This window comes from Anas platyrhynchos, chromosome 30, assembly GCF_047663525.1.
Source record: "Anas platyrhynchos isolate ZD024472 breed Pekin duck chromosome 30, IASCAAS_PekinDuck_T2T, whole genome shotgun sequence".
NCBI classification, from domain to species: domain Eukaryota; kingdom Metazoa; phylum Chordata; class Aves; order Anseriformes; family Anatidae; genus Anas; species Anas platyrhynchos.
Window position 1 is genome coordinate 6,592,501 of NC_092616.1, and position 127,500 is coordinate 6,720,000.

Genomic DNA, 127,500 nt, shown 5'->3' on the forward strand with positions numbered 1-127,500 from the left:
GCACAGAGCCAGCAGCAGCACCCGGAACAGCCCCGGGTCCGCCCGGCACCACTGCGAACCAGTAAGGACCAGTAGGACCAGACAGACCAGACAGACCAGTAGGGTCATTAGGTCCAGGTTACCAGGACGGGTAGACCAGAGGGGCTGGGGGCGGGGGTGGTCCTCCCCAGCACCTCCCGGTGCCCCCCAGCACCTCCCAGTATCACCCAGTGCTCCCAGTTTATCCCAGTATCTCCCAGTGCCCCCCAGGAGCCTCCCAGTATCTCCCAGTGCTCCCAGTTCACCCATAGCTCCCACTCCAGTAACTCCCAGTATCACCCTGATGCTTCCAGTTCATCCCAGTAGCTCCCAGTGACTCTCCACTCCACCCCCAGTCCCTCCCGAGTAGCTCCCAGTCCCCTCCCAGTACCCTCCCCAGTGCCCCCCCCCAGTCCCCTCCCGAGTGCCCTCCCGAGTCCCCCCAGTAACCCCCAGCCTCTCTCAGTCCCTCCCAGTGCTCCCAGTCTGACGGGCTCTCCCAGAAGTAGACGAGGTAGAGGCCGCAGTAGAAGCCCCACGGCTCCGCACAGCAGGAACAGCACGGCCGGGCGGGGCCACAGGCGTGGTCACGAGGAGGGCGTGGCTCATCAGCCCTGCCCCCTCAGGCCCCGCCCCCACCACGCGGTTCCCGTAGCAGAAGCTGCAGGAGGGCGGCCCCGCGGCGCTGGCCCCGCCCCTTGTGGCTGTCGGCGCCTCGAGGGTGGAGCTGCGGGAGGGGGCGGGTCCGTGGACACTGTCACTGCCCCGAGCCACGCCCCTTGCCCCATAAGCCACGCCCCTTTCCTAAACCATGCCCAGTGTAGAGGCCCCGCCCCCAGTAGGCAGGCCCCGCCCACACCTGGGCTGGCCACAGCCCGAGGCCACGCCCACTACAGGCCACGCCCGCTTATGGGAGGGGGAGGGGCTTATAGGAAGGGGGAGGGGCCTCCAGGAGGGGGAGGGGCAGCATGTCCAGCATGGCGCCCAGCTGGGAACCTGGGGGGCGGGGCTTGTGGGGAGGGGGCGGGGCCTCCTCGAAGGGGGCGGGGCCTCCCAGGATGGGGAGGGGCTTATAGAAGGGGAGGGGAGTCCAAGAGGGGGAGGAGGCTCCAGGAATGGGAGGAGCTTATAGAAGGGGGTGGGGCTTATTGGAGGGGGCGGGGCCTCCGGGAAGGGGGCGGGGCTTGTAGGAGGGGGAGGGGCCTCCAGGAGGGGGAGGGGAGCCAAGGGTTTGGGTGCTCCGTGCAATAGAGGGGTGAAGCCCCGCCCCCAGAGGCCACGCCCACTTTAAGACACGCCCACAACCCCTAGGCCACGCCCACTCCAGCCCAGCAGCCCCATCTAGGGCAGGACCCAGAGCCCCCCATGGAGGCCCCGCCCCTCCCACGAAGCCCCGCCCACTTTCCACGCCCCGCCCACCCCCAGGCCCCGCCCACCCTGCCCCAGCATCCTGGCCGCCAGCCCGTCCACGGCGTCCAGGAGGGCGCTGAGCAGGTAACAGGCGGCCGCCGGGCCCGGCTCCCGCGGCATCAGCACGAAGGCGGCGGCCGCCAGCAGCACCCGCACGTAGCCTGGGAACCAGTAACACAGTAAGGCACCAGTATGCCACCAGTATGCCCAGTGCTCCCCCACTGCCTTCCCAGTACCTCCCAGCGCCTCTCCAGAGCTTTCCAGTACCTCCCAGTGACCCCCAAGTGTCCCCTAGTGCCTCCCAGTATCCCCAGTGTTCTCCCAGTATCCCAGTAACCTGCCAGTATCCTCCCAGTACGCCCCAGGAACCCACCAGTATCCTCCCAGTATGCCCAGTGCCCCCTCAGTGCCTTCCCAGTACCTCCCAGTGTCCCCCCAGTGCCCCCCTAGTGCCTCCCAGTACCCGCAGTGCCCCCCCATTATTCCCAATATTCCCAGTAACCCCGATGCCCCTCCCAGCATCCCAGCTCCTCCCAGTGCCTCCCAGCATCCCCAATGCCCTTCCCAATGCCCCTCCCAGTATCCCCAGTGCCCCCCCATGGCCCCCAGTAACCCTCCCAGTAGCCTCAGTATCCCTCCCAGTGCCTTCCAGTCCCCCCAGCAGCTCCCAGTGCCTCCCAGTGCCCCCCCGTTAATCCCAGTGCCTCCCAGTACCCCAGTATCCCTCCCAGTGCTTCCCAGTACACCCCAGTACCTCCCAGTCCCTCCCAGTGCCCCCAGTATCCCCCCCAACGCCCTCCCAGCATCCCCAGTGCCCCCCCATGGCCCCCCAGTCCCCTCCCAGCATCTCCCCAGCGCCTCCCAGTCCCCTCCCAGTGCCTCCCAGTGCCCCAGTATCCCTCCCAGTGCCTCCCAGCGCCTCCCAGTGCCCCCGCTCACCGATGATGTTGGGCACGAACAGGAAGACATTCCTGCTCCCCTCGCCGCCCGCCATGGCCCCCCCCGCCCCCGCGGTGGTCCCGTCCGACGCCGCCGCGGCCCCTTTAAGAGCGGCCGGAACCAACCGCACCGCGGGGGGGAACGCGCGCAGGGCTCTGCGCATGCGCGCAGGCGGCGAAGCGCGCACCGCCCTTCCTGCGCATGCGCCTAACGCTCCTCTCCCCCCCAACCCCTCCCGCGGCAGGCCCCGCGCATGCGCGTTGCGGGAAGGCGCGGCTGCGGGCACGTGACGCGCGGCAGCCAATGGGGGCGGCGGGGCTGTTGCCATGGCAACAAGGGAATAAGGGAAGAAGCGGCCTGGTTAGAGCGCGGCCAATTAATGAAGGCGATTAATTAAAAGGAGCCGCTGAGGTGTGATTAACGAGCGTTTAATTAATAAAAATACAGATAATTAATTAATTAGCGCTCCGGTAATTAAATTATAACCGCGGAGGCCGCTCTGAGGGCCGCCAGGCCCCAAGATGGCCGCCAGGCCCCGCCCCCCCCCCGCGTATGCGTCACAAAGGGGGCGGGGCCGGGAGGGGGCGGGGCTGATCTGTGCGTGGCCACGCCCAGGCCGGGGTGTGGGGGAGGGGCTGGGGGGCCTTGAAACCACCAAAATCCCCCTGGGGGGAGGCTTGAAACTGCCCAAAATCTCTCCTGGGGGGCCCCAAAACTGCTCAAATTCCCCCCAAAAGGAGCCCCAAAATCCTCATGGTCCCTCTGGGGAGCCTTGAAACGCCCCAAATCCCCCAGGGGAGCCTTGAAACCACCAAAATCCCTACAAGGGAGCCCCAAAACACCCAAATTCTTCTGGGGGAGCCCCGAAACCACCCAAAATCCCCCTGGAGAGCCCCAAAACCACCCAAATTCCCCCAAGGGAGCCCCAAAACTGCCAGAATTCACCAACGGGAGGCCCTGAAACCACCAAAATCCCTCTGGGGAGCCTTGAAACTGCCATAATTCCCCTGGGGGAGCCTTTGAAACCACCACAACTTCTATGGGGGAGCCCCGAAACCGCCCAAATCCCTTCCTTGAGAGCCCCAAACCACTCAAATTCCCCAAGGCAGCCCCAAAACTACCATGGTCCATCTGGGGAGCCTTAAAACTGCCAAAATCCCCCATGGGGAGCCCTGAAACCACCAAAACTCTCATGGGGGTGCCCCTGAACTTCCCAAATTCCTACAAGGGAGCCCCGAAACCACCCAAATCCCCCCCAAGGGAGACCCCAAACCCTCACGATCCCTCTGGGGAGCCTCAAAACTGCCCAAATCCCCAAGGGGGAGCCCTGACACCACCAAAATCCTAAAAAGGAGCCCCAAAACCACCCAAATCCCCCCCGGCGGCCGACAGAGCAGCAAGACGAGGAGCAGGGGGCGAAGAAAGTCATCGAGAAACCCGAAACCAAGGGGAACGGCCCCAAATGCGGCCCCGCGGCAATAAATAGGGGGTCCCCGGCCCCACGGGGGGGGTCCTCAGGTCAAAGGGGGGGTCCCCAGTATAAAAAAAGGGGCTCCCAGTACAAAGGGGGGAGGGGGAGCAGTAAAAGGGGAGGGCCCGGCCCCATTGGGGTGAGCTTGACCCCAAAAGGGGGTTGTCTGACCCCAAAATGGGGGGTCCCCAGCCCCAAAAATGGGGTTTTTCAGCCCAAAAACAGGGAGGTCCCCAAAATAGGGGTTCTGGCCTCAAAATGGAGGTCCCCGGTCTCAAAAAAAGGAAGGTCCCTGACCCCAAAAGGGGGTTCTCCGCCTCAAAATGGCGGTCCCCGGCCCCATAAAGAGGGTCTCTGGCCCCAAAAAGGGGGTCTCCGGCCTCAAAGTGAGTGTTTTTTTACCCAAAATCGGCAGTCCCGGCCTCAAAACAGGGAGGCCCCCAGCCCCAAAATGGGCGTCTTGGCCCCAAAATGGGGGGTTTTGACCCCAAAAGGTTGGTGTTAGCCCCAAAACAGGGGAGTCTTAGCGCCAAAATGGGGAGTTTTGACCCCAAATGGGGGGTCTTGGCATCAAAATAGGGGGTCTTAGCCCCAAATGGGGACGTTTTAGCCCCAAAAAGGGGGGTTTGGACCCGAAAAAAGGGCTCTAACCCCAAATAGTGGGGTCTTGTTCCAAATACGGGGCTCTCAGTCCCAAAAACCGGGCGTTCTGTCCCCAAAATGGGGCGCCCCCCCCCCTCCTTGCCGGGACCACGGCCTGGTGTGGCCCCGCGGCCTCCGTCACCTCCAGGGCCTCCTGGGGGGGGGCTGGGGGGGGGCCTGGGGTGTGTGTGGGGGACAATGACGATGAGGATGATGATAACGACGATGACGACGATGAAGATTTGGGGGGGGGCGGCGGTGGGGGCGGGGGGCGAGGCGGGGGATGCGGCTGGGGGGGGGCGGGGGGCGCAGGAGGCCGAGGCGGCGGCGGAGGCCGAGGGGGAGGGGGGGGGGGGCCCAAAAAAAGAGGCGGGCGAGGACCGAAAATAACCGGGAGGGGGGCGAAATTACCGGGGGGCGATCCCGGGGGTGCCGGGGACGGGGAGGCGGGAGCGGAACCCCCCCCCCAATTTGTTGGCCTTGGGGAAGAGGCGGAAGAGGCCCCGCTCCGAGGCCAGGCCAGCCCCTGCAGCACCCCAAAAACGGGCCGGGGAGGCGCAGCAGCGCCCGCAGCCACCAGCGGGCGGCGCGATGGGGGAGCCCCCCCGCCCTGGGACCCCCCCCGCCGCCTCCGAGCCCCCTCCCCAGCACGGGGGGCCCCCAAAGAGCCCCCCCCGGCCCCTGCAGGAGGCCACCAGGAGGTAGAGGGGGAGGAAGAGCCAGGGGGAGGCCAGGAGGCGCGAGGCCAGGAGCAGGGCGGGGACGTGGAGGGGGGGCAGATTTGGGGGAAAAAACGGGGGATTTGGGGCACCGGCAGGGGGCGGCGGGGGGCCAGGGGGGCCTCAGACCCAGCAGGGGCCCCAAAAGGAGGAGGAGGAGGAGGAGGAGCAGGGGGAGGGGGAGGAAGGCCGGGGGGGCGAGGGCCAGCGCCAGCCCCGCCCCCAGCAGGGCCCCGCCCCCTCCCCAGCCGGCCCAGCACGGGAGGCCACGCCCACCTGCGGCGGGGAGGCTCCGCCCCCAACTCAGGCTCTGCCCCCAACTCAGGCTCCGCCCCTAAAGGAGGCTCCGCCCCTGCCGGGAGGGGGGGGGCATCCTCCTCCTCCTCCTGTAAGATAGAGGGGGTGGGGTTAGGGGTGGCCACGCCCACAAATAGGCTCCCCCCCTTTAAGCCACGCCCACCTGAAGCCACGCCCCCACGCCATAGCCCCGCCCCCTGCTCCACCCACCCCTCCCCACTCCCATTGAAGTTCCCCTGGCCCCGCCCCTTTAGCCCCGCCCCTTTAAGCCCCGCCCCTTTAAGCCCCACCCCTTTCTTCGCTTGGCCCCCACCCCTATAAGCTCCGCCCAATTAAGCCCCGCCCCCTTTAACAGCACCCCTTCTGCCTCCCACCCCAACCCCATTTGGCCCCGCCCCCTTTAGCCCCGCCCCCTCCGCCCCCACCCCGTTGGCCCCGCCCCTTTTGACCACACCCCCTTTAAGCCCCTCCCCCTTAGCCCCGCCCACCTGCCGGGTGCCCCCGTGGGGCTGGGGGGGCTCCGGGAGGGGGCCGGGCTCAGGCTCCGCCCCCTCCTCCTGTGGCTCCGCCTCCTCGCGGGGCTCCTCCTCCTCCTCCTCGGGGGGCGGGGCCTGGAAAGGGCGGGGCCAGTGGGGGTGAGAAATGGGGGCGGAGCCTCAGCCCCATAGACGTGGGGCAGGGACCCCCCAGTGCCCCATAGATGTGGGGCAGAGCCCCCCAAGTGCCCCCTGACTTACGTCCTGGGCCTCGCTGCCGGAGCCGTCGGGGGGCGGGCAGGAGCCTTCCTCGCCCCCTTCCTCACCCCCCTCCTCTTCCTCCTCCTCCTCCTCTTCCTCGTCCTCTGGCCCCGAGGCGTTGGTGGCACTGGTGGCACTGGTGGCACTGGTGGTGCTGCTGCTGCGGCTGGCCAGGCTGCCATCCCCCGGAGACTCCTGGGGACACTGGGGTGAGGGGGGGGGTACTGGGAGGGGACTGGGAGCATTGGGAGGTGCTGGGAGGGGACTGGGAGCACTGGGAGGGGACTGGGGGGCACTGGGGGGGTACTGGGAGGGAACTGGGAGGCACTGGAGAGCACTGGGAGGCATCGTAGGGAGTCTGTGGGTGTTATAGGGGGCTGTGGGGCACTGTGGGGGGTTATGGGGTCTTTATGGGGTCTCTGGGGGTCCCTATGGGGTCTGTGGGGTCCCTGGGGTCTCACCTGGGCGCTGTTCCCGTGCCCCCCCCATGCCGGGCGGCGCCGGGGGGGCTCCAGGAGCTGCAGCAGCCGGGGCAGCACCGAGGGGGGGGAGGGGGAGACACCAGGGGGTGCTGGGGGGGCAACGGGGGGGTTATGGGGGGGTTATGGGGTCAGGGGGGTCAGGGGGGGGTTATGGGGAGGAAATGGGGGGGTTATGGGGGGGATTTTTAATGGGGTTGGGGGGAAATGGGGGGGATTTGGGGTGGGTTGGGGGATTTGGGGGAGATTTGGAGGCATGTGGGGAGATTTGGGGGCATTTGGGGGATTTTGGGGGGTTATGGGGGGTTGGGAGGGGTTTGGGTTAAAACGGGGGGGAATTGGGGTCAGAATGGGGCAGGGGAAAAAAACGGGGAGAAAAGGGGGGGCAAAAGGGGTGGGGTCAGCACCCGCCTTAGCTCCGCCCCCGGCCACACCCCCATGGCCCCACCCACCTTGGCCCCACCCCCTTACCCCAACCCCATCCCCAAAGCCCCCGCCCCCGTGTGACCCCGCCCCCTTTGTAGCCCCGCCCCCACGTGACCCCACCCACCACTAGCCCCGCCCCTCACCCGTGGCCCCGCCCCCTTTATCCCCACCCCTTCCCCCTCCCTCCCTACACCCCCACCCACGTGGCCCCGCCCCCTTTGACCCCGCCCACTGTGACCACGCCCATTGAAGCCCCGCCCACCTGACCACGCCCCTCCCTTTAGCCCCGCCCCCCTCACCGCCAGCAGGAGCTGCGCGCGGGGGCGCTGCTGGGGGGCCTTCTGCAGGCAGGCGGCCACGAAGGAGTGCAGGGGGGGGGACCTGGGGGGGAAAGGGTGGGGTTGGGGGGGGTCTGGGGGATTTGGGGGGGTCCTGGAGGGGTCCCGGGGGATTTGGGGTGGTCCTGGGGCGGTGCTTGGGGGGTCCTGGGGGGGTCCTGGGGGGGATTCGGGGGGGATTGGGAGGGTTCAGGGAGGGGTTGGGGGTCCCAGGGGGTTCTTGGAGGGGGGGTCCCATGGATTTGGGCCCCCCCATGGATTTGGGCCCCTCCCCTATGAATTTACACCCCCCCATGTGGATTTGGGCCCCCCCCCGTTGGACTCAGGACCCCCCCCCCCCATGGATTTTATCCCCCTCCCTTGGATTTAGCCCCCCTCCCTGCTGGATCTGCCCCCCCCTTTTGGATTTGGGGTCCCCCTCCCCAAATTTGGGCCCCCACCATTAGACTTAGAGCCCCCCCATAGATTTCACCCCTCTCCCCTTGCATTTAGCCCCCCCCTCACGAATATAACCCCCTCCCCCATGGATTTACCCCCCTCCCAGGTGTACCAGCCCCTCCCCTTTACATTTAGCATTGCCTCCCCCCCAAATTCCCCCCCCCCACCATCTGTCGGGCTGCAGGGCGGGCGGGGGGCTCTGTGCGATGTGGTACAGGGCGCTCATCGCGTTCAGGTTGAAGAGCGGCGGCTTCCTCTCGGCTGGGGGGGGGCACGGGGGGGTCAGGGGGGGGACAGCCCCCAGGACCCCCCCCCAAAAAGCCCCCGGACCCCCCCCCGTACGCACCCAGCTCGATGCAGGTGATGCCCAGCGACCAGACGTCCGCCCGCCCGTCGTACTGCCCCTCCTCCATCGCCAGGATCACCTCGGGGGCCATCCTGGGGGGGGCACTTGTGGGGCACGGGGTGGGGCAAGCTATGGGGCTGAGGGGGTGCTGGGGGGCACGATGGGGGGCTGGGAGGCATGATGGGGGCCATGCTATAGGGCACGCTATGGGCTGGGGGGGTGCTGGGGGGCACGCTATGGGGCTGGGGGGGACGCTATGGGGCTGGTGAGGTGATGGGGGGCTGTGGGGCACGCTATGGGGCAAGCTATGGGGCTGGGGGGGCTGCTGGGGGGCTGGGGGCCAACCTATGGGGCTGAGGGGGTGCTAGAGAGCATGATGGGGGGCATGCTATGGGGCTGGGGGGGGTGCTGGGGACACGCTATGGGGCTGGGGGTGCTATGGGGCAGAGCCCTTCTATGGGGCAGGGTCCCACTAAGATGAAGGATCCCTCTATGGGGCAGGGTCTCCCTGTGGGACTGGGTCCTGCTATGGGGCAGGGTCCTTCTATGGGTCAGGCTCCTCTATGGGGCAGGGCTGTGGGTCAGGCCCCGCTATGGGGCAGGGCTGTGGGTCAGACCCTTCTATGGGGCAGGGTCCCTCTATGGGGCAGGGCTGTGGGTCAGACCCTTCTATGGGGCAGGGTCCCTCTATGGGGCAGGGCTGTGGGTCAGACCCTTCTATGGGGCAGGGTCCCTCTATGGGGCAGGGCTGTGGGTCAGGCCGTGCTGTGGGGCAGGGCTGTGGGTCAGGCCCGCTGTGGGGCGGTGTCCGTACCAGTAGGGGGTCCCCACGAAGGAATTTGCCGGGGAGGAGCCGGCGGCGGAGCCGAAATCCCCGAGCTTCACCTGGCCTGGAGCTGCCAGCAGGATGTTGGCCGCCTTCACGTCCCTGTGGGGCAACACGCTGTGGGGCGGGTGTGGGGCAGGGGGTGTGGGGCAGGGGGTGGATGTGGGGCTGGGGGTGGGGCTGGGGGGTGGGTATGGGGCACGGTATGGGGCTGGGAGTGGGGCTGGAGGGGTGTGGGGTGGGTTTGGGGGCAAGGTGTAGGGCTGAGGAGTTGGATATGGGGCAGGGTGTGGGGCTGGGAGTGGGGTGTGGGGCTGGGGTTGGATATGGGGCAGGGTGGGGCAGCCATGGGGCAGCTTTGGGGTAGTTATGGGGCAGTTACTGGGCAGCCGTGAGGCAGCCATAGGGCAGTTATGGGGCAGTTATGGGGCAGTTATGGGGCGCTATGGGGCAGCCATGGGGCGGTTATGGGGCAGTTATGGGGCAGCTATGGGGCAGCCATAAGGCAGTTATGGGGCGCTGTGGGGCAGTTATGGGGCGGTTATGGGGCGCTATGGGGCAGCCATGGGGCGGTTATGGGGCAGTTATGGGGCAGCTATGGGGCAGCCATAAGGCAGTTATGGGGCACTGTGGGGCAGTTATGGGGCAGTTATGGGGCGGTTATGGGGCGCTGTGGGGCAGTTATGGGGCGGTTATGGGGCGGTTATGGGGCGCTGTGGGGCAGTTATGGGGCGGTTATGGGGCGCTATGGGGCGCTGTGGGGCAGTACCTGTGGATGATGCCGTGTGCGTGCAGGTAGGCCAGGCCGTGCAGCGCCCCCAGCAGGATGGCCGCCAGCTCCTCCTCCCGCAGGGGCTTCCGGTGGGCTGGGGGGGGACAGGGGCTGAGCGGGGTGGGGGGCGCCCCACAGCGGACCCATAGCGAGCCCCACAGAGCCACCCCATAGCCCTGCTGCCCCACAGCCCTGCCCCACAGCCCCGCACTCACCCTCCAGAAGGTCGGCGGCCGAGCCCAGGCAGTACTCCATCACCAGCTGGGGGGGGAAGGGTCAGGGCCTGCCCCATAGCGGGGTCTGCCCCATAGAGGAACCCTGCCCCATAGCAGGGCCTGCCCCATAGAGGGACCCTGCCCCATAGAGGAACCCTGCCCCATAGCGGGGCCCTGCCCCATAGAGGGACCCTGCCCTATAGAGGGACCCTGCCCCATAGTGGGACCCTGCCCCATAGCAGAACCTGCCCCACACCGCTATGGGGCACCCCCCGTGCCCACTATGGGGTCTCCCTGCCCCACATCCGCCCCCCAAGCCCTGTGCTATGGGGTTTTCCTGCCCCACATCCCCCCGCTATGGGGTTGCCCCACATCCTATGGGGCACCCCACATGCTATGGGGCACCCCCCAAGCCCTCCCCAATGCTATGGGGTGCCTCCCAACCCACTATAGGGCACCCCACATCCCCCTGCCCCACACCTCCCCCCGCTATGGGGCGCCCCCCAGGTGCCCCCCCCGCTATGGGGCGCCCCCCAAGTGCCCCCCCCACGGGCGCCCCTCACCCAAGCGCAGCGCCCCTCAGGAAGCAGCCCCGGAACTGGACGGTGTTTGGGTGCCGCAGGCGCTGCAGGACCCGAACCTCCCGCACGATGTCCTGCCACTTCTGTGCATCGGGGGGCCCCAATCACCCCAAAACCACCACAAATACACCCAAAATACCCCAAACACCCACAAAATAACCCAAAATACCCCCCAAACCACCCCAAAATCAGCCCAAATGTCCCAAAATCAGCCCAAACACCCCCAAATACCCATAAAATAACCCCAAATACCCCCAAAATACCGACAACTACCCCCCAAACTCCCCCAAAAATACCCAAAATCACCCCAAATACACCCAAATACCACCCAAATCACTCGAAGTCACCCCAAATAGCCCCAATACACCCAAAATTACCCCAAATACCCACAAAATACCCCAAATCACCCCAAATATCCCCCAAATCACCCAAGTGTCCTTCCAGTACCCTCCCAGTGCCCCCCAGTCCCTCCCAGTGCCCCCCCCAGTCCCTCTCAGTGCCCCCCAGTCCCTCCCAGTGCCCCCAGTCACCTCGCTGGCCTGTTTCCCAGTGTAGGCCATCTTCTTGATGGCCACCAGCTCGGCCGTGCGCCGGTCCCGGGCCTGCAGGGACAGGAGGGGGGCGTTGGGGGGCACTGGGGGCGTTTGGGGACCCCTGGGGGGATTTTGGGGTCATTTTTGGTGGTTTGGGACCATTTTGTGGCCGTTTTGTGAGGTTTGGGTCATTTTGGGGTCATTTTGCCATATTTTGGGGTGATTCAGGGCCGTTCTGAGGCAGTTTGGGGCATTCTGGGACCGTGTGAGGTGGTTTTGGGGCCGTTTGGGGCATTCTGGGGCCGTTTGGGGCATTTTGGGGGCTGTTTAGGGCAATTGGTGCATTCTGGGGCTGCGTGAGGTGGTTCTGGGGCCGTTTTGGGGTCATATGGGAGCATTTTGGGCCGTTTGAGGTGGTTTTGGGGCATTTTGGGGTATTCTGGGGCTATTTGGGGCCTTCTGGGGCCGTTTAGGGCCATTTGAGGTGATTTAGGGCCATGTGAGGTGGTTCTGGAGCTGTTTTGGGGCCGTTTGGTGCTCTTTTGGGCATTCTAGGGCCGTTTAGGGCCATTTTGGGGCATTCTGGGGCCATTTTGAGATGGTTTTGGGGCATTCTGGGTCCGCGCGAGGTGTTTCTGGGTGGGTTTTGGGGCTGGTTTGGGGTTTTTTTGGGTCGGTTTTGGGGTTGTTTTGGGGCGCTGACGCACGCAGTAGACGGCTCCGAAGCTGCCGTGTCCGACCTCGCGCAGGTCCCCGTAGAGGCGCTCGGGGTCCTCGGGCAGGAACAGCTCCGCCCCGGGGCCGCGGGGGCGGGGCATGGCGGGGGCGGGGCCTGAGTGGGAGGGGCCTGAGCCTCAGGGGGCGGGGCCTCAGGGGCTGCCCCAGAGCCCCCCCCACTGCCCCCTCTATTGCCCCAGACCCCAAAACCGCCCCATAGCCCCTAGAATTGCCCCAAATCCCTGCCCCCAGCCCCTTTATTGCCCCCCAGCCCCTGCCCCATAGCCCCCCATAGGGCCCCCAGCCCCAATACTACCCCCAGCCCCTATAATTGCCCCATAGCCCTGCCCCCCAGCCCTTTATTGCCCCATAGACCCCAGTATTACCCCACAGACCCCAATATTGCCCCATAACCCTGCCCCAAAGCCCCCAGTGATGCCCCCTGGCCCCTTATTGCCCCCCAGCCCTGCTCCATAACCCCCTCTATTGCCCCCCAGCCCCAAACCAGCCCCATAACCCCCTATATTGCCCCACAGACCCCTTTATTACCCCTTAAGCCTGCCCCGTAGCCCCTTACATTGCCCCCCAGCCCCAATACTGCCCCATAGCCCCCAATATTGCCCCATAACCTTGCCCCCCAGCCCCAGTATTGCCCCACAACCCCCAATATTGCCCAGTAACCTTGCCCCATAGCCCCCAATGGTGCCCCCCAGGCCTTATTGCTCCCCAGCCCTGCCCCATAGCCCCCTACAAGGCCCCCAGTCCCAATACTGCCCCCCAGACCCCAATATTGCCCCATAACCCTGCCCCATAACCCCCTCTATTGCCCCCCAGCCCCAATACTGCCCCATAACCCCCTATAATTGCCCCCAGCCCCTTTATTACCCCATAACCCTGCCCCATAGCACCCAATGACGCCCCCCAGCTCCAAACCAGCCCCATAGCCCCCTCTATTGCCCCATAGACCCCTTTATTGCCCCCTAACCCCGCCCCATTGCCCCCAATGACGCCCCCGGCCCCTTTACTGCCCCCCAGCCCTCCCCTCCCCCCTCAGACCCCTCCCCTCCCCTCTTGGCCCCGCCCCCTCCCCTTGGCCCCGCCCCTCACCGCCGGCTCGGGCTCCCTCAGCGGCCGGGGCCTTCCCCCCCCCCGCCCCCCCCTGCCCCTCGCCCCGGGACCCCCCGGGCTGCGGCTGCGGGGGAGCCTCGGGGGGGGGCCCGGGGGGGCCTCAGGGCTCGGCCGGGGCCATGGCGGCCGCCGGGGGCTGGGGGCTGGGGGCTGGGGGCGGCCCCGGCCCCGTCCCGGTCCCGCTGCGCCGCCGCCGCCCCGGCTCCAAGATGGCGCCGCCGCCTCACGGCCCGGCCGGCCCCGCGCGCACTGCGCATGCGTCGTGGAGGGGAGGGCGGGAAGGGGGCGGCCAATGGGGAGGGCGGGGTGGAGGAGGAGAGAGCTGCTATTGGTTGGGGGAAAAGGGAGGGCGGGGATTGGGCGCGGTGAACGGGGGAGGATTCTCATTGGGTGATGGTACGTGGGAACCGCCCCTGTCGCCATGGTAACCTAGGGGGAACGCTGCGGTCTCCATGGCAACGCCTCAGCGCCGCGCCACGCCCCCTCGCGGCCGGGCGCGGGAAAGGCGCCGCGGTCTCCATGGCAACGCCTCAGCGGAGCCCAAGCCACGCCCCCCTCGGGGATCGCGCGCATGCGCAGAGCGGCGGCGGGAGCCTCGGTGAGGGGGGGGGCAAAATGGCGGCGGGGGGCGATGGGGGGGGGACGGGGGGAGGGGAGGGGGGCGAGGGAAAGGGGAGGGGGAGGGAGAAAGGGAAAAAGGGGAGGGGAGCGGCTGCGGGCTCCCAAGATGGCGGCCCCCTGAGGTCCCCGCAGGCCCCAAGATGGCGGCGCCCCTCCCAAGATGGCGGCCCCGAGCCCAAAATCCAGTCTGTGCCCCCAGGATAACGGCTCCCGCCCCAGGAAAGCGGCGCCTCTCCCCAAATGGTGTCCTAATGGCATAAAGGCTTTTCCTTCCTCAAAATAACGGCGGCTGCCCCAAAACAGAGGGGTCGCCCTTCCCAAAATGGCGTCCCCAACCCTCCCAAGTCCGTACTCCAACATGGCGCCTCCCTTAGGGCACTCTCCCAAGATGGCGGCGTCCTGTGTAACATTCCCTCCGTACCACAAGATGGCGCCCTCCTCCCCCAGTTTTACGGCGCATTTCCAAGATGGCGCCGCCCACTCTAACATGTTTTCCGTACCGCAAGATGGCGCCCTCCCCCCAGTATTACGGCATCTTCCCAAGATGGCGCCGCCCCGTGTAACATTCGTTCCGTACCACAAGATGGCGCCCTCCCCCTTGTATTACGGCACCTTTCCAAGATGGCGCCGCCCTGTGTAATTCACCCTCCGTACCGCAAGATGGCGCCCTCCAACCCCTCCCCACATCCGGCCCCGCCCCAAGATGGCGCCGCCCTTCCCGTGGCTGCCCCAAGATGGCGGCGCCCAGCTCTCCCCCTTCCCCCGCGGCCCCCTCGGTCCCGGGGGGCTCCCCGGCGGCCCCGGCCCCGGCCCCGGCGCTGGCGGAGGAGGAGGAGGACGGGGAGGAAGGCGAGGAGGAGGAGGAGGAGGAGGAGGAGGAGGAGCGCGAGGCCGAGGACGAGGAGTGGGGCGCGGGCTGCAGCGACGCGGAGCTGGAGGGGGGCGGGGCCGAGGCCTGGGCCCCTCCCCCCGCCGCCATTCGCCGCCTCTTCGAGCTCCTCGCCGCGCGCCGGGCCCCGCCCCCCCTCAGCGCCCCGCCCCGCCCCCGCCGCGCCCCCAGCCCCGCCCCCGAGCAGGCCCCGCCCCCCCGGGGGAGGGGGGGAGGGGGAGGGGGAGGAGGGAGGAGGCGGGGGGGGAGCGGGGGAGGGGGGGGAGGGGGCGGAGGAGGAGGAGAGGTGAGGGGGAGGGGGGGGTGTGGGGGGGAGGGGGTAATTGGGGTTAATTGGGGTGGGGGAGGGGAATTGGGGGGTTAATTGGGGTGGGGAGGGGGTAATTGGGGTAATTAGGGGGGCTATGGGGTGGGGGGAGGGGTTAATTGGGGGAGTAATTAGGGGATAATTAATGTGGGATAGTAATTGGGGTTAATGGGGGGCAATTGGGGGCGTCATTGGGGTGGGGTAGGGGAGAAATGAGGGGTAATCAGTGGAGGTTTAATTGCAGGATAATTGGGTGTTAATTGGGGTAACGGGGGCTAATTGGGTGGCAACTGGAGCTGGGGGGTAATTAAGGGGGAATTAATTAAGGCCTTAATTATTGGGGGGGTTAATTGGGGGTTAATTGGTGTTAATTGGGGGGTAATTGGGGTAACGGGGGCTAATTGGGGGCTGGGAGTTACTTAAGGTGGGGTAATGAAGCTGTTAATTACCATGGGGTTTAATTGGGGGTTAATTGGTGTTAATTGGTGTTAATTCACCCCCCTTTAGGCCGCCCCCCCCCACCGAATTCGACTTCGAGGATGAGCCCCCGGCCCCCGAGGGGGGGCTCCTGGAGCGGCGCCGCCCCCCGGGTGAGTCCCAGGGGGGGGTCAGGGGGTGAAGGGTGGGGGCCAGCACCCAAGGGTGCCGCTGACCCCCCCCGTGTCCCCCCCCCCCCCATTTTTAGGAGCGGGGGGGCGGCGGCGGCGGCGCGAGGCTCGGCTGGACAAGGTCCTGTCGGATCTGCAGCGGCACCGGCGCCTGGAGGAGCAGCTCCTCAGGGGGGCGGCCCCCGAGGGGGGGGGGGCGACCCCCGCCGGGACCCCCCCCAGCCAAAGGGACAGCCCCCCCCCCGCCGGGACCACTGGGACCACCGGCACTGGGACTGGGAGCACCGGGCTGCTGCTGCGCCAGAGGAAGTGAGGGGAGGGGGAAAAGGAACCAAAAGGCAGCGTTTCGACCCAAAATTGCGGCTTTCAAACCCAAAAGGCAGCGTTTGGACCCCAAAAGTGCAGTGTTTGGACATGTATGGACTCAAAACTGCAGCATTTCGACCCAAAATTGCGGCGTTTCAACCCAAAAAGATGGCGCTTGGACCCAAAACTGCAGCGATTGGACCCAAAAAGCAGTGGGCGACGTGTGGTTATTTATTGGGGGGGGGCTCGGTGCTGGGGGGACCCCCCCAAGGACCCCAAAAATCCCCCAAATCCCCCCCAAAGTGACCCCAAGTAACCCCCAGAGCCCCCCCAGACCCCAGATACCCCCCCCGAGCCCCCTCCCAAAGCCCCCAAATTCCCCCAAATCCCCCGGAGCCCCCCTGAAGCCCCCCCCAGGAGCCCAGACCCCAAAAACTCCCAAATTCCCCCCAACCCCCCCCAAAGCCCCCCCAGCCCCTCCCCTCCCTCCTCCCCCTCCCCTCCCCGTCCCTCTGACGTCACTGCCCCCGGTGGGCGGGGCGAGGGGGAAGCGCGAGCCAATGGGGCTCGAGGGGCGGGGCGAGGAGCGGGAACCAATGAGGAGCGAGAGGGGCGGGGCTAAACGGGACCGGAACAGCGAGGGGCGGGGCTCTGTGCGGGGAGGGGGGCAGCCAATGGGGGCGCGGCTCGCCCCGCGGGCAGCCAATGGGAGGGCGGCGGCGGGCGCGGGGCATGCCGGGAGCCGCCATGTTGGGGGGGGCAGCCCGGGGATGAACGGCGCGGCCGAGGCCGAGCCCGGCGGAGGGGGGGGGGCGGGGGCGGCTACCGGCGGCGGTACCGGGCCCTGAAACGGCGCCTGAAGCTGCTGCTCTACGTGAGGGGGGCAATTAGCGCCTTAATTAGCACGGGGGGGGGTAATTAACCCGGGGGGGGGGGGTTAATTGCCCCGGGGGAGGGCCTAACTGGGCCGGGAGGGGGGGTGAAATGGGCTGGGGGGGTAATTAGGCCGGGAGGGGCCTTAATTAGCTTTGGGGGGGGCTTAATTAACAAGAGGGGACCTTAATTAACCCCGGGAGGGGGCTTAATTAGATGAAGGGCCTTCAATTGTCCAGGGGTGGGCATTAATTGAGCCGGGGGGGGCTTAATTACAGCGGGGAGGGGCTTAATTGACCCTGGGGGGGGGCTTAGTTAGTTAGAGGGGGGTAATTAACAAGAGGGGTCCTTAATTAGACCATGAGGGGGCCATAATTAGTGGGAGGGGGTCTTAATCGACCCGGGGGAGGGTCTTAATTGAACGGGGGGGTATTAATTGGTTTTGGGGAGGCCTTAATTAGTGGGAGGAGGGCTTTAATTAGTTGGGGAGGGCTTAATTAAATGGAAGGGGGTCTTAATTAGGCGATGGGGGGCTTAATTGGCTTGATTAGCTGGAGGGGGGGGTTAATTAGCCCTAACGAACGCCCCCAGGAGCAGGAGTGCTTCCAGGAGGAGCTGCGCAGGGCCCAGCGGAGGCTGCTCCGGGTGTCCCGGGACAAGAGGTGAGGGGGGGACCCCAAAATCCCCCTAAACCCCCCCAGAATCCCACCCAGTGACCCCAAAGTCCCCGTAAATCACCCCAAAACCCCCCCCAAATTCCCCCCCAGCTACCTCCTGGACCGGCTGCTGCAGTACGAGCAGGTCGACGACGACTCCTCAGGTAGGGGCTGAGAGGCCACGCCCCCCGTGACGTCACGCCCGATGACATCACACCCTCGTGACGTCACAGCGCATGACATCACACCCGTGTGATGTCACTTCCTGTGACATCACTCCCCGTGACGTCACGCCCTCTGATGTCACTTCCCTCCCCCCCCAGACTCCGAGGCCACCGCCTCCTCCGACACCGATGGGGAGGGGCCCAAGGGGGCGGAGCCTCCCCTTAAAAGGTAAAAGGGGCGGGGCTGGCTGCCATGGGCTGTGCCAGCACCCAACATGGTGCCCGCGGCCTCACCCTTAGCCCCGCCCCCACAGGAAGCGCAGCCCCACGGGGGGCGGAGCCTCGCCCCCGCCCAGCCTGGCCCCGCCCACTCCCTACCTGAGCTCGGTGAGTGCCCCGCCCCCTTCAGGCCCCGCCCCGAGTGGGCGTGGCCAATGTGAGCCACGCCCCCAGATCCAGCCCCCTGCTGTCCCCTTTGGACCTGGGGGTGTGGCCATCTGGAGGCCCCGCCCCCTTTTGGTGGGGTTGGGGGCGTGGCTTGTGGAGGCCCCGCCCCTGACCCCGCCCCCCCCCCCCAGCTGGGCTCCCCCCCCTACAGCCCCTTCCCGGCCGAGTACCTCGCCCCTCCCCCGCGGGGGGGCCCCGCCCGCAGGGCCAAGGGGGGGCGGCGCCTGCAGGTAAGGGGGGGGGGCAAAAATGGGGGACTCCAAAAATTGGGGGGGACCCTAAAAATTGGGGGGGACACACCAAAAAGGGGCCTGAAATAGGGATGGGGGGGCTAAAAATAGATGGGGGGGGGCCTAAAATATTGGGGGGGGGGGAAATGGGAGGGAACAGCCCAAAAATTGGGGAGGAGGGGGCAAAATTTTGGGGGAGGGTGGCCCAAAATGGAGGGGGGAGGTCTTAAAGAATGGGGGGGCCCTAAAGGGGAGGAGGGAGCCCAAATATGGTGGTGGGAGCCCCAAAAATATGGGGGGGATAAAATAGGGGTGGTCCCTAAAAGGGGGGGGTCACCCTAAAAGGGGGGGGGTCCCAATAATTGGGGGGGGTCACCCTAAAGTGGGGGGTCCCTAAAATATGTTGCCTGACCCCAAACTCATGTCCCCCTCCCCCAGCTCCCCGCCGCCCCCTCGCTGCCGTTCCGGGGGGTGGTGCCGGGCAGTGGGGGGGGAGGGGTCCCCCTTTCGGGGGTGCCCCCCCCCTCCCTGCCCCCCCCCCGCCCCTCCCCCCCCCGCGCCCCCCCCGGTGCCCAGCACGGTCCCGCGGCGCCTCCTGAGCGAGGGCAGCGGGGACGAGGCCGACGGCTTGGACGGGGACGACGAGCTCGTCATCGACATCCCCGACGGGCAATAAAGAGACACAGGACCCCCCCCCCAAAAAAAACAAAAAAATACAAAAAAAACAAAAAACAAAAAAATGAGATGAGGGGGGAATGGGGGGCTGGGGGGGCCGAGGAGGGGATTATGGGGGGGTTATAGGGGGGTTGGGGGGGGGTTAAAGGTGGATTAAATGGAGATTTTGGGGGGTTTGGGGAGGGGTTGGGGGGATTTAGGGGGCTAAGGGGGGATTTGGGGGGGCTCTGGGGGGAATTGGGCGGATTATGGGGGATTTGGGGGGCTATTGGGGATTTTGGGGGGCGTTGGGGGGTCTCAAGGCGTTCCCAGAGGAGATTTGGGGAGTTTGGGGGGGTTCCAAGAGGCCGGGGGGGGGGCGCGGGGCGGTTTTGGGGCCGTTTCGGGGCTTTTTAGGGCTTGGGAGGGGCCCCAGGGGGGTGGGGCCACGTGCGGGGCCCTCACATGTACCCTGCCCAGTCACGTGACCGCAAAGCCCCGCCCACCACTGAACCCAAGGATGTGATGACGTCACACCCCCTCATGTGACCACGCCCCCACACCCGCGCCAAGCCCCGCCCACTCCCCAAAGACGTCACTTCCGGGGCGTGGCCGCTCGGGTTTTTATTGGTTCCCGCGGCGCCGAACAAAGCCCCGGGGGGCGGGGCCGGGGAGGGGGCGGGGCCGGGAGGAAGGGGAGGGGCTGGGGGCGGGGCCTCTGCCCACGCCCCGCCCCCTGCGCAGATCCCGCGGGGCCGCTGGGCGGGGCCAGACCTGGAGGGGGCGGAGTCAGAGCGGACCAATGGGGGGGCGGCTCCCTGGCCCCGCCCACATCGCGGTGACCACGCCCCCAAACACCTGCCCTGGGGCTCCACCCCCTCCCCATAACCACGCCCCTTTCTGTAAGCCCCGCCCCCTTTCAATTGGCCCCTCCCCCAGCCCCGCCCCATTCCCTGGCTCCCTCCTGCAAGCCCCGCCCCCTGCCCCGAGCCACGCCCCTCTCCCGTTAGCCCCGCCCCCTTAAGCGCCGCCCCTCTTAGACCCCGCCCGCCTTAGCCCCGCCCCCCTTTAACCAGGCCCCTCCGTAGCCCCTCCCCTGACCCCGCCCCCTTTAACCACGCCCCCTCTGTAGCCCCGCCCCCCTTGACCCCGCCCCCTCCCCTGACCCCGCCCCCTCCCCTGGCCCCGCCCCCTCCTACCTGTGTCTCAGCGCAGCGGGGGCGGGGCCTGGGCGCCGTCGGGGGTGCCGGGGGGGTTGGGGGGCGTGGCGGGGGGCGGGGCGTGGGTCTGGAGGTGGCCGCTGAGCTGGGCGGGGGTCTTGCAGCTCACCCCACACAGCCGGCACTGCAGCCGCTCCGCGCGGGGGGCCGCCGCGCCGTGGTCCTTCACCGCGTGGACACGCAGGTAGGCGGCCGTGGTGAACCCTGGGGGGCAATTAGAGGGGTGGGGGGGCAATTAGAGGGGATTTGGGGGGGTATCAGGGGGTAACAGGGGGATTTGGGGGGGTATTAGGGGGTTATGGGGGGTTATTGGGGGTCCTTCACTGCGTGGATGCGGAGATAGGTGACCGTGGTGAGCCCTGGGGGGGCAGGGGGGCAATTAGAGGGGTGGGGGGGCAATTAGAGGGGATTTGGGGGGGGTTGGGGGGGTTATTGGGGGGTAATAGGGGGATTTGGGGGGGTTATGGGGGTTTAGTGGGGGATTGGGGGGGTATTTGGGGGGGTTAGGGGGGATTGGGGGGATTAGGGGGGCATTGGGGGCTTATCGAGGGGAAAATGGGGGGGTTAGGAGGGGGTTGGGGGGGTTGGGGGGGATTTGGGGGCAATTGGGGGGGTATCAGGGGGATTTGGGGGGGTTATGGGGGGTTAGTGGGGGATTGGGGGGTATTTGGGGGGCTTAGGGGGGGATTGGGGCCTTATCGAGGGGTTGGGGGGGAAATGGGGGGGCTATGAGGGGGTTGGGGGGGTTTGGGGGGGATTTGGGGGCAATTGGGGGGGTTGGGGGGGGTTTAGGGGGCTCTGGGGGCTGGCAGGGAGGGGCGGGGCCCCAGGGAAGGGGGAGGAGCCCCAGGAGAGGGGGCGGAGCCACCCAGGCCCCGCCCACCTCTGTCCCAGCCCCATAACCCCACCCCCCTCTCATAGCCCCGCCCCCTCTCATAGCCCCGCCCCCTCTCATAGCCCCGCCCACCTTTGTTGCAGAGAGCACGGGAATGGCTGGGGCAGGCCCCGCCCCCAGCCCCATAGCCCCGTCCCTTACCCCATACCTCATCTGCATAACCCCGCCCCTAGCCCCGCCCCTTTCCCTAGCCCCGCCCCCCTCCTTTAGCCCCGCCCACCTTTGTTGCAGAGGGCACCCACGTGGCTGGGCCCCTGCCCCATAACCCCGCCCCTTACCCCCATAACTCATCTGCATAACCCCGCCCCCTTCCCTTAGCCCCTCCCCTAGCCCCGCCCACCCCATTTAGCCCCGCCCCCTCCTTTTGCCCGCCCACCTTTGTTGCAGAGCGCGCAGACGTGGCTGGGCCCCTGGCCCCATAACCCCGCCCCTTACCCCATACCTCATCTGCATAGCCCCGCCCCTAGCCCCGCCCACCCCATTTAGCCCCTCCCACCCCATGTAGCCCCTCCCCCTTTCCCTGGCCCCGCCCACCTTTGTTGCAGAGGGCGCACACGTGGCTGGGCCCCTGGCCCATAACCCCGCCCCTTACCCCATAACTCATTTACATAACCCCGCCCCTAGCTCCGCCCACCCAATTTAGCCCCGCCCCCTCCTTTTGCCCCACCCACCTTTGTTGCAGAGCGCACCCACGTGGCTGGGCCCTTGGCCCCATAACCCCGCCCCTTACCCCATAACTCATCTGCATAACCCCGCCCCTCCGTTTAGCCCCGCCCACCCCGTTTAGCCCAGCCCCTGGCCCCGCCCCCTCCTTTAGCCCCGCCCACCTTTGTTGCAGAGCGCGCAGACGTGGCTGGGCCCCTGCCCGTGCACCTTCATGTGGTCGGCGATGTAGGCGGCGCTCAGCATCTTGCCGCAGACGTGGCACGGGACCTTCTCCTCGTGCCGCACCGCGTGGGCGCGCAGCCGGTCCTTGGTGGCGAACGCGGCCTCGCACGTCTGGGGGGGGGGACAGGGGGGTGGGGGGACCCATAGGGATGGGGGGGGACCCATAGGGATGGGGGGTGGCCCTATAGGGTCATCCTATGGGGCTGGGGTGTGGGGCAGCCCCATAGGGATGGGGGGGACCCATAGGGATAGGGGGGGACCCATAGGGATGGGGGGGGACCTATAGGGATAGGGGGGACCCATAGGGATGGGGGTTACCCATAGGGTCGTGATATGGGGCTGGGGTGTGGGGCAGCCCCATAGGGATGGGGGGGACCCATAGGGGTGGGGGGGACCCATAGGGATAGGGGGGGACCCATAGGGGTGGGGGGGGACCCATAGGGATGGGGGGGACCCATAGGGATGGGGGGGGGACCTATAGGGATGGGGGGGGACCCATAGGGACGGGGGGGACCCATAGGGTCGTGATATGGGGCTGGGGGGGGTCTGGCCCTATAGGGTCATCCTATGGGGCTGGGGTGTGGGGCAGGGCTGTGGGGTGGCCCCATAGGGTCATGGTGTGGGGCCAGGATGTGGGGCTGGGACATGGGGCAGGGCTGTGGGGACCGTCTGGGGGCTGTTTGGGGTGGTTTTGGGGCAGTTCAGGGACATTTTGGGGCTTTTTGGGGCCGTTTGGGGACATTTGGGGTGGTTTGGGGCCGTTTGGGGCGGTTTTGGGGCCATTTGGGGACATTTGGGGTGGTTTGGGGCCGTTTGGGGCAGTTTTGGGTCCGTTTGGGGACATTTGGGGTGGTTTGGGGCCGTTTGGGGCAGTTTTGGGTCCGTTTGGGGACATTTGGGGTGGTTTGGGGCCGTTTGGGGCGGTTTTGGGGCCATTTGGGGACATTTGGGGTGGTTTGGGGCCGTTTGGGGCGGTTTTGGGGCAGTTCGGGGACATTTGGGGGCTTTTTGGGGCCATGTGGGGCTGTTTGGGGCCATTTGGGGCGGTTTTGGGCCATTTGGGGCCGTTTGGGGCCATTTGGGGCGGTTTTGGGGCCGTTTGGGGCGGTTTTGGGGCCGTACCTCGCACTTGAAGGGCCGCTCCGTGGAGTGCACCTGGCGCACGTGGCTGTTGAGGTGGTCGGGGCTGCGGGAGAAACGGGGTGAGAACGGGGGATTTGGGGAAAAAGGGGAAAAACAGGGAATTGGGGGGAAACGGGGAAATGGGGTGAGACAAGGGGAATTGGAGAAAACAGGAAAATCGGGAAAACGGGGAAATCGGGAAAAAAAGAGGAAAAATATGGGGAAATTGGGGTCACAACAGGGGAAATTGGGGGGAAATTGGGGGAAAAATGGGAGAAATTGGGGAAAATAAGGGGAAATTGAGGGAAATTGGCATCAAAACATGAAAAAATGGAGGGAAAATGGGGGAAATCAGGGGAAAACAGGCACCAAAATGGAAAATGGGGGGGAAACGAGGGAAATCAGGGGAAAGTTGGGGAAAATGGGGTGAAATGGGGCAGAACTGGGTCAACATGACGCAAAATAAAAGTCTACAATTGTGTGGTTGTGTGATTCTGTGAAAATGGAGCAGAAATGGGTTAATACGAGGTGAAACGGGGCAGAAACGGGAAGGTTTGAGGGGAAATGGGGCAGAAATGAGGCAAAACGAAGCAGAACCGGGTCAATATGAGGTAAAATAGCCCAGAAATGGGTCAACATGAGGTGAAATGGGTCAGAAATAGGAAAGTCTCAGGTAAAACAGCAGAGAAATGGGTCAATATGGGGTAAAACGAAGCAGAAATGGGTCAGTATGAAGTAAAACAGGACAGAAATGGGTCAAAATGAGGTAAAGCAGCACAGAAATGGGTCAATATGAGGTGAAATGAAGCAGAAATGGGTCAATATGAGGTAAAACAGGACAGAACTGTGTTGGTGTGAGGCAAAACAGGACAGAACCAGGCCAATATAAGGCAAAACAAGACAGAATTGGGTCAATATGAGGTAAAACAAGACAAAACTGGGTCAATATGAGGCAAAATGAAGCAGAAACGGGTCAATATGAGGAAAACATTATTGAAACGTGTTGATATGAGGCAAAACAGGACAGAACCGGGTCAATACAAGGCAAAACAGGACAGAACCAGGCCAATACGAGGCAAAACAGGACGGAAGCGGGTCAATATGAGACAAAACTGGGTTAATATGAGGCAAAATGAAGCAGAAATGGGTCAATATGATGCAAAACAGGATGGAACCGGGTCAATACAAGGCAAACCAAGACAGAACTGGGCCGATATGAGGTAAAACAAGACAAAACCGGGTCAATATGAGGTAAAATGAAGCAGAAATGGGTCAATAGGAGGCAAAACAGGACAGAACTGGATCAATATAAGGCAAAACAGGATGGACATGGGTCATTATGAGGCAAACCAAGACAGAATTGGGTCAATACGATGTAAAACAGGATGGAATCGGGTCAATACAACACAAAGCAGGACAGAAGTGGGCCAATATGAGGTAAAACAAACAAAACCAGGTCAATATGTGGTAAGATGAAGCAGAAATGGGTCAATACAAGGCAAAGCAGGATGGAAATGGGCCGATATGAGGCAAAATGAAACAGAAATGGGTCAATATGATGCAAAACAGGATGGAATTGGGTCAATATAACACAAAAGAAGACAGAACCGGGTCAATACGATGCAAAACGGGATGGAACCGGGTCAATACAAGGTAAACCAGGGCGGAAGTGGGTCAATACAAGGCAAAATGAAACAGAAATGGGTCAATACGAGGTAAACCACTATTGAACCGTGTTGATTTGAGGCAAAACAGGACCGAAGTGGGTCAATACGAGGCAAACCAGGATGGACGTGGGTCATTTTGAGGCAAAACAAGACAGAAACGGGTCAATACAAGGCAAACCAAGACAGAACTGGGCCGATATGAGGTAAAACAAGACAAAAACGGGTCAATATGAGGTAAAATGAAGCAGAAATGGGTCAATAGGAGGCAAAACAGGACAGAATCGGGTCAATGTGGTACAAAACAAAATGGAACCGGGTCAATACAAGGCAAACCAGGGCAGAACTGGGCCGATATGAGGTAAAACAAGACAAAACCGGGTCAATATGAGGTAAAATGAAGCAGAAATGGGTCAATATGATGCAAAACAAGACAGGATCGGGTCAATGCGATGCAAAACAAGATGGAACCGGGTCAATACAAGGCAAACCAGGGCAGAAGTGGGCCGATACAAGGGAAAATGAAACAGAAATGGGTCAATATGAATCAAAACAAGACAGGATCGGGTCAATGCGATGCAAAACAGGATGGAAATGGGTCAATACAAGGCAAACCAAGCCAGAACCGGGTCAATATGATGCAAAACAGGACGGAAGTGGATCAATGCAAGGCAAAATGGGACAGAACCGGGTCAATATGATGTAAACCAAGACAGAACTGGGCCGATATGGGGCAAAACAAGACAGAAACGGGTCAATACAAGGCAAACCAAGGCAGAACCAGGCCGATATGAGGCAAAACAAGACAAAACCGGGTCAATATGAGGTAAAATGAAGCAGAAATGGGTCAATATGATGCAAGATAGGACAGAATTGGGTCAATATGAGACAAAACAAGACAGAACCGGGTCAATACGATGCAAAATGGGATGGAAGTGGGTCAATACAAGGCAAACCAAGACAGAATCGGGTCAATACAGGGCAAAACAGGGCGGAAGTGGGCCGATACAAGGCAAAATGAAACAGAAATGGGTCAATATGAATCAAAACAAGACAGAATCGGGTCGATACAAGGCAAAATGGGACAGAACCGTGCCGGGCCGGGGCCGGACGCGTCTCCGTACCGCGAGAAGCTCTTCCCGCAGTGGCTGCAGACGTAGGGCTTGTGCACGGCGCCCTCGTGGCAGCGCACGTGGTAGCTCATGCGGTCCTTGCGCTTGAAGCGCTGCTGGCACACGGGGCACTGGAACGGCTTCTCGTCGGAATGGGACAGCTTGTGGCGCTTCAGGTGGTACACGTCCCGGAACGCCTTCCCGCACATCTCGCACGCGTGGCTCTTCCTCACCCGCTTGGCCCCCCCCCTCCTCCTCCTCCTCCTCCTCCTCCTCCTCCTCCTCCTCCTGCCCCGGGGGCGTCCAGGCCGGCCACGCTGAGCAGGCTGAGGGGCACCATGGTGGGCACGGCGCGGGGGGCCGCGGCCCGGCCGGGGGCGTGCGTGGCCTCGTGGCGCCGCAGGTTGTAGCCGTTCTTGAACTCCTTGGCGCACAGCGCGCAGATGTAGGGGCCTTTGCTCTTCGACTTGCGGGGCGGGGGGGGGCACCGGGATTTGGGGTGGTTTGGGGGGGCTGGGGGGGGTTCTGCGGGGAGGTCTGGGGGGTGCTCGGGGGTCCTGGGGGGGGGGCGGGGGGGGTTTGAGGGCGGCGGGGTCCACGGTGGTGCCTGGGGGGGGGGGGTCGGGGGCCAGCACCGGGAGCAGCTCCACCGGCAGCGCCTCGGGGCCCGCGGGGGGGGGGAGGGAGGGGCGGGAGGGGGGGGAGGGGGCGCAGGGGGGGCAGAGGGGGGGGCGGGGGGGGGGGCGGCGGCCTGGGGGGGGGGAGAGGGGAGAAGAAGGGGGAGGGGGGGAGAAAGATGGGGGGGGAGAGTCAGGCCACGCCCCTCCCGGCGTGGGGACACGCCCCCTTTATACAGCCACGCCCCCTGTGATTAGCCACGCCCCCTCCGTGTAGCCACGCCCCTCACCAGAGACCCCCGACCCCCCATTGGGACAATGCCCCCCCCCCATGGACATGCAGCTCTGCAGGAAGCCACGCCCACTCATCGAGGCCACGCCCCCTCGCGTGAAGCCACGCCCCTTTCCATAAGCCACGCCCCTCCTTGTAGCCACGCCCCCTCCCTGCAGCCCCCTCCTCCGTTGCCCCCCCCTCCATGCACAAGCACCCCCAGAGGAAGCCACGCCCCCTTCTGCAAGCCACGCCCACTCCGTGAAGCCACGCCCCTCGTAGCCCCGCCCCCTCCTTGTAGCCCCGCCCCATCCCTAGTCACAGCCCCTCCCTGCTCCCCTCCATGGGCACCCAAGAGAAGCCCCGCCCCCTCCCGTAAGCCACGCCCCTCGGTGAGAAGCCACGCCCATCCCTCGGAGCCACGCCCCCTTCCGTAGACCACGCCCCCTCCTCCTAGCCACGCCCCCTCCCCCGGGGACCGTCCCCTTCCATACCCCGGGGTGAGGCCCCGCCCTTCGGTGAGGCCCCGCCCCCTCCACGAAGCCCCGCCCCCTCCACGCCCAGCCCCACAAAGCGAGGCCCCGCCCCCGCGCTTAGCCCCGCCCCCTCCGCGAAGCCCCGCCCCCAGCCATAAGCCCCGCCTCCTCCCCCAAGCCCCGCCCCCTTCCCGGCTCCACGCCCCCTCCATAGCCCCGCCCCTTTCCCCAAACCCCGCCCACCCCTCAGGCCCCGCCCACCCCCAAGCCCCGCCCACGCCCCGCCCCTGCACACCCCCTCTGCGCTAAGCCCCGCCCCTCCCCCCTAGCCCCGCCCCTTCCCCAAGCCCCGCCCTGCGCGGGGGGGGGGAGGGAACCAACCCCCGCCCCCCCTCCGGGCCCCGCCCCGCCCCCTTCAGGCCCCGCCCCCTCGAAGCCCCGCCCCCCTGCTGTCGGTGGGCGGGGCCTGACCTGGAAGATGAAGCTGCTCCAGCTGCCCGCGTCCATGGCGCTCGGGCGGGAGGGGCGGGGGGAGCGGGCGCGGCGCGCGCCGCCGCTGATTGGCTCCGGCCCCGCCCCGCCCGCCGCTGATTGGCCGCCGCCGCCCGCCGCGCCCCCGCCCCTCGCGGCCCCCTCCCGCCGCCCGCCGCCGGGGCCCCGCGCACAAAATGGCGGCGGCGGCGCCGCCCCCCGCGGGCCCGGCCGGCACCACTGGGGCGGGGGGCGCCGTGACGACAGCCCCCCCCCCCTCACCCCCGCCCCCTCCCCTCCCCTCCGCTCCTCCCCCCACAGCCGCTTGGTACGGCCGGGGCTCGCCGGCAGCGCCGCCCGACAAGGCCGCGGCCTCCAAAAGGGCCCCGGGGGGCTCGGGGGGGGGCTGGGGGGTGAGGGGAGGAGCGGGGGGGTCCTGGGGGGGTGGGGGGGTGCGGGGTTTTGGGGACAATTCGCGGTTTTTGGGGTTTATCGGGGCGGGGGGCGCAGGCCCCGCTCAGGGGGAGCGCGGTTGCCATGGAGACGCCGGGGGAGGGAGGGGGGAGCCGCGCGGTCGCCATGGCAACGGGCCGCGGGGAGGGGAGGGAGCGCGGTTGCCATGGAGACGGAGCGGGAAGGCGGGAGGAGGGAGGGAGGGGGAGGGGGCAGGGCCGCGCGGTTGCCATGGCGACGGGTGGGCGGGCAGCGCGCTGATTGGCTGCCGCCGGGGAGAGGCGCGAAAGCCGGGCCCCGCCTCCGGCCACGCCCCCTTTCGGCAGGCCACGCCCCCCGCGCTTCCCGCCCTTTTGGCCGTGAGGCGCCGCCGCCATCTTGGGCGCTGAGGCGGCGTTGGGCGCGGTTCCCCCCCCCCGCGGCCCCGGCCCCGATTCCGCCCGATTTTCCCCCAAATTCCGCCCGGTTCCCCCTCAGGGGAGGCCCAGGGCAGCAGGCGGCGGCGCAGCTCCCTGGCCAGCAGCTCCCGCTCGCGGCTGCCGCCCTCCAGCAGCGCCCGGTTCTCCTGGGCCCTCCGCGCCAGGTAGGGCAGCGCCGCCTCCGGGGGCCCGAACGGCACCGACTTGTAGGCCAGGAACCCCGCCCGGCCTGGGGGCACCGTCAGGGGGGGAGAGGGACGGGGCGGGGGGAGAAAGACCCCAAAGAGACACCAAAACCCGGGGGGGGGGGGAAATACACGAAACGGGGCCCAAAAGTGAGGTGAGGGGAGCCGAAAACACCCAACGCAGACCCAAAATCGCCCAAAGGAGCCCTGAAACCTCGTTGGGAGCCCCAAAAACCCACTGAGGGGACCCGAAAACCCCAAAAGGAGCCCCAAAAGCCCAGTGAGGGGACCCAGAACCTCGTTGGGAGTCCCAAAATCCCATCGGGGGACCCAAAACGCCCAAAAGGAGCCCCAAAATCTCATTGGGGGACCCAAAACCCCACTGGGAGCCCCAAAATCTCAGTGAGGGACCCCAAATCCCCCAAAGGAGCCCCAAAACCCCAAAAAGAGCCCCAAAATCCCAGTGAGGGGACCCAAAACCCCATTGGAAACCCCAAAATCACAAAAGGAGCCTCAAAACCTCATTGGGAGCCCAAAAACCCCACTGTGGAGACCCAGAATCCCAAACGATCCCATTGGGAGACCCAAAATCCCAAAGAGGAGCCCCAAAAATCCCACTGGGGGGACCCAAAACCCCATTGGAAGACCCCAAATCCCAAAGGGGAGCCCCAAAATCCCATTGGGGGGACCCAAAATCCCCCAAAGGAGCCCCAAAACCTCTTAGGGAGCACCAAGAACCCATTGGGGGGGACCCAAAAACCATTGAGGGGACCCCAAACCCCAAGGGGAGCCCCCAGACCATTTAAGGACCCCCCGAACCCCTTGAGGGGCCCCCAAATCCCCTTTAGGAGCCCCCAGCCCCCCCCCAGGACCCCCCGCAGACCCCAAACCCCCTCCCAGACCCCAAAATCCCCCGAAATCCCCCCAAATTCCCCGTACCCAGTGCCAGTGAGATGTGGTCGCCCATCCCCAGCAGCTGCCCGAAGCACACGGGGCCGTCCCGCGGCACCCCCAGCTCCTCCATCCTGGGGAGCTCCCAATTAATGAACCCCCAATTAATTAATTAACCCCCCAATTAATTAATTAGCCCCCCAATTAATTAATTAGCCCCCCAATTAATTAATTAACCCCAATTAATTAATTAGCCCCCCAATTAATTAATTAGCCCCCCAATTAATTAATTAAACCCCCAATAATTAATTAGCCCCCCAATTAATTAATTAACCCCCCAATTAGCACCCCAGGGGGCCAATTACCCGCCCCAATGCCCTAATTACCCCCCAACCCCCCAATTACCCCCCATTAACCCCTCAATTACCCTGAGGGGGCTAATTACCCCCTCCCACACCCCAATTACCCCCCAAGGGGCTAATTACCCCCCCAATGCCCTAATTACCCCCTCCCACACCCTAATTATCCCCCATAACCCCCATTTGCCCCCATTCCCCCCCAAATCCCCCCGTACCCCCCAGTTACCCCCCCCAGCTCCCCCCCAGGGGCCTCCCGCCCCCCCAATTACCCCCCCTTGCTAATTACCCGCTAATTACCCCGCTAATTACCTGCGTGCTGCCAGCTGCACGGAGCCCTCGTTGTGCGTGGCCACCATCAGCTCCAGGCCCCCCCCGTGCGTCAGCGCCAGCTCCAGGCACTGCGCGTAGCTGGGGGGGATTTGGGGTCAGATCGGGGGATTTTGGGGCTCGGGGGGTTCTGAGGCCCTTCTGGGGGCCTTTTTGGGGTGATTGGGGGCCCTTTTGGGGCCCTTTTGGGGTTTGGGGGCTCTTCTGGGGCCCTCTCAGGTCCCTTTTGTGTGGTTTTGGGCCCTTTTGTGTCCATTTTGGGAATTTTTTGGGCCCTTTTGTGTCCCTTTTGGGGTTTTTGGTCCCTTTTGGGTTTTTGGGTCCCTTTGGGGTTTTTGAGGTCCCCTTTGGGTCCCTTTTTGGGGTTCTGGGGCCATCTGGGGGCTTTTGGGGATCCCTTTTGGTGTTTTTGGGGTCCTTCTGGGTGTTTCTGGTCCTTTGTGACCCTTTGGTATTTTGGGGTCCCTTTAGGGGTTCTTGGGGTCCCTTATGGGGATTTTGGGTCCTTTTTGGTATTTTTGGGTCCCTTTAGCCCCTTTGGGGTCCCTTTTGTATTTGGGGGGCCTTTAGGGTGTTTTTGGGGTCCCTTTTGGGTGTTTTTGGTCCCTTTTTGGGTTTCTTTGGGGTGTTTTTGGGGTCCCTTTTAGGATTTTTGGGGTCCTTTTGGTGTTTTGGGGTCCCTTTTGGGTGTTTCTGGTCCCTTTGTGACCCTTTTGGTATTTTGGGGTCCCTTTAGGGGTTCTTGGGGTCCCTTTTGGTCCCTTTTACTCCTTTTTTGGGGTCCCTTTTGGGTGATTTGGTCCCTTTTGGGTATTTTGGTCCCTTTTAGGGTCTCTTTGGGGGTTTTTGGGGTCCTTTTGGTGTTTTTGGGGTCCCTGTTGTTGTTTTTGGGGTCCTTTTGGTGTTTTTGGGGTCCCTTTTAGGATTTTTGGGGTCCCTTTTGGTGTTTTGGGGGTCCCTGTTGTTGTTTTTGGGGTCCTCTTGGTGTTTTTTGGGGTGTTTTCGGGTTCCCACCTGCGGTCGGTGTGCTGGGGGGTGTCCATGGCGGTCCCCCGTCCCCTCTCGTGCTGCAGGTACGCCCCCCGCACCAGCTTCAGCCCCACCGCGACCCCCAGGCGGCGCCCGCGGCTCAGCACCCGCTGCAGGTCCTGCACCGCGTCCTGCCCCACAGACCCACGGTGACGGGCTGCCCCATAGCGGGGTGCTCTGCCCCATAGCGGGGCGTCCCGACCCATAACTGACAGCCTGACCCATAGCCAATGGCCAGACCCACAGCCCTGCCCCATAGCGGGGCGTCCTGCCCCATAGCGGGGTGCTCTGCCCCATAACTGACAGCCAGACCCACAGCCCTGCCCCATAGCGGGGTGTTCTGACCCATACCTAAAGGCCTGCCCCACAGCTAAACACCCAGCCCCACATCTCCCCACAGACCCCATAGACCCTGAGGTAGGCCTGCCCCATGTCCCAGCCCCACACCCTGCCCCACATCTCCCTGCCCCACACCCCGCCCCACAGACCCTGAGGTAGGCCAGCCCCACACACCCCACACCCTGCCCCACACCTCCCTGCCCCACAGACCCTGAGGTACGCTTGCTGCGTGTCCCAGCCCCACACACCCCACGCCCTGCCCCACATCTCCCCACATGTCCCTGCCCCACATCTCCCCACACACCCTGAGGTAGGCCTGCTGCGTGTGCCAGACCCAGGCCGTGCCCCGGTTGTGCCGCGCCATCAGCGCCAGCCCCAGCAGCGTCAGCGCCGCCCGCAGCTCGCTCTGCTCCGCGTCCAGCAGCACCCGCACCCCGCGGGACACCGCAGCTGCGGGCGGACCCATAAGTGGGGGGCAGACCCACACATGGGGGGCAGACCCATAGCGGGAGACCCACAGGTACGAGGGAGACCCATAGGGAGAGACCCAGGCATGGGGGGCAGGGACACAGATGGATGGGGGATGGGGACACTGCTATGGGGCCACTTGTGGGGCAGACCCACTGCTATGGGGGCACCCCCCACCCCTGGCCCCCCACATCTATAGGGCCCCCCACCCATGGGTGCTCCCGATCTATGGGGCAGCCCCCACCCCTGCCACCCCCATCTATAGCCCCCCCCCCATCTATGGGTCCCCCCCAATCTATGGGTCCCCCCCAATCTATGGGGCACCCCCCATCTATGGGGCACCCCCCATCTATGGGGCACCCCCCCCCCATGGGTGCCCCCCCCCTCACCGCCGCCACCCCGTCGAGGCGCCGCAGCGCAGCCCCCAGCTGGGCGTTGTCGTCCGGGCTCAGGCACGAGAAGGACGGAGCCTGGGGGGGGAGAGTGGGGCAATGTGGGGCGCTATGGGGTAGCTATGGGGCAGCCATGGGGCGCCGTGGGGCTCACCTCGCCCCCCATGACGGCCACGACCCTCTCCTCGCTCAGCTCCGTGCCCGGCTCCTGCAGCCGCTGCGACAGCGTCTCCTGGGGGGCCGCGTGGGGTCACCATGGGGCTGCCCCACACTTATGGGGCTCACCCCACACCTATGGGGCTCACCCCACACTTCTGGGGCTGCCCCCCACTTGTGGGGCCGCACTCACGCAGAGCCGGGCGCTCATCAGCGCCGTCACCTTCAGCTGCATCATCGGCCGCGGCCCCGTCCCCGCCGCCAGCCCCACACCCGACAGCGCCGCGCGGGCGTTGGCCTCCAGGCCTGCTCCCTGCGGGACACCGCGACCCACAGCGACCCATGGCTGCCCCATAACTGACCCATAGGGACCCACAGAGACCCATAGAGACCCATAGGGACCCATAACTGCCCCACAGCGACCCATAGTGACCCATAGAGACCCATAGAGACCCCATAGAGACCCACAGCGACCCATGGCTGCCCCATATCTGCCCCATAAAGACCCATAGAGCCCCTATAGAGACCCCCAGAAGCCCACAGCACCCCATAGTGACGCCATAGAGATCCACAGCGACCCATAGAGACCCATAGGGACCCATAGTGCCCCATGGAGACCCTACAGAGACCCCAGAAACCCCATAGTGCCCCATAGAGATGCTATAGAGACCCACAGCGGACCCATAGGGACCCATAGAGACCCATAAAGACCCATAGAGCCCCTATAGAGACCCCCAGAAGCCCCACAGCACCCCTAGAGACCCATAGGGACCCATAGAGACCCCCAGAAACCCTATAGTGCCCCATAGAGACCCCATAGAGACGTTATAGAGACCCATAGAGACCTGTAGTGACCCATAGTGCCCATGGCTGCCCCATAGTGACCCATAACTGCCCCATAGATACCCATAGTGACCCCATAGTGACCCATAACTGCCCCATAGAGACCCATAGCAACCCACAGAGACCCATAGGGCCCCCCAGCCCACCCTGCATGGTGCCCCACACCCCCACCCGCCCACATGGTGCCCCACACCCCCCCACCCGCCCCACGTGTCCCCCCCCAGCCCCTACCTGCGGTGCTGCCCCTCGTCCTCGCTGGGCAGGGCGAGCAGCGGGCGCAGCCCCAGGTCCCGCAGGCGCTGGGCCGTGGCCTGCAGCTGCCGGGGGGAGTCGCCCCCCACGAAGTGGCCGTACACCGAGCCCCGCAGCGCCCAGCCCCACACGCGGCCCCCCAGCACCCGCCGGGACACCCGCAGCACCTGGGGGGCAGGGGGTGACCCATAGCGCTATGGGGTGTGTGGGGGGAGAAGGGGCAGGGGGTGACCCATAGGGACATGGGGTGGGGGAGCGCAGGGCTGAGTCCCTGCCCCATAGCGCTGTGGGGAGGGAAAGGCCTCATCCCTTGCCCCATAGCTCTATGGGGCAGCCCCCCACCCCCACCCCCTGCCCTATAGCGCTATGGGGCAGGGTGGCGTTGTCCCTCACCGTCTCGGCGTGCTGCCCCACAGCCGGCACCGCGCAGAGCCTCAGCACCAGCAGCGCCCGCACCAGCTCCCAGCTGCTGCGGCCCCCCAGCGCCGCCCCCCCCCCGAAATCCAGGGGGCGCTTGGGGGGCAGCGGGCCGTGGGGCGCCGTGGGGCGCCCCATAGCGCCGGCCACCCCCCGGGGGGCTCGGCGCAGCAAGGCCGGGGGCAGCATGGGGCTGTGGGGGTGGTGGCGGGGCTGTGGGGCTGCCCCATAAGTAGCCCCCCCCGGGGGTCACTCATTAACCCAGCCCTGCACGGGTCACTGGAGGGGCTCAGGCCCCACAGCGGGGGGGCTCCCGTGGGGCAGGGGGCGAAGGGCGAAGTGCGAGGGGATGGTTGGGGGCGGGACCCATAGCAGGGGCTGCGTGGGGGGCAGAGAGCCTCGGCCCCATAGCGGGGCAACGTGTGGGGCAGGAGCCTTCTGTGCCCCCCCAACCCCATTCTGTGGGGCAGGAGCCCCTATAACCCCACACCCCTGCCATGGGGCAGAGCCTCTGTAACCCCACACCCCAGCTATGGGGCAGTCCCCTTGCTATGGGGCAGACCCCCATAACCCTCCCCCCCCAAGCACACACACCCAGACCCCTTCTTCCTTCGGGTGCTTTTATTGGTGGACCCCGTGGGGCCGGATCCGTGGGGCTCGCTGTGGGTCTGGCCGTGGGGCTGTCTCCATGGGACTGTCTCCGTGGGGTCGCCGTGGGTCCGGCTCAGTAGTTGGAGCCGCGCTCCTGCTGCCGGTAGCCGCCGCGCCGCAGGTAGCCGCCGTCGCCCTTGCGGTAGCCGTCCTTCTGGTCTGGGGGCAGGGGGGTGAGCGGGGCCGTGGGGCGCTATGGGGCGCTATGGGCAGCTGTGGGGCGCTGTGGGGCAGGGCTCACCGCGGAAGTAGCCGCCGTAGGAGCCCTGCTTGTGGTCGAAGACGCGCTCGTTGTTCTCCACCAGCCCCCCCAGCTTCTCGGCCAGCTGCAGCGCCAGGTTCTGCTGCGCCGTGGGCTCCGTGCGGTGCATCATCACCGTCTGCGTCGGCTGGTCCAGGGACGCCTGCGGGACCCACAGCTCTGCCCCATGGCTGCCCCACAGCCGCCCCACATTGCCCCATAGCTGCCCCATAGCCCACCCGACACTGCCCCATAATGTCCCATGGCCACACCACATCATCACCGTCCTGCGTCGGCTGGTCCAGGGACGCCTGCGGGACCCCAAACTCTGCCCCATGGCTGCCCCACATCACCCCAGATCACCCCACACTGCCCCATAGCTGCTCTATAACACCCCCAAATGATCCCACAGCACCCTGTGGCACCCCCAGTGCCCCATAGCTGCCCTATATCACTCCCCAATCACCCTCCACTGCCCCACATTGCCCCATATTGCCCCACACCGCCCCCTATCCGCCCCCCAGCGCCCCACCATGAGCTCCTCGTTGATGATCATCTTGCTGATGATGCTGTGCACCGTGGGCAGGTCCAGCTGGAACATGTCGGCCAGGATCTCCATGCTGCCGGACCCGCCGTGATGTCACCGTGATGTCACCGTGACGTCACCACAGCCCGATGACGTCACCATGACATCACCGTGACATCACCACACCCCGATGACGTCACCATGCCCCGCCCCACCTGATGGAGTCGTAGACGCTGCTGTAGGTGAAGAGGTAGGTGCGCAGCGACTCCTCCTGGATCTTCCTGCGGAGCCAAAACGGGGCAAAAAACGCACATTTTGGGGCCACCCTGTGCCTTTTCACTCCCCAATAGAATAAAGGAGCCCGGAATGGGGCGAAACGCGGAGGTTTCGGGTCCGTGGGGCACGCACCTGACCAGCATGGCGCGCACTTTGTCGGCCTCGGGGAACAGGTCCCAGACCTTGCCGTTCATCTTCTCGTTGACGATGAAGCGGTGACACGTGCGCCAGTCGCCCATCTTCATCGCCTTCGACGCCGCCACCACGTGCTCGCGCATCGACTCGGGGGGCCCTGGGGTTGGGGGGAGATGGGGGTGTGGGGCAGGGGATGTGGGGCAGAGGATGTGGGGCAGGGGATGTGGGGCAGGAGGTGTGGGGTGGGATGCAGGAGGACCTATAGGGACAGGAGCTATGGGGCAGGAGCTATGGGGCCAGAAGACCACAGGCTCTGTGGGGCACAAGCTATGGGGCCACAATGTGGCAGGAGCTATGGGGCAGGCACTACAGGCGGTTATGGGGCAGCTGTGGGGCAGCTGTGGGGCAGCTGTGGGGCAGCTGTTGATCACATATCTCTCTCCTTACCCAGCAGGGGCTGCCTCTCCCCGACCCGCAGCTGGTGGTGGAACTGCTTGCTGATCATGCGGCGCCGGGCGTCGAACTCGTGCGCGGCCATGTAGGGGATCTCCAGCAGCATGGCGGCCACCAGGTAGACGCACTCGAGCAGCTCCAGGTTGATGTGCATGTGGAAGGGCACCTGGCGCCGCTTCTCGATCTTCTCCTGCTCGGGGTTGCGCTCCTGCAGGCTGCGCATCAGCAGCCCTGCCCCAGCAGCTCCTTGGCGCGCCCGCTCGACTGGATGTCCAGCAGCGCGTTGTGCGCGTCCTTGATCATCCCCTCGCGGAACGCGCAGATGCCCAGCTGCACCATCGTGCGGTTGTACAGGATCTGCGGGGGGTTGGGGGTGTTTTTGGGGGATTTTGGGGGGTTATGGGGGGATTTGGGGTGTTACAGGGGGTTACGGAGAGGTTCCGAGGTAAGCAGAAGGGTCTAAATGGACCTGAAGTGTGAGCAGCTCGATGAGAGGTAATGGGATCAGGGTGGCACCCAGATCCAATAAATTGGCCCCAAATGGTACCAAAATCCATCAAAACAGCCCCAAATGGCACAGAATTGGCTCAAAATGGCACCAAAATGCCCCCAAATACCACCAAAGGGCATCAAATTGGATCAGGATGGCACCCAAATCCAAGAAATTGGCCCCAAATGGCACAGAATTGGCCCCAGATGGCACCAAAATCCAATAAATTGGCCCCAAATGGCATCAAATTGGATCAAGATGGCACCAAATGGCACCAAAATCCACTGAAATGGCCCCAAAAGGCACCAAAATCCACCAAAATGGCACCAGATGGCACCAAAGGCCATCAAATTGGATCAAGATGGCACCAAGATCCACTGAAATGGCCCAAATGGCACCCAAATCCAACAAATTGGCCCCAAATGACACCAAACTGGCCCAAAATGGCACCAAAATGCCCAAATTGGGGTAATGCTGTAGGACTGGGAGTCCCAAACCAGACCCTATGGCACCAGGGGGTCCCAAACCCGATCCTATAGAACTGGGGGCTCCAAACCCATCCCTATGGGTCTGGGGTCCCAAACCCGACCCTATAAGTTTTTGGGGTCCCTTTTGGGGTCTCTGACCTGCACGGGGGGGTCGGCGTGGTGGATGTTGTCCTGCAGGTGGGACATGAGCCGGACCCTATAGAACTGGGGGGTCCCAAACCAGGTCCTATGGGGCTGGGGGCACATGGGGGTTTTGAGGGCTCCAAACCTGACCCTGTAAGTTTTTGGGGTCCCTTTTGGGGTCTCTGACCTGCACGGGGGGGTCGGCGTGGTGGATGTTGTCCTGCAGGTGGGACATGAGCCAGACCCTATAGGGGCTGGGGGGCACATGGGGGTTTCGGGGGCTCCCAAAGCCAACCCTATGGGTCTGGGGGTCCCAAACCCGACCCTGTAAGTTTTTGGGGTCCCTTTTGGGGTCTCTGACCTGCACGGGGGGGTCAGCGTGGTGGATGTTGTCCTGCAGGTGGGACATGAGCATGAGGTCTCGTGCCTGGAACCAGCGGGAGTGCAGCGCGTGGTGGGTAGATGTGGCACAGGATGGCGCAGGTGCGGATGCGGTCGGTGCGGTCCTTGGCGTAGATGAACTTGCAGAGGCGCTCCATCAGCGCCGCCGAGTCCTCGCCCTCGTTCTCCGCCGCGTCCGCTCCGACTGGGAGAAATCGGGGAAAAACGGGGAAAAAATGGGGAAAAAAGGGAGAAAATGGGACCCAGTGAGACAAAACGCGGCCAGAGGGAGCCAAAACACAGCCAAACGGGAGAGAAATGGCTCCAAACAGGAGAGAAATGGCCCCAAAATGAGTCCTCGCCCTCGTTCTCCGCCGCGTCCGCCTCCGACTGCGAGAAATTGGGGGAAAAATAGGAAAAAAGGGGAAAAATTGGGGAAAAAACGGGGAAAAAATTGAGAAAATGGGACCCGGTGAGACAAAACGCGGCCAAACAGAGGCAAAATGCAGCCAAACAGGAGAGAAAAGGCCCAAAATGAGTCCTCGCCCTCGTTCTCTGCCGCGTCCGCCTCCGACTGCGAGAAATTGGGAAAAACGGGAAAAAACGGGGAAAAACGGGGAAAAAAAGGGAGAAAATGGGACCCGGTGAGACGGAACGCGGCCAGAGGGAACCAAAACACAGCCAAACGGGAGAGAAATGGCCCCAAAATGAGTCCTCGCCCTCGTTCTCTGCTGCGTCCGCCTCCGACTGGGAGAAATCGGGGAAAAACGGGGAAAAAAAGGGAGAAAATGGGACCCGGTGAGTGGAAATGCAGCCAAAGGGAGCCAAAAGGGCCCCAAACAGGAGAGAAATGGCCCCAAAGGGAGCCAAAATGGAGCCAATCAGGACAAAAACAGCCCAAAGTGAGACAAAATGCACCAAAAGTGAGACAAAATCAACCCAAAGGGAGCCAGAATGGCCCCAAAAGGGGTGAAATCAACCCAAAAAGAGACAAAACGCAGCCAGAGAGGCGGAATCAACGCAAAAGGAGCCAGAATCAACCTGAACAGGAGAGAAATGGCCACAAAATGAGACAAAACGCAGCCAAAGGGAGCCAGAATCAACCGAAAGGGAGCGAAAATGCACCAAAAATGAGTAAAATCACCAAAGAAAGAGGGCCAGAATGGCCCCAATCCCCCCCATAACCCCCCCATAACCCCCCCCAGTCCCTCCCAGTCCCCCCCAGTCCCTCCCAGTCCCTCCCAGTCCCCCCCATTCCCTCCCAGTCCCTCCCAGTCCCTCCCAGTCCCCCCCCAGTCCCTCCCAGTCCCCCCCCCAGTCCCTCCAGTCCCCCCCCAGTCCCTCCCAGTCCCCCCCAGTCCCCACCTTGGACGCCCCTGGGGGCACGGTGTACCTCCCCAGTCCCTCCCAGTCCCTCCCAGTCCCCCCCAGTCCCTCCCAGTCTCCCCCAGTCCCCCCAGTCCCTCCCAGTCTCCCCCAGTCCCCCCCCAGTCCCTCCCAGTCCCTCCAGTCCCCTCCCAGTCCCCTCCCAGTCCCCCCCAGCCCACACCTTGGACGCCCCCGGGGCGCGGTGTGCCTCTGCTGGGCCTTGTAGTCGAACTTGTAGTAGGTGTGCAGGACGCGGCGCAGGAACACGCGGCACAGCTCCTCGGGGGAGCCCCTGGCTGCCAGGTAGCGCTGCAGCCGCGCCACGATGCCACACACCCGGCCCTCGTCCTTCAGGTGTTCCACGTACTCTGCGGCACCAGTCACACCCAGTCACACCCAGTGTCCCCCAGTATCCACCCATTTCCCTTTGTTCTCCCCGTATTGCCCCCCATTTGGCCCCATTTCCCTCCATCCTCCACCCATTTTCCCCCATTTCCCTCAATTTTCCCCATTCTCCCCCATTTCCCTCTATTCTCACCCTATTTCCCCTAATTTGTCCCAGTTGTCCCCATTTTCCCCCATTTTCCCTCTATTTCCCCCCTTTTCCCCCTATTTCCCCCCACTTGGCCCCATTTCCCTCCATTCTCCCCCCATTCTCCCCCATTTCCCTCAATTTTCCCCCATTCTCCCCCATTTCCCTCCATTCTCACCCTATTTCCCCTAATTTGTCCCCACTATTTCCCCCGTTTTCCCTCCATTTCCCCCCCATTTGGCCCCATTCTCCCCCATTTCCCTCCCCTTTTCCCCATTCTCCCCATATTTCATCCCATTTCTCCCCATTTTCCCCCATTTCTCCCCATTTCCTTCCATTTTCCCCCAAATCTTCCCCATTTTCCCTCCGATTCCTCCATTTTCCCCCATTTCCTTCCCATTTCCCCCCATTCCCAGCCCAATTCCCCCCAATTTCATCCATTTTTCCCCCATTTCCTTCTATTTTCCCCCTTTTCTCCCCGTTTTCCCAATTTCCCCAATTTCATCCCACTTCCCCCTCATTCCCCCATTTTGCCCAATTTCCCCCTCTTTCCCCCCCATTTTCCCATTTCCCCCAATTTCCCATCCCCCCCCCCCCAATTTCCCCCAATTCCCCCCATTTCCCGCCCCATTTCTCCCCCCATTCCCTCCCCCTGCCCCCCCCGCCCCCCATTCTCCCCGCTTTGCCCAATTTCCCAGTTTTTGCCCCGTTTCTCACCCTGGGAGTGGGGGTCAGTGTTCTGCATGATCTTGGTGAACTCCTCGTCCATTCGCTCCACCAGCGTCAGGATGCAGCCGCGCACCCGGTACGGCTGGGGGGGGAATGGGGTCAGCACCCCAAAAACATCCAAATCACCCCAAAAATCAGCCCCCAACGCCCCGAATCACCCCAAGATCAACCCAAAACACCCCGAATCACCCCCAAACAGCCCCCAAAAGAACAAAACCACCCCAAACCACTCCAAACCACCCCCAAAACATCCCAAATCACCCCAAAAACACCCCAAAATCCCCCCAACCTCCCTAAAAGGCCCCCACAGCCCCCCCAAGTTCCCCAAATGACCCCCAAAATGCCTCCAAATGATCCCAAAACTCCCCCAAATGACCCCAAACTCCCCCCACCTGCTCGGGGTTGGAGAGGTTCTCGGACTCCTCCACGATGTTCTCCCCGATGAAGATTTGGGGGTTGGCGAACAGCACGTCCAGCAGCTCCTCGATGCACGCCAGGCACTTCTGCCACATCTCGGGCTGGGGGGGGACAGAGACCCATAGCGCCCCACAGCCTGCCCCATAGCGACCCACAGCGCCCCATAGTGACCCATAACCTGCCCCATAACCTGCCCCATAGCCCCCAGCAGCTCCTCGATGCACGCCAGGCACTTCTGCCACATCTCGGACTGGGGGGGGACACAGACCCATAGCGCCCCATAGCCTGCCCCACAGCGCCCCACAGCGTGCCCCACAGCGCCCCATAACCTGCCCCATAACCTGCCCCATAGCCCCCAGCAGCTCCTCAATGCAGCCCAGGCACTTCTGCCACATCTCGGGCTGGGGGGGACACAGAGACCCATAGCGCCCCACAGCCTGCCCCATAGCGCCCCATAGCCTGCCCCATAGCGCCCCATAGCGACCCATAGTGACCCATAACCTGCCCCATAGCACCCCACAGCCCCCTATAACCCACCCCGCAGCACCCCAGATCACCCCATAACCCGCCCCACGTAGCCCCATAGCACCCCACAGCCCCATAACCCACCCCATAGCCCCCCATAACCTGCCCCATAGAGCCCCATAACCTACCCCCAGCACCCCATAGCCCCCCAGCCCCATAGCCCCGCCCCACCTTCATGTACGTGGCCAGGTTGGGGTTGTAGTCGTAGAGCGAGGCGATGATGTTGAACTTGATCTTCACCTCCAGCGCCACCCCCAGGTTGTTCTCGTTGGCGATGCCGACCAGCAGCTGCAGCAGCTCGATCTGCGCCGCCCTGCCCCACAGCCGGCCCCACAGCCGGCCCCATAAGTGCCCCAAAGCCTGTCTCAGAGCTTACCCCAGAGCCTGCCCCGTTCCTGGCCCCACAGATGCCCCATGGCCAGCCCCATAACCAACCCCACAGCTGGCCTCGTAGCCAGCCCCATGGCTGCCCCATACCCAGCCCCACAGCCCGCCCCATAGCTGCCCCACGGCCTCACCGGTCGGTGCCCTTCTTGCCGCGCGCCTGCAGGATCTCGTTGAGCTTCTTCACCACCACGGCGTGGGTGATCTCCGTGCCCTTGGCGAACATCTTGGGCTTCTCCTGGGGGCACGTGGGGGGCACGGTGTGGGGCTGCCCCATAGCACCGCCCCATAGCACTGCCCCACGGCGCCCTTTCTCACATCCCTGCCTCGTGGCGCTGCCCCACATCCCTGCCCCATAGCCCTACCGCAAGGCGCTGCCCCACAGCTCTGCCCCATAACCCTGCCCCACAGCACCCCACTGCCCCATTGCCTGGCCCCATAGCACTGCCCCATTGTGCTTCTTCATGGTGCTGCCCCATAGCCCTACCCCACAGCACTTCCTCGTGGTACTGCCCCACATCCCTGCCCTATAACCTCACCCCACACCCCGCCCCACAATCCAGCCCCATAACCTCACCTCATAACCCAGCCCCACAACCTCACCCCCTGGCCCTGCCCCACACCCTGCCCCACATCCCTGCCCCACACCTTGACGAGGGGCACGCCGCCCTTGACCTTCTCCCACTCTCCGCCCTCGTTGTCGTCGTCGTCGTCGTCGTAGCGCCGCGCCTTGCGGTCGTGCTTCTTCTTCGCCTTCTCCTCGCGCTTCTTCTCGCCCCCGCGCTTGTCCTCGTCCCTGGGGGGGCAGCGTCAGCCCCGGGACCCCTCGGGGGGGGGGGGGTTGGGGGCGGTTTTGGGGCGATTTGGGGCGATTTGCTCACTTTTTCAGGAACTTGGAGGCCAGCGAGGTGTACTTGCCCTCGTCCTCGTCCGACTCCGAGTCCGTGTCCGAGTCCGAGGAGCCCCAATCCTCATCGTCCTCCGAGTCCTCCGAGTCCTCGTCCTCCTGCAGCGACCCCGAGTCCCCCAAATTACCCCAAATCCCCCCCAAAAAAAACAATTTCCCTCCAAATCCCCCCTCAAAACTGCCCAAAGCGCCCCAAATCCCACCCAAACCCCTCCAAATGCCCCGATATCTCCCCCAACCCCTCCAACTACCTCTGCAAAAACCCAAATCCCCCCCCAAAAAAAAAACCAATTCACCCAATCCTTTCAAATTACCCCCAAAAATCCCAAGTCCCCCCTTTTAGCCCTCAAATCCCCCAAAACCTCCCCATAACCTCAAATCACCCCCAGAAAACACCAAATTTCCCCTATAACCCCCAAATCCCCCCCCAAAACACCCCAAACCACCCCCATAAAGCCCCCAATCCCCCCTCAATCCCCCCCAAAACCTCCCCAGACCCCCCAAATTCCCCCAAATGCCCCAAAATCCCTGTTTTTCGCCCCAAACTGACCTCCATCTTCTTGAGGAATCGGCCCCGCCCCTCCCCGGCCTCCTTCTTCTTGAGGAAGGCGGCGGCGCCCAGCCCCCCATCGGCCTCGTCCTCCTCCGACGAGCTGGAGCCTGGGGGGGGCAGCTCAGACCCACGGCCTGCCCCACAGCGGGGCCTGCCCCATAGCCTGCCCCACAGCGAGCCCCACAGCAGGTTCCTGCCCCATAGTGAGCCCCACAGCGAGTTCCTGCCCTATAGCCTGCCCCATAGGGAGTTCCTGCCCCATAGCAGATCCCATGACAGGGCTTTGCCCCATAGCGTGCCCCTGCCCCACATCGTGCCCCACATCGCGCCCCACGCACCCTCCGAGTCGCGGCTCTTCTTCTCCTCGTCCTCATCCGCCGACTGCTCCGGGTTCTGCCAGGAACAACACCGGGGTGAGCGCCCCCAGCCCCACATCCCCGCCCCACACCTGCCCCACACCCCGCCCCACACCCCCAGCCCCACATCCCCGCCCCACACCTGCTTGTAGCTGGCGATCAGCCCCTCGAAGTCGCGGTTGTACTTGCGGATCTTCTGGCGCAGGGTGCTCAGCGCCTTGGCGTTGTTCTTGTTCATCCTCTTCTTGCCCTCCTTGTCCTCCCACAGCTGGGGGGCAGCGAGGGGGGGCTCAGCGGGGCCCGGGGAGCCCCCAAACCCCCCGAATGCCCCCCAAAACGGGCACCTCGTTGAGGTAGTCCTCCAGGTCGGCCAGGATGCGCACGTAGAAGCGGGGGACGCCCTCCTTGTCCACGATGCCGCGCGCTTTGCTGAACGCCCGGCCCAGGAGCTCGAACTCCTCCAGGCACTTGGTGACGTCGCGAATCTTCATCGCGTTGCGGATCGTGCGGATCAGGTTGCTCAGCTCCTCGAACCTGGGGGGCGGACCCATAGATGGACCCATAGCGTGCCCCATAGCCAGCCCCATAGAGCTACCCCACAGCTGGACCCATAGCTGGACCCATAACCAGACTCATAGCACTGCCCCATAGCCAGCCCCATAGAGCCACCCCACAGCTGGACCCATAGCCAGACCCATAGATGGACCCACAGCTGGCCCCATAGCACTGCCCTATAGCCGGACCCACAGACAGACCCATAGCGTGCCCCATAGCACCACCCCACAGCTGGACACATAGTGCCACCCCATAGAGCCACCCCATAGCTGGACCCATAGAGCTACCCTATAGTGTGCCCCATAACACCACCCCATAGCCAGCCCCATAGCACCACCCCATAGAGCTCCTGCCCCATAGCCTGCCCCACAGCTCACCGCTTGTCCTTGGCGCTGCGCACCACGCGCTTGGTGTCCTCCTCATCCTCACTCAGCAGCAGAGGCCTGGGGGGGGGGAAAAAGGTGTGGGGCTGCCCCATAGACCCCCCCCAGCCCCACAGACCCCCCCCCGCCCCATAGATCACAGCCCGCCCCCGTACTTGCTGTAGTTGCCCCCCGCGGGTTTGGCCACGAGCTCGTCCCCGGACACGGAGGACTCGGACTCGCTGTCGGAGCCGGTGGTGAAGAAGCGCGACATCCTGGGGGGCGGGGGGGGGTCAGTGGGGCGCCCCATAGCGCCTGGACCCACAGATCCCCACCCCATAGCGCCTGGACCTGTAGCATCCCACCCTATATGAGCCCCACCCCATAGGTCCCCTGCCCCATAGAGCCTAGACCCATAGAGCCCCCACCCCATAGAGCCCTGCCCCACAGCACCCGGCCCCACAGATCTCCTGGGCCCATCGATCCCCGCCCCAAAGCTCCCGCCCCATAGATCTCTTGGCCCCACAACTCCCCAGTCCCGTAACTCCTAACCCCACGGATCCCCGCCCCACAGCTCCCCAGCCCCATAGATTCCCAGCCCCATAGATCCCAGCCCCACAGGTCTCCTAGGCCCACAGCCCCCACCCCATCGATCCCAGCCCCACAGATCTCTCGGCCCCATAACTCCCCTGCCCCACAGATCCCAGCCCCATAGCCCCCCCCGCCCCATAGATCCCTGCCCCACAGATCCCCTCCCCCTCCCCCCGCTCACGCGGCCGCTCCGCTCCCGGCGCTGTCGCAGCAGGGAAAGGCCTCGCCCCGCCCCCTCCCGCGCCACGGAAGTGACGTCACCGCCCCGCGCCCTCCCGGAGCACGACGGGAAACCGAGTCCGGGGGCGAGCCTCGGCCCCAGGCCCCGCCCACCCGCGGCAAGCCCCGCCCCCTTTAACCACACCCACCACAAGCCCCGCCCCAACCCTAAGCCCCGCCCACAGACACCAGAGCCAGGCAGGAGGGGGGAGGGGAGGTTTTATTGTGGGCGTGGTCAGTCCGCAGGGGGCGTGGTCTCGGTGGGCGTGGCCTCCCGAGGGGCGTGGTCAGGGGGCGTGGTCAGGGGGCGGGGCACAGCGCCCGGTGCACCCCCAGCCCCGCCCCCGCCGCCAGCGCGATCCCGGCCGAGTCCCAGCACGACCCCGAGGCCGCCGCCAGCTCCCGCTCCTGGGGGGGGGACTGGGGGAAAGGGGGGGACTGGGGGGGACTGGGAGGGACTGGGAGCACTGGGGGGACCCCACAGGGACCGCCAGGACCCCCAGAGACCCCATAGAAACCCAGAGGGACCCCCAGGACCCACAGAGACCCCCAGGGACCCCACAGACACCCAGCGGGACCCACGGCTGCCCCATAGAGGCCCCATTGGGACCCAGAAACGCCCCAGTGCCCCATAGCGACCCTCAGCCCCCCCTCATAGTGCCCCATAGCGCCCCACAACTCCCCACAGGGCTCCCCCCAGCCCCATAACCACCCTATAGGCCCCCCATAGCCCCCCCATAACCACCCCATAGCGCCCTCCAATGACCCCCAATGACCCCACAGCGCCCCACAGAGCCCCTCCCAAGCCCCATAGTGGCCCTGATTCCCCCCAGCCCCATAACCACCCCATAGCCCCCCCATAGCACCCCATAGAGCCCCCCCATGACCCCATAGCCCCCCATAGGACCCCCCCTGTGACCCCATAGGGCCCCCCCATGACCCCATAGCCCCCCGTAGGACCCCCCCCCGTGACCCCATAGGACCCCCCCCGGCCCCCACCTCGTCCCGCACGTTCTGGAAGGCGTTCCCGTAGGCCGTGCCCCCAGCAGCCCCTCCAGCAGCACCAGCGCGAAGGCGGCGCCGACCCCGGGCAGGAACGGGGCGGCCACGGCCACGAACAGGGTCCCGGCCACCAGGCCCTGGGGGACAGGGTCAGGGGTCAGGGGTCAGGGTCAGGGTCAGGGTCAGGGGTCAGGGGGCGGGGCCTAAGGGCCGTGTCCCACCTGCAGCAGGGCCAGCACCCAGATGGGGCGGAAGCGGCAGCAGCGCAGGGACGAGCGCGAGGCGAAGACGGCGCCTTGGTACAGCAACTGGTACCTGGGGGGCGCCCCACGGGGACCCGTCACTGCCCCACAGCCTGCCCCAGAGCGCCCCATAGAGCCCCATAACCGCCCCATAGCCCTGCCCCACACGTCCCCCCGCTCACCAGCGGTACTGCTCGCTGTGGGTCAGGGAGGACTCGGGGAAGTAGAGCAGCTCCAGCTGGGGGGAGATGGGGGGGGGCTGCCCCACGGCGCGTGGCCCTGCCCCACAGCGCGCCCCACAGCGCCCCATAGAGCCCCACAGCGCCCCATGGTGCTTCCCTCCAGCCCCACACATCCCTCCCCCAGCCCCATAGCGACCCCGCAGCCCCACATCTCCCCCCCCCACAGCACCCCCAGCCCCACAGTGTTCCCCCCAGCTCCACGGCTCCCACCCCACTACCCTGCCCCATAGCGTCCCATAGACACCCCCCCTGCCCCACAGACACCCCGCCTGCCCCATAGCGCCCCCCCAGCCCCACACTGCCCCATAGATGCCCCCCATGCCCCATAGCACCCCCCCAGCCCCATAGACACCCCCCCACCCCATAGCCCCCCCTGCCCCACCAGGCCCTGGTTGCTGAAGTACTCCGCGAAGTAGACGAAGCCGAGGGGCACCATGTGCCTGGAGATGCGCTGGGGGGCACGGGGCCGTCAGGACCCCCTGCCCCACATCCTGCCCCATAGCGCGCCCCACACCCCCTGCACCACGCCCCCTGCCCCACATCCAGCCCCACACCCAGCCCCAAATTCCTCCCAGACACCATGTCCCACTCCCTCCCTCACTCCCTGCCCCACACATCCCACCCCACATCCTGCCCCACATCCTCTGCCCCACACATCCTGCCCCATCATGTGCCCCACACCCCCTGACCCACACATCGTGCCCTATAGCATGCCCCACACCCCACCCCACCCCTCCCGCTCCACACCCCCTGCCCCACATCCAGCCCCATCCACTGCCCCACACCCCCCGCCCCACATCCTGCCCCCCTCACCTTCAGCACCTTCCACTTCTGCGCCAGCCCCAGCCCCACATCGGGGCCGGGCCCCAGCAGCGGCTCCTGGTCCGGGGGGGGGTCCCCGGGGGGCCGCAGGAGGCAAAAATAACTGGGGGGGAACAGGGGCAAGATGTGGGGCAGCTGTGGGGCAGTTATGGGGCAGCTATGGGGCAGCTGTGGGGCAGTGCCCCCTACCTGAGCAGCGTGACCGGCGGCAGCAGCAGCAGGGGGAGCAGCGCCCGGGGGGGGCTGAGCCCGGCCTGCGTCAGCGCCAGGTAGGCCAAGGCCCCCCCCAGCCCCGCCGCCCCCGTCCCCGACGACCACCAGGACAGCGCCGAGCTGGGGACAGGGACGGCCCGGACCCATGGGGAGACCCCCGGACCCATAGAGACCCCCCAGCCCCATAGCGATCCCCCAGACCCATAGGGACATCCCCCCAGGGGCCTCCCCAGCCCCACAGCCCCATAGCCATATCCCCAGCCCCATAGGGACCCCCCCAGCCCCACAGTGGTGTCCCCAGCCCCACATCTCCCCCCCCAGCCCCCCAGGACCCCTCTCATTCCCCCTTACCCACAACCCTCACAACCCCCCAGCCCCATAGGGTGCCCCCCAGGTCCCCCCCAGCCCCACAGCACCCTCCCTGCCCCTTACCTGGGGTAGAGGGAGCTGAGCGCCAGGAAGGTGACCTCCCCCAGCCCCGAGGAGGCGCTGGCCAGGACCACGCCTGGGGGGCAGCAAAGTCACCCCCGCCCCATAGATCCTGCCCCATAGATCCTACCCCACACCCCAGCCCCACACATCCCCGCCCCACATCCCCCCCGCTCACCCCCCAGGCTCACGGCCACTCCGGCAGCAGCGGCCACGAGCGCGAAGCTGCCCCAGGCGGCGGCGGTGACGGCGATGACCCGAAGGCTGGGGGGGCACGGGGGGGGCGTCAGTGGGGCTGCCCCATAGCGGGGCTGCCACCCCCCACCCCCGCCCCCCAGCTCACTTGTAGGGCACGAGGTGGATGCAGAAGGGGGCGGCCAGCTTGATCAGCAGCGTGGGCAGGATGTCAGCCAGCAGCACGGCCTGCCGCGACCCACAGCTTGTGGGGCTGCCCCACAGCACCCCACATCCCATGGGGCAGCCCCATACGCCACCGAGACCCCATAGACCCCCAGCCCCATAAGTGAAGACCCCGCCCCCACAGCCCCGCCCCCCCAGGCCCCGCCCCCTCCCTTAGGCCCCGCCCCTCACCCCGGTGGAGGTGGGGTTGCAGTCATAGCGGGAGCCGTTCCGGGGGGTCGGCGGCATCTGGGGGGGGACAGGGGGGTCACGTGAGGGTGGGGGGGGTCATGTGAGGGTGCGGGGTGGGGGTCACGTGACCCCCCCATAGGGCTGGGACCCACCTCGGGGGGCCGCAGCATGTCGTGGGCGGCGCTGAGCATCACCACGTAGGGGGTGTTGTTGCACAGCCCCAGCAGCCTGGGGGCAGCCCCATAAGTGTGGGGCAGCCCCATAAGTGGGGTCTGACCCATAAGTGTGGGGCTGCCCCCCAAGTGTGGGGCGGGGGTGCAGGGGGCTCACCAGAAGGCGGCGCCATTCCGCCAGCTCTCGGCCTGGGGCGGCTCCGGGGGGTCCTCGTCTGTGGGGCAGGTGTGGGGTGGGTGTGGGGCAGGCTATGGGGCGCCAAGAGGTGGTTGTGGGGCGCTGTGGGGCCCTATGGGGCAGGCTGTGGGGTGCTATGGGGCAGGTTATGGGGCACTGTGGGGCAAGATGTGGGTCTCTATGGGGTCTCTATGGGGTCTCTATGGGGTCCCTGTGGGGTCCCTTCTGTCCCCATTGTCCCCCATGTGCCCCCCCCCCCCCCCCCCCTCACCGCCATCCCCGGGCTGTGCCGGCTCCGCCATGGCTGCAGGGAAGAGCCGGGCCACGTGACCGCACCGCCACGTGACTGCTGGGGGCACACGTGACCGTACGGGCACGTGTGTATGGGGGGGGGCGTTGCCATGGGGACGGCGCCGCCGCCATCTTGGGTGTGTGGGGCCCCAGTGGGGCCTGCAAGGCCCAGAGAGACCCCAAATAATGAACTTTAATTAGCCCTAATTAGCCTTAATTCACTTAAAAGAACTTTAATTAGATTAAAGCCAAACTTTAATTACATTAAAATTAAACTTTATTGCCCCTCGCCCGGTGCCGCCCTCATTACGGGGTCACAGGGGGGGATTTGGGGGAATTTGGAGGATTTGGGAGGTTTTTGGGTGGGTTTCGGGGGGATTTGGGGGTCCTGGGGGGGTCCCGGGGGATTTGGGGGGGACATTGGGGAGGTTTGGGGGGTCCGGGGGGGGAATTTGGGGGAATTGGGGAGGTTTTGGGGATCCCGTGGGGGTTTATAGGATCCGGGGGGGTTCAGGGGGGGCTGTTGGGGGTCGGGGGGGGCCGGGGGTGGTTTTGGGGCGTTTTGGGGTGGTTTTGGGGCCCCCCCAGCAGGGCGAGGTCTCGCAGGGCGCGCAGCAGGAAGAGCTCGGTCGCTCGCAGCACCCCCAGGGCCCGGCGCTGGGACCCCCAAAAGGAGGAGGGGGGGTCCTGGGGGGGAGGAGGGGGGCGAGGGGGGGGTGGGGGGGGGGCACCCAGCTGGGGGGGAGAAAGAGAAAAAGAAAAAAAATAAATAAAAGGGGGGGGTCGGGGTCCATAGAGCCCCCCCCCACAGCCCCCCCTACCCCATAGCCCCCCCAATACCCCCTGCCCTCACCCCATAGCCCCCCCCACCCCCCCATGACCCCCCCAAATCCCCTCCATCCCCCTCATATCCCCCCCAATTCCACCCCCACACCCCATAACCCCCCCCCATAGGCCCCCCAATACCCCCCCACCCCCACCCCATAGCCCCCCCACCCCCCATAGACCCCTCCAATTCCCCCCCCCATAAACCCCCCCCACGACCCCCCACACCCCCCAAATCCCCCCCAAATCCCCCCCACACCCCATAAATCCCCCCATCTCCCCATGTCCCCCCCACGACCCCCTCCACCCCCCAAAATCCCCCCCCCACCCCAAATTCCCCCCCCCCACCTGTGCCCCCAGCAGCCGGCCCAGGTCCCTCAGCCCCCAGCTCAGGGCCCTCTCTCGCCGCCCACCCCCGGCCCCCCCCAGCGCCCCCCGCAGCAGGGCAGGCGGCGCCCCAGGGCCTGCAGCCGCTGGGGGGGCTGGGGGGGGAAAAAGGGGGTCAGGGGGAGATATGGGGGGGGGGCAGCCCCATAGGGAGACCCCCCTGGGACCCAGAGGGACCCCATAGCAGCCCCCTCGCCCCACAGTGACCCCATAGGGACCCCAGAGCCCCCCCCCAACCCCCCCCCAGGCCCATAGGGACCCCATAGGGAACCCCCAGCCCCATATATCCCACCCTGCCCCCCCTGTGCCCTATAGGGAACCCACAGTGACCCCATAGGGACCCCATAGCCCCCCTCAGGCCCCATAGGGACGCCCCCAGCCCCATAGATCCCCCCCAGCCCCCCATCCTGCCCCATAGGGACCCCATAGCTCCCCCCCCCGCCCCATAGAGACCCACAGGGACCCCACTAAGACCCCATAGGACCCCCCCCCGCCCCCCATCCTGCCCCATAGATTCCCCCCCCCACCCCATAGGGACCCCAACCCCCCCCTCCCCCCCACAGCAGCCCCACAGGGACCCCCCGCTCCCTCCCCATTTAAGCCCCGCCCCCTCCCTCAAGCCCCGCCCTCACGCTGAGCGCCAGCCAATCCCTGGCCGCGATGCTGACGAGCAGGGGGTGCCCGGGGGGCGGGGCCAGGTGCAGGCGGACCCCGGGGAGGCGCTCGGCGGCCTTAAAAGGAAAAAGGGGCGTGGTCAGCCCCCCCCTCCCCTATATAAGTGACGTCATCACGCAGCCACGCCCCCGCTTACGTAAGCACGTCGCAGCGCGCGGCTCTCCCCCAGCAGCCTCCGGCACAGCCGCAGCCCGGGCCCGGCCCTGCCCAGCGCCGCCAGCAGCAGCAGCAGCAGCGCCCGGCGCGGCCCCATGGCCCCGGCCCGGCCCCGCCTTTAAGGGCCCGGCCCCGCCTTTAAGGGCCCGGCCCCGGCCCCGGTTCCGCTCCCGGTTTCGGTCCCGAGGCCTCCGGGAAGCCCCCGGGGGGGGTTGGGGGACTACAAGTCCCGGCGTGCACTGCGCGGGGAGGGGGCAGTGCGCATGCGCGGGGAGGGAGGGGACGGAGGGGAGCATGCGCGGAGCGCCGAGGGGAGGGGGGGAGAGGGGAGGGGAGCGCGGTGCGCATGCGCGGGGTGAAATCCCCGAGGGGAGGGGGAGCGGGAACACCTCAGTGCGCATGCGCCCTGTGAAATCCCCGGTGGGAGGGGGAGCGCAGGGGAAGGCCGCGCGCATGCGCAGTGCGTGGAGAGCCTGAGGGGCGGGCGGCAGGGGAATCCCGGGGCAGCGCAGTGCGCATGCGCAGCGCCACCGGGCTCTGTGAGGGGAGGGGGGAGGTCGCTCCCCGCGCATGCGCAGCGCCCCCCAGCCCCCCCCCCCCCCCCCCCCCATCCAAGATGGCGCTGGTGTCGGCGGACTCGCGCATCGCGGAGCTGCTCGGGGAACTGCACCAACTGATCAAACAGACACAGGTGGGGGGCTGGGGGGATCTGGGGGGGGTTGGGGGCGTCCTGAGGGGGGGTGGGGGTTCCTGAGGGGCCTGGGAGAGTCCTGAGGGGGGGTTGGGGGGGGGTTGGGGGTCTTAGGGGGCCTTGGAGGGGTCCTGAGGGGATTTGGGAGGGGGTTGGGGGCCCTGGGGGGGTCCTGAGGGGGTCTGAGGGGATTTGGGGGGCTCTGGGTGGGGTTGGGGGGGCCTTATTGGGGTCCTGAGGGGATTTGGGGTGCTCCCCCCCCAGGAGGAGCGGTCCCGCAGCGAGCACAACCTGGTGAACATCCAGAAGACGCACGAGAGGATGCAGACGGAGAACAAAAGTGCGATTTTGGGGCCGTTTCGGGGGATTTTGGGTCTGGGGGAGGGATTCGGGGGCATTTGGGGGAACTTGGGGGCATTTGGTGGGGTGGGGGGGGATTTAGGGGCAGGGTTTCGGGGTCTGGGGGCAGTTTGGGGCCAGGGGTTGGATTTGAGCCATTTTGGGGCAACTTAAAGTTGATTTTTGGGGAGATTTGGCTGCAGGTTGGGGCCGGGAAGGTTTTGGGGTGAATCGGAGTGGTTTTGGGGCCAGGGGAGGGGTCCTAACGCCCCCTTTCCCCCCCCCAGTCTCCCCCTATTACCGCACGAAGCTGCGGGGCCTCTACACCACCGCCAAGGCGGACGCCGAGGCCGAGTGCAAGTAAGGGAGGGGACGGCCCCAATTCCGCCCTTTTTTGCCCCAAAAATAGCTGGGTTCAGCCCTCGCACCCTGTTAATTTTGCCCCCCACCCCCCCAAGCATCCTGCGGAAGGCGCTGGACAAGATCGCCGAGATCAAGTCGCTGCTGGAAGAGCGCCGCATCGGTACGGCCCCAAAACAGCCCGAATTCACCCCAAAATCAGCCCCCAAGCCACCCCGAATCCTCTTCTCCCACTTTGACCCCCAAACCTGCTCAAAACTGGCCCAAAATCCATCCAAATCCGCCCCCAAATCCCCCCCCCAATCCCATGTCAATTCCGACCCCAAATCCTTTCAAATTCCCCCCAAAACACCCCAAACGCCGTCGCCGCCCCCAAATTCCCGCAAATGCCCCAGCACGCAGCGGAAAACCCCAGGTTCCCCCCACTGGTCCCAAATCAGAGCCAAAATCCCCCAAACTTCCCCCAAATCAGCGGCCTGTTGCCTAAAATCCCCTGAAACACACCCAAAATGTGCCTGGGTTTTCCCGGGATATGTCCCGAGGCCAAAATATCCCCAAACTTCCCCAAAACGTACAAAAAACCCACTCAAGGCCACGCCCCCGACATCTAGCCCCACCCCCCAGTGGCCAAGATTGCCCCCAACCCCCACCCACCTCAAGCCACGCCCCCACGAGGCCCCTCCCCTTTACGCCCCGCCCCCTGACCGTGGCCCCGCCCCCTCACAGCGGCCAAGATCGCCGGCATCTACAGCGACGCGGAGCCCCCCCGGAAGACGATGCGGCGCGGGGTGCTGATGACGCTGCTGCAGCAGTCGGCCATGACGCTGCCCCTCTGGATCGGGAAGCCCGGGGACAAGTGAGCGGGGGGTGGGGCCACGAGGGGACACGCCCCCAGCAAGCCCCGCCCCCCTCGGGCACGCCCTGTTAGGCCCCGCCTCCCACAGGGACACAGAGCTGGGTTCTGGTGGGCTCTGGGTCTGTAAAGCCCCGCCCACCCGGAGCCCCGCCCACCCTGAAGCCACACCCCCTAAGGCCACACCCATCTAAGCCCTGCCCCTTGGCGGCCCCGCCCCTTTAAGCCCCACCTCCCCTCATTTTCCCGGGGCACTCCATTCCCCCACCCCTTTAGGCTCCGCCCCCAGGGCCACACCCACCCCAAGCCCCGCCCACCTGAGTCTCCACCCCTTGAGGCCCCGCCCCCTTTATCCCCCCTCCCCACTGCCCCACCCTGGGCTCCCCCCGGGACCCCACCCCCCTCAGGCCCCTCCCACCAGGAGGCCCCGCCCCCTGTGGCCCCGCCCACCCCCCACGAGGCCCCGCCCCCCCCCAGGCCCCCCCCGCTGTGCGGCGCCATCCCGGCGGCCGGGGACTACGTGGCCAAGCCCGGGGACAAGGTGGCCGCCAGGGTGAAGGCGGTGGACGGCGACGAGCAGTGGATCCTGGCCGAGGTGGTGAGCTACAGCCACGCCGCCAACAAGTGCGTTTTGGGGAGAAATCCGGGGGTTTTGGGGTCCGGGGGTGGTTTGGGGGGGGGATGGGGGCGGTGTGTGGGGGGATGGGGGGAGGTTTTGGGGGGTCTTGGGGGGGTTGGGGAGGGGGTTTGGGGTGTTGAGGGGGTTTTCGGAAGGTTTGTGGGGTGGATTTTGGGAATTTCAGGGTTTTCAGGTGGTTTTGGGGTGATTTTGGGGTCTTTTAGGGCCATTTGGGCGCATTTTGGCGCAGTTTTGAAGGGATTTTGGGGTCCCTGAGCATCTTCGGGGACTTTTGGTGGTTTTGGGTTTCTCTGGGGTATTTTTGGGATGTTTTTGGGGCTCTTTTGGGTTTGGGGCTGTTCTGGGGGGCTCCTGGGGTGGTTTTGGGTCCTTTTGGGTTGGTTTTGGGGCTTTTTGGGGCCAGCTGAGTCCCCTCCGCACCCCCCCAGGTACGAGGTGGATGACATCGACGAGGAGGGCAAGGAGTGAGTGCCCCGACCCCAAACCCCGGGGTCTGACCCCAAACCCCGGGGTCTGACCCCAAACCCTTCCCTTGATCCCAAACTCCCTTCCCTTGACCCTAAATCCCCGTTTCTCCCCCCAAACTCCCTCCCTTTACCCCAATCTCCCCGTTTCTCACCCCACATCCCGCCACTTTCCCCAATTTCCCCATTTCTCCCCCCAAATCCAGGCGCCACACGCTGAGCCGGCGCCGCATCATCCCGCTGCCGCAGTGGAAGGCCAACCCCGAGACCGACCCCGAGGCGCTGTTCCAGAAGGAGCAGCTGGTGCTGGCCCTGTACCCGCAGACCACCTGCTTCTACCGCGCCCTCATCCACGCCCCCCCGCAGCGGGTGCGTACCTGATTTCGCCTTTTTTTGCCCCAAAATATTTGTAGGCCCTCAGCTGGAGTGTTGCTGTGTGGGGAGGGGGTGGGTGCTGGAACGGTGCGAGCCGGGGGGCTGCCCCCCTGGGAATGGGGGGGGTTGGGGGGGTTGGGGGGTGCTGTGGGGTCTCTATGGGGCTCTGTGGGTCTTTACGGGGCGTTATGGGACTCTCTGGGTCCCTGTGGGGTCTCTGGGTCCCTATGGGGTCCCTCATGGGGTCCCTATGGAGCAGGCCGTATTTCCCCTCAGCGCCCTCTTCCTTAACAGCGGGTGGGTACAGCCTCCCCCCCCGCACCCAAATGTGCCGTTTTTCACCCCAAAACGTTGCCCCCGCAGCCGCAGGACGACTACTCGGTGCTGTTCGAGGACACCTCGTACGCCGACGGCTACTCGCCCCCCCTCAACGTGGCGCAGCGCTACGTGGTGGCCTGCAAGGAGACCAAGAAGAAGTGAGGAGGGGGCTGTGGGGGCGCGGGGGAAGATTTGGGGGGCCCGCTGCTCGTTTTGGGGGTCCTGGGGGTCTTTTGGGGACCGTTTTGGGGCCCTCTGAGGCCGTTTTGGGGTCTTGGCGGCCATTTTGGGACCCCCAGCAGCCATTTTGGGGCCCCTGAGACCCCATTTGGGGACCCCTCAGAGACGATTTTTGGGATTTTCCCCATGGGAGACTATTTTGGGGTCACTCAAACACGATTTTGGGATCCTTGGGAGCCATTTTGGGGTCTTGGTGGCCACTTTGGGGCCCTCAGAGAGTGTTTTGGGGTCTTGGCGGCCATTTTGTGACCCCCGGGCAGCCATTTTGGGGCTCCTCTGACCCAATTTGGGGACCCCAAGGATACAGTTTTTGGGATTTTCCCTCTGGATGACTACTTCGGGATGCCTTAAGCACCGTTTCGGGGTCATGGTGGCTGCTTTGGGACTTGCTTTGTGGCCAGTTTGGCCCTTTTTACCCTCGTTTTTGGACCGTTCTTATTAAAAGCTTTGGGGACGCCCCCGCTGCCTCCAGCTCCGTTATTGCCTCATTTGGGGGGGGTGGGGGGACCCCCAGCCACAATTTGGGGTTGTTTGGGGGGATTTTAGGGGGATTTGGGATGGCTGGGAGGGTTTTAGGGTGCGTTAGGGGTGATTTGGGGGGGGGGTTACAGGGCTCTGGGGGTGTTTTTGGGGTGGTTTGGGGTAATTTGGAGTGTTCTGAGTTCTTTTTGGGGTGGTTTTGGGGCAATTTGGGGGATTTCGTGGCCCTTGGAGGCCTGGCAGACCCCATAACCCCCCCCCCCCAGCCCCACAATTGACCTCTGAAGCCCCCAGACCAGTGGGGGCGGAGCCTGCCGTGGCCCCGCCCCCTGCCTTTATTAGGAATAAATAAATTAATTAAGATGTGCAGGAGGGGGCGGAGCCTCGGCCAGGCCCCGCCCCCCGGCGCAGCAGCAGCTCGTCTGTCCAGTGACCCTGAGGGGAGGGGGAGGAGCAATGACGTCACAGGTGGGTGGGGCCTGCAGCAGGGGGCGGGGCCGGGGGCGGGGCTCACCAGCTCGGGGTCCTGCAGCCCCGCCTCCTCCTCCTCGTCGTCATGGTAACCGTGGGCGTGGCGAATCAGCTCCCCCCACAGCACGTCCTGCTGGCAGCTGCTGGTGGTTGCCGGGTAAATCGGCTGCCCCTGGCAACAGGCCCCGCCCCTGGCAACCAACTGTGCTCCCTAGCAACTGGCCACGCCCCTAGCAACATCCCCATAGCAACAGCAGTGCGGCCTAGCGGACAGGCTGAAGCCTGCCCCTAGCAACTGCCCATCCCCTTAGCAACCACCCCATCGCCATGACAACCCCCCCGTCGCCATGGCAACTCACCCGGGGCAGGCCCCGCGCAGGGGCAGCAGCTCGCGGGGCTCCTCCCGCAGGAAGTGGGGGGCCAGGCACAGGGCGTGGGTCACCGCCGGGCAGCCGGGCCGCGGGCACTGCAGGGGGGCGGAGTCAGGGCCCTGGGGGCGGGGACAGGCTCAGGAGGGCGGGGCCAAGCCCAGGGGAGGAGCCACGGCCCATCCAAGCCCCGCCCCCCCTTACCTCACAGGGCAGCCCGCACAGGCTGCAGTCACCGGGGGGCGTGGCCAAGGCAGCGGGGGGCGTGGCCTTCCTCCTCGGGGGGCGTGGCCTCAGCCCACGGGGATCCACCTCGACAGTGATGTGGGGGGGTGGGGCCGGGCCGGGGGCGGGGTCAGGCGGGGGGCGGAGCCAGCGGAGGCGCAGGGGGAGGCGGCTCCAGGGCGGGGCGCGCAGGAGGCGGGGCAGCAGCCGCAGGGCGAAGGCGATTGGCTGCTCCCGGCGGCGCCGCGGGGACACGGCCGGCAAACGGCGAGAGGCCGCGGGGTGCTGCCACGCCCACTCGAACTGCGGGGGGAGGGGCCGAGGCGTGAGGGGGCGGGGCCAGGGCTCGGGGGGCGTGGGGATGAGTGGGGGTGGTGCGAAGGGGCGGGGTCAGGGGAGTTGGGGGCGTGGCCAAGACCTGGGGGGCGGGGTCAGGGATTTGGAGGGTGGGGCCAGGGCTTCAGGGGCGGGGCCAGGGTTTGTTGGGGGCGTGGTCACGGCTTCGGGGGCGGGGTCAGGGCCTTGAGGGCAGGGTGAAGTCGAAAGGGGGCGTGGTCAGAGCATTGTGGGCGGGGTCTGTGCCCGGTGGGCGGGGCTAGGAACAAGGGGGCGTGTCCGGAGCCCCAAAGGGGGCGGGTCCTCACCCTCAGCGCCGCCACGTCGGACGGGAAGCCGTGCACGTAGAGCTCCATCTCCCTGCGGAAGTGACGTCAGCGCCTCCGCCAGCCCCTCCCCCACCCCCCAAATTCCCCTTCCCCGCCCCCCCTCGGCCCCTCCCCCACCAGGGCCCGCGGCCGCTCGTCCTCCGGGCCCCCCCGCGCCGCCTCCCCGCGTTGTGCTGCCGCAGGCGCCGCTCCGGGTCCAGCGTGAAGCCGACGTAGGCCCCGCCGCGGGCCCCGGGGGCGGCGGAGCGCAGCAGGTACACGGCCCGCAGCGACATCGCCCCGCTTCCGCTTCCGCCACGCCTCCCACAAGCCCCGCGCGGAGGCACTTCCGGCCGGCAGCGGCGTTGCTAAGCGACCGCGTCCACTTCCGGTCATCCACTCCCCCCCACTTCCGCCTCCTCCCCTCCGTTGCTACGCGACCTTTCTCGCCCCGCCCCCTCCGCCTCTCCCCGCCCTCTGATTGGCTGTAGTGGCCCCGTGGGCGGGCTCTTCCCCTCCCACCGCCTCCTCCCATTGGCTCCTCCCCTCCCGCCGCCTTCTTTAATGGGAGTTGATGGGGCTGTGCTGGGCATTAGAGGCCAGGGTCTGATAGGCCCCAGCAGGCCCCACAGGCCTTAGCAGGCCTCAGGTCTCTATAGGATTTAATTCGGGCTCATGGGTGTTAGGAGGCCAAAACTGGGCATCACGGGGCTTCCTTAGGCCCCAGCAGGGCTGATGGGGCTTAATGTGCCCTCAGAAAGGGCTTGGGGGTCTTGATAGGCCATAATGGGCTCTCACTGGAGTCATGGGGTTGCGCGGGGCTGGACTGTGCCCCTCAGTGCACTCCCACAGGCCTCAGGACCCGCCAGGCTTACTAAGCCTCTGGACCTCATTAAGCCCCCATCAGGCCTCCCCAGGCCTTATTGGGCCTTTATAGCCCTGGGCAGGCCTCAGGAGCCTTCACAGACTCCTACAGACCCCATTAGGCCTCGGCTCATTAGGTGTTAATTAGCCTTGCGGCCCTAATCAGCCTCATTAGGCTTGTCCGAGACTCAAAAGCCTTGGGAGACCCCAGCAGCTCCTAGACAGCCCCATTAAAACCCTGTCAGGCCCCACCACCCTCGGGGAGCCCCAATCAGCCCTGCACTCAGCCTAATTAGCCGCCGTTTGCCCCGCAGGAGGTGGAGGACACCACGGCCACTGTGTGTCGCTGAAGTCCTCCGCCTGGTCTGGTGGTGGCGGCCGCCTTCCGCGGCAAGGGGCTGGCGGCAGCGGCACCGGTAGGATTTTGGGGCGATTTCCCGGGGGTTTTGGGGTTTTATTTTGTTTTTTTATGAATGGATTTTGTCCCGTTTTTGTGTTTTCAGGCTGTGAACGAGGCGCTGGCGGCGGAGCTGGCCGGATCACGCCCTGGAGCAGCGACGTGGACCTCCGAGCAGTGGGCGGAGGCGCAGGGCAGAAAGGGGGGCGGCCAATTAGGGCCTCTTCCCTAATTAAGCCTCTTCCCCCTGATTGATCAAGCAGGTTAAGCTCCTCCCACTAATAAGCTCCTCCCCCTAATTAAGCTCCTCCCCCTCTAATTCTCCCAATTAACCCCTCCCCGTCAAACCCATCACCCCCCCCCCTACTAACCCCCCCCCACCTAACCCCTCCCCCAACAGACCCCTCCCCCATCAAGCCTTTGCCCTCTTCCCTTGCCCCCTCCTCCATCCTGGGGGAGGGGAGCTGCAGCCCCCTCCCACACAGGGAGCTGCAGGGCGGGGGGAGAGGGGCACCTGCACAGGTGAGGGGGCGGGGCCAAGAGGGGGCGTGGCCCACAGGGGGGCGGGGCTAAGGGGGTGTGTGGGCCACACCCCGGAGCGGGAGCCGGGATCCGGGACCCGGGGATTGCAGCGGCCGACTCCGCCCATCCCCACCACCTCCCACCCCCTAAAACATGGTGCTGCTGTGCAGCCCCCCTGCTGGGGCTGGGCCTGGGGCCTGGGCTGGGGCTGGGGGCTGCGTGGGGCTGTGGGCGTGGAAGAGGGAGGACAGGAACCGCCACGGGGCGGCGTTCAGGGCCAGGACGCGGCACACAGGGCGAGGGGGGGGAAGGGGGAAGGGGGGGAGGGGAAGGGGGGGGAGGGGGGAAGGGGAAAGGGGGAGGGCTGGGGGGAGGGAGGGGAAAGGGGGAAGGGGAAGGGGGGGAATTGGGGGAGAGGGATGGGGAGGGGGGTGAAGGGGGTGGGGGGAGGGTGGGAAGGGAGTTATGGGTGGGGAAAGGGGGAAGGGAGGGGGGTTGGGGGAAAGGGGGAAGGAAACGGGGATTTGGGGGAGGAGGGGAAATGGGGGGTGGGGGAGGGATGGGCGTGGGGGAGGCAGAGAGGGGAGGGGAGGGGGTGTTTGGGGGAGGGGAGGATTGGGGGGGGTTTTTGGGGGGGCAGTGGGGGAGGGGGTGGGGGAGGGGAGGGGGCTGTAACAGGTGCAGGGGGCAAAGAGCGAGGGGGCGGGGCTCACACATGGGGGCGTGGCCTCATGCATGGGGAGCGCGACCAATGGGGAAGGACCGGGCGTGGCCTCACTAGGGGGAGGGGGCGTGGCTGGCCGTGTGGGCGTGGCTCCACCATCGCTCCGCCCACCTCCTCCCCAAGGCTGTGGGCGAGCGCCTGGAGACACCATGGAGGCCCTGGAGAAGTGAGTGGGCGGGCTCCGCCATGACCATGCCCACCCTGACTGTGCCCCACCCCAACCATGCCCACCCCAACCCTGCCCACTTTAACCATGCCCACCCCATCACCATGCCCACCTCGGCCATGCCCACCTTACCATGCCCTCCCCCCACTCCCACCACACCCACCCCGTGACCACGCCCCCCGCCACCATGCCCGCTCCACCATGCCCACTCACCACGGCCAGCGTGGCTGCCCACTGCGCGGAGCTGCTGGAGGTGCACGTGCGGCGCACGCGGGACGGGCCGTGGTGCTGAGCCACGACCGGGGCTGCTGCGCCAGGCCGGGCTGGACCGGACCTGGCCCAGCTGGACTACCAGGTGCGACCCCAAAATCCCCGTGTCGCCCCAAACGGGGGATCGGGGCAAGAATCCCGATCCCCAAGGGTTTGGTCCCCAAACTGGCCCTCCGCCGCAGGAAATGCCGCGGCGCGTTGGGAGGAGCTGGAGGTGAACCTTCTGCGCCAGGTGAGGGGTAGGGGGGATTTGGGGAATTTGAGGGTTTTGAGGGGATATGGGGGGGATTTGGTGGGGACTTGGGAGGATTTGGGTGGATTTCGGGGAATTTGGTGAGATTTGAGGGGTTCATAGAGGGTGAGAATCGGGTGGGATTCATGGGGATTTTGGTGCCGATTCGGGCCAGGCGTCACCTGGGGGGTGCCGCCGGGGGCCTCTCGCCATCACCCCCCTGCACCCCATTTACCCCCCATTTACCCCCCCCACCAAGGGGGTGCTTCTCGCGGCCGTTCACCGTCATGCCGCTGCTGGCCGAGGCCTTCGCCCGCTTCCCCGGGGTGCCCATCAGCATCGAGATCAAGGACGACGACGACGAGCTCATCCGGCAGGCCTGAGCCCTCATTTGCATATGCTAGTGGAGAAGGGGCGTGGCCTGCTGACGTCACAACCACGCCCACTCCCCAGGTGGCGAGCTGGTGCGTCGTCATCACCGCGCCGGCCTCCATCACCCTCTGGCCTCGACCACCGCATCCGTCGCCGGAGGCCGGTGGCGGTGGTGGCCACGTCCTCTTCTACATCACGTCACACCTCCTGTGACGTCACACACCCCCAATGACCGCCACAACCCCCAGTGATGACGTCACACCCTGCTTTTCCAGCACCCCGCCATGCCCTACGGCCGCCCCGCCGGCTGCTGCGCTGGCCGCCCACCGCCTGGGGCTGCTGCCCCTGCTGCCCCTGGGGAGGCCGTGCTGTCCTTACCCTGCCCGCCATCATCAATCGTCAGTTATTTTGGGGAAATTCGGGGGGTTTGGGCAAATCCGGGGGGTTTTGGGGCAAATCCAGGGTGGTTTGGGGTGAAGGGGTTCAAGCTGGGGTTTCAGGGGGTTTGGGCTGGGGTGAGGGGTGGTGGGGGCAGATATGGGGGGGTTGGGGTGATTCAGGCCAGGGCTGGGGGTTTGGAGCATGGGGCGATTCTGGGCTAAAAATTTTAGGGGGTTCGGGTGGGGTTTTGGGGTGGTGGGTAGGGTGGGGATGGAGGCAGATATGGGGGGATGGAGGGGGGGTTGGGGTGATTGGGGGTAATTGGGGGTAATCTGGGGGTTTTGTAATCTGGGGGTTTTGGGGGATCTGGCGGGGTCCTAGCGTGGTGCCCCCCAGGACACCCCCAAATCCCCCCCCCCCCCCCAGCACGCATTTTGGGTGCCGAAGGGAATCCGGGGCAGGCGCTGTCCCTGCTGGCTCACAAGCCGGCTGCCCCGGCGATGACGTCATAAACCCTCGTGATGACATCATACTCTCCACATGATGATGTCACTTCCCCCCACCAGTGACATCATGGTGACGTCATGACCAACCCCCCTCACCAGGTTCATCATGACCAAGGGGCTGCTGCAGGAGCTGTTGGTTGCATTCCAGGTGGATCCGGGGGCACCGGGGGATCGGGGGGGTTCTGGAGGGATTTGGGGGATTTGGGGCGATAGGAGGGGTTTGGGGGGTATTTGGAGAGATTTGGGGGGTATTTTGATTTGGGGGTTTGGGATGGTTTGGAGGGATGTAGGGATTCGGGGAGGTTGGGGGCGATTCTGGGGTTATTTCAGAGGATTCTGGGGGTCATTTTGCCCCCAGGTGGTGCTGTGGGTGTGAACGAGGAGCGCGACTCCGCCGACGCTCCGCCCGCGGCGCCAGCGGGGGTGATGACCGCACCCACCCGGGCGGCTGCGGCGGACCTGACGCCCACCCCCTGCCTGGCCCAGTAGAGACCACCACACACCAGCACAAACCAGACAGACCAGCACACACAATCACAAACCACTATACCCAAAGCTCAAACCAGTACAACCCAGCAAGCAAGACCCGACCCACCCACCAACCCAGCGCTGGGCGGGGCCTCGCACCCGAGGGGCGTGGCTCAGGCCCTTCGTCCCACTCTCCGCCATTAGGCTTCTTCCCTTTTGTTAGGCTTCGTCCCCCAGCCGCCCCGATTGCTTGCAGCCTGCGCTAAGAAGCGCATGGGGGGGAGATTGGGGGGGGGGGAGGCAGGGTCAGGACCGGATCGACGCCACCATCATCGCGACCGTGTACGACCGCGACCCATGCTACGTCTCGGCCCCCAGCGCCAAGGAGCGATGGCGATGAGGACGAGGAGGAGGAGCCCCTGCACGCCGCCCCACGGAAGACAAGTAGGAAATTCTGCACCGGCACCAGCTGACCTCCGCTGCCCCCTATTGGGGGACAAAAAAAATTCTGCAGGGGTCAGAAATTGGGTCCCCAAACCGCTTCTTCCCGCAAAAACAAAGCGTGCGCCCAGGAGAATTCGGGCCCCAAGGTGTGGGGCGAAGCGCTCGGGTCGTCGTAGGAGAACCAGAGGCCGGAGCAGAGCCGGGGGCGGGCGGCGGCCTGAGGGGGCGGGCCGGCCAGCAGATGCCCCCTCCCGCAGATAGATGCCCTCCCGCTTCCGGGCACGCCCCTCTCTCGGAAACCCCCCCCCATTCCGGGTTCCTTCCCCATCTGTCTCACTACAGCCTGGTCGCGCCCCGCCCCCTTGGAGCCCCGCCCCCCTTTGGAGCCCCGCCCCCCTGAGGCCCCGCCCACCAAGCCCCGCCCCTCACCGGGATGCTGTGGGGCTCCATGCGGGCCTCCAGCAGGATCCAGGCGCTGTCCCCCAACAGCCCAGGGGCAGCTGGAACAGGAGGAAAGCGGGGGGAGGGGCAGGCCTGGGGGGGGCAGGGGCCAGGGGGGGCCCTGCCCCCATAGCCCCGCCCCCACCCCATACCCCCCCCCCACAACCCCCATAACCCCTTCTACCCCATCACCCACGACCCCCCCCACAACCCACAACCCACACCCCATAACCCCAGCCCATGACCCCATAACCCCCCTAACCCCACCCCATAACCCCCCATAACCCCTTGACCCCATAACCCCATAACCCCCCACCCCATGACCCCATACCCCCTCCCCTATAACCCCATGACCTCATAACCCCCCCCCCACCACCCCACCCCACCACCCCTCCCCCACAACCCCCATAACCCCCATCACCCTCCACCCCACAACCCCCACCCCCATCACCCCACAGCCCCCCATAACCCCACCCTATCCATGACCTCATCACCCTCCTATGACCCCCACCTTTCCATGCCCTTCAGCTCCTTGACTCCTTCCACCCACCCTTGTCCTTTGTAACATTCAGCCGCTCTCCTCCTGGGATCTGGGTCAAACGGGGCCCCTCTGATTGGTCTCACATGGGGTTTGGCTCACTGAATTAGGGTCGGGGGGCTCTCACACGCGGATGGAGGGGTCCCAGAGCAGGCGGTGGGGCAGGGATGGGGGAGGAGACGGAGTGCCCCCAGCGCGATGGGGGCGTGGGGGGCCTTGGAGGATGGTGTCCAGCTGCGGATTTGGGGAGGGGGTCAGAGATGAGGGGCAGAATCTGGGTGTTGGGAGGGGGTTATTTTTTGGTCCTCACCTGGTAGCGGTGCCGCAGGAATTTGGGACGGAGGTCGTCATCGGTGAAGTTGAGGTAGGAGGTGGAGTTCTCCTGCCTGGGGGCAAATGGGGGTGGGGGGTGATAATCGGGGAGGGGTCTTAATTGGGGGGTGTTGATCGGGGGCAGGTCCCATTCTGGGGGGGTCACCATCTGGCGACGATGCTGACGGCGAGCGCACGGGGACGTGCCAGGTGACCACGTTGTCGCTGAGGTGGCGGTCCGGCCGTTGTCACTGGGGCAACTGCGTCACCTGACCCCCAAATCTTCATCCCTCTCCTTCCCCAAATCACTCCCGTCTCCCACCTGCTGGCGTTGGCCGTCAGCTCCAGCCGCTCGTCCCACGAGCTGTTCTGCAGGACGTCGAAGACCACACCCCCTCCACCTCCACCTGGTTGCACGGGGGCTCAGCACCACGACCCCCACCCATGGTGACCCCCCCACCCCTCCACCCCCCCAGCCCCCCCCAGCCCCCACTGGCTGTCGGCGCGCAGCACGGGCCGGCTGATGTCTGGAGCCCAGGTCCGTGGGCCCGGTGGCCGTGGCCATCCCCTGCCCCCTGCAGCTGATGGCCCACGGGGGAGCCGCCTAAATCGAGGCACAAGGTGGTGTGGGGTTCTGAATCGGGGTGGGCCGGGAGGGAGGGGCCCCAATGGCCACAGCCCCCAGACCGGCACCTCGGTAGGGTCGGCTTGGCCATAGCCAAGGTTGACCTGGCCTCCTGGGCTATGGCCTGGGTCGACCTGGCCTCCGGGGCCATGCCCGGGGATGACCTGGCCTCCGGGGCTATGGCCTGGGTTGACCTGGCTCCGGGACCATGCCCTGGGTTCACCTGGCCTCCGGGACCACGCCATGGGTTGACCTGGCCTCCGGGGCCATGCCCTGGGTCCACCTGGCTCTCGAGACCATGCCCGGGTCTGACCTGGCCTCCGTGGTCCTGGGGGGCCCGGCCGGAGCGTTTGGCGCTGCCCGCCGTTGCCCCCCTGGGTGCTTCAGCATGAGGGGCTGGAGCCAGGGGGGCTCCCCGGGAGAGCCGCAAACTGCACCTGGGTGGCTCCGGCCCTGCGGAAGGAGAGCCCCGCGGGTGGCGGAGGCGCAGGGTGGCCCCGGAGGCGCTCTCGGTTTTGCAGTTCAGGGTCACCGCCAGCTCCACGCCGGGGGCCCCACCAGCACCTTCCGCGCCCCGGGGACTCCGAGACCCTCAGATCGGCTCGGAGCACCCCGCGGCCGGCCTGCCCGCAGTTCTTCTCAGGGATCCTGAGGAGGGGGGTGGGGGCTTGGGGTCAGCCAGCCCCGAGTCCCCGCTGTAGGGTCGGGGTCAGGGCTGGGCACCCCCCCGGAGCCCACCTTGGCCGCAACCCCGTGGCGCCCGGGGTTGAGGATGAGGCCGGGGGGCGCCCCGGGGGTCCTCGGGGTGCAGGGAGAAGTTGATGGCCACGCGGATGGAGGCTACGAGGAAGCCCCCAGGCAGGTCTGGGGCGGGGAGGGGGGCCCGGCCAGCGGCATCCCCCCCCCCCCCCCCCCCCCAACATTTGTGGGGTCACCCTGGGTTGGGTCCGAACCAACTACGGGTGACCCATCACCAGGGCCTCCGCTATGGGGTCCCATGACCCGGAGCCCCTCCCTGCCTGGCTTCCCACCCCCCCGGAGACCCCCAAGGCGTTTTGGCCGTCTGGCCGTACCAGGACGCGCATTGTTCTCCAGGCACCTCTCCTCCTCCCCGCAGCTCCAGGCACCCCGTTCCAGTGCTCCGCCCCCGGCCCCACACCCCCCGGCCCCGAACCCGCTGTGGGGCCGACGGCCACGTGGAAGGCGAGGGGACCACGGGCCGTCCTGGGGGACAGAGGGGCGCAGGGTCGAGCGGGGTGGACGCCCCCACCCCCTTACCCGGGGACCCCCACCCCAAGGCAACTGTGTAGGATTTGGTGTCCGAGGCGGCCCTGGGAGGCAGAGCCGGAGCTTCACTGGGGGCCGGCGTGGCCGTGGGAGTCGACGCCGCCTAGGGGAATGAGGGGGGAGAAGCTAGCAGCGGGGTCACGTCACCATGGGCAGAGAGCGGGGGACACGGGGTGGGGGGCTGTCCCAGAACTGTCACGGTCTGTGGGTGGGGTCTGTCCCCAACCCCACCCCAACCCCACCCCTACCCCACCCCAACCCCACCCCAACCCCGACCCCAATCCCACCCCAACCCCACCCCAACCCGACCCCAATCCCACCCCAACCCCCACCCCAGTCCTACCCATCCCAACCCTGACCCCAACCCTTGCCTGAACCCCACCCCTACCCCCACCCCAACCCACCCCAACCCCTACCCCAATCCCACCCCAACCCCACCCCAGCCCCCAACCCCGCCCCACCCCCACCTCATCACCAGCATTGCGCCCCTGTGCCCCACGGCCAGGTCGACCATCCCGTCCCCGGTCACGTCCATGGCCCCGTCCAGCGCCTGCCCGAAGTAGCGGATCCCGAAGCCCCCCGCCCGGCCCTGCAGCCGCTGTGGGGTGGGATTGGGGGGTCAGACACGGCCCCAAAGCGCCCCCCCCCACCCCACGTCCCCCAGGTCCCACCTGGCTGTAGTGTGGCTCCACGCCCCCCGTGCGCCCGGGGAAGACGTAGACGGCGCCGTGCTCCTCGTCCTCCATGGGGGCCCCCACGGCCACCTCGGCCACCCCGTCCCCGTTCAGGTCGCCCAGCGCCGCCAGCGCCGCCCCCCAAACCGCCCCAGGGGCTGTCTGGGGGCTCCCCAGAGTCCCCGGCCCTCCTCCAGCTCTCCAATCCTGGGGGATTGGGGGGTTGGAAGGGTGTCAGGATGGGGTGGGGGTGGGATCGGGGGGGATTTGGGGGGGATTGGGATGGGGATGGGATGGGGATGGGATTGGTTTTGGGATTGGTTTTGGGATTGGTTTTGGGATCGGGATTGGCTCCCCCCCACGCCCCCCCTCACCTTCCGCCATGCGTAGAGGGTGATGGCGTCTCCCCCCTGCGCCCGCCGAGTGAGGGGCCCCACCAGCAGCCCCTTCTCGCTGGCCCCGTCCCGTCCGTCCAGGGCGCAGAGCGTGGCCCTCACAGACGCCCCACCTACGAGACAGCCGCTCAGGGGGTCCCCGTCCACCCTCCGGCACTCTCCGGGACCCCCCTCCTCAAATCCACCTGCTCCCCGGGGAGGCTCTGCAGCTCCTCCCAGCCCCCCGGTCGCCGCCTCGAAGACCACCACGCGCCCCACCGCGCCTGTGCCGGCCCCGTCGCCAGCAGCGAGCGCCCCCCGGGAGAGGGGCACCCCCACCACCGAGTAGCCTGCAAGGGAGGGGGGTCACCCCAGTGAGTGAGCGCCCCCCCAGTTTGCCCCCCCCGCCCCCAACATCCCCCAGTTCACCCCCAGCTGCCCCCAGTTTGTCCCCCTGCCCCCAAAAATCCCCCCAGTTCCCCCAGTTTGCCCCAACATCCCCCGAGTTCCCCCAATTCGCCCCCTGACATCACCCCCCCCATTCCCCCACCACCCCCAAATTCCCCCCTCCCCCATTCCCCTCCCCATCATCCCCCACCACCCCCCACCCCCCCACCATCCATCTGCCCTCCATCACCACCCCCCCCCCCATAACCCCCCGCAACCCAGGTAGGTGTCGGCCATGTTTTGGGCCAGGGAGGGGCTGGGCATTGGGTAGCTTTGGGCCCTGGCCCCATTTTGTAGGAAGCCCTGGCCAGCCGCCCGCCCTCACCGCCCCCGCCACCTGCCGGCCTGGGTACAAGGGGGATGGGGGGGCCACCGGGTTTGGGGGGTTTGGGGGTGACACCAGGTTTTGGGGGTTTGGGGGTTTTGGGGGGTTTGGGGGGTTGGGGGTTATATAAGGTTTTGGGGGGTTATATTTGGGGGTTGGGAGGGGTTTTGGTGGGGGTTGGGGGCTGTATTGGGGTTTTGGGGGGTCACATGGGGGTTTTGGGGGTGGGGGGATTTTGGGGGGGTTTGGGGGTGATATGAGGTTTTGGGGGGTTTGGGGGGTATTGGGGGGTGACACAAGGTTTTGGGGGTGACGGGGGTTTTTGGTTTGGGGGGATATTGGGGGTTTTGTGGGCTCAGATCGGGGGGTTTGGGGCTGGGGGGGTCTTCGGGACCCATGGCGCCCCCTCCTCACGTTGACGGCGGCGACGCTGAAGCCGCTGGAGGAGAGCTCGAGGTGGAAGCGGTTCTGGTCGCTGGTGCCTGCGGGACAGAGGGGGAGATTTCGGGACCCCCAACTTTAATATTTGGGGCTGGGGGGTACCGGGAGGTGGTTGAGGGGCGGGGCCACCTTCGATGTCGTAAATCTTGGCCTGCACCCGCCGAACAGCCCCCGCAGCTTCTCGAAGCTGTCCAGCACCTTGACGAACTCGGAGCTGGGCCGCGAGGCGAATTGGCTGAGGTAGAGCTGGTGTTGGGGAGGCTTGAAGTCTGTCCCACCTGTGCGTGATGTGTAATTATCTACTCTTATTCACCACCCCCAGGACCCCCGTCCCGCACCCCGATGATGTAGCGCACGATGCCGCGCTCCTCGGCCGCCTGCACGGTGCCGCTGTCGGTGGCGTCGCCGTCGGTGATGATGATCATGACCTGCTTGGCCCCGTCCGCGCCCCTGCTCGGGGGTGAAGATGTTCTCCCTGCGGGGTGGTGGGGGGGGTTATGGGGTGGTGGGGGTGGTTATGGGGTGGTGGGGGTGGTCGTGGGGTGGTGGGGGTGGTTATGGGGTGGTTATGGGGTGGTTATGGGGTGATGGGGAGGGTGGAGGTGGCCATGGGGTGGTGGGGATGGTGGTCGCGATGGTGATGGTGGCCATGGTGATGGTGGGCATGGAGGTGGTCATGGGGTGATGGAGTTGGCCAGGGTGGTGGAAGTGGCCATGGGGTGATTGGGGTGGCCGTGGGGGGGTTGCGGGGCCCTCACGCCACGAATTTGATGGCCGAGAAGGTGTCGGTGAGGCTGCGGAGCTGCACCAGGTCCCGCAGCAGCTCCCGGGGCCGGGGCCGCTCGGCGTAATCCCGCAGCGTGAAGGCCGTCTGCGGCCGGTCCGAGAACTGCACCGCCGCGAACTGCGGGGGCAACGCCGGCCGCTAGCCCCCCCGCAGCCCCCCAGCGGCCCTATAGAGCCCCACGGGCCCTACAGACCCCCATGGGCCCTATAGATCCCCCCATGGGCCCTACAGACCCCCACAGGCCCCACAGATCCCATGGGCCCCACAGACCCCTCAGGGCACCCTTGGGTGCTGCTGACCCCAAGACCCCCATAGAGTGCTCGTTGTCCCCCTATAGATCCCATGGCCCCCTTTATCCCCCATAGATCCTTCTCTCTATAGACCCCAAGACCCTGTAGCTCTCAGCCCCATAGCCCCCAGACCCCATAACCCCCAGCTGACCCCCAGCCCCATAGCCCCCAAGACCCATAACTCCAGCTCACTCCTCGGCCCCCGGCCCATAGCCCCCCTCACGCGGATGGAGCTGTTGTCAGCTGCTCATCACTTCCACCATGAAGTCCGAGCTTCTCCACTGTGGGTCATGTGCGGGCTCCCCGTCCAAGAGGAAGGCCAGGTCCACCGAGCCCAGCAGGCACCCTACAGGAGCAGCGGGGTCACCCCAGGACCTTGTGGGGTCGGGGGTCCCCTCCCCGCGCCCCCCACCCCAAACCCTCACCCTGGAAGCCGGGGCCCAGCTCCTGGTGGGGCCGCAGCTCGGGGCCCAGGAGGACGCAGGCGCCGCTGACGAAGACGTTGCGGTCGCACTCGCGGGTCAGCCCGGGGCCGCACGCCTTCGGTTTGGGGTTTTTTATGGTGGGTTCGAGCCCCCCGGGTCGGCCCCACAGCCCCCACGCCCCCACTCACGATGGTGGTGTCGCCGTCGCGGGTCAGAGCCATGCCCATGTGGGACATGGAGTGGTTCCCTGCGGGGGTGGGGGCAGGGGTGCCAGCTGGCACCAGCCCAACCCCAATCCCACCCCCCCCCCCCCAACCCCACCCCCACCTTCCATCTCCAGCTTCTGTGCACCTCTCCCTGCACCTCGCAGTTGGTATAGCCGTCTCTCGCCCTTGATTGCGCTCCCCACCACGATCCTGGGGCAAAAAAGTGGTTTTTGGTTATTTTTGTAGTTTTTTCCTTTAGGGGAGGGGGATTACTTCATTTTTTTGGGGGGTCCTTACCGTGCCCCGGGACCTGCAGCACCTGGTGCCCGAAGCTCTGGGACCCGTTGTGGCTCAGGACCCGGTGGGGGCTCGGCCGCAGGTTGAAGCCCCCAGGGGGCAGCACTGGGAGTTTTGGGGGGGGAATGGGGTCGTGTGGGGTTAGGGGATCCTGCCCCTCGGACCCACTGAGCGTCCCAGATCTGTGGGAAGCCCCCAAAAGGGGTGGGGGGGCCGCGGCCGGACCCAGTTCCTTCCCCGGCGCGGGAGAAAAAGGCGGGCTCAGCATGCCGTGGCCACCCCAAACTTCTGTTTTGGGGGTGGGGGGGGAAGAGGGGCTCTGGGACCTTGAGCACTCTTTGTTGCACCTCCAAAGCATCTGAGTGAAGCTCAGCACTGCCCCCTCCCCCCAAATAGCCCCCCCAAATCCCTCCCCAGTTTCCCAACCCCCAAAAATTCCCCCCAAACCCCTCTCCCCAACATCCTCCCACCTCCTCCCCACTACTCCACCCCCCCCCAATTTCTCTCCCCAACACGTCCTCCTCCCCAATCCCCCCCACCTTCTGAATCCTCCCTCCCCAGTCTTCTGAATCCCCAATATCTCTCTACCAACCCCCACACTTCCCACCCCAAACCCCCCCCAAACCCCCTCCCCCAACCCCCCCCACCCTCCCCCAACTCCCCCCCCCCAAATTCTCCCTAAACCCCTCCCCTAACCCATCACCCCCCCCATCACCACCCCCCATCGCGCCCCCCCCCCCATTACCAGCCAGCAGGACCCCCATGAGCACCAGGCCCCGGCTGGAGCCCATGTGGCCTCGATCCTCCCCCGCTGCCGCCATCTCCCTCTTGCCCCGTTTTCCCCTGAAACCACCCCAAAAAACCACTTCCTTCCGTGCCCGCGGCGCAGGCGCGATGGGGCCGTGGAGGCGGCATTGGGTGGGGGGGGGAAGCTGGGAGCTCCCTGAGGGCCCCCAGGGCACCCACTGGGCTGCTCCTAAGGGGCCGCCGGGGCCCACCCAAAGGCCCCCCCCGGGCGCCGGGAGGTCCTCCACCCCAAATTGACACCTCCTGGTGGGACCGGGAGCTGCTCGTGGTCCTCTAGAGGGGTCCCAGTGCCCCCCAGTGCCCCCCAGTGCTCCCCAGTGCCCCCCAAAAGCCATCCAGGGATCCCCGCTGTCCCCTAGGATGCTCTGGGTGCCTCATGGGGCGATATAGGGTTCCCTACAAGGACCTCAGGGTGCCCTAGAGACAACATCACAACACTGCTGAGTCAGGAGATCTCTGGGGGCGACGCAGAGTTCAGGTGTCCCCAAAGCCTTCCTCTGGGGGCACTTTTGGATGGGCGAAAGGGGCTCCAGACGCGTTTTCTTGGGTCCCACTTGGGGAGGAACCAGTCCAAGGTAACAGCGCTTTCTGGAACCGTCAAGTTCTTGTTCGGCAACTCAGTGACTGGTTTGATCTTCACAGCTGTAGAGGCAAGTGGACTGCTCTTTTGAAATAATGAAATTAAAAACACAAAGTTTGTCAAAGATGGCAGTGCGTGTTTGCAGTCTGTTTATTGCTTTTGCCAGTGGTAGATAACATTTATAAGGAACCGGCCGAAGGACAGAGCGCCTTCTGGAACTGTGAAGCTCTGTGTTGGCAACTCGGTGACTGGCTGGACCTACTGTCCATCTGCAGAGGGAAGCGGACTGCTGTTTTGAAATTAAAAAATACTAATAAAAACAATAAAAATATGGTGCTGCTCTATGGCGCCCGGAGGACTGCCACTCTGCATGGCAGTTAAAAAGAATGGGGTTTGCCTGTTGTAACCGCCTGCGGTGACTCGTGTGCGTCTCGGTGGAGCAGAGCCTCCCGGCGCACCCGGTGCTGTTTGCTGACCTCTATTCCTTTAATAAATTGTAAGCTTTGATTGTAATCCTATTTGGGATTAGTCATTTATTACAACAGACAACCTTGTAAAATGCAGACAACCAGAATCCTTACAACAATTAAGTGGAAATCACGGTGTAAGAAACATTACCACCTCAAAGAGTAAAAGCCTCAGAAGAAATGTGACTTGTAACAGGCCAGCAGCTGTGTGTTTTCGGTGAAGCACCAGATAGAGTATGAACCTGGATTGCACAGTTAATGGGGAAACAGGGGAGGGTCCTGGTCCTTGGGAGGGGGAAAAAAAAAAAAGTATATAAACTGTGTATGGAATCGGTAGGTGCCCTCCTGCTCGCGGGACACCCGCCATTGTAATCTCAAATACAAATGCTACTGTACTGAGATCCTCTCCTGAGCCTATGTTATTTCCCAACGATTGATTCACGGTTTTAAGGTTTCAGGGGTAGGGCCCTAGGGTTGGGTTTCAGGGTAAGCGTTCTCAGGGTTTATGTTTAGGATTTTAAGGTTTTTAGTTTTAGGGTTGGAGTTTTAACGGTTAGGATTTTAGGGATTTGAGGGTTAGGGTTTTAAGGGTTTCAGGGTTAGCGTGTTAGGGTTTTAGAGTTTATGGGTTGTAGTGTTGATAGGTTCTTCAGGGTTAGGTTCTTAGGGTTTGATTTTTGGTCAGTTATTTACGGTTAGGGTTTTAAGATCTTAATTTTTTTTTTTCAGGTTAGGTTCTCCTGGGTTAGGGTTTTGAGCGTCTTAATATTTTGGGTTGGGTTTGGAGCATCTTAATTTTTTGCGTTTGGGTTTTGAGCATCTTAATATTTTGGGTTAGTGCTTTGAGCGTCTTATTTTTTTGGGTTAGTGTTTGGAGCGTCAATTTTTGGGTTTAGGTTTTGAGAGTCCTATTTTTTGGTTTTGGGATTTGAGCATCTTAATTTATTGGGTTAGGGGTTTTAGGCATAGGTCTTCAGGTGTTTAGTGTGGTAAATATTTTGGGTTATGTCTGTAGGGGTTTCGAGGATTTTTAGGCTTAGGGCTTGAGGCTTTTTTGTAAGGGCGGTGAGGGCCGGGGTTACAGCGAGTGCTGCTAAATGCAGTTCTCGAACACTCGGCCCGTGACTGGCTGTGCCGGCTGTCCGAGGGGTGCTGCTCGGTGGAGTTTGCCGGCACCAGGACCCCCCCGTCTCCCCATTAACTGAGCAATCCAGGTTCAGTCAGCAGGCTACGTTGCAAAGTACAAAGAAAATCAACTACTGAGAAACACAAAAAAGGGAAGAAACCTGTCCCAATCTGCGTAGTTTGCCAGTGGATAAAAACTCATCGATGTTCTCTATTTTAGCACCAACTCCAGCCTAAATACTGGGCGAGAAGGGAACAGCAGTTAGCCTCACCATCACTCACAGCCAGGAGCAAAAGAAAGCCCCGCAGGAAGAGCTGCGGTGTGACCGAGACCAGCACCAAGCCTCGCTCCATAGGGCAGCAGGGCACGCGGGGCTCCCCACGAGCAGCCCGGGCACCGCTCCCTGCACGGCTCAGGCCAGGCTTTGGGCCCTGCCGCCCCCGGGCTGAGCGGGGCCGGAGAGCAGCGAAGGGGAAGCTCCCGGCACAGAGCCCTGGGCACGCGGAGAGCTGCAGCCCCCCCCCGGCTCTGTGAGACCCCCCCGGGAACCTCCCCCCTCCGCGACACCGCCCCCGCCCCCCCCGGGAGGCTTCGGCCCCGTTCCGCCTCTCGCTGGGGGCTCCGGGCCCAGCCCCGGGGGGGGGGGCGGTACCGGCAGGCGCTGCGTTGGGCACGGCCCCGCGGCTGGAGCCCCCCCAGCGCCCCCCCCCCGGCAGCGGGTCCCAGACGCCCCGGGGGGGGCTCCCGGACGGGGCCTGCTCAGCGCGGGCGGTGGCACCGGGCGGAAACGACGCAAAGGGGCTTCCGGCGGTGACGTCAGTAAGCGCGACCGCATTCACGCGCACGCGCGGCCCGGGGCCAGAGCGGTGTCGGGAAATGGAGTTCTGGGACTCTGAACTTCCGGGAGGCCATGTTGGGTTCCAAGAGCATGACGGGAAATGGAGTTCTGGGACTCTGAACTTCCGGGAGGCCATGTTGGGTTCCAAGAGCATGACGGGAAATGGAGTTCTGGGACTCTGGACTTCCGGGAGGCCATGTTGGGTTCCAAGAGCATGACGGGAAATGGAGTTCTGGGACTCTGAACTTCCGGGAGGCCATGTTGGGTTCCAAGAGCATGACGGGAAATGGAGTTCTGGGACTCTGAACTTCCGGGAGGCCATGTTGGGTTCCAAGAGCATGACGGGAAATGGAGTTCTGGGACTCTGAACTTCCGGGAGGCCATGTTGGGTTCCAAGAGCATGACGGGAAATGGAGTTCTGGGACTCTGAACTTCCGGGAGGCCATGTTGGGTTCCAAGAGCATGACGGGAAATGGAGTTCTGGGACTCTGAACTTCCGGGAGGCCATGTTGGGTTCCAAGAGCATGACGGGAAATGGAGTTCTGGGACTCTGGACTTCCGGGAGGCCATGTTGAGTGCTCAGAGCATACCGGGAAATGGAGTTCTGGGACTCCGGACTTCCGGGAGGCCATGTTGGGTTTAGGGTTAGGGTTAGGGTTAGGGGGATTAGGTTTAGGGTTCGGGTTAGGGTTAGGTTTAGGGTTAGTGTTTTGGGTTAGGGTTAGATTTAGGGTTCATTAGGGTTAGGGTTAGGGCTAGGGTTATGGTTAGGGGGTTAGGGTTCGGATTAGGGTTGGGGGATTAGGTTGATGATTAGGGGTTAGGGTTAGGGTTAGGGGTAGTGTTAGGGTTAGGGTTAGGTTTTGGGTTAGGGTTAGGGTTAAGGTTAGAGGGTTAGGCTTAGGGTTAGGGTTAGGGGTAGGGTTAGGGTTAGGGTCAGGGTCAGAGTCAGAGTCAGGGTAAGCGTAGTGAGATCCTCTCCTGAGCCTATGTTATTTTCCAAAGATTGATTCATGGTTTTAAGGTTTCAGGGGTAGGGCACTAGGGTTGGGTTTCAGGGTAAGCGTTCTCAGGGTTTATGTTTAGGATTTTAAGTTTTTTATGTTTGGATTTTTAACGGTTAGGATTTTAGGGATTTGGGGGTTAAGGTTTTAAGTTTTTCAGGGTTAGCGTGTTAGGGTTTTAGAGTTTATGGGTTGTAGTGTTGAAAGGTTTTTTAGGGTTAGGGTCTTAGGGTTTTCTTTTTGGTCAATTATTTAGGTTTAGGGTTTTAAAATTTTATTTTTATTTATTTATTTATTTTATTTTATTTTTTTTCAGGTTAGGTTCTCCAGGGTTAGGGTTTTGAGTGTCCTAATTTTTTGGGTTAGGGTTTGGAGCATCTTAATTTTTTGCGTTAGGGTTTTGAGCATCTTAATATTTTGTGTTAGTGCTTTGAGCGTCTTATTTTTTTGGATTAGTTTTTGGAGTGTCCTCAGTTTTTGGGTTTAGGTTTTGAGAGTCCTATTTTTTGGGTTTGGGATTTGAACGTCTTAATTTTGTGGGCTTGGGATTTGAACGTCTTAATTTATTGGGTTAGGAGTTTTAGGCATAGGTCTTCAGGTGTTTATTGTGGTAAATATTTTGGGTTATGTCTGTAGGGGTTTCGAGGATTTTTAGGGTTAGGGCTTGAGGCATTTTGTAAAGGAGGTAAGGGCTAGGGTTACAGTGAGTGCTGGTAAATGTAATTCTCGAAAACTCGGCTCGTGATTGGCTGTGCCGGCTGTCCAAGGAATGCTGGTACGTATTGTTTTCCAGAACCAGGCTCCCGGGAGGCCATGTTGGGTGCCCAGAGCATGCCTGGAAATGCAGGGTGAGGGTAAGGGTTAGGGCACATTTTAGCGCAGAGTCGCCCAGACACATTTAAGCGCGGCGACGCCCGGACACATTTTAGCGCGGCGCCGCCCAGACACATTTTAGCGCGGCTTAGCGGCATTTGCGGGGCGCACCGGGGGGCGGGTCCATGGGGCTAGGGGGGACCCCAACGGGGGGGCGGGGAGGGGGGAACCAAAATGAGGGGGGAACCAAGTGTGAGAGGTGCTGTTTCCGGGGGGACACATTTGTGGAGCGCACCGGGGGGAACCAAAATGAGGGGGGAACGAAGTGGTTCGGGGTTCTGTTTCCGGGGGGACATATTTGCAGGGCGCACCGGTGGGGGGAACCAAAAAGAGGGGGGAACCAAGTGTGAGGGGTTTTGATTCCGGGGGGACACATTTGTGGGCCGCACCGGGGGGGGAACCAAAATGAGGGGGGAACCAAGTGTGCGGGGTTTTGTTTCCGGGGGGACCCATTTGTGGGGCGCATCGGGGGGGGGGAGAACCAAAATGAGGGGGGAACCAAGTGTGCGGGGTTTTGTTTCCGGGGGGACACATTTGTGGGGCGCACCGGGGGGGGAACCAAAATGAGGGAGGAACCAAGGTTGCGGGGTTTTGTTTCCGGGGGGACCCATTTGTGGGGCGCACCGGGGGGGGGAACCAAAATGAGGGGGGAAGCAAGTGTGCGGGGGTTTTGTTTCCGGGGGGACACATTTGTGGGGCGCACCGGGGGGGGGAACCAAAATGAGGGGGGAACCAAGTGTGCGGGGTTTTGTTTCCGGGGGGACCCATTTGTGGGGCGCACCGGGGGGGGAACCAAAATGAGGGGGAACCAAGTGTGCGGGGTTTTGTTTCCGGGGGGACCCATTTGTGGGGCGCACCGGGGGGGGAACCAAAATGAGTTGGGGGGGGAACCAAAATGGGAATGGGGGTCCATGGGGTTAGGGTTAGGGTTAGGGTTAGATCCGTTAGGGTTAGGGGGTTAGGGTTGGGGTTTGGGGGTTAGGGTTGGGGGTTTAGGGTTGGGGGTTAGGGGGTTGGGGGATTAGGGGGTTTGGGGGTTGGGGTTGGGTACTTGGGGGGTTAGGGTTAGGGGGTTTGGGGGTTGGGTACTTGGGGGGTTAGGGGTTGGGGGGTTAGGGTTAGAGGGTTAGGGTTAGGGTTAGATCCGTTAGGGTTGGGGGTTTAGGGGGTTGGGGGTGTTAGGGTTAGAGGGTTAGGGTTAGGCTTAGATCCGTTAGGGTTAGGGGGTTAGGGGGTTTGGGCGTTAGGGTTAGAGGATTAGGGTTAGATCCGTTAGGGTTAGGGGGTTAGGGTTGGGGGTTTAGGTTTGGGGGTTAGGGGGTTGGGGGGTTAGGGTTAGGGGGTTTGCGGGTTGGGGTTGGGTACTTGGGGGGTTAGGATGGGGGGTTAGGGTTTGAGGATTAGGGTTAGGGTTAGATCTGTTAGGGTTGGGGGGTTAGGGTTAGATCCGTTAGGGTTAGGGGGTTAGGGTTGGGGGGTCGGGGGTTAGGGTTGGGGGGTTAGGGTTAGAGGGTTAGGGTTAGGGTTAGATCGGTTGGGGGGTCGGGGGTTAGGGTTGGGGGGTTAGGGGGTTAGGGGGTTAGGGTTAGGGTTAGATCCGTTAGGGTTAGGGGGTTATGGTTGGGGGGTCGGGGGTTAGGTTTGGGGGGTTAGGGTTAGGGGGTTTGGGGGTTGGGGTTGGGTGCTTGTGGCCCGCGGGGCGCCCGGTGGCCCTACCGGCGTCACCAGCGGCCACCTTGGGGTCAACGGCGGCGGTTTTGGGGTTTCGGTCTGGGGGGTGCTGACATTCCCCCCCCCCGCACCCCCGCATGCATCCTGGCCCTGCAGCTGCCCCCGGGGGGGCTCGACGCCGAGTCCTACAGGTGAGAACCAGTCCCCTCCGCCCCCTAAATGCGCCCCCAACCTCCAAAAGGCCCCCAGACCCCCCCCAAATTGACCCCCCCCAATTTATTCCTCCCCCTCCAGCGCTTGCCTCCACCTGGCCGAGATGCAGCATCGGGTGCGGAAAACGCTGGCAGAGTGCGAGCGGCTGCTGCAGGCACGGTTAGGACGGGGGGGGAGACAAATTGGGGGGGGGGGCATCAAGGGGTGGGGGGGTCCATGGGGCTTGGGGGGACCCCAAGGGTGGGGGGGAACCAAAATGAGGGGGGAACCAAGTTTGCGGGGTGCGGTTGCCGGGGGGACGCATTTGCGGAGTGCACCGGGGGGGGTCCATGGGGTTAGGGGCGACCCCAACGGGGGGGCGGTGGGGGGGGAGGGGGAACCAAAGTGAGGGGGGAACCAAGTGTGCGGGGTGCTGTTTCCGGTGGGACACATTTGTGGGGCGCAAAGAGGGGGGGGGAACCAAAATGAGGGGGGAACCAAGTGTGCGGGGTTTTGATTCCGGGGGGACACATATGTGGGCCGCACCGGGGGGGAACCAAAATGAGGAGGGAACCAAGTGTGCAAGGTTTTGTTTCGGGGTGACACATTTGTGGGGTGCACCGGGGGGGGGGAACCAAAATGAGGGGGGAACCAAGGTTGCAGGGTTTTGTTTCCGGGGGGACCCATTTGTGGGGCGCACCGGGGGGGGGAACCAAAATGAGGGGGGAACCAAGTGTGCGGGGTTTTGTTTCCGGGGGGACCCATTTGTGGGGCGCACCGGGGGGGGGGAACCAAAATGAGGGGGGAACCAAGTGTGCGGGGTTTTGTTTCCGGGGGGACCCATTTGTGGGGCGCACCGGGGGGGGGGAACCAAAATGAGGGGGGAACCAAGTGTGCGGGGTTTTGTTTCCGGGGGGACCCATTTGTGGGGCGCACCGGGGGGGGGGGAACCAAAATGAGGGGGGAACCAAGTGTGCGGGGTTTTGTTTCCGGGGGGACCCATTTGTGGGGCGCACCGGGACGGGGGAACCAAAATGAAGGGGGAACCAAGTGTGCGGGGTTTTGTTTCCGGGGGGACCCATTTGTGGGGCGCACCGGGGGGGGGAACCAAAATGAGGGGGTAACCAAGTGTGCGGGGTTTTGTTTCCGGGGGGACCCATTTGTGGGGCGCACCGGGGGGGAACCAAAATGAGGGGGGAACCAAGTGTGCGGGGTTTTATTTCCGGGGGGACCCATTCGTGGGGCGCACCGGGGGGGGAACCAAAATGAGTTGGGGGGGGAACCAAAATGAGAATGGGGGTCCATGGGGTTAGGGTTAGGGTTAGGGTTAGATCCGTTAGGGTTAGGGGGTTAGGGTTGGGGTTTGGGGGTTAGGGTTTGGGGTTTAGGGTTGGGGGTTAGGGGGTTGGGGGATTAGGGGGTTTGGGGGTTGGGGTTGGGTACTTGGGGGGTTAGGATGGGGGGTTAGGGTTAGAGGATTAGGGTTAGGGTTAGATCTGTTAGGGTTGGGGGGTTAGGGTTAGATCCATTAGGGTTAGGGGGTTAGGGTTGGGGGGTCGGGGGTTAGGGTTGGGGGGTTAGGGTTAGAGGGTTAGGGTTAGGGTTAGATCGGTTGGGGGGTCGGGGGTTAGGGTTGGGGGGTTAGGGGGTTGGGGGGTTAGGGTTAGAGGGTTAGGGTTAGGGTTAGATCCGTTAGGGTTAGGGGGTTATGGTTGGGGGTCGGGGGTTCGGGTTGGGGGGTTAGGGTTAGGGGGTTTGGGGGTTGGGGTTGGGTACTTGTGGCCCGCGGGGCGCCCGGTGGCCCTACCGGCGTCACCAGCGGCCACCTTGGGGTCAACGGCGGCGGTTTTGGGGTCAACGGCAGCGGTTTTGGGGTTTCGGTCTGGGGGGTGCTGACATGCCCCTCCCCGCACCCCCCCAGGCATCCTGGCCCTGCAGCTGCCCCCGGGGGGGCTCGACGCCGAGTCCTACAGGTGAGAACCAGTCCCCTCCGCCCCCTAAATGCGCCCCCAACCCCCAAAATGCCCCCAGACCCCCCCCAAATTGACCCCCCCCAATTTATTCCCCCCCCTCCAGCGCTTGCCTCCACCTGGCCGAGATGCAGCATCGGGTGCGGAAGGCGCTGGCAGAGTGCGAGCGGCTGCTGCGGGCACGGGTAGGACGGGGGGGGAGACAAAATGGGGGGGGGGCACCAAGGGGGGGGGGGGTCCATGGGGCTAGGGGGGACCCCAAGGATGGGGCGGGGGGGGGGGGAACCAAAATGAGGCGGGAATTAAGTGTGCGGGGTGCTGTTTCCGGGGGGACACATTTGTGGGGCGCACCGGGGGGGGGAACCAAAATGAGGGGGGAACCAAGTGTGCGGGGTTTTGTTTCCGGGGGGACCCATTTGTGGGGCGCACCAGGGGGGGGGGAACCAAAATGAGGGGGGAACCAAGTGTGCGGGGTTTTGTTTCCGGGGGGACCCATTTGTGGGGCGCACCGGGGGGGGGGAACCAAAATGAGGGGGGAACCAAGTGTGCGGGGTTTTGTTTCCGGGGGGACCCATTTGTGGGGCGCAACGGGGGGGGGGAACCAAAATGAGGGGGGAACCAAGTGTGCGGGGTTTTGTTTCCGGGGGGACCCATTTGTGGGGCGCACCGGGGGGGGGGAACCAAAATGAGGGGGGAACCAAGTGTGCGGGGTTTTGTTTCCGGGGGGACCCATTTGTGGGGCGCACCGGGGGGGAACCAAAATGAGGGGGGAACCAAGTGTGCGGGGTTTTGTTTCCGGGGGGACCCATTTGTGGGGCGCACCGGGGGGGGAACCAAAATGAGGGGGGAACAAAGTGTGCGGGGTTTTGTTTCCGGGGGGACCCATTTGTGGGGCGCACCGGGGGGGAACCAAAATGAGGGGGGAACCAAGTGTGCGGGGTTTTGTTTCCGGGGGGACCCATTTGTGGGGCGCACCTGGGGGGGAACCAAAATGAGGGGGGAACCAAGTGTGCGGGGTTTTGTTTCCGGGGGGACCCATTTGTGGGGCGCACCGGGGGGGGAACCAAAATGAGTTGGGGGGGGAACCAAAATGAGAATGGGGGTCCATGGGGTTAGGGTTAGGGTTAGGGTTAGATCCGTTAGGGTTAGGGGGTTAGGGTTGGGGTTTGGGGGTTAGGGTTGGGGGTTTAGGGTTGGGGGTTAGGGGGTTGGGGGATTAGGGGGTTTGGGGGTTGGGGTTGGGTACTTGGGGGGTTAGGGTTAGAGTGTTAGGGTTAGATCTGTTAGGGTTGGGGGGTCGGGGTTTAGGGTTGGGGGTTTAGGGTTGGGGGTTAGGGGGTTGGGGGGTTAGGGTTAGGGGGTTTGGGGGTTGGGGTTGGGTACTTGGGGGGTTAGGTGTTGGGGGGTTAGGGTTAGAGGATTAGGGTTAGGGTTAGATCTGTTAGGGTTGGGGGGTTAGGGTTAGATCCGTTAGGGTTAGGGGGTTAGGGTTGGGGGGTTAGGGGGTTGGGGGGTTAGGGTTAGAGGGTTAGGGTTAGATCCGTTAGGGTTAGGGGGTTAGGGTTGGGGGGTTAGGGGGTTGGGGGGTTAGGGTTAGAGGGTTAGGGTTAGGGTTAGATCCGTTAGGGTTAGGGGGTTATGGTTGGGGAGTCGGGGGTTAGGGTTGGGGGGTTAGGGTTAGGCTTAGATCTGTTAGGGTTAGGGGGTTAGGGGGTTTGGGCGTTAGGGTTAGAGGATTAGGGTTAGATCCGTTAGGGTTAGGGGGTTAGGGGGTTGGGGGGGTTAGGGTTAGAGGGTTAGGGTTAGGCTTAGATCCGTTAGGGTTAGGGGATTAGGGGGTTTGGGCGTTAGGGTTAGAGGATTAGGGTTAGATCCGTTAGGGTTAGGGGGTTAGGGGGTTGGGGGGGTTAGGGTTAGAGGGTTAGGGTTAGGCTTAGATCCGTTAGGGTTAGGGGGTTAGGGGGTTTGGGCGTTAGGGTTAGAGGATTAAGGTTAGATCCGTTAGGGTTAGGGGGTTAGGGTTGGGGGTTTAGGGTGTGGGGTTAGGGGGTTGGGGGGTTAGGGTTAGGGGGTTTGGGGGTTGGGGTTGGGTACTTGGGGGGTTAGGATGGGGGGTTAGGGTTAGAGGATTAGGGTTAGGGTTAGATCTGTTAGGGTTGGGGGGTTAGGGTTAGATCCATTAGGGTTAGGGGGTTAGGGTTGGGGGGTCGGGGGTTAGGGTTGGGGGGTTAGGGTTAGAGGGTTAGGGTTAGGGTTAGATCGGTTGGGGGGTCGGGGGTTAGGGTTGGGGGGTTAGGGGGTTGGGGGGTTAGGGTTAGAGGGTTAGGGTTAGGGTTAGATCCGTTAGGGTTAGGGGGTTATGGTTGGGGGTCGGGGGTTCGGGTTGGGGGGTTAGGGTTAGGGGGTTTGGGGGTTGGGGTTGGGTACTTGTGGCCCGCGGGGCGCCCGGTGGCCCTACCGGCGTCACCAGCGGCCACCTTGGGGTCAACGGCGGCGGTTTTGGGGTCAACGGCAGCGGTTTTGGGGTTTCGGTCTGGGGGGTGCTGACATGCCCCTCCCCGCACCCCCCCAGGCATCCTGGCCCTGCAGCTGCCCCCGGGGGGGCTCGACGCCGAGTCCTACAGGTGAGAACCAGTCCCCTCCGCCCCCTAAATGCGCCCCCAACCCCCAAAATGCCCCCAGACCCCCCCCAAATTGACCCCCCCCAATTTATTCCCCCCCCTCCAGCGCTTGCCTCCACCTGGCCGAGATGCAGCATCGGGTGCGGAAGGCGCTGGCAGAGTGCGAGCGGCTGCTGCGGGCACGGGTAGGACGGGGGGGGAGACAAAAAAAAGGGGGGGGGGGGCACCAAGGGGGGGGGGGTCCATGGGGCTAGGGGGGACCCCAAGTATGGGGCGGGGGGGGGGGAACCAAAATGAGGCGGGAATTAAGTGTGCGGGGTGCTGTTTCCGGGGGGACACATTTGTGGGGCGCACCGGGGGGGGGAACCAAAATGAGGGGGGAACCAAGTGTGCGGGGTTTTGTTTCCGGGGGGACCCATTTGTGGGGCGCACCGGGGGGGGAACCAAAATGAGGGGGGAACCAAGTGTGCGGGGTTTTGTTTCCGGGGGGACCCATTTGTGGGGCGCACCGGGGGGGGGGAACCAAAATGAGGGAGGAACCAAGTGTGCGGGGTTTTGTTTCCGGGGGTCCCATTTGTGGGGCGCAACGGGGGGGGGGAACCAAAATGAGGGGGGAACCAAGTGTGCGGGGTTTTGTTTCCGGGGGGACCCATTTGTGGGGCGCACCGGGGGGGGGGAACCAAAATGAGGGGGGAACCAAGTGTGCGGGGTTTTGTTTCCGGGGGGACCCATTTGTGGGGCGCACCGGGAGGGGGGAACCAAAATGAGGGGGGAACCAAGTGTGCGGGGTTTTGTTTCCGGGGGGACCCATTTGTGGGGCGCACCGGGGGGGGGAACCAAAATGAGGGGGGAACCAAGTGTGCGGGGTTTTGTTTCCGGGGGGACCCATTTGTGGGGCGCACCGGGGGGGGAACCAAAATGAGGGGGGAACAAAGTGTGCGGGGTTTTGTTTCCGGGGGGACCCATTTGTGGGGCGCACCGGGGGGGAACCAAAATGAGGGGGGAACCAAGTGTGCGGGGTTTTGTTTCCGGGGGGAGCCATTTGTGGGGCGCACCGGGAGGGGGGAACCAAAATGAGGGGGGAACCAAGTGTGCGGGGTTTTGTTTCCGGGGGGAGCCATTTGTGGGGCGCACCGGGAGGGGGGAACCAAAATGAGGGGGGAACCAAGTGTGCGGGGTTTTGTTTCCGGGGGGACCCATTTGTGGGGCGCACCCGGGGGGGAACCAAAATGAGTTGGGGGGGGAACCAAAATGAGAATGGGGGTCCATGGGGTTAGGGTTAGGGTTAGGGTTAGATCCGTTAGGGTTAGGGGGTTAGGGTTGGGGTTTGGGGGTTAGGGTTGGGGGTTTAGGGTTGGGGGTTAGGGGGTTGGGGGATTAGGGGGTTTGGGGGTTGGGGTTGGGTACTTGGGGGGTTAGGGTTAGAGTGTTAGGGTTAGATCTGTTAGGGTTGGGGGGTCGGGGTTTAGGGTTGGGGGTTTAGGGTTGGGGGTTAGGGGGTTGGGGGGTTAGGGTTAGGGGGTTTGGGGGTTGGGGTTGGGTACTTGGGGGGTTAGGTGTTGGGGGGTTAGGGTTAGAGGATTAGGGTTAGGGTTAGATCTGTTAGGGTTGGGGGGTTAGGGTTAGATCCGTTAGGGTTAGGGGGTTAGGGTTGGGGGGTTAGGGGGTTGGGGGGTTAGGGTTAGAGGGTTAGGTTTAGATCCGTTAGGGTTAGGGGGTTAGGGTTGGGGGGTTAGGGGGTTGGGGGGTTAGGGTTAGAGGGTTAGGGTTAGGGTTAGATCCGTTAGGGTTAGGGGGTTATGGTTGGGGAGTCGGGGGTTAGGGTTGGGGGGTTAGGGTTAGGCTTAGATCTGTTAGGGTTAGGGGGTTAGGGGGTTTGGGCGTTAGGGTTAGAGGATTAGGGTTAGATCCGTTAGGGTTAGGGGGTTAGGGGGTTGGGGGGGTTAGGGTTAGAGGGTTAGGGTTAGGCTTAGATCCGTTAGGGTTAGGGGATTAGGGGGTTTGGGCGTTAGGGTTAGAGGATTAAGGTTAGATCCGTTAGGGTTAGGGGGTTAGGGTTGGGGGTTTAGGGTGTGGGGTTAGGGGGTTGGGGGGTTAGGGTTAGGGGGTTTGGGGGTTGGGGTTGGGTACTTGGGGGGTTAGGATGGGGGGTTAGGGTTAGAGGATTAGGGTTAGGGTTAGATCTGTTAGGGTTGGGGGGTTAGGGTTAGATCCATTAGGGTTAGGGGGTTAGGGTTGGGGGGTCGGGGGTTAGGGTTGGGGGGTTAGGGTTAGAGGGTTAGGGTTAGGGTTAGATCGGTTGGGGGGTCGGGGGTTAGGGTTGGGGGGTTAGGGGGTTGGGGGGTTAGGGTTAGAGGGTTAGGGTTAGGGTTAGATCCGTTAGGGTTAGGGGGTTATGGTTGGGGGTCGGGGGTTTGGGTTGGGGGGTTAGGGTTAGGGGGTTTGGGGGTTGGGGTTGGGTACTTGTGGCCCGCGGGGCGCCCGGTGGCCCTACCGGCGTCACCAGCGGCCACCTTGGGGTCAACGGCGGCGGTTTTGGGGTCAACGGCAGCGGTTTTGGGGTTTCGGTCTGGGGGGTGCTGACATGCCCCTCCCCGCACCCCCCCAGGCATCCTGGCCCTGCAGCTGCCCCCGGGGGGGCTCGACGCCGAGTCCTACAGGTGAGAACCAGTCCCCTCCGCCCCCTAAATGCGCCCCCAACCCCCAAAATGCCCCCAGACCCCCCCCAAATTGACCCCCCCCAATTTATTCCCCCCCCTCCAGCGCTTGCCTCCACCTGGCCGAGATGCAGCATCGGGTGCGGAAGGCGCTGGCAGAGTGCGAGCGGCTGCTGCGGGCACGGGTAGGACGGGGGGGGAGACAAAATGGGGGGGGGACACCAAGGGGGGGGGGGTCCATGGGGCTAGGGGGGACCCCAAGGATGGGGCGGGGGGGGGGAACCAAAATGAGGCGGGAATTAAGTGTGCGGGGTGCTGTTTCCGGGGGGACACATTTGTGGGGCGCACCGGGGGGGGGGAACCAAAATGAGGGGGGAACCAAGTGTGCGGGGTTTTGTTTCCGGGGGGACCCATTTGTGGGGCGCACCAGGGGGGGGGAACCAAAATGAGGGGGGAACCAAGTGTGCGGGGTTTTGTTTCCGGGGGGACCCATTTGTGGGGCGCACCGGGGGGGGGGAACCAAAATGAGGGGGGAACCAAGTGTGCGGGGTTTTGTTTCCGGGGGGACCCATTTGTGGGGCGCACCGGGGGGGGGAACCAAAATGAGGGGGGAACCAAGTGTGCGGGGTTTTGTTTCCGGGGGGACCCATTTGTGGGGCGCACCGGGAGGGGGGAACCAAAATGAGGGGGGAACCAAGTGTGCGGGGTTTTGTTTCCGGGGGGACCCATTTGTGGGGCGCACCGGGGGGGGGGAACCAAAATGAGGGGGGAACCAAGTGTGCGGGGTTTTGTTTCCGGGGGGACCCATTTGTGGGGCGCACCGGGGGGGGAACCAAAATGAGGGGGGAACCAAGTGTGCGGGGTTTTGTTTCCGGGGGGACCCATTTGTGGGGCGCACCGGGGGGGGAACCAAAATGAGGGGGGAACCAAGTGTGCGGGGTTTTGTTTCCGGGGGGACCCATTTGTGGGGCTCACCGGGGGGGGGAACCAAAATGAGGGGGGAACCAAGTGTGCGGGGTTTTGTTTCCGGGGGGACCCATTTGTGGGGCGCACCGGGGGGGGGGAACCAAAATGAGGGGGGAACCAAGTGTGCGGGGTTTTGTTTCCGGGGGGACCCATTTGTGGGGCGCACCGGGGGGGGGGAACCAAAATGAGGGGGGAACCAAGTGTGCGGGGTTTTGTTTCCGGGGGGACCCATTTGTGGGGCGCACCGGGGGGGGAACCAAAATGAGTTGGGGGGGGGAACCAAAATGAGAATGGGGGTCCATGGGGTTAGGGTTAGGGTTAGGGTTAGATCCGTTAGGGTTAGGGGGTTAGGGTTGGGGTTTGGGGGTTAGGGTTGGGGGTTTAGGGTTGGGGGTTAGGGGGTTGGGGGATTAGGGGGTTTGGGGGTTGGGGTTGGGTACTTGGGGGGTTAGGGTTAGAGTGTTAGGGTTAGATCTGTTAGGGTTGGGGGGTCGGGGTTTAGGGTTGGGGGTTTAGGGTTGGGGGTTAGGGGGTTGGGGGGTTAGGGTTAGGGGGTTTGGGGGTTGGGGTTGGGTACTTGGGGGGTTAGGATGGGGGGTTAGGGTTAGAGGATTAGGGTTAGGGTTAGATCTGTTAGGGTTGGGGGGTTAGGGTTAGATCCATTAGGGTTAGGGGGTTAGGGTTGGGGGGTCGGGGGTTAGGGTTGGGGGGTTAGGGTTAGAGGGTTAGGGTTAGGGTTAGATCGGTTGGGGGGTCGGGGGTTAGGGTTGGGGGGTTAGGGGGTTAGGGGGTTAGGGTTAGGGTTAGATCCGTTAGGGTTAGGGGGTTATGGTTGGGGGGTCGGGGGTTAGGTTTGGGGGGTTAGGGTTAGGGGGTTTGGGGGTTGGGGTTGGGTGCTTGTGGCCCGCGGGGCGCCCGGTGGCCCTACCGGCGTCACCAGCGGCCACCTTGGGGTCAACGGCGGCGGTTTTGGGGTTTCGGTCTGGGGGGTGCTGACATTCCCCCCCCCCGCACCCCCGCATGCATCCTGGCCCTGCAGCTGCCCCCGGGGGGGCTCGACGCCGAGTCCTACAGGTGAGAACCAGTCCCCTCCGCCCCCTAAATGCGCCCCCAACCTCCAAAAGGCCCCCAGACCCCCCCCAAATTGACCCCCCCCAATTTATTCCTCCCCCTCCAGCGCTTGCCTCCACCTGGCCGAGATGCAGCATCGGGTGCGGAAAACGCTGGCAGAGTGCGAGCGGCTGCTGCAGGCACGGTTAGGACGGGGGGGGAGACAAATTGGGGGGGGGGGCATCAAGGGGTGGGGGGGTCCATGGGGCTTGGGGGGACCCCAAGGGTGGGGGGGAACCAAAATGAGGGGGGAACCAAGTTTGCGGGGTGCGGTTGCCGGGGGGACGCATTTGCGGAGTGCACCGGGGGGGGTCCATGGGGTTAGGGGCGACCCCAACGGGGGGGCGGTGGGGGGGGAGGGGGAACCAAAGTGAGGGGGGAACCAAGTGTGCGGGGTGCTGTTTCCGGTGGGACACATTTGTGGGGCGCAAAGAGGGGGGGGGAACCAAAATGAGGGGGGAACCAAGTGTGCGGGGTTTTGATTCCGGGGGGACACATATGTGGGCCGCACCGGGGGGGAACCAAAATGAGGAGGGAACCAAGTGTGCAAGGTTTTGTTTCGGGGTGACACATTTGTGGGGTGCACCGGGGGGGGGGAACCAAAATGAGGGGGGAACCAAGGTTGCAGGGTTTTGTTTCCGGGGGGACCCATTTGTGGGGCGCACCGGGGGGGGGAACCAAAATGAGGGGGGAACCAAGTGTGCGGGGTTTTGTTTCCGGGGGGACCCATTTGTGGGGCGCACCGGGGGGGGGGGAACCAAAATGAGGGGGGAACCAAGTGTGCGGGGTTTTGTTTCCGGGGGGACCCATTTGTGGGGCGCACCGGGGGGGGGGAACCAAAATGAGGGGGGAACCAAGTGTGCGGGGTTTTGTTTCCGGGGGGACCCATTTGTGGGGCGCACCGGGGGGGGGGAACCAAAATGAGGGGGGAACCAAGTGTGCGGGGTTTTGTTTCCGGGGGGACCCATTTGTGGGGCGCACCGGGACGGGGGAACCAAAATGAAGGGGGAACCAAGTGTGCGGGGTTTTGTTTCCGGGGGGACCCATTTGTGGGGCGCACCGGGGGGGGGAACCAAAATGAGGGGGTAACCAAGTGTGCGGGGTTTTGTTTCCGGGGGGACCCATTTGTGGGGCGCACCGGGGGGGAACCAAAATGAGGGGGGAACCAAGTGTGCGGGGTTTTATTTCCGGGGGGACCCATTCGTGGGGCGCACCGGGGGGGGAACCAAAATGAGTTGGGGGGGGAACCAAAATGAGAATGGGGGTCCATGGGGTTAGGGTTAGGGTTAGGGTTAGATCCGTTAGGGTTAGGGGGTTAGGGTTGGGGTTTGGGGGTTAGGGTTTGGGGTTTAGGGTTGGGGGTTAGGGGGTTGGGGGATTAGGGGGTTTGGGGGTTGGGGTTGGGTACTTGGGGGGTTAGGATGGGGGGTTAGGGTTAGAGGATTAGGGTTAGGGTTAGATCTGTTAGGGTTGGGGGGTTAGGGTTAGATCCATTAGGGTTAGGGGGTTAGGGTTGGGGGGTCGGGGGTTAGGGTTGGGGGGTTAGGGTTAGAGGGTTAGGGTTAGGGTTAGATCGGTTGGGGGGTCGGGGGTTAGGGTTGGGGGGTTAGGGGGTTGGGGGGTTAGGGTTAGAGGGTTAGGGTTAGGGTTAGATCCGTTAGGGTTAGGGGGTTATGGTTGGGGGTCGGGGGTTCGGGTTGGGGGGTTAGGGTTAGGGGGTTTGGGGGTTGGGGTTGGGTACTTGTGGCCCGCGGGGCGCCCGGTGGCCCTACCGGCGTCACCAGCGGCCACCTTGGGGTCAACGGCGGCGGTTTTGGGGTCAACGGCAGCGGTTTTGGGGTTTCGGTCTGGGGGGTGCTGACATGCCCCTCCCCGCACCCCCCCAGGCATCCTGGCCCTGCAGCTGCCCCCGGGGGGGCTCGACGCCGAGTCCTACAGGTGAGAACCAGTCCCCTCCGCCCCCTAAATGCGCCCCCAACCCCCAAAATGCCCCCAGACCCCCCCCAAATTGACCCCCCCCAATTTATTCCCCCCCCTCCAGCGCTTGCCTCCACCTGGCCGAGATGCAGCATCGGGTGCGGAAGGCGCTGGCAGAGTGCGAGCGGCTGCTGCGGGCACGGGTAGGACGGGGGGGGAGACAAAAAAAGGGGGGGGGGGCACCAAGGGGGGGGGGGTCCATGGGGCTAGGGGGGACCCCAAGGATGGGGCGGGGGGGGGGGGAACCAAAATGAGGCGGGAATTAAGTGTGCGGGGTGCTGTTTCCGGGGGGACACATTTGTGGGGCGCACCGGGGGGGGGAACCAAAATGAGGGGGGAACCAAGTGTGCGGGGTTTTGTTTCCGGGGGGACCCATTTGTGGGGCGCACCAGGGGGGGGGGAACCAAAATGAGGGGGGAACCAAGTGTGCGGGGTTTTGTTTCCGGGGGGACCCATTTGTGGGGCGCACCGGGGGGGGGAACCAAAATGAGGGGGGAACCAAGTGTGCGGGGTTTTGTTTCCGGGGGGACCCATTTGTGGGGCGCAACGGGGGGGGGGAACCAAAATGAGGGGGGAACCAAGTGTGCGGGGTTTTGTTTCCGGGGGGACCCATTTGTGGGGCGCACCGGGGGGGGGGAACCAAAATGAGGGGGGAACCAAGTGTGCGGGGTTTTGTTTCCGGGGGGACCCATTTGTGGGGCGCACCGGGGGGGAACCAAAATGAGGGGGGAACCAAGTGTGCGGGGTTTTGTTTCCGGGGGGACCCATTTGTGGGGCGCACCGGGGGGGGAACCAAAATGAGGGGGGAACAAAGTGTGCGGGGTTTTGTTTCCGGGGGGACCCATTTGTGGGGCGCACCGGGGGGGAACCAAAATGAGGGGGGAACCAAGTGTGCGGGGTTTTGTTTCCGGGGGGACCCATTTGTGGGGCGCACCTGGGGGGGAACCAAAATGAGGGGGGAACCAAGTGTGCGGGGTTTTGTTTCCGGGGGGACCCATTTGTGGGGCGTACCGGGGGGGGAACCAAAATGAGTTGGGGGGGGAACCAAAATGAGAATGGGGGTCCATGGGGTTAGGGTTAGGGTTAGGGTTAGATCCGTTAGGGTTAGGGGGTTAGGGTTGGGGTTTGGGGGTTAGGGTTGGGGGTTTAGGGTTGGGGGTTAGGGGGTTGGGGGATTAGGGGGTTTGGGGGTTGGGGTTGGGTACTTGGGGGGTTAGGGTTAGAGTGTTAGGGTTAGATCTGTTAGGGTTGGGGGGTCGGGGTTTAGGGTTGGGGGTTTAGGGTTGGGGGTTAGGGGGTTGGGGGGTTAGGGTTAGGGGGTTTGGGGGTTGGGGTTGGGTACTTGGGGGGTTAGGTGTTGGGGGGTTAGGGTTAGAGGATTAGGGTTAGGGTTAGATCTGTTAGGGTTGGGGGGTTAGGGTTAGATCCGTTAGGGTTAGGGGGTTAGGGTTGGGGGGTTAGGGGGTTGGGGGGTTAGGGTTAGAGGGTTAGGGTTAGATCCGTTAGGGTTAGGGGGTTAGGGTTGGGGGGTTAGGGGGTTGGGGGGTTAGGGTTAGAGGGTTAGGGTTAGGGTTAGATCCGTTAGGGTTAGGGGGTTATGGTTGGGGAGTCGGGGGTTAGGGTTGGGGGGTTAGGGTTAGGCTTAGATCTGTTAGGGTTAGGGGGTTAGGGGGTTTGGGCGTTAGGGTTAGAGGATTAGGGTTAGATCCGTTAGGGTTAGGGGGTTAGGGGGTTGGGGGGGTTAGGGTTAGAGGGTTAGGGTTAGGCTTAGATCCGTTAGGGTTAGGGGATTAGGGGGTTTGGGCGTTAGGGTTAGAGGATTAGGGTTAGATCCGTTAGGGTTAGGGGGTTAGGGGGTTGGGGGGGTTAGGGTTAGAGGGTTAGGGTTAGGCTTAGATCCGTTAGGGTTAGGGGGTTAGGGGGTTTGGGCGTTAGGGTTAGAGGATTAAGGTTAGATCCGTTAGGGTTAGGGGGTTAGGGTTGGGGGTTTAGGGTGTGGGGTTAGGGGGTTGGGGGGTTAGGGTTAGGGGGTTTGGGGGTTGGGGTTGGGTACTTGGGGGGTTAGGATGGGGGGTTAGGGTTAGAGGATTAGGGTTAGGGTTAGATCTGTTAGGGTTGGGGGGTTAGGGTTAGATCCATTAGGGTTAGGGGGTTAGGGTTGGGGGGTCGGGGGTTAGGGTTGGGGGGTTAGGGTTAGAGGGTTAGGGTTAGGGTTAGATCGGTTGGGGGGTCGGGGGTTAGGGTTGGGGGGTTAGGGGGTTGGGGGGTTAGGGTTAGAGGGTTAGGGTTAGGGTTAGATCCGTTAGGGTTAGGGGGTTATGGTTGGGGGTCGGGGGTTTGGGTTGGGGGGTTAGGGTTAGGGGGTTTGGGGGTTGGGGTTGGGTACTTGTGGCCCGCGGGGCGCCCGGTGGCCCTACCGGCGTCACCAGCGGCCACCTTGGGGTCAACGGCGGCGGTTTTGGGGTCAACGGCAGCGGTTTTGGGGTTTCGGTCTGGGGGGTGCTGACATGCCCCTCCCCGCACCCCCCCAGGCATCCTGGCCCTGCAGCTGCCCCCGGGGGGGCTCGACGCCGAGTCCTACAGGTGAGAACCAGTCCCCTCCGCCCCCTAAATGCGCCCCCAACCCCCAAAATGCCCCCAGACCCCCCCCAAATTGACCCCCCCCAATTTATTCCCCCCCCTCCAGCGCTTGCCTCCACCTGGCCGAGATGCAGCATCGGGTGCGGAAGGCGCTGGCAGAGTGCGAGCGGCTGCTGCGGGCACGGGTAGGACGGGGGGGGAGACAAAATGGGGGGGGGACACCAAGGGGGGGGGGGTCCATGGGGCTAGGGGGGACCCCAAGGATGGGGCGGGGGGGGGGAACCAAAATGAGGCGGGAATTAAGTGTGCGGGGTGCTGTTTCCGGGGGGACACATTTGTGGGGCGCACCGGGGGGGGGAACCAAAATGAGGGGGGAACCAAGTGTGCGGGGTTTTGTTTCCGGGGGGACCCATTTGTGGGGCGCACCAGGGGGGGGGAACCAAAATGAGGGGGGAACCAAGTGTGCGGGGTTTTGTTTCCGGGGGGACCCATTTGTGGGGCGCACCGGGGGGGGGGGAACCAAAATGAGGGGGGAACCAAGTGTGCGGGGTTTTGTTTCCGGGGGGACCCATTTGTGGGGCGCACCGGGGGGGGAACCAAAATGAGGGGGGAACCAAGTGTGCGGGGTTTTGTTTCCGGGGGGACCCATTTGTGGGGCGCACCGGGAGGGGGGAACCAAAATGAGGGGGGAACCAAGTGTGCGGGGTTTTGTTTCCGGGGGGACCCATTTGTGGGGCGCACCGGGGGGGGGGAACCAAAATGAGGGGGGAACCAAGTGTGCGGGGTTTTGTTTCCGGGGGGACCCATTTGTGGGGCGCACCGGGGGGGGAACCAAAATGAGGGGGGAACCAAGTGTGCGGGGTTTTGTTTCCGGGGGGACCCATTTGTGGGGCGCACCGGGGGGGAACCAAAATGAGGGGGGAACCAAGTGTGCGGGGTTTTGTTTCCGGGGGGACCCATTTGTGGGGCGCACCGGGGGGGGGAACCAAAATGAGGGGGGAACCAAGTGTGCGGGGTTTTGTTTCCGGGGGGACCCATTTGTGGGGCGCACCGGGGGGGGGGAACCAAAATGAGGGGGGAACCAAGTGTGCGGGGTTTTGTTTCCGGGGGGACCCATTTGTGGGGCGCACCGGGGGGGGGGAACCAAAATGAGGGGGGAACCAAGTGTGCGGGGTTTTGTTTCCGGGGGGACCCATTTGTGGGGCGCACCGGGGGGGGGAACCAAAATGAGGGGGGAACCAAGTGTGCGGGGTTTTGTTTCCGGGGGGACCCATTTGTGGGGCGCACCGGAGGGGGGAACCAAAATGAGGGGGGAACCAAGTGTGCGGGGTTTTGTTTCCGGGGGGACCCATTTGTGGGGCGCACCGGGGGGGGAACCAAAATGAGGGGGGAACCAAGTGTGCGGGGTTTTGTTTCCGGGGGGACCCATTTGTGGGGCGCACCGGGGGGGGAACCAAAATGAGGGGGGAACCAAGTGTGCGGGGTTTTGTTTCCGGGGGGACCCATTTGTGGGGCGCACCGGGGGGGGGAACCAAAATGAGGGGGGAACCAAGTGTGCGGGGTTTTGTTTCCGGGGGGACCCATTTGTGGGGCGCACCGGGGGGGGAACCAAAATGAGGGGGGGGGGGAACCAAAATGAGAATGGGGGTCCATGGGGTTAGGGTTAGGGTTAGGGTTAGATCCGTTAGGGTTAGGGGGTTAGGGTTGGGGTTTGGGGGTTAGGGTTGGGGGTTTAGGGTTGGGGGTTAGGGGGTTGGGGGATTAGGGGGTTTGGGGGTTGGGGTTGGGTACTTGGGGGGTTAGGGTTAGAGTGTTAGGGTTAGATCTGTTAGGGTTGGGGGGTCGGGGTTTAGGGTTGGGGGTTTAGGGTTGGGGGTTAGGGGGTTGGGGGGTTAGGGTTAGGGGGTTTGGGGGTTGGGGTTGGGTACTTGCGGGGTTAGGTGTTGGGGGGTTAGGGTTAGAGGATTAGGGTTAGGGTTAGATCTGTTAGGGTTGGGGGGTTAGGGGGTTGGGGGGTTAGGGTTAGAGGGTTAGGGTTAGGGTTAGATCCGTTAGGGTTAGGGGGTTATGGTTGGGGGTCGGGGGTTCGGGTTGGGGGGTTAGGGTTAGGGGGTTTGGGGGTTGGGGTTGGGTACTTGTGGCCCGCGGGGCGCCCGGTGGCCCTACCGGCGTCACCAGCGGCCACCTTGGGGTCAACGGCGGCGGTTTTGGGGTCAACGGCAGCGGTTTTGGGGTTTCGGTCTGGGGGGTGCTGACATGCCCCTCCCCGCACCCCCCCAGGCATCCTGGCCCTGCAGCTGCCCCCGGGGGGGCTCGACGCCGAGTCCTACAGGTGAGAACCAGTCCCCTCCGCCCCCTAAATGCGCCCCCAACCCCCAAAATGCCCCCAGACCCCCCCCAAATTGACCCCCCCCAATTTATTCCCCCCCCTCCAGCGCTTGCCTCCACCTGGCCGAGATGCAGCATCGGGTGCGGAAGGCGCTGGCAGAGTGCGAGCGGCTGCTGCGGGCACGGGTAGGACGGGGGGGGAGACAAAATGGGGGGGGGGCACCAAGGGGGGGGGGGTCCATGGGGCTAGGGGGGACCCCAAGGATGGGGCGGGGGGGGGGAACCAAAATGAGGCGGGAATTAAGTGTGCGGGGTGCTGTTTCCGGGGGGACACATTTGTGGGGCGCACCGGGGGGGGGAACCAAAATGAGGGGGGAACCAAGTGTGCGGGGTTTTGTTTCCGGGGGGACCCATTTGTGGGGCGCACCAGGGGGGGGGAACCAAAATGAGGGGGGAACCAAGTGTGCGGGGTTTTGTTTCCGGGGGGACCCATTTGTGGGGCGCACCGGGGGGGGGGAACCAAAATGAGGGGGGAACCAAGTGTGCGGGGTTTTGTTTCCGGGGGACCCATTTGTGGGGCGCACCGGGGGGGGGGAACCAAAATGAGGGGGGAACCAAGTGTGCGGGGTTTTGTTTCCGGGGGGACCCATTTGTGGGGCGCACCGGGGGGGGGGAACCAAAATGAGGGGGGAACCAAGTGTGCGGGGTTTTGTTTCCGGGGGGACCCATTTGTGGGGCGCACCGGAGGGGGGAACCAAAATGAGGGGGGAACCAAGTGTGCGGGGTTTTGTTTCCGGGGGGACCCATTTGTGGGGCGCACCGGGGGGGGAACCAAAATGAGGGGGGAACCAAGTGTGCGGGGTTTTGTTTCCGGGGGGACCCATTTGTGGGGCGCACCGGGGGGGGGAACCAAAATGAGGGGGGAACCAAGTGTGCGGGGTTTTGTTTCCGGGGGGACCCATTTGTGGGGCGCACCGGGGGGGGAACCAAAATGAGGGGGGAACCAAGTGTGCGGGGTTTTGTTTCCGGGGGGACCCATTTGTGGGGCGCACCGGGGGGGGAACCAAAATGAGGGGGGGGGGGAACCAAAATGAGAATGGGGGTCCATGGGGTTAGGGTTAGGGTTAGGGTTAGATCCGTTAGGGTTAGGGGGTTAGGGTTGGGGTTTGGGGGTTAGGGTTGGGGGTTTAGGGTTGGGGGTTAGGGGGTTGGGGGATTAGGGGGTTTGGGGGTTGGGGTTGGGTACTTGGGGGGTTAGGGTTAGAGTGTTAGGGTTAGATCTGTTAGGGTTGGGGGGTCGGGGTTTAGGGTTGGGGGTTTAGGGTTGGGGGTTAGGGGGTTGGGGGGTTAGGGTTAGGGGGTTTGGGGGTTGGGGTTGGGTACTTGGGGGGTTAGGTGTTGGGGGGTTAGTGTTAGAGGATTAGGGTTAGGGTTAGATCTGTTAGGGTTGGGGGGTTAGGGTTAGATCCGTTAGGGTTAGGGGGTTAGGGTTGGGGGGTTAGGGGGTTGGGGGGTTAGGGTTAGAGGGTTAGGGTTAGGGTTAGATCCGTTAGGGTTAGGGGGTTATGGTTGGGGAGTCGGGGGTTAGGGTTGGGGGGTTAGGGTTAGGCTTAGATCTGTTAGGGTTAGGGGGTTAGGGGGTTTGGGCGTTAGGGTTAGAGGATTAGGGTTAGATCCGTTAGGGTTAGGGGGTTAGGGGGTTGGGGGGGTTAGGGTTAGAGGGTTAGGGTTAGGCTTAGATCCGTTAGGGTTAGGGGGTTAGGGGGTTTGGGCGTTAGGGTTAGAGGATTAAGGTTAGATCCGTTAGGGTTAGGGGGTTAGGGTTGGGGGTTTAGGGTGTGGGGTTAGGGGGTTGGGGGGTTAGGGTTAGGGGGTTTGGGGGTTGGGGTTGGGTACTTGGGGGGTTAGGATGGGGGGTTAGGGTTAGAGGATTAGGGTTAGGGTTAGATCTGTTAGGGTTGGGGGGTTAGGGTTAGATCCATTAGGGTTAGGGGGTTAGGGTTGGGGGGTTAGGGTTAGAGGGTTAGGGTTAGGGTTAGATCGGTTGGGGGGTCGGGGGTTAGGGTTGGGGGGTTAGGGGGTTGGGGGGTTAGGGTTAGAGGGTTAGGGTTAGGGTTAGATCCGTTAGGGTTAGGGGGTTATGGTTGGGGGTCGGGGGTTCGGGTTGGGGGGTTAGGGTTAGGGGGTTTGGGGGTTGGGGTTGGGTACTTGTGGCCCGCGGGGCGCCCGGTGGCCCTACCGGCGTCACCAGCGGCCACCTTGGGGTCAACGGCGGCGGTTTTGGGGTCAACGGCAGCGGTTTTGGGGTTTCGGTCTGGGGGGTGCTGACATGCCCCTCCCCGCACCCCCCCAGGCATCCTGGCCCTGCAGCTGCCCCCGGGGGGGCTCGACGCCGAGTCCTACAGGTGAGAACCAGTCCCCTCCGCCCCCTAAATGCGCCCCCAACCCCCAAAATGCCCCCAGACCCCCCCCAAATTGACCCCCCCCAATTTATTCCCCCCCCTCCAGCGCTTGCCTCCACCTGGCCGAGATGCAGCATCGGGTGCGGAAGGCGCTGGCAGAGTGCGAGCGGCTGCTGCGGGCACGGGTAGGACGGGGGGGGAGACAAAATGGGGGGGGGGCACCAAGGGGGGGGGGGTCCATGGGGCTAGGGGGGACCCCAAGGATGGGGCGGGGGGGGGGAACCAAAATGAGGCGGGAATTAAGTGTGCGGGGTGCTGTTTCCGGGGGGACACATTTGTGGGGCGCACCGGGGGGGGGAACCAAAATGAGGGGGGAACCAAGTGTGCGGGGTTTTGTTTCCGGGGGGACCCATTTGTGGGGCGCACCAGGGGGGGGGAACCAAAATGAGGGGGGAACCAAGTGTGCGGGGTTTTGTTTCCGGGGGGAACCATTTGTGGGGCGCACAGGGGGGGGGGGAACCAAAATGAGGGGGGAACCAAGTGTGCGGGGTTTTGTTTCCGGGGGGACCCATTTGTGGGGCGCACCGGGGGGGGGGAACCAAAATGAGGGGGGAACCAAGTGTGCGGGGTTTTGTTTCCGGGGGGACCCATTTGTGGGGCGCACCGGGGGGGGGGAACCAAAATGAGGGGGGAACCAAGTGTGCGGGGTTTTGTTTCCGGGGGGACCCATTTGTGGGGCGCACCGGGGGGGGGAACCAAAATGAGGGGGGAACCAAGTGTGCGGGGTTTTGTTTCCGGGGGGACCCATTTGTGGGGCGCACCGGGGGGGGGGGGAACCAAAATGAGGGGGGAACCAAGTGTGCGGGGTTTTGTTTCCGGGGGGACCCATTTGTGGGGCGCACCGGGGGGGGGAACCAAAATGAGGGGGGAACCAAGTGTGCGGGGTTTTGTTTCCGGGGGGACCCATTTGTGGGGCGCACCGGGGGGGGAACCAAAATGAGGGGGGAACCAAGTGTGCGGGGTTTTGTTTCCGGGGGGACCCATTTGTGGGGCGCACCGGGGGGGGGAACCAAAATGAGGGGGGAACCAAGTGTGCGGGGTTTTGTTTCCGGGGGGACCCATTTGTGGGGCGCACCGGGGGGGGGAACCAAAATGAGGGGGGAACCAAGTGTGCGGGGTTTTGTTTCCGGGGGGACCCATTTGTGGGGCGCACCGGGGGGGGGAACCAAAATGAGGGGGGAACCAAGTGTGCGGGGTTTTGTTTCCGGGGGGACCCATTTGTGGGGAGCACCGGGGGGGGGGAACCAAAATGAGGGGGGAACCAAGTGTGCGGGGTTTTGTTTCCGGGGGGACCCATTTGTGGGGCGCACCGGGGGGGGGAACCAAAATGAGGGGGGAACCAAGTGTGCGGGGTTTTGTTTCCGGGGGGACCCATTTGTGGGGCGCACCGGGGGGGGAACCAAAATGAGTTGGGGGGGGAACCAAAATGAGAATGGGGGTCCATGGGGTTAGGGTTAGGGTTAGGGTTAGATCCGTTAGGGTTAGGGGGTTAGGGTTGGGGTTTGGGGGTTAGGGTTGGGGGTTTAGGGTTGGGGGTTAGGGGGTTGGGGGATTAGGGGGTTTGGGGGTTGGGGTTGGGTACTTGGGGGGTTAGGGTTAGAGTGTTAGGGTTAGATCTGTTAGGGTTGGGGGGTCGGGGTTTAGGGTTGGGGGTTTAGGGTTGGGGGTTAGGGGGTTGGGGGGTTAGGGTTAGGGGGTTTGGGGGTTGGGGTTGGGTACTTGGGGGGTTAGGTGTTGGGGGGTTAGGGTTAGAGGATTAGGGTTAGGGTTAGATCTGTTAGGGTTGGGGGGTTAGGGTTAGATCCGTTAGGGTTAGGGGGTTAGGGTTGGGGGGTTAGGGGGTTGGGGGGTTAGGGTTAGAGGGTTAGGGTTAGATCCGTTAGGGTTAGGGGGTTAGGGTTGGGGGGTTAGGGGGTTGGGGGGTTAGGGTTAGAGGGTTAGGGTTAGGGTTAGATCCGTTAGGGTTAGGGGGTTATGGTTGGGGAGTCGGGGGTTAGGGTTGGGGGGTTAGGGTTAGGCTTAGATCTGTTAGGGTTAGGGGGTTAGGGGGTTTGGGCGTTAGGGTTAGAGGATTAGGGTTAGATCCGTTAGGGTTAGGGGGTTAGGGGGTTGGGGGGGTTAGGGTTAGAGGGTTAGGGTTAGGCTTAGATCCGTTAGGGTTAGGGGGTTAGGGGGTTTGGGCGTTAGGGTTAGAGGATTAAGGTTAGATCCGTTAGGGTTAGGGGGTTAGGGTTGGGGGTTTAGGGTGTGGGGTTAGGGGGTTGGGGGGTTAGGGTTAGGGGGTTTGGGGGTTGGGGTTGGGTACTTGGGGGGTTAGGATGGGGGGTTAGGGTTAGAGGATTAGGGTTAGGGTTAGATCTGTTAGGGTTGGGGGGTTAGGGTTAGATCCATTAGGGTTAGGGGGTTAGGGTTGGGGGGTTAGGGTTAGAGGGTTAGGGTTAGGGTTAGATCGGTTGGGGGGTCGGGGGTTAGGGTTGGGGGGTTAGGGGGTTGGGGGGTTAGGGTTAGAGGGTTAGGGTTAGGGTTAGATCCGTTAGGGTTAGGGGGTTATGGTTGGGGGTCGGGGGTTCGGGTTGGGGGGTTAGGGTTAGGGGGTTTGGGGGTTGGGGTTGGGTACTTGTGGCCCGCGGGGCGCCCGGTGGCCCTACCGGCGTCACCAGCGGCCACCTTGGGGTCAACGGCGGCGGTTTTGGGGTCAACGGCAGCGGTTTTGGGGTTTCGGTCTGGGGGGTGCTGACATGCCCCTCCCCGCACCCCCCCAGGCATCCTGGCCCTGCAGCTGCCCCCGGGGGGGCTCGACGCCGAGTCCTACAGGTGAGAACCAGTCCCCTCCGCCCCCTAAATGCGCCCCCAACCCCCAAAATGCCCCCAGACCCCCCCCAAATTGACCCCCCCCAATTTATTCCCCCCCCTCCAGCGCTTGCCTCCACCTGGCCGAGATGCAGCATCGGGTGCGGAAGGCGCTGGCAGAGTGCGAGCGGCTGCTGCGGGCACGGGTAGGACGGGGGGGGAGACAAAATGGGGGGGGGGCACCAAGGGGGGGGGGGTCCATGGGGCTAGGGGGGACCCCAAGGATGGGGCGGGGGGGGGGAACCAAAATGAGGCGGGAATTAAGTGTGCGGGGTGCTGTTTCCGGGGGGACACATTTGTGGGGCGCACCGGGGGGGGGAAAGAAAATGAGGGGGGAACCAAGTGTGCGGGGTTTTGTTTCCGGGGGGACCCATTTGTGGGGCGCACCAGGGGGGGGGAACCAAAATGAGGGGGGAACCAAGTGTGCGGGGTTTTGTTTCCGGGGGGACCCATTTGTGGGGCGCACCGGGGGGGGGGGAACCAAAATGAGGGGGGAACCAAGTGTGCGGGGTTTTGTTTCCGGGGGGAACCATTTGTGGGGCGCACAGGGGGGGGGGAACCAAAATGAGGGGGGAACCAAGTGTGCGGGGTTTTGTTTCCGGGGGGACCCATTTGTGGGGCGCACCGGGGGGGGGGAACCAAAATGAGGGGGGAACCAAGTGTGCGGGGTTTTGTTTCCGGGGGGACCCATTTGTGGGGCGCACCGGGGGGGGGGAACCAAAATGAGGGGGGAACCAAGTGTGCGGGGTTTTGTTTCCGGGGGGACCCATTTGTGGGGCGCACCGGGGGGGGGAACCAAAATGAGGGGGGAACCAAGTGTGCGGGGTTTTGTTTCCGGGGGGACCCATTTGTGGGGCGCACCGGGAGGGGGGAACCAAAATGAGGGGGGAACCAAGTGTGCGGGGTTTTGTTTCCGGGGGGACCCATTTGTGGGGCGCACCGGGGGGGGAACCAAAATGAGGGGGGAACCAAGTGTGCATGGTTTTGTTTCCGGGGGGACCCAAGGGGGGGGGGGGAACCAAAATGAGGGGGGAACCAAGTGTGCGGGGTGCGGTTGCCAGGGGGTTAGGGTTAGGGTTAGGGTTTTCGTTTAAGGTTAGGGTTCTTTAGGGTTAGGGCTAGGGTTATCGTTAGGGGGTTAGGGGTAGTATTAGGGGGGGTAGGGTTAGGGGTTAGGGTTAGGGGTAGTGTTAGGGTTTGGGGTTAGGGTTTGGGTTAGGGTTATGGTCAGGGCGTTAGGTTTAGGGTTAGGGTTAAGGTTAGCGTTAGGGTTAGGGATAGGGTTAGGCTTAGGGTTCATTAGGGTTAGGGTTAGGGCTTAGGGTTATGGTTAGGGGGTTAGGGTTCGGGTTCGGGGTTAGGGTTAGGTTTAGGGTTAGGGTTAGGCGGGTTAGGGTTAGGGTGAGGGTTCGGGTTAGGGCTCGGTTTAGGGTTAGGGATTTGGGTTAGGGTTAGGGCTAGGGTTATGGTTAGGGGGTTAGGGTTAGGGTTAGGGTTAGGGGGTTAGGTTTATGGTTAGGGGTTAGGGTTAGGGGTAGGGTTAGAGTTAGGGTTAGGTTTTGGGTTAGTGTTAGGGTTAGGGTTAGAGGGTGATGCTTAGGGTTAGGGGTAGGGTTAGGGTTAGGGTCAGGGTCAGAGTCAGAGTCAGGGTAAGCGTAGTGAGATCCTCTCCTGAGCCTATGTTATTTTCCAAAGATTGATTCACGGTTTTAAGGTTTCAGGGGTAGGGCACTAGGGTTGGGTTTCAGGGTAAGTATTCTCAGGGTTTATGTTTAGGATTTTAAGTTGTTTAGGTTTGGATTTTTAACGGTTAGTATTTTAGGGATTTGGGGGTTAAGGTTTTAAGTTTTTCAGGGTTAGTGTGTTAGGGTTTTAGAGTTTATGGGTTGTAGTGTTGAAAGGTTTTTTAGGGTTAGGGTCTTAGGGTTTTCTTTTTGGTCAATTATTTAGGGTTAGGGTTTTAAAATTTTATTTTTATTTATTTATTGATTGATTTTTTCAGGTTAGGTTCTCCAGGGTTAAGGTTTTGAGTGTCCTAATTTTTTGGGTTAGGGTTTGGAGCATCTTAATTTTTTGCGTTAGGGTTTTGAGCATCTTAATATTTTGTGTTAGTGCTTTGAGCGTCTTATTTTTTTGGATTAGTGTTTGGAGCGTTTTTGGGTTTAGGTTTTTGGGTTTTTAGGTTTTAGTTTTTGGGTTTAGGTTTTGAGAGTCCTATTTTTTGGGCTTGGGATTTTTGGGCTTGGGATTGGGTCAGGGGGTCAGAGGTCAGGGGTCACAGGTCAGAGGTCAGAGGTCGGGGGTCAGGGGTCGGGGGTCAGGGGTCAGGAGTCAGTGGTCGGGGGTCAGAGGTCAGGGGTCAGGGGTCATAAGTCAGGGGGTCAGAGGTCCGGGGTAAGTGGTCAGAGGCCGGAGGTCAGGGGTCAGGGGTCAGAGGTCAGGGGTCAGGCGTCAGAGGTCAGGGGTCGGGGGGTCAGAGGTCAGGCGTCAGAGGTCAGGGGTCAAGGGTCAGGGGGTCAGAGGTCAGGGGTCAGAGGTCAGGGGTCAGATGTCGGGGGTCAGAGGTCAGGGGTCAGGGGTCAGGGGTCATAGGTCGGGGGTCAGAGATCAGGGGTCAGAGGGGGTCCATGAGGCTTGGGGGGACCCCAAGGGTGGGGGGGAACCAAAATGAGGGGGGAACCAAGTGTGCGGGGTTTTGTTTCCGGGGGGACCCATTTGTGGGGCGCACCGGGGGGGGGGAACCAAAATGAGGGGGGAACCAAGTGTGCGGGGTTTTGTTTCCGGGGGGACCCATTTGTGGGGCGCACCGGGGGGGGGGAACCAAAATGAGGGGGGAACCAAGTGTGCGGGGTTTTGTTTCCGGGGGGACCCATTTGTGGGGCGCACCGGGGGGGGGGAACCAAAATGAGGGGGGAACCAAGTGTGCGGGGTTTTGTTTCCGGGGGGACCCATTTGTGGGGCGCACCGGGGTGGGGGAACCAAAATGAGGGGGGAACCAAGTGTGCGGGGTTTTGTTTCCGGGGGGACCCATTTGTGGGGCGCACCGGGGGGGGGGAACCAAAATGAGGGGGGAACCAAGTGTGCGGGGTTTTGTTTCCGGGGGGACCCATTTGTGGGGCGCACCGGGGGGGGAACCAAAATGAGGGGGGAACCAAGTGTGCGGGGTTTTGTTTCCGGGGGGACCCATTTGTGGGGCGCACCGGGGGGGGAACCAAAATGAGGGGGGAACCAAGTGTGCATGGTTTTGTTTCCGGGGGGACCCAAGGGGGGGGGGGGAACCAAAATGAGGGGGGAACCAAGTGTGCGGGGTGCGGTTGCCAGGGGGTTAGGGTTAGGGTTAGGGTTTTCGTTTAAGGTTAGGGTTCTTTAGGGTTAGGGCTAGGGTTATCGTTAGGGGGTTAGGGGTAGTATTAGGGGGGGTAGGGTTAGGGGTTAGGGTTAGGGGTAGTGTTAGGGTTTGGGGTTAGGGTTTGGGTTAGGGTTATGGTCAGGGCGTTAGGTTTAGGGTTAGGGTTAAGGTTAGCGTTAGGGTTAGGGATAGGGTTAGGCTTAGGGTTCATTAGGGTTAGGGTTAGGGCTTAGGGTTATGGTTAGGGGGTTAGGGTTCGGGTTCGGGGTTAGGGTTAGGTTTAGGGTTAGGGTTAGGCGGGTTAGGGTTAGGGTGAGGGTTCGGGTTAGGGCTCGGTTTAGGGTTAGGGATTTGGGTTAGGGTTAGGGCTAGGGTTATGGTTAGGGGGTTAGGGTTAGGGTTAGGGTTAGGGGGTTAGGTTTATGGTTAGGGGTTAGGGTTAGGGGTAGGGTTAGAGTTAGGGTTAGGTTTTGGGTTAGTGTTAGGGTTAGGGTTAGAGGGTGATGCTTAGGGTTAGGGGTAGGGTTAGGGTTAGGGTCAGGGTCAGAGTCAGAGTCAGGGTAAGCGTAGTGAGATCCTCTCCTGAGCCTATGTTATTTTCCAAAGATTGATTCACGGTTTTAAGGTTTCAGGGGTAGGGCACTAGGGTTGGGTTTCAGGGTAAGTATTCTCAGGGTTTATGTTTAGGATTTTAAGTTGTTTAGGTTTGGATTTTTAACGGTTAGTATTTTAGGGATTTGGGGGTTAAGGTTTTAAGTTTTTCAGGGTTAGTGTGTTAGGGTTTTAGAGTTTATGGGTTGTAGTGTTGAAAGGTTTTTTAGGGTTAGGGTCTTAGGGTTTTCTTTTTGGTCAATTATTTAGGGTTAGGGTTTTAAAATTTTATTTTTATTTATTTATTGATTGATTTTTTCAGGTTAGGTTCTCCAGGGTTAAGGTTTTGAGTGTCCTAATTTTTTGGGTTAGGGTTTGGAGCATCTTAATTTTTTGCGTTAGGGTTTTGAGCATCTTAATATTTTGTGTTAGTGCTTTGAGCGTCTTATTTTTTTGGATTAGTGTTTGGAGCGTTTTTGGGTTTAGGTTTTTGGGTTTTTAGGTTTTAGTTTTTGGGTTTAGGTTTTGAGAGTCCTATTTTTTGGGCTTGGGATTTTTGGGCTTGGGATTGGGTCAGGGGGTCAGAGGTCAGGGGTCACAGGTCAGAGGTCAGAGGTCGGGGGTCAGGGGTCGGGGGTCAGGGGTCAGGAGTCAGTGGTCGGGGGTCAGAGGTCAGGGGTCAGGGGTCATAAGTCAGGGGGTCAGAGGTCCGGGGTAAGTGGTCAGAGGCCGGAGGTCAGGGGTCAGGGGTCAGAGGTCAGGGGTCAGGCGTCAGAGGTCAGGGGTCGGGGGGTCAGAGGTCAGGCGTCAGAGGTCAGGGGTCAAGGGTCAGGGGGTCAGAGGTCAGGGGTCAGAGGTCAGGGGTCAGATGTCGGGGGTCAGAGGTCAGGGGTCAGGGGTCAGGGTTCATAGGTCGGGGGTCAGAGATCAGGGGTCAGAGGGGGTCCATGAGGCTTGGGGGGACCCCAAGGGTGGGGGGGAACCAAAATGAGGGGGGAACCAAGTGTGCGGGGTTTTGTTTCCGGGGGGACCCATTTGTGGGGCGCACCGGGGGGGGGGAACCAAAATGAGGGGGGAACCAAGTGTGCGGGGTTTTGTTTCCGGGGGGACCCATTTGTGGGGCGCACCGGGGGGGGGGGGAACCAAAATGAGGGGGGAACCAAGTGTGCGGGGTTTTGTTTCCGGGGGGACCCATTTGTGGGGCGCACCGGGGGGGGGAACCAAAATGAGGGGGGAACCAAGTGTGCGGGGTTTTGTTTCCGGGGGGACCTATTTGTGGGGCGCACGGGGGGGGGGGGGAACCAAAATGAGGGGGGAACCAAGTGTGCGGGGTTTTGTTTCCGGGGGGACCCATTTGTGGGGCGCACCGGGGGGGGGGAACCAAAATGAGGGGGGAACCAAGTGTGCGGGGTTTTGTTTCCGGGGGGACCCATTTGTGGGGCGCACCGGGGGGGGGAACCAAAATGAGGGGGGAACCAAGTGTGCGGGGTTTTGTTTCCGGGGGGACCCATTTGTGGGGCGCACCGGGGGGGGAACCAAAATGAGGGGGGAACCAAGTGTGCGGGGTTTTGTTTCCGGGGGGACCCAAGGGGGGGGGGGGAACCAAAATGAGGGGGGAACCAAGTGTGCGGGGTGCGGTTGCCAGGGGGTTAGGGTTAGGGTTAGGGTTTTCGTTTAAGGTTAGGGTTCTTTAGGGTTAGGGCTAGGGTTATCGTTAGGGGGTTAGGGGTAGTATTAGGGGGGGTAGGGTTAGGGGTTAGGGTTAGGGGTAGTGTTAGGGTTTGGGGTTAGGGTTTGGGTTAGGGTTATGGTCAGGGCGTTAGGTTTAGGGTTAGGGTTAAGGTTAGCGTTAGGGTTAGGGATAGGGTTAGGCTTAGGGTTCATTAGGGTTAGGGTTAGGGCTTAGGGTTATGGTTAGGGGGTTAGGGTTCGGGTTCGGGGTTAGGGTTAGGTTTAGGGTTAGGGTTAGGCGGGTTAGGGTTAGGGTGAGGGTTCGGGTTAGGGCTCGGTTTAGGGTTAGGGATTTGGGTTAGGGTTAGGGCTAGGGTTATGGTTAGGGGGTTAGGGTTAGGGTTAGGGTTAGGGGGTTAGGTTTATGGTTAGGGGTTAGGGTTAGGGGTAGGGTTAGAGTTAGGGTTAGGTTTTGGGTTAGTGTTAGGGTTAGGGTTAGAGGGTGATGCTTAGGGTTAGGGGTAGGGTTAGGGTTAGGGTCAGGGTCAGAGTCAGAGTCAGGGTAAGCGTAGTGAGATCCTCTCCTGAGCCTATGTTATTTTCCAAAGATTGATTCACGGTTTTAAGGTTTCAGGGGTAGGGCACTAGGGTTGGGTTTCAGGGTAAGTATTCTCAGGGTTTATGTTTAGGATTTTAAGTTGTTTAGGTTTGGATTTTTAACGGTTAGTATTTTAGGGATTTGGGGGTTAAGGTTTTAAGTTTTTCAGGGTTAGTGTGTTAGGGTTTTAGAGTTTATGGGTTGTAGTGTTGAAAGGTTTTTTAGGGTTAGGGTCTTAGGGTTTTCTTTTTGGTCAATTATTTAGGGTTAGGGTTTTAAAATTTTATTTTTATTTATTTATTGATTGATTTTTTCAGGTTAGGTTCTCCAGGGTTAAGGTTTTGAGTGTCCTAATTTTTTGGGTTAGGGTTTGGAGCATCTTAATTTTTTGCGTTAGGGTTTTGAGCATCTTAATATTTTGTGTTAGTGCTTTGAGCGTCTTATTTTTTTGGATTAGTGTTTGGAGCGTTTTTGGGTTTAGGTTTTTGGGTTTTTAGGTTTTAGTTTTTGGGTTTAGGTTTTGAGAGTCCTATTTTTTGGGCTTGGGATTTTTGGGCTTGGGATTGGGTCAGGGGGTCAGAGGTCAGGGGTCACAGGTCAGAGGTCAGAGGTCGGGGGTCAGGGGTCGGGGGTCAGGGGTCAGGAGTCAGTGGTCGGGGGTCAGAGGTCAGGGGTCAGGGGTCATAAGTCAGGGGGTCAGAGGTCCGGGGTAAGTGGTCAGAGGCCGGAGGTCAGGGGTCAGGGGTCAGAGGTCAGGGGTCAGGCGTCAGAGGTCAGGGGTCGGGGGGTCAGAGGTCAGGCGTCAGAGGTCAGGGGTCAAGGGTCAGGGGGTCAGAGGTCAGGGGTCAGAGGTCAGGGGTCAGATGTCGGGGGTCAGAGGTCAGGGCTCAGGGGTCAGGGGTCATAGGTCGGGGGTCAGAGATCAGGGGTCAGAGGGGGTCCATGAGGCTTGGGGGGACCCCAAGGGTGGGGGGGAACCAAAATGAGGGGGGAACCAAGTGTGCGGGGTTTTGTTTCCGGGGGGACCCATTTGTGGGGCGCACCGGGGGGGGGGAACCAAAATGAGGGGGGAACCAAGTGTGCGGGGTTTTGTTTCCGGGGGGACCCATTTGTGGGGCGCACCGGGGGGGGGAACCAAAATGAGGGGGGAACCAAGTGTGCGGGGTTTTGTTTCCGGGGGGACCCATTTGTGGGGCGCACCGGGGGGGGGAACCAAAATGAGGGGGGAACCAAGTGTGCGGGGTTTTGTTTCCGGGGGGACCCATTTGTGGGGCGCACCGGGGGGGGGGAACCAAAATGAGGGGGGAACCAAGTGTGCGGGGTTTTGTTTCCGGGGGGACCCATTTGTGGGGCGCACCGGGGGGGGGGGGAACCAAAATGAGGGGGGAACCAAGTGTGCGGGGTTTTGTTTCCGGGGGGACCCATTTGTGGGGCGCACCGGGGGGGGAACCAAAATGAGGGGGGAACCAAGTGTGCGGGGTTTTGTTTCCGGGGGGACCCATTTGTGGGGCGCACCGGGGGGGGGAACCAAAATGAGGGGGGAACCAAGTGTGCGGGGTTTTGTTTCCGGGGGGACCCAAGGGGGGGGGGGGAACCAAAATGAGGGGGGAACCAAGTGTGCGGGGTGCGGTTGCCAGGGGGTTAGGGTTAGGGTTAGGGTTTTCGTTTAAGGTTAGGGTTCTTTAGGGTTAGGGCTAGGGTTATCGTTAGGGGGTTAGGGGTAGTATTAGGGGGGGTAGGGTTAGGGGTTAGGGTTAGGGGTAGTGTTAGGGTTTGGGGTTAGGGTTTGGGTTAGGGTTATGGTCAGGGCGTTAGGTTTAGGGTTAGGGTTAAGGTTAGCGTTAGGGTTAGGGATAGGGTTAGGCTTAGGGTTCATTAGGGTTAGGGTTAGGGCTTAGGGTTATGGTTAGGGGGTTAGGGTTCGGGTTCGGGGTTAGGGTTAGGTTTAGGGTTAGGGTTAGGCGGGTTAGGGTTAGGGTGAGGGTTCGGGTTAGGGCTCGGTTTAGGGTTAGGGATTTGGGTTAGGGTTAGGGCTAGGGTTGTGGTTAGGGGGTTAGGGTTAGGGTTAGGGTTAGGGGGTTAGGTTTATGGTTAGGGGTTAGGGTTAGGGGTAGGGTTAGAGTTAGGGTTAGGTTTTGGGTTAGTGTTAGGGTTAGGGTTAGAGGGTGATGCTTAGGGTTAGGGGTAGGGTTAGGGTTAGGGTCAGGGTCAGAGTCAGAGTCAGGGTAAGCGTAGTGAGATCCTCTCCTGAGCCTATGTTATTTTCCAAAAATTAATTCACGGTTTTAAGGTTTCAGGGGTAGGGCACTAGGGTTGGGTTTCAGGGTAAGTATTCTCAGGGTTTATGTTTAGGATTTTAAGTTGTTTAGGTTTGGATTTTTAACGGTTAGTATTTTAGGGATTTGGGGGTTAAGGTTTTAAGTTTTTCAGGGTTAGTGTGTTAGGGTTTTAGAGTTTATGGGTTGTAGTGTTGAAAGGTTTTTTAGGGTTAGGGTCTTAGGGTTTTCTTTTTGGTCAATTATTTAGGGTTAGGGTTTTAAAATTTTATTTTTATTTATTTATTGATTGATTTTTTCAGGTTAGGTTCTCCAGGGTTAAGGTTTTGAGTGTCCTAATTTTTTGGGTTAGGGTTTGGAGCATCTTAATATTTTGTGTTAGTGCTTTGAGCGTCTTATTTTTTTGGATTAGTGTTTGGAGCGTTTTTGGGTTTAGGTTTTTGGGTTTTTAGGTTTTAGTTTTTGGGTTTAGGTTTTGAGAGTCCTATTTTTTGGGCTTGGGATTTTTGGGCTTGGGATTGGGTCAGGGGGTCAGAGGTCAGGGGTCACAGGTCAGAGGTCAGAGGTCGGGGGTCAGGGGTCGGGGGTTAGGGGTCAGGAGTCAGTGGTCGGGGGTCAGAGGTCAGGGGTCAGGGGTCATAAGTCAGGGGGTCAGAGGTCCGGGGTAAGTGGTCAGAGGCCGGAGGTCAGGGGTCAGGGGTCAGAGGTCAGGGGTCAGGCGTCAGAGGTCAGGGGTCGGGGGGTCAGAGGTCAGGCGTCAGAGGTCAGGGGTCAAGGGTCAGGGGGTCAGAGGTCAGGGGTCAGAGGTCAGGGGTCAGATGTCGGGGGTCAGAGGTCAGGGGTCAGGGGTCAGGGGTCATAGGTCGGGGGTCAGAGATCAGGGGTCAGAGGGGGTCCATGAGGCTTGGGGGGACCCCAAGGGTGGGGGGGAACCAAAATGAGGGGGGAACCAAGTGTGCGGGGTTTTGTTTCCGGGGGGACCCATTTGTGGGGCGCACCGGGGGGGGGGAACCAAAATGAGGGGGGAACCAAGTGTGCGGGGTTTTGTTTCCGGGGGGACCCATTTGTGGGGCGCACCGGGGGGGGGGAACCAAAATGAGGGGGGAACCAAGTGTGCGGGGTTTTGTTTCCGGGGGGACCCATTTGTGGGGCGCACCGGGGGGGGGGAACCAAAATGAGGGGGGAACCAAGTGTGCGGGGTTTTGTTTCCGGGGGGACCCATTTGTGGGGCGCACCGGGGGGGGGAACCAAAATGAGGGGGGAACCAAGTGTGCGGGGTTTTGTTTCCGGGGGGACCCAAGGGGGGGGGGGAACCAAAATGAGGGGGGAACCAAGTGTGCGGGGTGCGGTTGCCAGGGGGTTAGGGTTAGGGTTAGGGTTTTCGTTTAAGGTTAGGGTTCTTTAGGGTTAGGGCTAGGGTTATCGTTAGGGGGTTAGGGGTAGTATTAGGGGGGGTAGGGTTAGGGGTTAGGGTTAGGGGTAGTGTTAGGGTTTGGGGTTAGGGTTTGGGTTAGGGTTATGGTCAGGGCGTTAGGTTTAGGGTTAGGGTTAAGGTTAGCGTTAGGGTTAGGGATAGAGTTAGGCTTAGGGTTCATTAGGGTTAGGGTTAGGGCTTAGGGTTATGGTTAGGGGGTTAGGGTTCGGGTTCGGGGTTAGGGTTAGGTTTAGGGTTAGGGTTAGGCGGGTTAGGGTTAGGGTGAGGGTTCGGGTTAGGGCTCGGTTTAGGGTTAGGGATTTGGGTTAGGGTTAGGGCTAGGGTTATGGTTAGGGGGTTAGGGTTAGGGTTAGGGTTAGGGGGTTAGGTTTATGGTTAGGGGTTAGGGTTAGGGGTAGGGTTAGAGTTAGGGTTAGGTTTTGGGTTAGTGTTAGGGTTAGGGTTAGAGGGTGATGCTTAGGGTTAGGGGTAGGGTTAGGGTTAGGGTCAGGGTCAGAGTCAGAGTCAGGGTAAGCGTAGTGAGATCCTCTCCTGAGCCTATGTTATTTTCCAAAAATTGATTCACGGTTTTAAGGTTTCAGGGGTAGGGCACTAGGGTTGGGTTTCAGGGTAAGTATTCTCAGGGTTTATGTTTAGGATTTTAAGTTGTTTAGGTTTGGATTTTTAACGGTTAGTATTTTAGGGATTTGGGGGTTAAGGTTTTAAGTTTTTCAGGGTTAGTGTGTTAGGGTTTTAGAGTTTATGGGTTGTAGTGTTGAAAGGTTTTTTAGGGTTAGGGTCTTAGGGTTTTCTTTTTGGTCAATTATTTAGGGTTAGGGTTTTAAAATTTTATTTTTATTTATTTATTGATTGATTTTTTCAGGTTAGGTTCTCCAGGGTTAAGGTTTTGAGTGTCCTAATTTTTTGGGTTAGGGTTTGGAGCATCTTAATTTTTTGCGTTAGGGTTTTGAGCATCTTAATATTTTGTGTTAGTGCTTTGAGCGTCTTATTTTTTTGGATTAGTGTTTGGAGCGTTTTTGGGTTTAGGTTTTTGGGTTTTTAGGTTTTAGTTTTTGGGTTTAGGTTTTGAGAGTCCTATTTTTTGGGCTTGGGATTTTTGGGCTTGGGATTGGGTCAGGGGGTCAGAGGTCAGGGGTCACAGGTCAGAGGTCAGAGGTCGGGGGTCAGGGGTCGGGGGTTAGGGGTCAGGAGTCAGTGGTCGGGGGTCAGAGGTCAGGGGTCAGGGGTCATAAGTCAGGGGGTCAGAGGTCCGGGGTAAGTGGTCAGAGGCCGGAGGTCAGGGGTCAGGGGTCAGAGGTCAGGGGTCAGGCGTCAGAGGTCAGGGGTCGGGGGGTCAGAGGTCAGGCGTCAGAGGTCAGGGGTCAAGGGTCAGGGGGTCAGAGGTCAGGGGTCAGAGGTCAGGGGTCAGATGTCGGGGGTCAGAGGTCAGGGGTCAGGGGTCAGGGGTCATAGGTCGGGGGTCAGAGATCAGGGGTCAGAGGGGGTCCATGAGGCTTGGGGGGACCCCAAGGGTGGGGGGGAACCAAAATGAGGGGGGAACCAAGTGTGCGGGGTTTTGTTTCCGGGGGGACCCATTTGTGGGGCGCACCGGGGGGGGGGGGAACCAAAATGAGGGGGGAACCAAGTGTGCGGGGTTTTGTTTCCGGGGGGACCCATTTGTGGGGCGCACCGGGGGGGGGGGAACCAAAATGAGGGGGGAACCAAGTGTGCGGGGTTTTGTTTCCGGGGGGACCCATTTGTGGGGCGCACCGGGGGGGGGGAACCAAAATGAGGGGGGAACCAAGTGTGCGGGGTTTTGTTTCCGGGGGGACCCATTTGTGGGGCGCACCGGGGGGGGGGAACCAAAATGAGGGGGGAACCAAGTGTGCGGGGTTTTGTTTCCGGGGGGACCCATTTGTGGGGCGCACCGGGGGGGGAACCAAAATGAGGGGGGAACCAAGTGTGCGGGGTTTTGTTTCCGGGGGGACCCATTTGTGGGGCGCACCGGGGGGGGAACCAAAATGAGGGGGGAACCAAGTGTGCGGGGTTTTGTTTCCGGGGGGACCCAAGGGGGGGGGGGAACCAAAATGAGGGGGGAACCAAGTGTGCGGGGTGCGGTTGCCAGGGGGTTAGGGTTAGGGTTAGGGTTTTCGTTTAAGGTTAGGGTTCTTTAGGGTTAGGGCTAGGGTTATCGTTAGGGGGTTAGGGGTAGTATTAGGGGGGGTAGGGTTAGGGGTTAGGGTTAGGGGTAGTGTTAGGGTTTGGGGTTAGGGTTTGGGTTAGGGTTATGGTCAGGGCGTTAGGTTTAGGGTTAGGGTTAAGGTTAGCGTTAGGGTTAGGGATAGGGTTAGGCTTAGGGTTCATTAGGGTTAGGGTTAGGGCTTAGGGTTATGGTTAGGGGGTTAGGGTTCGGGTTCGGGGTTAGGGTTAGGTTTAGGGTTAGGGTTAGGCGGGTTAGGGTTAGGGTGAGGGTTCGGGTTAGGGCTCGGTTTAGGGTTAGGGATTTGGGTTAGGGTTAGGGCTAGGGTTATGGTTAGGGGGTTAGGGTTAGGGTTAGGGTTAGGGGGTTAGGTTTATGGTTAGGGGTTAGGGTTAGGGGTAGGGTTAGAGTTAGGGTTAGGTTTTGGGTTAGTGTTAGGGTTAGGGTTAGAGGGTGATGCTTAGGGTTAGGGGTAGGGTTAGGGTTAGGGTCAGGGTCAGAGTCAGAGTCAGGGTAAGCGTAGTGAGATCCTCTCCTGAGCCTATGTTATTTTCCAAAGATTGATTCACGGTTTTAAGGTTTCAGGGGTAGGGCACTAGGGTTGGGTTTCAGGGTAAGTATTCTCAGGGTTTATGTTTAGGATTTTAAGTTGTTTAGGTTTGGATTTTTAACGGTTAGTATTTTAGGGATTTGGGGGTTAAGGTTTTAAGTTTTTCAGGGTTAGTGTGTTAGGGTTTTAGAGTTTATGGGTTGTAGTGTTGAAAGGTTTTTTAGGGTTAGGGTCTTAGGGTTTTCTTTTTGGTCAATTATTTAGGGTTAGGGTTTTAAAATTTTATTTTTATTTATTTATTGATTGATTTTTTCAGGTTAGGTTCTCCAGGGTTAAGGTTTTGAGTGTCCTAATTTTTTGGGTTAGGGTTTGGATCATCTTAATTTTTTGCGTTAGGGTTTTGAGCATCTTAATATTTTGTGTTAGTGCTTTGAGCGTCTTATTTTTTTGGATTAGTGTTTGGAGCGTTTTTGGGTTTAGGTTTTTGGGTTTTTAGGTTTTAGTTTTTGGGTTTAGGTTTTGAGAGTCCTATTTTTTGGGCTTGGGATTTTTGGGCTTGGGATTGGGTCAGGGGGTCAGAGGTCAGGGGTCACAGGTCAGAGGTCAGAGGTCGGGGGTCAGGGGTCGGGGGTCAGGGGTCAGGAGTCAGTGGTCGGGGGTCAGAGGTCAGGGGTCAGGGGTCATAAGTCAGGGGGTCAGAGGTCCGGGGTAAGTGGTCAGAGGCCGGAGGTCAGGGGTCAGGGGTCAGAGGTCAGGGGTCAGGCGTCAGAGGTCAGGGGTCGGGGGGTCAGAGGTCAGGCGTCAGAGGTCAGGGGTCAAGGGTCAGGGGGTCAGAGGTCAGGGGTCAGAGGTCAGGGGTCAGATGTCGGGGGTCAGAGGTCAGGGGTCAGGGGTCAGGGGTCATAGGTCGGGGGTCAGAGATCAGGGGTCAGAGGGGGTCCATGAGGCTTGGGGGGACCCCAAGGGTGGGGGGGAACCAAAATGAGGGGGGAACCAAGTGTGCGGGGTTTTGTTTCCGGGGGGACCCATTTGTGGGGCGCACCGGGGGGGGGGAACCAAAATGAGGGGGGAACCAAGTGTGCGGGGTTTTGTTTCCGGGGGGACCCATTTGTGGGGCGCACCGGGGGGGGGGGAACCAAAATGAGGGGGGAACCAAGTGTGCGGGGTTTTGTTTCCGGGGGGACCCATTTGTGGGGCGCACCGGGGGGGGGAACCAAAATGAGGGGGGAACCAAGTGTGCGGGGTTTTGTTTCCGGGGGGACCCATTTGTGGGGCGCACGGGGGGGGGGAACCAAAATGAGGGGGGAACCAAGTGTGCGGGGTTTTGTTTCCGGGGGGACCCATTTGTGGGGCGCACCGGGGGGGGGGAACCAAAATGAGGGGGGAACCAAGTGTGCGGGGTTTTGTTTCCGGGGGGACCCATTTGTGGGGCGCACCGGGGGGGGAACCAAAATGAGGGGGGAACCAAGTGTGCGGGGTTTTGTTTCCGGGGGGACCCATTTGTGGGGCGCACCGGGGGGGGAACCAAAATGAGGGGGGAACCAAGTGTGCGGGGTTTTGTTTCCGGGGGGACCCAAGGGGGGGGGGGGGAACCAAAATGAGGGGGGAACCAAGTGTGCGGGGTGCGGTTGCCAGGGGGTTAGGGTTAGGGTTAGGGTTTTCGTTTAAGGTTAGGGTTCTTTAGGGTTAGGGCTAGGGTTATCGTTAGGGGGTTAGGGGTAGTATTAGGGGGGGTAGGGTTAGGGGTTAGGGTTAGGGGTAGTGTTAGGGTTTGGGGTTAGGGTTTGGGTTAGGGTTATGGTCAGGGCGTTAGGTTTAGGGTTAGGGTTAAGGTTAGCGTTAGGGTTAGGGATAGGGTTAGGCTTAGGGTTCATTAGGGTTAGGGTTAGGGCTTAGGGTTATGGTTAGGGGGTTAGGGTTCGGGTTCGGGGTTAGGGTTAGGTTTAGGGTTAGGGTTAGGCGGGTTAGGGTTAGGGTGAGGGTTCGGGTTAGGGCTCGGTTTAGGGTTAGGGATTTGGGTTAGGGTTAGGGCTAGGGTTATGGTTAGGGGGTTAGGGTTAGGGTTAGGGTTAGGGGGTTAGGTTTATGGTTAGGGGTTAGGGTTAGGGGTAGGGTTAGAGTTAGGGTTAGGTTTTGGGTTAGTGTTAGGGTTAGGGTTAGAGGGTGATGCTTAGGGTTAGGGGTAGGGTTAGGGTTAGGGTCAGGGTCAGAGTCAGAGTCAGGGTAAGCGTAGTGAGATCCTCTCCTGAGCCTATGTTATTTTCCAAAGATTGATTCACGGTTTTAAGGTTTCAGGGGTAGGGCACTAGGGTTGGGTTTCAGGGTAAGTATTCTCAGGGTTTATGTTTAGGATTTTAAGTTGTTTAGGTTTGGATTTTTAACGGTTAGTATTTTAGGGATTTGGGGGTTAAGGTTTTAAGTTTTTCAGGGTTAGTGTGTTAGGGTTTTAGAGTTTATGGGTTGTAGTGTTGAAAGGTTTTTTAGGGTTAGGGTCTTAGGGTTTTCTTTTTGGTCAATTATTTAGGGTTAGGGTTTTAAAATTTTATTTTTATTTATTTATTGATTGATTTTTTCAGGTTAGGTTCTCCAGGGTTAAGGTTTTGAGTGTCCTAATTTTTTGGGTTAGGGTTTGGAGCATCTTAATTTTTTGCGTTAGGGTTTTGAGCATCTTAATATTTTGTGTTAGTGCTTTGAGCGTCTTATTTTTTTGGATTAGTGTTTGGAGCGTTTTTGGGTTTAGGTTTTTGGGTTTTTAGGTTTTAGTTTTTGGGTTTAGGTTTTGAGAGTCCTATTTTTTGGGCTTGGTATTTTTGGGCTTGGGATTGGGTCAGGGGGTCAGAGGTCAGGGGTCACAGGTCAGAGGTCAGAGGTCGGGGGTCAGGGGTCGGGGGTCAGGGGTCAGGAGTCAGTGGTCGGGGGTCAGAGGTCAGGGGTCAGGGGTCATAAGTCAGGGGGTCAGAGGTCCGGGGTAAGTGGTCAGAGGCCGGAGGTCAGGGGTCAGGGGTCAGAGGTCAGGGGTCAGGCGTCAGAGGTCAGGGGTCGGGGGGTCAGAGGTCAGGAGTCAGAGGTCAGGGGTCAAGGGTCAGGGGGTCAGAGGTCAGGGGTCAGAGGTCAGGGGTCAGATGTCGGGGGTCAGAGGTCAGGGGTCAGGGGTCAGGGGTCATAGGTCGGGGGTCAGAGATCAGGGGTCAGAGGGGGTCCATGAGGCTTGGGGGGACCCCAAGGGTGGGGGGGAACCAAAATGAGGGGGGAACCAAGTGTGCGGGGTTTTGTTTCCGGGGGGACCCATTTGTGGGGCGCACCGGGGGGGGGGGAACCAAAATGAGGGGGGAACCAAGTGTGCGGGGTTTTGTTTCCGGGGGGACCCATTTGTGGGGCGCACCGGGGGGGGGGAACCAAAATGAGGGGGGAACCAAGTGTGCGGGGTTTTGTTTCCGGGGGGACCCATTTGTGGGGCGCACCGGGGGGGGGGAACCAAAATGAGGGGGGAACCAAGTGTGCGGGGTTTTGTTTCCGGGGGGACCCATTTGTGGGGCGCACGGGGGGGGGGGAACCAAAATGAGGGGGGAACCAAGTGTGCGGGGTTTTGTTTCCGGGGGGACCCATTTGTGGGGCGCACCGGGGGGGGGGAACCAAAATGAGGGGGGAACCAAGTGTGCGGGGTTTTGTTTCCGGGGGGACCCATTTGTGGGGCGCACCGGGGGGGGAACCAAAATGAGGGGGGAACCAAGTGTGCGGGGTTTTGTTTCCGGGGGGACCCATTTGTGGGGCGCACCGGGGGGGGAACCAAAATGAGGGGGGAACCAAGTGTGCGGGGTTTTGTTTCCGGGGGGACCCAAGGGGGGGGGGGGAACCAAAATGAGGGGGGAACCAAGTGTGCGGGGTGCGGTTGCCAGGGGGTTAGGGTTAGGGTTAGGGTTTTCGTTTAAGGTTAGGGTTCTTTAGGGTTAGGGCTAGGGTTATCGTTAGGGGGTTAGGGGTAGTATTAGGGGGGGTAGGGTTAGGGGTTAGGGTTAGGGGTAGTGTTAGGGTTTGGGGTTAGGGTTTGGGTTAGGGTTATGGTCAGGGCGTTAGGTTTAGGGTTAGGGTTAAGGTTAGCGTTAGGGTTAGGGATAGGGTTAGGCTTAGGGTTCATTAGGGTTAGGGTTAGGGCTTAGGGTTATGGTTAGGGGGTTAGGGTTCGGGTTCGGGGTTAGGGTTAGGTTTAGGGTTAGGGTTAGGCGGGTTAGGGTTAGGGTGAGGGTTCGGGTTAGGGCTCGGTTTAGGGTTAGGGATTTGGGTTAGGGTTAGGGCTAGGGTTATGGTTAGGGGGTTAGGGTTAGGGTTAGGGTTAGGGGGTTAGGTTTATGGTTAGGGGTTAGGGTTAGGGGTAGGGTTAGAGTTAGGGTTAGGTTTTGGGTTAGTGTTAGGGTTAGGGTTAGAGGGTGATGCTTAGGGTTAGGGGTAGGGTTAGGGTTAGGGTCAGGGTCAGAGTCAGAGTCAGGGTAAGCGTAGTGAGATCCTCTCCTGAGCCTATGTTATTTTCCAAAGATTGATTCACGGTTTTAAGGTTTCAGGGGTAGGGCACTAGGGTTGGGTTTCAGGGTAAGTATTCTCAGGGTTTATGTTTAGGATTTTAAGTTGTTTAGGTTTGGATTTTTAACGGTTAGTATTTTAGGGATTTGGGGGTTAAGGTTTTAAGTTTTTCAGGGTTAGTGTGTTAGGGTTTTAGAGTTTATGGGTTGTAGTGTTGAAAGGTTTTTTAGGGTTAGGGTCTTAGGGTTTTCTTTTTGGTCAATTATTTAGGGTTAGGGTTTTAAAATTTTATTTTTATTTATTTATTGATTGATTTTTTCAGGTTAGGTTCTCCAGGGTTAAGGTTTTGAGTGTCCTAATTTTTTGGGTTAGGGTTTGGAGCATCTTAATTTTTTGCGTTAGGGTTTTGAGCATCTTAATATTTTGTGTTAGTGCTTTGAGCGTCTTATTTTTTTGGATTAGTGTTTGGAGCGTTTTTGGGTTTAGGTTTTTGGGTTTTTAGGTTTTAGTTTTTGGGTTTAGGTTTTGAGAGTCCTATTTTTTGGGCTTGGGATTTTTGGGCTTGGGATTGGGTCAGGGGGTCAGAGGTCAGGGGTCACAGGTCAGAGGTCAGAGGTCGGGGGTCAGGGGTCGGGGGTCAGGGGTCAGGAGTCAGTGGTCGGGGGTCAGAGGTCAGGGGTCAGGGGTCATAAGTCAGGGGGTCAGAGGTCCGGGGTAAGTGGTCAGAGGCCGGAGGTCAGGGGTCAGGGGTCAGAGGTCAGGGGTCAGGCGTCAGAGGTCAGGGGTCGGGGGGTCAGAGGTCAGGCGTCAGAGGTCAGGGGTCAAGGGTCAGGGGGTCAGAGGTCAGGGGTCAGAGGTCAGGGGTCAGATGTCGGGGGTCAGAGGTCAGGGGTCAGGGGTCAGGGGTCATAGGTCGGGGGTCAGAGATCAGGGGTCAGAGGGGGTCCATGAGGCTTGGGGGGACCCCAAGGGTGGGGGGGAACCAAAATGAGGGGGGAACCAAGTGTGCGGGGTTTTGTTTCCGGGGGGACCCATTTGTGGGGCGCACCGGGGGGGGGGGGAACCAAAATGAGGGGGGAACCAAGTGTGCGGGGTTTTGTTTCCGGGGGGACCCATTTGTGGGGCGCACCGGGGGGGGGGGAACCAAAATGAGGGGGGAACCAAGTGTGCGGGGTTTTGTTTCCGGGGGGACCCATTTGTGGGGCGCACCGGGGGGGGGGAACCAAAATGAGGGGGGAACCAAGTGTGCGGGGTTTTGTTTCCGGGGGGACCCATTTGTGGGGCGCACGGGGGGGGGGGGAACCAAAATGAGGGGGGAACCAAGTGTGCGGGGTTTTGTTTCCGGGGGGACCCATTTGTGGGGCGCACCGGGGGGGGGGAACCAAAATGAGGGGGGAACCAAGTGTGCGGGGTTTTGTTTCCGGGGGGACCCATTTGTGGGGCGCACCGGGGGGGGAACCAAAATGAGGGGGGAACCAAGTGTGCGGGGTTTTGTTTCCGGGGGGACCCATTTGTGGGGCGCACCGGGGGGGGAACCAAAATGAGGGGGGAACCAAGTGTGCGGGGTTTTGTTTCCGGGGGGACCCAAGGGGGGGGGGGGAACCAAAATGAGGGGGGAACCAAGTGTGCGGGGTGCGGTTGCCAGGGGGTTAGGGTTAGGGTTAGGGTTTTCGTTTAAGGTTAGGGTTCTTTAGGGTTAGGGCTAGGGTTATCGTTAGGGGGTTAGGGGTAGTATTAGGGGGGGTAGGGTTAGGGGTTAGGGTTAGGGGTAGTGTTAGGGTTTGGGGTTAGGGTTTGGGTTAGGGTTATGGTCAGGGCGTTAGGTTTAGGGTTAGGGTTAAGGTTAGCGTTAGGGTTAGGGATAGGGTTAGGCTTAGGGTTCATTAGGGTTAGGGTTAGGGCTTAGGGTTATGGTTAGGGGGTTAGGGTTCGGGTTCGGGGTTAGGGTTAGGTTTAGGGTTAGGGTTAGGCGGGTTAGGGTTAGGGTGAGGGTTCGGGTTAGGGCTCGGTTTAGGGTTAGGGATTTGGGTTAGGGTTAGGGCTAGGGTTATGGTTAGGGGGTTAGGGTTAGGGTTAGGGTTAGGGGGTTAGGTTTATGGTTAGGGGTTAGGGTTAGGGGTAGGGTTAGAGTTAGGGTTAGGTTTTGGGTTAGTGTTAGGGTTAGGGTTAGAGGGTGATGCTTAGGGTTAGGGGTAGGGTTAGGGTTAGGGTCAGGGTCAGAGTCAGAGTCAGGGTAAGCGTAGTGAGATCCTCTCCTGAGCCTATGTTATTTTCCAAAGATTGATTCACGGTTTTAAGGTTTCAGGGGTAGGGCACTAGGGTTGGGTTTCAGGGTAAGTATTCTCAGGGTTTATGTTTAGGATTTTAAGTTGTTTAGGTTTGGATTTTTAACGGTTAGTATTTTAGGGATTTGGGGGTTAAGGTTTTAAGTTTTTCAGGGTTAGTGTGTTAGGGTTTTAGAGTTTATGGGTTGTAGTGTTGAAAGGTTTTTTAGGGTTAGGGTCTTAGGGTTTTCTTTTTGGTCAATTATTTAGGGTTAGGGTTTTAAAATTTTATTTTTATTTATTTATTGATTGATTTTTTCAGGTTAGGTTCTCCAGGGTTAAGGTTTTGAGTGTCCTAATTTTTTGGGTTAGGGTTTGGAGCATCTTAATTTTTTGCGTTAGGGTTTTGAGCATCTTAATATTTTGTGTTAGTGCTTTGAGCGTCTTATTTTTTTGGATTAGTGTTTGGAGCGTTTTTGGGTTTAGGTTTTTGGGTTTTTAGGTTTTAGTTTTTGGGTTTAGGTTTTGAGAGTCCTATTTTTTGGGCTTGGGATTTTTGGGCTTGGGATTGGGTCAGGGGGTCAGAGGTCAGGGGTCACAGGTCAGAGGTCAGAGGTCGGGGGTCAGGGGTCGGGGGTCAGGGGTCAGGAGTCAGTGGTCGGTGGTCAGAGGTCAGGGGTCAGGGGTCATAAGTCAGGGGGTCAGAGGTCCGGGGTAAGTGGTCAGAGGCCGGAGGTCAGGGGTCAGGGGTCAGAGGTCAGGGGTCAGGCGTCAGAGGTCAGGGGTCGGGGGGTCAGAGGTCAGGCGTCAGAGGTCAGGGGTCAAGGGTCAGGGGGTCAGAGGTCAGGGGTCAGAGGTCAGGGGTCAGATGTCGGGGGTCAGAGGTCAGGGGTCAGGGGTCAGGGGTCATAGGTCGGGGGTCAGAGATCAGGGGTCAGAGGGGGTCCATGAGGCTTGGGGGGACCCCAAGGGTGGGGGGGAACCAAAATGAGGGGGGAACCAAGTGTGCGGGGTTTTGTTTCCGGGGGGACCCATTTGTGGGGCGCACCGGGGGGGGGGGAACCAAAATGAGGGGGGAACCAAGTGTGCGGGGTTTTGTTTCCGGGGGGACCCATTTGTGGGGCGCACCGGGGGGGGGAACCAAAATGAGGGGGGAACCAAGTGTGCGGGGTTTTGTTTCCGGGGGGACCCATTTGTGGGGCGCACCGGGGGGGGGAACCAAAATGAGGGGGGAACCAAGTGTGCGGGGTTTTGTTTCCGGGGGGACCCATTTGTGGGGCGCACGGGGGGGGGGGAACCAAAATGAGGGGGGAACCAAGTGTGCGGGGTTTTGTTTCCGGGGGGACCCATTTGTGGGGCGCACCGGGGGGGGGGGAACCAAAATGAGGGGGGAACCAAGTGTGCGGGGTTTTGTTTCCGGGGGGACCCATTTGTGGGGCGCACCGGGGGGGGAACCAAAATGAGGGGGGAACCAAGTGTGCGGGGTTTTGTTTCCGGGGGGACCCATTTGTGGGGCGCACCGGGGGGGGAACCAAAATGAGGGGGGAACCAAGTGTGCGGGGTTTTGTTTCCGGGGGGACCCAAGGGGGGGGGGGGAACCAAAATGAGGGGGGAACCAAGTGTGCGGGGTGCGGTTGCCAGGGGGTTAGGGTTAGGGTTAGGGTTTTCGTTTAAGGTTAGGGTTCTTTAGGGTTAGGGCTAGGGTTATCGTTAGGGGGTTAGGGGTAGTATTAGGGGGGGTAGGGTTAGGGGTTAGGGTTAGGGGTAGTGTTAGGGTTTGGGGTTAGGGTTTGGGTTAGGGTTATGGTCAGGGCGTTAGGTTTAGGGTTAGGGTTAAGGTTAGCGTTAGGGTTAGGGATAGGGTTAGGCTTAGGGTTCATTAGGGTTAGGGTTAGGGCTTAGGGTTATGGTTAGGGGGTTAGGGTTCGGGTTCGGGGTTAGGGTTAGGTTTAGGGTTAGGGTTAGGCGGGTTAGGGTTAGGGTGAGGGTTCGGGTTAGGGCTCGGTTTAGGGTTAGGGATTTGGGTTAGGGTTAGGGCTAGGGTTATGGTTAGGGGGTTAGGGTTAGGGTTAGGGTTAGGGGGTTAGGTTTATGGTTAGGGGTTAGGGTTAGGGGTAGGGTTAGAGTTAGGGTTAGGTTTTGGGTTAGTGTTAGGGTTAGGGTTAGAGGGTGATGCTTAGGGTTAGGGGTAGGGTTAGGGTTAGGGTCAGGGTCAGAGTCAGAGTCAGGGTAAGCGTAGTGAGATCCTCTCCTGAGCCTATGTTATTTTCCAAAGATTGATTCACGGTTTTAAGGTTTCAGGGGTAGGGCACTAGGGTTGGGTTTCAGGGTAAGTATTCTCAGGGTTTATGTTTAGGATTTTAAGTTGTTTAGGTTTGGATTTTTAACGGTTAGTATTTTAGGGATTTGGGGGTTAAGGTTTTAAGTTTTTCAGGGTTAGTGTGTTAGGGTTTTAGAGTTTATGGGTTGTAGTGTTGAAAGGTTTTTTAGGGTTAGGGTCTTAGGGTTTTCTTTTTGGTCAATTATTTAGGGTTAGGGTTTTAAAATTTTATTTTTATTTATTTATTGATTGATTTTTTCAGGTTAGGTTCTCCAGGGTTAAGGTTTTGAGTGTCCTAATTTTTTGGGTTAGGGTTTGGAGCATCTTAATTTTTTGCGTTAGGGTTTTGAGCATCTTAATATTTTGTGTTAGTGCTTTGAGCGTCTTATTTTTTTGGATTAGTGTTTGGAGCGTTTTTGGGTTTAGGTTTTTGGGTTTTTAGGTTTTAGTTTTTGGGTTTAGGTTTTGAGAGTCCTATTTTTTGGGCTTGGGATTTTTGGGCTTGGGATTGGGTCAGGGGGTCAGAGGTCAGGGGTCACAGGTCAGAGGTCAGAGGTCGGGGGTCAGGGGTCGGGGGTCAGGGGTCAGGAGTCAGTGGTCGGGGGTCAGAGGTCAGGGGTCAGGGGTCATAAGTCAGGGGGTCAGAGGTCCGGGGTAAGTGGTCAGAGGCCGGAGGTCAGGGGTCAGGGGTCAGAGGTCAGGGGTCAGGCGTCAGAGGTCAGGGGTCGGGGGGTCAGAGGTCAGGAGTCAGAGGTCAGGGGTCAAGGGTCAGGGGGTCAGAGGTCAGGGGTCAGAGGTCAGGGGTCAGATGTCGGGGGTCAGAGGTCAGGGGTCAGGGGTCAGGGGTCATAGGTCGGGGGTCAGAGATCAGGGGTCAGAGGGGGTCCATGAGGCTTGGGGGGACCCCAAGGGTGGGGGGGAACCAAAATGAGGGGGGAACCAAGTGTGCGGGGTTTTGTTTCCGGGGGGACCCATTTGTGGGGCGCACCGGGGGGGGGGAACCAAAATGAGGGGGGAACCAAGTGTGCGGGGTTTTGTTTCCGGGGGGACCCATTTGTGGGGCGCACCGGGGGGGGGGAACCAAAATGAGGGGGGAACCAAGTGTGCGGGGTTTTGTTTCCGGGGGGACCCATTTGTGGGGCGCACCGGGGGGGGGGAACCAAAATGAGGGGGGAACCAAGTGTGCGGGGTTTTGTTTCCGGGGGGACCCATTTGTGGGGCGCACGGGGGGGGGGGGGAACCAAAATGAGGGGGGAACCAAGTGTGCGGGGTTTTGTTTCCGGGGGGACCCATTTGTGGGGCGCACCGGGGGGGGGGAACCAAAATGAGGGGGGAACCAAGTGTGCGGGGTTTTGTTTCCGGGGGGACCCATTTGTGGGGCGCACCGGGGGGGGAACCAAAATGAGGGGGGAACCAAGTGTGCGGGGTTTTGTTTCCGGGGGGACCCATTTGTGGGGCGCACCGGGGGGGGAACCAAAATGAGGGGGGAACCAAGTGTGCGGGGTTTTGTTTCCGGGGGGACCCAAGGGGGGGGGGGGAACCAAAATGAGGGGGGAACCAAGTGTGCGGGGTGCGGTTGCCAGGGGGTTAGGGTTAGGGTTAGGGTTTTCGTTTAAGGTTAGGGTTCTTTAGGGTTAGGGCTAGGGTTATCGTTAGGGGGTTAGGGGTAGTATTAGGGGGGGTAGGGTTAGGGGTTAGGGTTAGGGGTAGTGTTAGGGTTTGGGGTTAGGGTTTGGGTTAGGGTTATGGTCAGGGCGTTAGGTTTAGGGTTAGGGTTAAGGTTAGCGTTAGGGTTAGGGATAGGGTTAGGCTTAGGGTTCATTAGGGTTAGGGTTAGGGCTTAGGGTTATGGTTAGGGGGTTAGGGTTCGGGTTCGGGGTTAGGGTTAGGTTTAGGGTTAGGGTTAGGCGGGTTAGGGTTAGGGTGAGGGTTCGGGTTAGGGCTCGGTTTAGGGTTAGGGATTTGGGTTAGGGTTAGGGCTAGGGTTATGGTTAGGGGGTTAGGGTTAGGGTTAGGGTTAGGGGGTTAGGTTTATGGTTAGGGGTTAGGGTTAGGGGTAGGGTTAGAGTTAGGGTTAGGTTTTGGGTTAGTGTTAGGGTTAGGGTTAGAGGGTGATGCTTAGGGTTAGGGGTAGGGTTAGGGTTAGGGTCAGGGTCAGAGTCAGAGTCAGGGTAAGCGTAGTGAGATCCTCTCCTGAGCCTATGTTATTTTCCAAAGATTGATTCACGGTTTTAAGGTTTCAGGGGTAGGGCACTAGGGTTGGGTTTCAGGGTAAGTATTCTCAGGGTTTATGTTTAGGATTTTAAGTTGTTTAGGTTTGGATTTTTAACGGTTAGTATTTTAGGGATTTGGGGGTTAAGGTTTTAAGTTTTTCAGGGTTAGTGTGTTAGGGTTTTAGAGTTTATGGGTTGTAGTGTTGAAAGGTTTTTTAGGGTTAGGGTCTTAGGGTTTTCTTTTTGGTCAATTATTTAGGGTTAGGGTTTTAAAATTTTATTTTTATTTATTTATTGATTGATTTTTTCAGGTTAGGTTCTCCAGGGTTAAGGTTTTGAGTGTCCTAATTTTTTGGGTTAGGGTTTGGAGCATCTTAATTTTTTGCGTTAGGGTTTTGAGCATCTTAATATTTTGTGTTAGTGCTTTGAGCGTCTTATTTTTTTGGATTAGTGTTTGGAGCGTTTTTGGGTTTAGGTTTTTGGGTTTTTAGGTTTTAGTTTTTGGGTTTAGGTTTTGAGAGTCCTATTTTTTGGGCTTGGGATTTTTGGGCTTGGGATTGGGTCAGGGGGTCAGAGGTCAGGGGTCACAGGTCAGAGGTCAGAGGTCGGGGGTCAGGGGTCGGGGGTCAGGGGTCAGGAGTCAGTGGTCGGGGGTCAGAGGTCAGGGGTCAGGGGTCATAAGTCAGGGGGTCAGAGGTCCGGGGTAAGTGGTCAGAGGCCGGAGGTCAGGGGTCAGGGGTCAGAGGTCAGGGGTCAGGCGTCAGAGGTCAGGGGTCGGGGGGTCAGAGGTCAGGCGTCAGAGGTCAGGGGTCAAGGGTCAGGGGGTCAGAGGTCAGGGGTCAGAGGTCAGGGGTCAGATGTCGGGGGTCAGAGGTCAGGGGTCAGGGGTCAGGGGTCATAGGTCGGGGGTCAGAGATCAGGGGTCAGAGGGGGTCCATGAGGCTTGGGGGGACCCCAAGGGTGGGGGGGAACCAAAATGAGGGGGGAACCAAGTGTGCGGGGTTTTGTTTCCGGGGGGACCCATTTGTGGGGCGCACCGGGGGGGGGGGGAACCAAAATGAGGGGGGAACCAAGTGTGCGGGGTTTTGTTTCCGGGGGGACCCATTTGTGGGGCGCACCGGGGGGGGGAACCAAAATGAGGGGGGAACCAAGTGTGCGGGGTTTTGTTTCCGGGGGGACCCATTTGTGGGGCGCACCGGGGGGGGGGAACCAAAATGAGGGGGGAACCAAGTGTGCGGGGTTTTGTTTCCGGGGGGACCCATTTGTGGGGCGCACCGGGGGGGGGGAACCAAAATGAGGGGGGAACCAAGTGTGCGGGGTTTTGTTTCCGGGGGGACCCATTTGTGGGGCGCACCGGGGGGGGGGAACCAAAATGAGGGGGGAACCAAGTGTGCGGGGTTTTGTTTCCGGGGGGACCCATTTGTGGGGCGCACCGGGGGGGGAACCAAAATGAGGGGGGAACCAAGTGTGCGGGGTTTTGTTTCCGGGGGGACCCATTTGTGGGGCGCACCGGGGGGGAACCAAAATGAGGGGGGAACCAAGTGTGCGGGGTTTTGTTTCCGGGGGGACCCAAGGGGGGGGGGGGGAACCAAAATGAGGGGGGAACCAAGTGTGCGGGGTGCGGTTGCCAGGGGGTTAGGGTTAGGGTTAGGGTTTTCGTTTAAGGTTAGGGTTCTTTAGGGTTAGGGCTAGGGTTATCGTTAGGGGGTTAGGGGTAGTATTAGGGGGGGTAGGGTTAGGGGTTAGGGTTAGGGGTAGTGTTAGGGTTTGGGGTTAGGGTTTGGGTTAGGGTTATGGTCAGGGCGTTAGGTTTAGGGTTAGGGTTAAGGTTAGCGTTAGGGTTAGGGATAGGGTTAGGCTTAGGGTTCATTAGGGTTAGGGTTAGGGCTTAGGGTTATGGTTAGGGGGTTAGGGTTCGGGTTCGGGGTTAGGGTTAGGTTTAGGGTTAGGGTTAGGCGGGTTAGGGTTAGGGTGAGGGTTCGGGTTAGGGCTCGGTTTAGGGTTAGGGATTTGGGTTAGGGTTAGGGCTAGGGTTATGGTTAGGGGGTTAGGGTTAGGGTTAGGGTTAGGGGGTTAGGTTTATGGTTAGGGGTTAGGGTTAGGGGTAGGGTTAGAGTTAGGGTTAGGTTTTGGGTTAGTGTTAGGGTTAGGGTTAGAGGGTGATGCTTAGGGTTAGGGGTAGGGTTAGGGTTAGGGTCAGGGTCAGAGTCAGAGTCAGGGTAAGCGTAGTGAGATCCTCTCCTGAGCCTATGTTATTTTCCAAAGATTGATTCACGGTTTTAAGGTTTCAGGGGTAGGGCACTAGGGTTGGGTTTCAGGGTAAGTATTCTCAGGGTTTATGTTTAGGATTTTAAGTTGTTTAGGTTTGGATTTTTAACGGTTAGTATTTTAGGGATTTGGGGGTTAAGGTTTTAAGTTTTTCAGGGTTAGTGTGTTAGGGTTTTAGAGTTTATGGGTTGTAGTGTTGAAAGGTTTTTTAGGGTTAGGGTCTTAGGGTTTTCTTTTTGGTCAATTATTTAGGGTTAGGGTTTTAAAATTTTATTTTTATTTATTTATTGATTGATTTTTTCAGGTTAGGTTCTCCAGGGTTAAGGTTTTGAGTGTCCTAATTTTTTGGGTTAGGGTTTGGAGCATCTTAATTTTTTGCGTTAGGGTTTTGAGCATCTTAATATTTTGTGTTAGTGCTTTGAGCGTCTTATTTTTTTGGATTAGTGTTTGGAGCGTTTTTGGGTTTAGGTTTTTGGGTTTTTAGGTTTTAGTTTTTGGGTTTAGGTTTTGAGAGTCCTATTTTTTGGGCTTGGGATTTTTGGGCTTGGGATTGGGTCAGGGGGTCAGAGGTCAGGGGTCACAGGTCAGAGGTCAGAGGTCGAGGGTCAGGGGTCGGGGGTCAGGGGTCAGGAGTCAGTGGTCGGGGGTCAGAGGTCAGGGGTCAGGGGTCATAAGTCAGGGGGTCAGAGGTCCGGGGTAAGTGGTCAGAGGCCGGAGGTCAGGGGTCAGGGGTCAGAGGTCAGGGGTCAGGCGTCAGAGGTCAGGGGTCGGGGGGTCAGAGGTCAGGCGTCAGAGGTCAGGGGTAAAGGGTCAGGGGGTCAGAGGTCAGGGGTCAGAGGTCAGGGGTCAGATGTCGGGGGTCAGAGGTCAGGGGTCAGGGGTCAGGGGTCATAGGTCGGGGGTCAGAGATCAGGGGTCAGAGGGGGTCCATGAGGCTTGGGGGGACCCCAAGGGTGGGGGGGAACCAAAATGAGGGGGGAACCAAGTGTGCGGGGTTTTGTTTCCGGGGGGACCCATTTGTGGGGCGCACCGGGGGGGGGGAACCAAAATGAGGGGGGAACCAAGTGTGCGGGGTTTTGTTTCCGGGGGGACCCATTTGTGGGGCGCACCGGGGGGGGGAACCAAAATGAGGGGGGAACCAAGTGTGCGGGGTTTTGTTTCCGGGGGGACCCATTTGTGGGGCGCACCGGGGGGGGGGAACCAAAATGAGGGGGGAACCAAGTGTGCGGGGTTTTGTTTCCGGGGGGACCCATTTGTGGGGCGCACCGGGGGGGGGAACCAAAATGAGGGGGGAACCAAGTGTGCGGGGTTTTGTTTCCGGGGGGACCCATTTGTGGGGCGCACCGGGGGGGGGAACCAAAATGAGGG

At 62.0% G+C, this 127,500-nt stretch overlaps 10 protein-coding genes and 2 long non-coding RNA genes across 20 annotated transcripts; 3 read left to right on the top strand and 9 right to left on the bottom strand.

The window, feature by feature from the left end:
- Positions 1 to 2,779: 2,779 nt before the first annotated feature.
- On the bottom strand, positions 2,780 to 13,279 carry LOC139999879 (serine/threonine-protein kinase TAO3-like). 4 transcript variants are annotated; one of them, XM_072029511.1, is made up of 14 exons: positions 13,012 to 13,273; positions 11,895 to 12,019; positions 11,185 to 11,256; positions 10,637 to 10,737; positions 10,074 to 10,119; positions 9,856 to 9,952; positions 9,075 to 9,188; positions 8,261 to 8,352; positions 8,082 to 8,175; positions 7,438 to 7,519; positions 6,695 to 6,804; positions 6,234 to 6,437; positions 5,985 to 6,107; positions 5,387 to 5,585 (listed from the first exon to the last, which is right to left on the bottom strand). In XM_072029511.1, exons 5-14 carry the CDS (start codon positions 10,111 to 10,113, stop codon positions 5,534 to 5,536), a joined length of 1,008 nt encoding a protein of 335 aa, XP_071885612.1. In that variant the 5' UTR covers positions 10,114 to 10,119; positions 10,637 to 10,737; positions 11,185 to 11,256; positions 11,895 to 12,019; positions 13,012 to 13,273; the 3' UTR covers positions 5,387 to 5,533. The 4 variants fall into 4 exon arrangements, with proteins under 4 accessions (XP_071885611.1, XP_071885610.1, XP_071885612.1 ...); XM_072029512.1 differs by having other exon boundaries at positions 6,234 to 6,428; positions 13,012 to 13,271; XM_072029510.1 differs by lacking the exon at positions 6,695 to 6,804 and having other exon boundaries at positions 2,780 to 5,585; positions 6,234 to 6,428; positions 11,928 to 12,019; positions 13,012 to 13,279.
- Positions 13,280 to 16,388: 3,109 nt separating this feature from the next.
- On the top strand, positions 16,389 to 18,824 carry INO80E (INO80 complex subunit E; the record flags this gene model as incomplete). Its single annotated transcript, XM_072029503.1, is given in 8 exon segments — positions 16,389 to 16,637; positions 17,228 to 17,298; positions 17,404 to 17,456; positions 17,616 to 17,685; positions 17,771 to 17,843; positions 18,035 to 18,133; positions 18,572 to 18,617; positions 18,619 to 18,824. Coding segments are annotated over 8 exon segments (852 nt in total), but the record flags the coding sequence as incomplete, so codon positions are not given.
- Positions 18,825 to 19,396: 572 nt separating this feature from the next.
- LOC139999887 (myc-associated zinc finger protein-like) lies at positions 19,397 to 28,344 on the bottom strand. Its single transcript, XM_072029526.1, is given in 7 exon segments — positions 19,397 to 19,561; positions 19,987 to 20,211; positions 21,730 to 21,901; positions 22,913 to 22,976; positions 25,701 to 25,936; positions 25,939 to 26,439; positions 27,524 to 28,344. Coding segments are annotated over 6 exon segments (1,227 nt in total). The 5' UTR covers positions 27,560 to 28,344; the 3' UTR covers positions 19,397 to 19,561; positions 19,987 to 19,993.
- On the bottom strand, positions 28,041 to 34,191 carry LOC139999876 (hydroxyproline dehydrogenase-like). Its single transcript, XM_072029504.1, has 9 exons — positions 34,030 to 34,191; positions 33,616 to 33,803; positions 32,735 to 33,032; positions 32,383 to 32,463; positions 31,830 to 32,117; positions 31,172 to 31,317; positions 30,140 to 30,238; positions 29,520 to 29,605; positions 28,041 to 28,624 (listed from the first exon to the last, which is right to left on the bottom strand). The coding sequence occupies exons 1-9, from the start codon at positions 34,189 to 34,191 to the stop codon at positions 28,041 to 28,043; spliced, it is 1,932 nt and encodes a 643-aa protein (XP_071885605.1).
- A 465-nt stretch (positions 34,192 to 34,656) lies between these two features.
- Positions 34,657 to 45,422, bottom strand: LOC139999899 (eukaryotic translation initiation factor 3 subunit C-like). Its single transcript, XM_072029549.1, is given in 23 exon segments — positions 34,657 to 34,863; positions 34,946 to 35,108; positions 35,478 to 35,565; positions 35,687 to 35,752; positions 35,880 to 36,039; positions 36,330 to 36,563; positions 36,566 to 36,692; positions 37,798 to 37,893; positions 37,895 to 38,022; positions 39,365 to 39,553; positions 40,435 to 40,528; positions 40,839 to 40,964; positions 41,560 to 41,701; positions 41,907 to 42,010; positions 42,421 to 42,568; positions 42,654 to 42,778; positions 43,230 to 43,339; positions 43,571 to 43,625; positions 43,731 to 43,856; positions 43,933 to 44,122; positions 44,521 to 44,586; positions 44,682 to 44,780; positions 45,278 to 45,422. Coding segments are annotated over 22 exon segments (2,721 nt in total). The 5' UTR covers position 44,780; positions 45,278 to 45,422; the 3' UTR covers positions 34,657 to 34,777.
- A 94-nt stretch (positions 45,423 to 45,516) lies between these two features.
- Positions 45,517 to 49,645, bottom strand: CLN3 (CLN3 lysosomal/endosomal transmembrane protein, battenin). 3 transcript variants are annotated; one of them, XM_072029520.1, is made up of 14 exons: positions 49,479 to 49,645; positions 49,187 to 49,267; positions 49,009 to 49,084; positions 48,857 to 48,913; positions 48,609 to 48,688; positions 48,444 to 48,529; positions 48,269 to 48,341; positions 47,813 to 47,956; positions 47,615 to 47,726; positions 47,184 to 47,252; positions 46,742 to 46,797; positions 46,539 to 46,632; positions 46,315 to 46,454; positions 45,517 to 45,735 (listed from the first exon to the last, which is right to left on the bottom strand). In XM_072029520.1, exons 1-14 carry the CDS (start codon positions 49,628 to 49,630, stop codon positions 45,603 to 45,605), a joined length of 1,353 nt encoding a protein of 450 aa, XP_071885621.1. In that variant the 5' UTR covers positions 49,631 to 49,645; the 3' UTR covers positions 45,517 to 45,602. The 3 variants fall into 3 exon arrangements, with proteins under 3 accessions (XP_071885621.1, XP_071885622.1, XP_071885623.1); XM_072029521.1 differs by having other exon boundaries at positions 49,187 to 49,244; positions 49,479 to 49,579; XM_072029522.1 differs by lacking the exon at positions 47,813 to 47,956.
- A 2,193-nt stretch (positions 49,646 to 51,838) lies between these two features.
- On the top strand, positions 51,839 to 56,292 carry SGF29 (SAGA complex associated factor 29). 3 transcript variants are annotated; one of them, XM_072029538.1, is made up of 9 exons: positions 52,154 to 52,232; positions 52,497 to 52,572; positions 52,859 to 52,931; positions 53,030 to 53,094; positions 53,658 to 53,787; positions 54,262 to 54,408; positions 54,853 to 54,888; positions 55,095 to 55,257; positions 55,627 to 56,292. In XM_072029538.1, exons 1-9 carry the CDS (start codon positions 52,158 to 52,160, stop codon positions 55,741 to 55,743), a joined length of 882 nt encoding a protein of 293 aa, XP_071885639.1. In that variant the 5' UTR covers positions 52,154 to 52,157; the 3' UTR covers positions 55,744 to 56,292. The 3 variants fall into 3 exon arrangements, with proteins under 3 accessions (XP_071885640.1, XP_071885641.1, XP_071885639.1); XM_072029539.1 differs by lacking the exon at positions 52,859 to 52,931 and having other exon boundaries at positions 51,839 to 52,232; XM_072029540.1 differs by lacking the exon at positions 52,497 to 52,572 and having other exon boundaries at positions 51,843 to 52,232.
- A 302-nt stretch (positions 56,293 to 56,594) lies between these two features.
- LOC139999895 (structure-specific endonuclease subunit SLX1-like) lies at positions 56,595 to 58,356 on the bottom strand. The gene is made up of 6 exons (XM_072029545.1): positions 58,148 to 58,356; positions 58,010 to 58,061; positions 57,345 to 57,668; positions 57,132 to 57,262; positions 56,816 to 56,912; positions 56,595 to 56,736 (listed from the first exon to the last, which is right to left on the bottom strand). Exons 1-6 carry the CDS (start codon positions 58,303 to 58,305, stop codon positions 56,659 to 56,661), a joined length of 840 nt encoding a protein of 279 aa, XP_071885646.1. The 5' UTR covers positions 58,306 to 58,356; the 3' UTR covers positions 56,595 to 56,658.
- A 6,177-nt stretch (positions 58,357 to 64,533) lies between these two features.
- LOC139999951 (uncharacterized) lies at positions 64,534 to 64,889 on the bottom strand. The gene is made up of 3 exons (XR_011805346.1): positions 64,813 to 64,889; positions 64,645 to 64,720; positions 64,534 to 64,568 (listed from the first exon to the last, which is right to left on the bottom strand). It is a non-coding gene; the product is annotated as an uncharacterized lncRNA (long non-coding RNA).
- A 3,463-nt stretch (positions 64,890 to 68,352) lies between these two features.
- Positions 68,353 to 70,130, bottom strand: LOC139999918 (integrin alpha-L-like). Of its 2 annotated transcripts, XM_072029567.1 has the most exons (6): positions 70,120 to 70,130; positions 69,578 to 69,723; positions 69,158 to 69,294; positions 68,949 to 69,065; positions 68,792 to 68,860; positions 68,353 to 68,398 (listed from the first exon to the last, which is right to left on the bottom strand). In XM_072029567.1, the coding sequence occupies exons 3-6, from the start codon at positions 69,242 to 69,244 to the stop codon at positions 68,375 to 68,377; spliced, it is 297 nt and encodes a 98-aa protein (XP_071885668.1). In that variant the 5' UTR covers positions 69,245 to 69,294; positions 69,578 to 69,723; positions 70,120 to 70,130; the 3' UTR covers positions 68,353 to 68,374. The 2 variants fall into 2 exon arrangements, with proteins under 2 accessions (XP_071885668.1, XP_071885669.1); XM_072029568.1 differs by lacking the exon at positions 70,120 to 70,130 and having other exon boundaries at positions 69,578 to 69,850.
- Positions 70,131 to 70,196: 66 nt separating this feature from the next.
- Positions 70,197 to 70,573, bottom strand: LOC139999944 (uncharacterized). The gene is made up of 3 exons (XR_011805343.1): positions 70,510 to 70,573; positions 70,322 to 70,436; positions 70,197 to 70,242 (listed from the first exon to the last, which is right to left on the bottom strand). It is a non-coding gene; the product is annotated as an uncharacterized lncRNA (long non-coding RNA).
- Positions 70,574 to 80,280: 9,707 nt separating this feature from the next.
- Positions 80,281 to 100,090, top strand: LOC139999923 (uncharacterized). Its single transcript, XM_072029576.1, has 16 exons — positions 80,281 to 80,355; positions 80,459 to 80,537; positions 82,925 to 82,976; positions 83,080 to 83,158; positions 85,582 to 85,633; positions 85,737 to 85,815; positions 89,593 to 89,644; positions 89,748 to 89,826; positions 92,215 to 92,266; positions 92,370 to 92,448; positions 94,544 to 94,595; positions 94,699 to 94,777; positions 96,945 to 96,996; positions 97,100 to 97,178; positions 99,816 to 99,867; positions 99,971 to 100,090. Exons 2-16 carry the CDS (start codon positions 80,481 to 80,483, stop codon positions 100,051 to 100,053), a joined length of 978 nt encoding a protein of 325 aa, XP_071885677.1. The 5' UTR covers positions 80,281 to 80,355; positions 80,459 to 80,480; the 3' UTR covers positions 100,054 to 100,090.
- The last annotated feature ends 27,410 nt before the right edge of the window (positions 100,091 to 127,500 follow it).

Excerpts from the sequence above, each read along its gene's own strand:
- LOC139999879 (XM_072029510.1), bottom strand. The coding sequence starts at position 10,113 with ATGGAGTACTGCCTGGGCTCGGCCGCCGACCTTCTGGAGG. Across the intron at positions 9,953-10,073 it reads GGCCGCCGACCTTCTGGAGG|CCCACCGGAAGCCCCTGCGG; the intron begins GTGAGTGCGGGG and ends GTCCCCCCCCAG. Across the intron at positions 5,586-5,984 it reads CCCACGGGGGCACCCGGCAG|GAGGAGGAGGAGGATGCCCC; the intron begins GTGGGCGGGGCT and ends TCTATCTTACAG.
- LOC139999876 (XM_072029504.1), bottom strand. The coding sequence starts at position 34,191 with ATGGGGCGCCCCACGGCGCCCCACGGCCCGCTGCCCCCCAAGCGCCCC. Across the intron at positions 32,118-32,382 it reads GCCTCGACGGGGTGGCGGCG|TGTCCCCATCCCCCATCCAT; the intron begins GTGAGGGGGGGG and ends GCCCCATAGCAG. Across the intron at positions 30,239-31,171 it reads CCCCAGCACACCGACCGCAG|CTACGCGCAGTGCCTGGAGC; the intron begins GTGGGAACCCGA and ends AATCCCCCCCAG.
- CLN3 (XM_072029520.1), bottom strand. The coding sequence starts at position 49,630 with ATGGCGGCGGCGCCGTCCCCATGGCAACGCCCCCCCCCATACACACGT. Across the intron at positions 48,914-49,008 it reads ACATGCTGCGGCCCCCCGAG|ATGCCGCCGACCCCCCGGAA; the intron begins GTGGGTCCCAGC and ends GTCCCCCCCCAG. Across the intron at positions 47,253-47,614 it reads AGAAGTGGAAGGTGCTGAAG|CGCATCTCCAGGCACATGGT; the intron begins GTGAGGGGGGCA and ends CGTGCCCCCCAG.
- SGF29 (XM_072029538.1), top strand. The coding sequence starts at position 52,158 with ATGGCGCTGGTGTCGGCGGACTCGCGCATCGCGGAGCTGCTCGGGGAA. Across the intron at positions 52,233-52,496 it reads AACTGATCAAACAGACACAG|GAGGAGCGGTCCCGCAGCGA; the intron begins GTGGGGGGCTGG and ends CTCCCCCCCCAG. Across the intron at positions 53,095-53,657 it reads GCTGGAAGAGCGCCGCATCG|CGGCCAAGATCGCCGGCATC; the intron begins GTACGGCCCCAA and ends GCCCCCTCACAG.
- LOC139999895 (XM_072029545.1), bottom strand. The coding sequence starts at position 58,305 with ATGTCGCTGCGGGCCGTGTACCTGCTGCGCTCCGCCGCCCCCGGGGCC. Across the intron at positions 57,669-58,009 it reads CCGACGTGGCGGCGCTGAGG|TTCGAGTGGGCGTGGCAGCA; the intron begins GTGAGGACCCGC and ends CTCCCCCCGCAG. Across the intron at positions 56,737-56,815 it reads GGCTGCAGGACCCCGAGCTG|GGTCACTGGACAGACGAGCT; the intron begins GTGAGCCCCGCC and ends CCCTCCCCTCAG.
- LOC139999918 (XM_072029567.1), bottom strand. The coding sequence starts at position 69,244 with ATGATCATCATCACCGACGGCGACGCCACCGACAGCGGCACCGTGCAG. Across the intron at positions 69,066-69,157 it reads TCGTGCGCTACATCATCGGG|CTCTACCTCAGCCAATTCGC; the intron begins GTGCGGGACGGG and ends CCCCAACACCAG. Across the intron at positions 68,399-68,791 it reads CAGCGTCGCCGCCGTCAACG|GCCGGCAGGTGGCGGGGGCG; the intron begins TGAGGAGGGGGC and ends CCTTGTACCCAG.
- LOC139999923 (XM_072029576.1), top strand. The coding sequence starts at position 80,481 with ATGCAGCATCGGGTGCGGAAGGCGCTGGCAGAGTGCGAGCGGCTGCTG. Across the intron at positions 85,634-85,736 it reads CTCGACGCCGAGTCCTACAG|CGCTTGCCTCCACCTGGCCG; the intron begins GTGAGAACCAGT and ends CCCCCCCTCCAG. Across the intron at positions 89,645-89,747 it reads CTCGACGCCGAGTCCTACAG|CGCTTGCCTCCACCTGGCCG; the intron begins GTGAGAACCAGT and ends CCCCCCCTCCAG.